This window comes from Phodopus roborovskii, unplaced genomic scaffold, assembly GCF_943737965.1.
Source record: "Phodopus roborovskii unplaced genomic scaffold, PHOROB, whole genome shotgun sequence".
NCBI lineage: Eukaryota > Metazoa > Chordata > Mammalia > Rodentia > Cricetidae > Phodopus > Phodopus roborovskii.
Genome location: NW_026125444.1, coordinates 2,781,982 through 2,926,160, shown reverse-complemented (window position 1 = coordinate 2,926,160; position 144,179 = coordinate 2,781,982). Strand labels below are relative to the sequence as shown.

Here is a 144,179-nt window from a genome sequence, read left to right as displayed (position 1 = left end):
GATTAATGTAGCCCGTAAAAACAAGCTCCTACAAAATGGAAAATTTAATCTGCCACCATGCTGCCTGATGTTATAATTTTCTATTATCTCACTCCCTTTTAAATCCTGTGTTTCTTATTGTGTATTGATTATAAGGTGTCGTGACATTGGAGAAATGGTTTTGTAACTGAGAATATTCGCTGCTCTCAGAGAATGTTGGTTTGGTTCTTGGGACCTATATCAAATGATTCATAATCACCAGTAACTCCCAATCTGGGAAACCTGACACCCTCCTCCACTCTCCATGTGTACCTATACACATACCTGTGAACACACACATGCATAAATAAAATAAATCTTAATTTTTAAAGACCTTGAGGAATTTTAACTTCTATACCCCTGAAGTCTTTTTTTAAATTACATACGAATACTATCTTCTAAGTTCAGTATAGAGCTTAGATTAAACAAAATTGCTTTCATGGAGAAAGACAAAGGGCATTTGCTGTTTAATGTGTATAGAGTTTCAATTTCACAAGATGAGAAAGTGCCAAGCCTCAGTTACATAACAATATGAATGTTGAAAGGACTTCTGATCACTGAACTGAGTCAAGGTGGTTAGGATGAATATTCTATGTTTTGTGTTTTCTGTCTTAATAAAAGCCAATGTTTCATTGCAAGGATGGGAGTCACCATAGGTGTGAATTTTCATAAACATACAGAGCACATGCACTGCTTATCACAATGGCCGACACATCATAAGCTTTCAAAAATCTATGGAGTTCTGTCTTTGCCACACTTGAGTTTTTCAACAACTTTCTCACTTCTACCTCACCTATGAAAATTTCTAGTTTCTCTTCCTCAGAACACCGTGGGAACCTAATCACATTCTGTCCGGTTCTGCTATGTAGCAGTGCCATGTGGGTGTGCTTTATCTTGCCAAATAGATTGTCAGTTCCTGTTGAGAAAGAGCCAAAACTTATATTTGTTTTATGCCCCACTCATGCTCGGTGCAAATTTGTCATTATCTAATGGCTGGGACTCTACACCAAATGAGATGAGTCCTCCCAGAGCCAACACATTCCAGTTACCATTGACTGCTCCTGGACACTGCTCATCATCAATCAACGTTTATATGTTGCTATAGGTAGGAGTCTCTATTTGGAAGGGAAGCAATGAATGGGAAAAAATGAAAGGAAAAGAAAAAGATTAAAATATATTTATTCTCAAAATGTATATGATTATACATGCAAGGTAAACACAAAGAAGTCAGTAAAACTATTAAGGAAAAATTGTACTATATAGGTGTTATAGGCAAAATGTGATCCATAGGAATCCATAGGTAACATAATGGAATTTCAACAAGATATTAGCTTTAGAAATGCAGGATCATGGTGGATTAGTTTTAGATTTGAATGTTTTTTTTTCCACAGAAAAACTGCACCTGTTTAATACCACCTAACTTTGACATAATACAATTATATAGTTTTCAAGATAATAATAACCACATTTCAGGCACCGTAATCAATGTTAGAAATTATGTGAAAGGGGAATTATCTCTATTCACTGGGATGTAAACAGCCTCAGAGAAATTACTTGCCTGTGAATAAAAAATTAGCAAACATTCAATCCAAACATACCTATCTAGTACTAAAGCATAGATACTTCCCACGATACAAGTTACTATTCATCGTATTTTTATTGAATGTTTACCATGAGCAAGTGTTGTGGAGAAGACACAAAGCTAAATAAAATATTATTTTTCCTTCATGGGTTTTTATTCCTATGAGGAGAGAGTTAGTTCTACACACACACACACACAGACAGACAGACACACAGACACACACACATACACACACACACAAATGTATTTTACAAATTGCAGAAAATCTAAGAATCAAGCCTGCAGTAGAAATAATGGCACACATAATAAGGAAATTTTACTTAGATGAAAAATTCTGAGAAAGTGTCTTTATAAAGTCTGAAAGAATGCATTATTTAACAGCAGCTTCCATACGCATACTTGCTAGTCAGATATGCTGCTAGTAGTTTTGCTTTACAGATGAGAACATTGAGAGCAAACAAACAATTTGTAAGTGGGAGAACTTAGCTATTAGCACGTGTCCCCTCTGCGGCATGCTGCATACATGTAGAACTTCACCATTTAAAAAAAATATATTCTGAAAAGAGACATTTTTCCCATGGGAAAATTCAGAATAAGGCACAAAATGAGAAATAACACCATATGAGATGTTGCAAGTTAAGTGTTTCTGGAGCAGAAATAATAGACAATAAGACTGGACTTTACGAACCATATTATTAAAAATCCATGTCATGCTAAGGATCTTGAAATGTATCCTTTATAGACAAGGGAAGAGGATATTTTCTATGCCAGCTATCTGGAGGAGAAAGGCCTTCATCAAAAATCTGTGACAAACTTCAGAGAAAGCTATGGAGAGGTTGGAAATAACACATGTGTAGGTAGGTAGAACTTGGTGATAAATTGGGTATGACTATCTCTGCCCATCAAGATTTCCTATTTCAAATAACTTGTTCAGGAGAAGCGAAAGCATAAATATGATAAGTACATGAACTTGTCATTTTGGAAGTGACTAGGCATGGTGCCAGACAGAACAGCTTTAAAGATAAATAAATCAGGGGCTGGAAAAATGGCTGAGCAGTTAAAAGCACTTGTTGATCTTTCAGAAGATGAGAGTTCATTTCCAAAAACCCATATTGAGTGGCTCACAAACACCTGTTACTCCATCTTCAAGAAACCTGATGTTCTCTTCTGTTTCTGGCCACCCACATGTGCATTTCCATGTATACTCAGCCCCATACATAAATGATGAAATGGAAACATTTTAAATGAAAATGGGGCAGGGGGTGTGGCTACATTAATAGAGCCACCTGCCTAGCATGCACAGAGTCCTGAGTTCAATACCCAGCACCACACGATCAGTGATGGGAGCTCCTACCTGTATGTAATCTGCAGCACTAGGATAGTAAGGGCGACAGAATCAGAAGTCCCAGTCCAGCCCAGCATACACAAGACACTGTCCTAGGTAGCTTATCCTGTGAACTTGGCACAGAGTAGTCATCTGAAAGGGAAACCTCACTTAAGGAACTATACAGATTAAAATGGCTTTGTGACTATGTATATGGAGGATTTCTCCATCCTTAATTGATGTGGGAGGGCCAGGCCTTCTGAGGGTAATATCAACCCCTGGGGAGGGGATGATAGGCTACATAAGGAAACTAGCTAAGCATGAGTCCATGAAAAAGCTAGAGTCTGCAAGCAACATTCCTCTGTAGTTTGTTTCAAGATCCTGCTCGAGTTCCTGTCCTGACTCCCCTCGATGATGGAATGTAACCTGTAAGAAGAAATAAACTATTTCTTATTCTAAGTTGCTTTTGGTCATGGTATTTGTCACAGCAGCAAAGAATGACAGTAAACAGCCTGTCTCAAACAGAATTTTTTTTTTTTTGAGGAGGCTTTCTGTGTGTAGCCTTGACTGTCCTGAAACTCACTCTGTAGACCAGGCTGGCCTCAAATTCAGAGATCCACCTGCCTCTGCCTACCTACTGCTGGAATTGAAGCGGTGCCCCACAACTGCCTGGGGAAAAATTAAAGTATAAATAAAGACTAATTTCTATGCTAGAAATTTCTCCTGTCTGAAATGTCCTGGGCAAGTATAACAAGGGATTTTGTGATTATAAAAGATGTGAGACACAAACACCAGGAGCCCAAGGCAGGGGCAATTCTCCCTATCTAAAGGGACCAGACACGAGTTCAGAAATGGGATCTTCCTATCTAAACATGAAGAAATAAGCAGGCTATCTCCAGTTGAGCCTACATACTTGGTGTGAGTATTTCTCTAGTGCAAAGTGGCAGGAATAGAGAACAGATAGCTTTGATGTATTATGCAGAGGCGGAGGATCAAAACGTATATAGGGAATTTTTTGGATGCTACTTTTTCTATTAAAATCCCTAGTAAATGGGGAAAATTTAGGTCACAGAAGTATGAAAATAAGAGCTAAGATAGTAATCTTCAATAAAACTACCCACCAAGTGGTGGTTAAACAGTGCTTTGTGGACATGACACTGCATGCCATCTACTCCAGCTCCAGGCAGCATTGTGTTCAGTAAACCTGGAGAAGTGCATGAGTCTATCAGCTCTATCGTAAGCTACAGAGTATTTCTTAAAGTTGGAGGTAGTCATCTTAAGAGTCACAGTTAGGTATCTGTACAATCAGCAGTTTCCACTGCCTTGCTAAGGAACTTTAAATTACTTTACAATAACTTGTGCTCGGAGCAGATCTCCCTCCATCAGTCACAAATATTGATCTTTATGAGTAAAAGTTCCCTTTCTGATCAGTGTGTTTATGCAGATAGTTTTTCTAAATGCAAGACCAATGCAAAAAAAGGATAATATTGTTTAAGTATGAAGCCTCATTCTTAATTTAAAAAAAAAAAACCCTGTGTTTAGCCATTTTTTAATTTTTGAGAAATTCATATATAAGTGTTATATTTACACAATTCTCATGCTCACTCCGCCTCCTTCCCCCAACTCTTCCCAGTTCCTCCTCATTCCCTCTCAAATTCATGACTATTTCTCCTGCTCACAGTAGCCTGTAGTTCTCTGTGTAGGGTTGCAGCCTTGTGGGCCTTCCCCTCTAATGGTGTCATCCTTGTCCAGCTCATGCTTAGGCAGCCATGATGGTGGTAGACACATTATTAAGTAAGCTTGTAAAATAATGTTACCATATAATTTTACAAAAATTCTTAGTATCTCTCCTCCTTCTATTTCTCTCTCTCTCTCTCTCTCTCTCTCTCTCTCTCTCTCTCTCTCTCTGTATTAACATCCCTCATCCTTTCCCACATAAGATATTTTTATTTTTTACCCACTTTCCCATGCCCCTGTTCATGACACCTGTGCCCCATCATTCCCTTCTTTAAAGCTCCTTCGCTCCCAGCGTAGATCCTTTCTACTTTCCTAGCCTTCTCAATTACTTCAGGCTTTATACTCAAACCCAAGGATTTGTAATTAGGATAAGAGAGAACATGCAGTATTCACCTTTCTGATCTGAGCTACCACATGAATATATTTTCCAGCTCCGTTTGTCCATATGCAAATTTCAGGATTTAATTTTTCTTTACAACTGAACAGAATTCCACCTTGTATATGTACCACATTTTCATTATCTATTTATCAGTTGAAGGTTATCTAGATTGTTTCCATTTCCTAACTATTGTAAGTATATCTGCAGTGAACATGACTGAACAAGTGTCTCTAGTAAGAGAACAAGTCCTTACAATATATCAAGGAGTGGCATCTCTGGTCATATGATTAGATCTTGTTATAGGCTTTTGAAATGTATACCATCTAGACAATTTCCAAATTTCCTGAAAATTGTTCTTTTGCTTTTAAATTCAAATTTAAAAAAAGGGAAAATCAGTCACAGAAATATAACAAATTATATCATCCATAACATAGCAACACAAAGCATGCAACCAGGGATTTTAATTTTAATAATTTCTATATTCTTTACAGAGAGGCTTTAACACATTTTTCTACTATGTATTCAAATTTCCAAATAAAATAAAATTAAGTAAAACTTCAAAAAATAAAATAATTTATTTAGAAGTAAAATATTCAACAAAGGTATTTAATTAAATCTTGGACTTGAACAGAATAATTGTTATGACATGTCTACATTTAGCTTATGAAACATCCAGAATGGTTGTAACATTAATACATTGGAGTAAATATGAAGGTTAGTGTCATAATTGTGGCAACATTTAGTAAAACTTAGTCTCATAATAAATGTGATATAATCTACATGACCCCAACTGGATGGCACTCCCCTACATATGGAATTGGGGTGGGGGGATGGGAGGGGAGGGTGTTTAGAGTGCATGTGAAAGGGCAGAGAGGGTAAAAAGGGAGGGAAGGAGGGAGGGAGGGCTAGGGGGGAGGGAGCGAGGGAGGGAGGGAGGGAGAGGGAACTGGGATCAACATGTAAAATAATATATTAAACTAAAAAAAAAAAAATGCTTTGACTCCAAAATTTAAGTTGAAGGACAAGTTACTGGGGAAAAGGATTTCTATTTTTGTTTCCACAGAAAATGAAAAGATGTGGATTCCTTCCAGACTAATGTGGTTTGATCACGCCAGACCGCCTGAAACAGAGTACAAGCTGATCCTACATTCAAAACAGCCCTACAGACTACAGCCAGGATATCTGAATCTTCTTCGAATCCCCCAAGACAGTGCCCCTTACCAGCAGGAAGTAGTTTGGAAAGAACGACACCCAAATTCCCAAATATTGTGTATAAATGTTTGTTTTCATTTAATTGGACTGTTATATAAAATTAAATAAAATTTAAAAAAATAATCTATAAAGCCAATTATTTTATTCTCATTTTGTGATGACAATATAACATGTTTTTTGGTGTCTTTTCTGTTTTATGTTAGGCAGAGACTCACTATGTAACATATTCTAGGTTTGAATTAGCCATGCTCCTATCTTGACTTCCCAAGTAAAGAAGTTACAGACATGGACTATCATGCCTGAATTTTCCTTTTCTGGATGATTAATATGAAATAAATTCCATAACAATAGAATGTTGCGAGAAGCCACTTGTGTAAACCTAAGATTTAGGAGTTTATAGTATTACAGCTTAATGCTAGTGTAAAATAAATGGCATCCATCTAAGGTGTGTCTAATTCAATTTGGAAGAATCTCTTGAATCGATATCTGAGATTCAAGTTTTCAAGAGATATAAGCTTTGGCTTTTTAAAAGCATGGATGAGAAGGGGGTAATAGGCATACATTTTCTGTTTACTCTGATGTTCCTAACAGAACAAGAATGTAAGTATAGCTCTCAATTATTATTGTCAATACCAGACACCACACTCTGTTTGGCCCTTCCTTGTGCTTATCTTCTTATATGAGTGACTTAAAACGTCACAGATAACACTTAGGGGACAAATTTTATGTTGGCTCATAGATCTAAGTTACCATTCATCATTGTGGGGAAATGAAGGCAGCAGAAACTTGAAACAACAGATCAATCACATCCACAGTCAACAGCAGATGGGGTAATATTCATGGGGAAATGCTTGTTACCCCTCATCTTACATTCTCCACAGTATGAGACCTCAATCCAGGGAAACCATGCCACCACTCTGGGTGGGTCCTCTCACATAAATGTAATTAAAATAACCCTTCAGAGACATTCCCAGAGGCCCTTCTCCCAGGTGATTCAAGATGTTGTCAAGTTGACAATTAAACTTTACACACAAACACAAAACTTTAAGCCCCAACTTTCTACTTCTTATCCCCAAAGGCTCATAAAAATAATAACTTTCTACCTCTTGTCCACAGTCTCAGGTTTATCTCACAATGTAAAATACAGTCCAATTCTTAAAACTTCAGTCTTGAAAATTTGCAACACTAAAAGTCCACCGTCTCTTTACTGCCTATAACAAGCAAATTATATGCCACCAACATACGATGGCACAAAATAAACATTATTATTAGAAAACAAAGAGGCAATGTATAAAATAACCATGCCAATGCAAAATCAAAACTCAGCAGGGAAAACATCAAATTCTGGAGCTCCAAGTCCAGCATCTTGAGCTTATAATTTAATTAAGTGGGGACAAAATGCTTGAGTAGCCCCACTCCTCCATCTCTGACACCTATGACACACACTTCTCTCTTGGACTGTATCTATACCTGGTCTGTAGATTTTCTTGGACAGTATCCCACAGCTCTGGCATCTCCAACATCTTGGGTCTCCAACAAAATCCAGGCTTCACCTTCACAACTTCACACAATGGTCTTTCTGGGCCTCCAGGTAAGGATACCCTGCTGGAGACACAATGGTTCTTATGCCTACAGAGCATTAGGAAACCAGGGATGTTAGTCACACAGGGGCCTCTCCTAAATTGAGGAAATAAAATACACATTTTTTTTCACCCAGAATGCTAGGAGTTGATACTGTTATCAGATACTGTTAATCTGGTGATCATTTTGCTGTCTGTAGGAACAGACCTCATCCACCTTTTGCTACAGAGGCAAACCTTACCCAAATTCCCCAGAATGTTTATCCTAGACTCTTCCTTCCTAAACTTTTACCTTTAGCTATAGAACCCACTCTTGTTGTTACATGTACTTTGTGAAGGAGTTTCTAGGCAGTCACACCTTAAGCTTTATTGTACACCTGGAATTAGAATGATTATTGCTGGGAAACTTTTTCCTAAATTGTACTATTTTAAATATGCTGACAATGAACTTTCTGGCATTAGATTCCCTTGTGTCTGATCCAAGTTGATGAAGTCAAACTGAACCAAGTTTCCGTTATCGTCTCCTTGCAGATCACTGTCTGCATGGACACCTAGAGTGTCCCCTCCTTCAATATCCCTGACACATACCTGGCCTTGACAAGGTTTCCTTAGCCAAGGAGGGAGAATCCACAACTCCTTTCTTGTATCCTTGACTCTGAAACTAGAATACTTGGCTGAAACTGCCAAATTCTGCTACTTCCTGGGGCTGAAACTTGATCCCTTTCTTCAATTGCATTTGTATCAACATTCTAGTGTTTATGGTTTCCTTCATTGCTTAAGCTTTAATTATTTTTCATAAGTTGGAAGCTTAGCTTGATGAGATCTTATCCTAAGGTTTCTACTCCCATTATTCCACTTATCATCACAATTTTTCTTAAATGCTTATCTCTTTGAGCACTAGACTTAGCACCATTACACTTTCTGATGTTCCTGGTCTTCTTTTCTCCTTCCTCTTTTTCTTCTAAAACTGTACATTTTGTATTTATTTTTGTCCAGCTTACTCCTTTACATTACAGATCTACATAAGAATGATTACTAATAACCACATGACACAGTCAATATTAGGTTATCTTGAAATCTCTGCCAAAATCATTAATCAAAAACTCTTCAATCTAACCTCAGGCAGACTTTCAGGACAAGGACAAAAGCCCCACACTCTTAAATATTTCAAGAACGGTGTGTAAGCTACTATTATTCCTATCTCTGAAACGTATGCTGGTTTTCCCCCTTGTCCACATTGCCTTCAGTGCCTCTGTGCTTGGCTCATTAAACTCCACTTAAAATATTCAACTGCTTTTTCTAGTCCACAGTCTACATTCCACAAAAAAAAAAAAAAAAAAAAAAAAAAAAAAATCTGTCAAAACAACACCCTACTCCTGATACCAACTCTGTTTTAGTCACTGTTTTATTGATGTGAAGAAACACATGGACCAAGACAATTCTTATAAAAGAAATCATGTAATTGAGGGATTATTTACAGTTCCAGAGGTTAGTCCAATATCGTCATGGTGAGAAGCATGGCAACAGGCACACAGGCTTGATGATGGAGTAGTAGCTGAGAGCTATATCTTCATCCACAGGCAGCAGGCAGAAAGAAAGACTGAGCCTGGTGTGAGCTTTCTGAACCCTCTAAGCTCATCTCTGTATGAGGCACAGAATTCTTTGTGCACAAAGATAAGCACTAGGGGAACTACAAATGCTAAACATGTAGAGGTATTTCTTCAAAGAAGGGATGTATAACCTGTTATCTACCCAGAAGGTATGGGAGCAGATATGACCTGAATGCTATTTGTATAGCCAGTAGTACACCAGATCTTCTCCCAAGACCTTGATCATGAGCTAGTATCTCTCAGTCTATAGACCCTAATTTTATTGAAGGCAATCCATGTAGTCATCTACAGAGCCCATCTTTATGGAAGGTGCCATGTGTATTTTACAGTTTCAAAATAGTCACTTCCAATCTCTATTTAACTTACTTTGTGCATTATTGTGTATGCAAGATTAAGTTAATTATAATTATCACCAAAAATACTTTACACTAAATTATGATGGGCTTACATATGCCTAAAATAAAATACTTGGGCTCAGATTCCCCAAGTTTAAATTGACATCAGCTACTCAGTAATGTTTAACAGAACTGTCTTCTTGTCTTTCATGAATCATTACTCTGCTGGTTGTGGTGGTCACATAGACCCATTTCCTGCCCTGCACCCCTCTGGTGACACACTTCCTCCAATATTACAACATCTCCCAATATTTCTAATACCTCACAAATAATGTTACTGTCTGTTGACTAAGCATTCAAATATGTGAGAGTTTGGGGGCCATTCCTAGTCAAACCACTACAGTAGTATTATGAACCATCTCTTTCTTCTAACTAAACTATCTTCCCTTTGCTTATTTCCTTAAATAACAAGTATAGGAAGCTCTTCTCAGCTAACAGTCTGGGGGCCCATTAGCTGCTCATTGTTCAAATCAGCTGTCTCTGGGTTTCTGTAGCCTGGTCCTGTCCTCCCTCTCTGCATCTGGATTCCAGTTCAGCTCAGTATTTAGTTGTGGGTGTCTGCCTCTGTTTCCATCAGCTACTAGATGAGGGCTCTATGAAGGTGGATAAGTTAGTCATCAATCTCATTATCAGGGAAAGGCATTTATGGTAGCCACTGTTAGTTGTTAGTTGAGGAGAGTCTTGTAGGTCTCTGGACATTTCTTTAGAGTCAGTTTTCTCTTCAAACCTATAATAGCTCCCTCTTTTATGCTCTTTCTCCCTCTCTCTCTCTCTCTCTCTCTCTCTCTCTCTCTCTCTCTCTCTCATCTATTCCTCCCCTGACTCAGTCTTCCTAGTCCCACATGCTTTCCTCTCCTCCCCTTCTTTTTCTCCTAGCTCCTTCTCCACTCACTGTTGTCCCTCCCCCACTTCCAATATGCTCAGGAGATCTTGTCACTTTCCCCTTCTGTGAGGGACCTTCTATGAATCTCTTAGAATCCTCCTTGTTTCTCTGGCATTGTGAATTATAGGCTGGTGATCCTTTGCTCTATGTCTAAAATTCATGTATGAGTGAGTACATACACCTGCTCAGATTCCCTGAACATAGGTCTCAGTTAGAAGGCCTGGGCATTCTACGGGACCTCTGACAGTGGAACCAGGATGTATTCCTGATGCACAAAAGGACTTTGGGTGCACATTCCCCATGGAGGGACACTCCCTTAACCTAGAGGCAGGAAGGAGGGCCTAGTCCCTACTCCAAATGATTTGACAGATTTAGATGACCCCTCCTGGAAGGCATCACCCTCCCTGTGGAGTGGGAATTGGAGGGGAGGGGGGCATGGGAGGGTGGGAGAGAGTAAGGGAGGGAGAGGGAACTGGGATCGAGATGTAAAATAAGAAAAATAAATTTAAAAAAAAAAGAAAAAAGAAAGAAAGCTTTTCTCAAAAAAAAAAAAAAAGAAAGAAAGAAAGAAAGAAAAGAAAGAAAGGAAAGGAAAGGAAAAACAAACAAACAAAAAACACCTTTTTACAATACTCTTCATCATGGAGTTGTATTTCTAATCTAAAGCTAATCTCAATAAATGTGAGAATTATTGTAGCGGTTTTGCTACTAATCCTGGTATAGCTTTCAGTCTCCCATTAAAGGCATGAAACTCTTTAGTGAGGATGATGCAGCATAATCCATCTCCAACTGGCTTCAATTCTATGTAACTGTAAGAAATATTAGGAAATAATACATTAGTTTTATTTAATTTATACAATTTAGCCTCATCAACTTTGAGCACTTAGCAAAAAAAAAAGAAAAAATAGATGATTTTAATCACCAACTATAAGAGGAGAAATTAGAATTTATACTTGAAATTCTATTTGAAAGATCATAAAAGGAAAATAAAAGCAATTTGTCTACAATAGATTACCATGACTCAGAGATGGGAAATGTATTTTCTTTGACTTGTAAAGATCTATATGGCCTTTTCTGGTCAAAAGACAAAGAATGAATACAACAGTATCTGTGCTTTGTGTTCTTAATCTCTTAAAAGTCGCTCTGAAAGTCAAAGAATGGTTGCCATGGAATCAGTCACTTATCCCTTGTACTTCTCAGTCCAAGCAGTGTAAAATGATCCTAGTTTGGGGTATATTTTTGTTTTATCTCTTTGTGGTTGTGTGCTTGCTTTGCCTATTGTTTTGGTAATAACATTGTAAGTAGATTTACCCACCTGTCTTAGTTAAGACATACTTAAGTTTTCTTTTGAGAACAAAGAAAACACAAGTAAAATTCCCAAATAAATCAAAATAAGTATTAAAAATAGAAAGTTAAGACAGTATAAAATTTACATATTTTTAGAAATAGAGAGGAAAGGGAGGTTTATTGCCAAACTGAGTCTTGTTTCCTTTAAGTCAATATTTCTATCACACACAGATAAATCACTAACTTCATAGTCATTCCCTAAAACTAAATGACAGGACTTTATCCTTATGGAGAAAACAGAAAGATGCAAAATCAAAACAGACTCTTTTGTTTGTTTTCAGACTCTAGAGCTGAGTCAGAATTTACCTCTCAAAGAACTTGAACTTAGCTTGATCTGGGTTTTGTCTTCAGCTTTGTGCTCCTTCAGATTTTTTATTCCTTGAATAGCTAAGCAAGTAGTGGATTACATAAAAAGCATTGACATGTTTTTGCTATTGATATGTCCAAAAGTCAAACATACTTTCACGTACAAGGAATTCAATCATTCAGAAACTAAATCAAAGTTCCCCACTTCTCAGAGAAGCACAATCTGAAATTTAGAAGACAGAAAAATATGAAAATCTACAATGATCTAAGATTTTACTATCTACAAATGACTTGATGTTCACAAGTCTGTTTAAGTCATTTTTTTATTTGCTGCACACAAAATATTATGGGTATCCATAAGAAATCCATTTTTATGGTCTGGGGACATGGCTCAACACTTAGGAGAAGATGATGCTATTGTAGAAAATGTGGGTGCGATTATCAGCACCCACATGATAGTCTCAACCACTGCTAATTTCAGTTCCAGATTAGAAGCCCTCTTCTGACTTCTGAGGTCACCTACAAGCAAGTAATGCACACACAAACATACATAAAATAAATAGATATTGTCCAAAAATCAATTTTTAGGATTTTCTACATTCTAAATCATAATCACTCTATGCTTTGTTCCTCATTCTATAAGGTTTTGAGTAGTATAAACAAAACACACAGGATATTAATCTATTTACCTTGGTCTCCATGCTACTTTACAAAGAAACAATCACATAGGCTACAGATAAAATACGAATGATATTAACAATGTCTGCTCACATATATAAAAATATTTTTAAAAATTCTCTTCAAAGATAGAGAAAAAGTTCAGTTCTCTCCATAATTTAAAATAAAGATCAGGCTGAGCATAGTTAAATGGTGTAGCTAAAAGATACAGTGAGGGTAAAACTTAGTATGATCAAAGCCTTGGGTTCCATCCTCAACACTGGAGAAAAAGTCTTCCTGCCTTATTTATTCTCCCCAGTTCCAGAATTGTAAACATGTATCATTACATCAACAGAAATAATTCTTTGTAATGAAACGACTATCTCAAGACTTTAGGATGGGTGAGAGGGGGTGATAAGACAATGGGGGAACATCAGGTTCAGAGAACTCAGCAAGAACATCTATTTCAAAAATGTTTTTAGGGTCTGATACTTTTCACATCTCAGCCACATGTTCACCAATCCAACCTTCTGACTGGACAATTCACTGTGACTCACCATGACAACCAATTCTATTTTAGACTCTTAGAATCATTTATACTTTTTGTTGAATTTAAAGCACACATATTATTCTTACCAATGATCTTACTTGAACAAATTCAATTTTTCTCGTTTGGGACCACTACTCCTATACATAGAGACACTGATCTCATTGAGTTTTTATGTTTCTTTCTGGTCATTTTTTCTAATTACACCTGCATTAAGACTTTGAGTTACATCATATTCCTAGCTGATGTCTAGTTTTTACTGTTTGTATTAGCATGGAGAACCCATAAAAGTACCATACTGTCGGGCATAGGCCAGTTTAGGAAAACAAACCAAACATTCTTTCCCTATTCTAGTATTACACATCTATTTCTAAAGCCAGGAATCACACTCATTACTTTTAAGGGTATGTCACACATACTAATTCAAATTGAGCTTTATAGTGACTAAAAATTTAACTTCTTAGAAGTTAAGATATTCCGTAACTATTTAGTAAGCATTTATGGGCTCCAGCATTACTTTAGCTGCCACTAGCTGTGTGACAAGAACACTTGTTAGAGCTACTTGATTTTTCATAATAGGATAACTAGCTTGCTACTTGCTGATCTCAGTTTCAAAGCATATGGATGGGCCCTCAGCCAGTAGTTTAGAATGTCAACACTCCAGGTTATCTACCTCCTTCCAAAATCCTACTGAGAGGGAAATGTTCACTGAAGCTAAGCCCAAGGCCTTCTAAATTCAGTGTTTGTTTAACACTCTCACAAGAAAGGTATCTATTTGGACACCACATGACACCTGTCCATTACCTCTACTAAGTTGCCATTAATGTATTGTACTAAGTGTGATAGAAAGTTACTATAAGAAGTAACCATACAAAATTTAAAACAGTACTGTTACTTCGTCCTTATCTTTTGTTTCTGTGAGGTAAGGTCTTGCTATGCTGCCTAGACTTATCTCAGTCTCCTAAGAACTAGGATTATAGTAATGAACCATCACATTCAAGCAATCACTGTTACTTCTAACCAATGAAGATGTTGCCTGTTTGTTATGAGCCTTGGACTCAGGGTTAAGAGACAGGTGGATCTCTGTGAGGTCAAGGCCACCCATACCTACACAAGAGTGAATAAGTCTAAAAGAGAATTATAGCACACCCCTTTAATCCCAACATTAGGGAAGAATATAAAACAGAAGCAAGGTCTTAGAGGCATTCATTCTCCAGTCACCCTGAGGAGAGGCAGCAGTTAGAGACTTGGTGACAATCTCCTGCATAGATCAGCACTTTCAGCCTGAGGTAGTGATAAGAGCTAGTGGCTGGCTGCTTTGCTTTTCTGGTATTCAGCTTGAAGTTTGGACTCCAATTATCAGTCACTGGATCTTTTTTTTTTTTTTTTTTTTTTTTTTTTTTTTTTTTCTCATGTGATACTTGGTACATCTCTAATGATGGAAGGCATCAGAATGGCTTCAGACTTATAAAAAGCAAGCCTCACAGAAGAAAGTCGAAGGATGGAAACAGGAAAATGTCATGTTATTTTATGGCTGTACAAGTCAGTATGAAGCATTTGTATTTGGTACTTCATCAACTAAAAAAGTGGTCCTTGGAGTTAGGTGGTTAATGGCCTTACCAAAAGTTTATGGTTAATAAGCTAATAAACACCATTCAGTTGTTTCTAGACACCTACTTCCTAAAAAAGTCTCCCTGGGTAAATTGAATTTCCCCAATTGCAAAATTTCAAATACCAGTTGAATGTGAAAACTCCTTAGAGAATATATGCTGTATAAAGTTCTACATCAAAAAATAAAATAAAATAAAATAAAGATGAGCTCCCCTTATAACTAATAACTAAGATACAAAAGATCGCAGAATACACCAAAACACACAAATTGTGGATACCTTGAATAGACTCTGTCATTCTTCCTTGTAGCTCATGCCTTGTGAATAAACGTAGACAAAATATCTCACCAAGGGTCCCATTGAATAGATGAAAAGATCATGTCCCTGTTTTTTTGTTTGTTTGTTTGTTTGTTTGTTTGTTTTAATGTGTGAATCCCAGGTCCCACACCCTCCCATCCTCACCTATCTCCTCCCCCCCATCAAACCCCATCCCATTCCCTTTCTGCTCCCCAGGGAGGGTGAGGCCTTCCATGGGGAGTCTTCAAAGTCTGTCAAATCATTTGGAGCAGGGCCTAGGCCCTTCCCATGTGTCTAGGCTGAGAGAGTATCCTTCTATGTGGGATGAGCTCCCAAAGTCCATTCCTATTATAGGGATAAATATGGATCCATTACCAGAGGACCTATAGATTGCTCAGTCCTCCTAACTAACACCCACATTCAGGGGGTCTGGGTCAGTCCTACGCTCTTTTCTCAGCTATCACACTGGGGTGCAGGAGCTCTGCCTTGTTCAGGTCAGCTGATTATGTGGGTTTCTCTAGCCAGGTCTTGGCCTCTTTGCTCATCACTCCTCCCTTTCTGAAGCTAGATTCCAGGAGTTCAGCTAGTGTAGGTGTCTCTTTGTTTCTATCAGCTACTAGATGAAGGCTCTAGGATGGCATATAAGGTAGTGTGGTCAATCTCATTGTTGGGGAAGGGCATTTAAGGCAGCCTCTCCACTATTGCTTAGATTGTTAGTTGGGGTCATCCTTGTAGATCTCTGGACATTTCCCTAGTGCCAGATTTCTCCTGAAATCTATAATGGCTCCCTCTATTATGGTATCTCCTTTGTCCCTGTTCTTACCTTGCACACCATTTCTTTTCATTCCGCAATGTGGACAAGTAGGATCACAAAGGCAGGGCCTTCAGCAGAGGGCCAGGCAGAAGGCAGCCACTCATTTTGACTCTCCTGAAAAGTGAGAGCTTGGAATGCATCAAAATGAGTCCAAATCACAAACAAATGAAACTGAATAGTGCTACATGGGACTTTCTCTTTGTGGTGTCAGCTGCCATTTTTGTAGACATCACCTAGTCCACCTTTGAAATGTAGAAATTGGCTATTGGAAAGGCTGACAACTTCCTTGAGGAAAACTGTTTTCCAAGAAGGTAACTTTTTAATCATAACTGTTTTAAATTCACATAATATGAGCTTAGCACATCTAAGGTCATCTTCATTGTCATTATGAATTTCATCATATCAGAATTGGGTCCAAATGAAGCATGGATCAAGTGGGTGACATGTTATAACCAAAGAGACGATCCCCAAAGTGGTGTTTCAAAGCTGAAAATTTTTCCTCAGAAAATGGACAGTCAGATTTCATGGGTCTTTGGAGATAAGGAAATCAAGACCATTTGGTCATGATTCACTATCCTATGCTATTTGCATTTTCTATCTTGTATGTTTTTAATTTTATAAATTTCATGCTGTATGTCTCCATAGTTACCAGCTCTTAATCATAATGAGCACCTGGTCTATACTAAAGAATTAATATTTCTTTATGAACTGCACATACTAAATTGCTCACAGCCTCCTATTTTTGCAGAGACTAGCTGTAGCTCCAGTCCACCAGCAAAGCTTTCTAAAGGGTTTTTATACCTTTATGAATTCTGTATCATACATAAATGTGGCAATTTTATGGCAGTTAAGAATTGGAAACCAGTCACAATCCATGTTTTAGTGCATTTATTCATGTCCAATTTAGACATATCTAATTTTTAAACCATTTTTATACTTATTTGTTAAATTTTACTCAAAATAATTAGGTGAATGCTAATATTGACTCACTTGGCACTCATATACATATGTATATGTACATGTATATATGTATGTGAAATTAAATTTATCATCAAATAACAGGGGAGACAAAGCCCCAACTAGGTATCTCTTGCTACTAAATGAAACTTGCAATGGCAGGATGGGTTATGTCTATCTGAGTTCTTGGCCAAAGAGTAACCCCTAAAGAACCAGGATAATGTAAAGTTCAATGGTGTTTTTCAACAAACTGATGTTAAAGCCTATTGCTGAAAAAAATCTACATAACTCATGGGACACAGACAGGTTGAAATGGTACCTACCTAGAGCCTTCAGCACTACTGATTATTGTTCATGGTACTGGAAGCTAATTGGCATATTATTAAAGGAGAAAGGTAAACACCCAACCCAGCTACAAACCCTTTGGTCTACAATGGTGACCTGCTTGTATAATACACTGGTGCCACCGTGGCACATTGAGGAAGTAAACAATTACTATCTGATAATAGATTTAAAGCCCACTCCATGAGACAGAACTCATGACTGACACTGCATTGGAGGACAACAACCTGAGAATACATAGCCCAGGAAAATAATGGAAAACCAAATATTACTGTTATTCTAAAAGACAGCAATAAAATGGTTCCTAATGACTTTCTGCTATACTCACATATCTCAGTGTCTTCCTTGGTCATCATCACAAAACTATCCTTTTGGAATAGATGGGAAGAAATACAGAGGTCCATAACTGGACAATGTGCAGACAGTAGTTAACCTTGAACACTCAGTCCAAAACATTATGTTTTCATCAAATCCCTTTCCTCAGGGCACAGGAAACTTTGCAGAAGAGAAGGTGGACACCAAGGAAACAAGGACTTCTACACACAACAGGGCTGACTCACATATGAACTCACAGAGTCTGTGGCATCATGCACAGGGCCTGCACAGATCTAAGTCAGGTGGGGTCCCATTGCTAAGGGGGTAAGTAAACACATGCCCCCATCCTTAACCAAGAAGTAGAAAACTGTTCACAAAGGCAAAATTAATTCTTTTCAACAGTCTCACTGGATATACAAAGTACTCTTAAGGACAGACCCCATGCCTAGCAATACATGACTCAATAGTATATTTGGAGGCTTTTTATTGGCTGATTTCTATATGTGTGAATGTGTCTCTACATCTGTATGGGTTTTTGTTGATGTTGTTGTTGTTGTTGTTGTTGTTGTGTGTGTATGTGTGTGTGTGCTTTATCTTTGTTTTTTGTTTTTTTTTTTTTTCTGTTAAGTTTCTTGTTTTGCCCTATTCTGGTTTGTTTCTTTCTCTTTTATTTTTTGTTACTATGGCTGCCTGATTGCTTTCTAATGAAAGAGAGAGAGAAGGAAACAGTATGGATTTGTGTGACTGGGAAGATGGAGAGGATCTACGGGGAGTCAAGAGAGAAGAAACTATGATCAGACTATGTTCTATGAAAAAAAAATATATTTCCTTGTTAATTAATAGTGGTGCACAGATTTAATCAAAGCACTCAGGAGACAAAGGCAGGTGGATCTCTGTGAGTTTAAGGCCAGCCTAGTCTACAAAAGGAGTTTGATAGCTAAGAGAAATTCCATCTCACAAAAATAAAAAGAAAGAAAGAAAAGAAACAGACCAACAAAAATATGTATTTCCAATTTTAAAAAGAAAATATAAAATTAAAAATATGTATAGATCTGTGCATATAGCTGAATTGATTGAGATTTTATGTATCGTTCACAAAGTCCAAGGTTTAATTCCCAATATCAAAACCTCAGAAAAAAAAAAAAAAAAAAAAAAAAAACAGGAGGGCCAACTCCCAGTAATCTGGAGCTGGAGAAAGGAGCCTTAGGAAAAGTTCAAGGTCATCCCTGCCTGCATAGTGAGTTGGTTACTGTCTCAAAAAAGAAATATTTTTGTTGGGTTTCCTAACTCATAAAAATCCAAATACTGTTGTTCACAGGTTCTATGACCATAAGCAAATTGATTAAGCATTACTCCAGTCTCATATCTGGAATAGGATACTAATAGTATCTCTGTCACTGGATTATCTAGAGAGTAAAAGAGTTAATATTTGTTAATGTATGAAAATAGATCTGGTACATATTAGTCATCATTTCAAGAGTTTGTTAAGGATAAATGTCAAACAATCTTACCACATGCAGTTTAAATACAGTTTATGTGTGTGGGTAGATTTTTTTAAATAAAGAGCTGGTTCTAGGTTGTGCTCTTGGAGGATGCTGGAACCTTTGGGCCTTTGTTAGGTCAAGGGGGATATCTCCTTGGAAGATGTCGTAGTAAGGGTTATTATTGCTGTGATGAAATGCCATAAGAAACTTGGAAAGGAAAGGTTTTTATTTCACTAACAGTTCATCATCAAAATGAGTGAGAGCAGGAACTAAATAAAACAGAGCAGGAACCTGGAGGCAGGACTTGTGCAGAGACTATGGAAGAGTGCTGCTCACTGGCTTCCTCCCCATAGTTTGCTCATCTTTCTTTCTTATAAAACCCAGGGCCATTAGCTCTGGAATGGCACACCCACAATGGGTTCCATTACTTATTAATTAATAAAATGCCCTATGGGCTTGCTTACAGCCAGGTCTTATGGAGGATTTTTCTCTATTGAGATTCTCTCTTCTGTGGCCTCTGGCCACTTGATTGTGTGTCATGATATAAAACCATCCAGCACAATGAAGAAGATGTGGAGCTCCAGTCTCACGTGCTATCATGTGACACAACCAAGAGAGAGGACCTTCATCAGAACTGAAGTTCCAGCTCTATGTCAGTAAACCTACAAAATTGGGACACAAATAAGTATTTTCTCTTTATAAAGTTAGCTGCTCTAACCACTTCATTACAGCAACTAATACCTGACTGATACATCCCAGATAGTATAAAACCATTCTACTAAGGAAATCTCCAATAGTTCTGTTCTGTTGTTAATAATAATACTTAGGCACTAACTACATGAAGGCATTTTACATGCCACTTCCATTACTCAGCATTGACATTCCCATGAATGTCATTCTCAATAAGATGAGTATTCTCATCTGTAACCCAGTTAATATCTTTCAGAGGCATGCCCACCTACAACCTGATTTGTACAATCCCTCATTGAACATTCCCTTCGCAGGTGAATGCTGATTACATCATGTTGACAACTTGATTCCAATATTGCCATAATTCATTGATGAAACAGGACTCTAGATGATACCTGAACCAACTTACAAAATGACTATCTAGCTTTATATATGTCTCTGTAAACCACTCCTACAAGAGGAATTGAGACTCTGCAGGTTCTGCAGTTGGTTCATTACATTTTGTTTTGTTTTGACCAACTGCATAGCTTTAGAAATGTAACTTATTCTCTCTGGTTACTCTAATGCTTAATTATTCTAACACAAAGTTCTCAGCTACAAATAGCCATTATTGATAAGAAACACTGACTAGCTCTGGGTTAGTCCTTTTTACTTGTGAAATTTCACTAACATGTTTCCACTCAGTTGGTCTGGCTCAACTGCTAATGAGGAAGTCTGGGTTTTATGAATTCCCTGACACCCACGATTCACTGCAAAATCCTCGTGTAGGCACATTCTGCCTCCAACGATGGATCCCAGAGGCTCTTTCCCTTCAGGGCCTATCAGTGACTCATTTCTAATGGTTATAAAATAAGCAGAAACCACTTCTCCTTTCTTCTTTAATATTGTTTCTTAGTAATGGCTGATTAGGAAATTTACTTCATACTGCTGAGATAAGTCGTTTGTGCAATGTTCTTTTTCCCTATCACTGGATACCAGTGTTCTCTATGTTAGTAGGAATGATATTAGCTTGGATTTCTCAAACTGAAAGACTAAATTCTGAATTTTGTCACTCTAAATGTTTAATGTAGTGATCTAGGTACCCTCTATGAATATATTTTAAGAATATGGCCAAAGAATGTAGTATAGACCATTATATTTAAGCTCCTGTTATAGATTATATAGTCACAGAGAAATCTTATTATTAATAAGGATATGTAGAAAAGCCATAGGAAAACAAATTTTGAATGAAGATTTAAAATAACATCAGCGTAAGCATCATCATAGATTAGTCCAAATGCAATCTTCTTACTTGTATGATACTTTCTATAATAAACAGAAAAGGTGACTACATATTAATAGCATTTTGTTGTTATAGTATCCTTATGTATTCATTCATTCGTTCACAAAATACTTACTAAGTATCTACTACACAGGGAACTATGCTATTGCTGAAAACTTAATCAGGAACAATGTGAAAATACATCTACCTTTCCTGGAATTTTGACTTGAGTGTATGTGTTTACCTGCATAATATAATGGGGCATTTTGTTTAGTTGTGGGTTTTGTTTTCAGTGAGATCATTGGAGATGGAAGTGAAGCTTCAACAAAACTCTGGGCCCTGAATGATGTTAACAATAACTATGAAAAATCTGTTGGAAAATATTACTGGCAGAGAAAACAAGAAGGACAAAATGTCAATAGGGGGAAACAAACTAGCTTCTTTATAAAACAGCGAAACATTAAATGTGAGCGGAATGGAAAGAGGGTGGGAGTGGTGGGCTGGCATCAAAGGCAAGTGGAGTAGTGCTGGTGTTTGTGTCTTGACGAGTCACTTGGGCTTTTGTCTAACATGATGGAAATGCATCTAATCCATTCTTTAAGCAAAGGAGTAAATTGCCATTAAAAGAAAAACAGACTACTTCGAGTGCAAAGAGGAAAAGATAGAATTCCAACAGCATCTAATCTTAAAGTGATGTACCAAAAATTGCCTTAAATTTCCTGGTATGGATGGGAACTACTAGAAACGTTTAAGCACTTTCCCAAAATATCCCTACACACCATTCTTTCACAGACAGGCCAAATCATTAGTTAATTCCTGACTATAACAGCTTAATTCATAGACTCTTCAAACTTAAAATTTAATCAAGAAACATTATCAAACTCAGGAACAATGAGTGTAACAAAACTAACTTTAGTCTGCAGACTTCTACTAGCTGAAATAAACACACAAGGAAAAATAAAAGCTCCCAAATGAAAGCATTGGAATATAGGAGGATAATTTGAAAGCCACAAAAATAGATTCTATTCCAAAACTAATGGATAAGAAAGAGATATATATAGCCAAATGCAGCGTAAGACAAATGCAATTAGAAAGAATTTGTTAATCAAGTTTAAAGAAACAGCATTGTCATAACCCTAACCCTAACCCGTCAGACACCTTACGTTAAGTGTGTTTGACACTTCTGTGTCTCCTGTAAAATCTTGACATATTTATTTTATCAAGTGATTATTATTAACTACTGTTACTAAGGCAGCTGCCAGATGGGTATCAGGAGCCAGAAGTATAAATCTTTGCTGTCTATAGAAGATACAACTGTGTTTAAACAGATTCCACATCACAAGAATACATGCTTGGCTATCAACACTGAACTGAATGTGTCCATAGTATCTTCATGGTTTTATCAGGGCCAGTACAATCACTTCTAATTCTGCATTGTTACTAACTCACAGTAGGAAGGTGACAAATTGTCACTAAGTATGAAAGAGTTCAGGCCAGAGTAGAAACATTTAGTAAGGGTATCACAGATAACAGAGTTTTAACACCTTTCAAAGTTAATGATTACAGATGCAAACATATAATTCTTGTAATTAAAGTACTAATTGACATTTTAAAATACTGGGGGGGGGGGTTGAGAAGGAGCACTCTGAGAGACATGAATTCCAATCAGAAAAGATCTGGGAATAGGGGCAGAAACCATATTTTCTAAACTTATTTCGCACCGCGAATGATTCAATATTTTCCAAAGTTTCTTATTTTCCCCATTGATTAAAAAAAAAAAAAAAACAGCAAATGTCGTTAGGCGCATTTGGAATATGAGAATAGGGATTTTTATGTTGCATAAATGTTGGAAGGCCCGCGGTTTGAAAGCATCCCAAACAGATGGCTGTACTCAGCTACCTCTCCAGTTACCTCTTCATTTCAGAGGACCCAAAAGACATATTTATGCATCTAGGCATTCTAAATAGGGCAGAAAACACGCGCTGTTGTTGCTTTAGTCTTACCACGAACTCACTAAACCTTTTCTTGGACAAGCACTCAACCTCTCATTAACAGCAAAACACAGGGACAAGCTGCACAGCTCTCAAGGCTGGGGCGTCTGTCCCTCCGCCAGCGATCGGAGAGCCGTGCATGACGGGAGTAGGCAGCGGGGATTGTGGGAAGTGTAGTCTGGCGACGCCGCCCTGCTCGCCATTCCTGTAATGGCTGCTTTCCGGTCAGGTAGGTTACGAACTCCACTCCCGGGAATCCGGTTTGATTACCCGAGTGTAGTTGTAAAACGCTGCAAATTTGAACCCTTCCAGGACAAATGAACATTTTTTCAGGTCTTTATGTCAAATACCGGGACAGGTTTGCTTCTCAGATCTGTTTCGTTTAGGTTTCTCTGTGTGAGAACTAACTTTAAATTTAGTAGTCTCTTTTTGAACCAACTGTTAGGAGTGTTTGATGTACTCATTTGCGCGTTCCTGTCCTTGTAGCCGTTCCTCATCGACTGTAGCTTCCTCTCTAAAATAATGTTTACATTTTATTCCTCACCCTAATAGGGGTGTCACGGGAAACCTCTTAGCCTCGGGAACCAGAGCTGCAAAGAGGGACTGTTTGCACACTGGATAGAATTTTGCCTACACCCTTGATTAGGTAAGACTTATTAATTCCTGGCGACTTCGCAGAGTTAGGTGTTTTGCTATTTGACTTTTATCAGATTTGTCTACATTTTCTAGAAAGGAGACAGGCTAAAAAATAATGTGATTTTTTTTTTAACTTGTTAGTGTATTTTACATTTACAAGTGCTATGTTCATCTTTTTCTCTTTTCTTAATGATGCACAGCTGTACTGTTTCAGTTTGGCGGATGCATATCCTGATCGAATTACTGTTGAAATTGCTGGAGCTAGAGGTGTTGTCATGAGATTAACCTAAAATGACTGTCATTAAGTACACTTTTTTAGTTGTCATGTGTAAAATGGCAAACTCTGAAATGATTCACAACTCCAGTTTAAAAGATGGCTATATGTTTATACTGTCATTCCAAAAAGTAAGGCCTTTTAACAGTTTCTCCCGTTTCTGTGTTTAATGTCTAGGAAAATTCAGCCCTCAAGATCCCAACATGATGCATTCAGTTTCAACACAGTTGATGTTGGTCCTTGCTTCACTGCTTCTGATTGTGCCTGGTGTTGAAGCCGTAGAAGCTGGAGATGCAATTGCGCTCTTGTTAGGTGTGGTTCTCAGTGTTACCGGCATTTGTGCTTGCTTGGGGATATATGCAAGAAAGAGAAACGGACAGATGTGACTCCGAAGGACTCTTCGGAACTAGACTTCACACAGTCCACACTGAAAACCATTGTGCTATTGAGGCCAAACCCAAGGTTTGATCTCTCCTGTCCCCAGCAAGAAGAGGATGGTTTCACATTCTTAGATGTTTCTCATAGGATGGGAATAGACGGGATGGGGTGGGAGTGGGAGCTCTTTACAACAAAGAGTGCATTAATAACGTGGCTTATAATTTCTATTTGCTGCTTAGGAGGGGAGGGTCCAAGAGAGCTTAAATTTGCCTAAGTATTATTTCATACTTTCTAAATTGTCAAAGCATGTAAAATTGGAAGAAGGAAGTATTTGCCCAGAATCTAGTAAATCGACATTGTTGCTGTATTAATCACTGCCTCTTGAATTCTGGGGGAATTTTTTTCTCCATGTTTTGTGTTCTACTTCTGTTTTATCTCCCTGGTTGATATTGTACTTAGATATTAAATAGCCAAAAATTGAAACTTTCCATGTCTGAGAAAAAGTTTAACTAAAATGTAGTCAACCTAATACCAAAACGGAGAAAATATTTGTTTAAAAAAAGAAAAAAAAACTTTATATTAATTGAGTAACATCTCCTTTGTGAGAAGTACTGTATCAAATACATATCCATTATGCCATAAATTAATCTGTTTATTTTGGTCTGATTGTATCTATGTGTGGACTAGTTATTTACAAGATAGAGAGAGCCTGGTTACCTTACCTTAACAGATCACAGTGGGCACCTTTTAGATAGGAAAAGGCCTCTGATAGAAAATCTACAAATACAAAAGGAAATGTATTGGCCTGCATTGATTTATACACCAGCTGAATTGACATACCTTCTTTGCCCTAATAATTGAAAAATTCCCCAAAGCCAACAAATTACAAATTAAATACATACTATTGGACCCTAGACAAATATTTGGGTTTAAAAAATCTATATTTTGAATGTTGTTATAGGTTCAAGAAAACCTGCTCCAACCTGTTAGAACTCAGCAATCGCTCACTTCAGGTCCTTATGTTTCAATTGGAATTTCAGTTCCTGAGTCTGTTTGTACTGCATAGCAAGAGGGAGAGCAGAGCGTACACTCCATGCTTGTCAAAGGTCTTCGGGCCTTCATTTGATTTGGAAGATTCTGCTGGGATGAAGTAGTCTCAGGAAATCAAACTAATTGGTGCTTTCAATGAAAGTTGATAATCAAGTTGTTCCCAAAAAATGCATTGTCTAATCTCCAGATAATCTTGCGAGCCTTGACCTCTGTCAGGAAATGGGCTGTGGCAAATATAGAAACTCTGTGCAAGTAAAAGATGTGGCTTCCCTGGGAGTTTTAGTTAACAGTAAAAGATAGTGAGAAGTGCTTACATTACAGAGATATGGAAGCCAGAGAGGTGTACTGTTTTGAATGTGCTTTATTTTTCACCAGAGAAGACTCAGCAGTCTTTACCTGGGTAAATTGGCAGTTACTGAAACTTGTTTGAGCCTGTGTGTGTGTTCAGTAAAAAGGAATGCTACCAGTGCCAGGGGCCATTGTCATCCTTTTACACTGGCTCATTGGAGCTGATTTAGAGAGCCTGCTCTCTTCCCTGCAGGTCTTAGCTTTTCCACCAGATAGGGGGAAAAAATCTAATATAAAGCATGTTTTAAGTCCCACTCAGTTACCTCCAGGTACTATTTTTAGCATATTCAAAATATGACTACAGGAAAACCATCTTTATTGACAGTATGTTTCCAAAAGTACTCCAAAGAATGTTTTAAAAAACTGACTGCCATTTCCTATTTTATCCTTAAAAGCAGAGGTGTGTTTGTGTGTGTGGGGGTGGGAAGGAAGGGATGGCTAAAATATAGCTTCTCTGGGCCAAGGACATGACTCATTGGGTAAAGGTGCTTGCATTTACTGATGACCTGAGCCTGGATCCTCAGTATCCACATAGTGGAAGGAGAGAACCAACTCCCACAAGTGACAACATTGTCTCCATAACATATCACTAAATAATTATTGTTTAATGTAAGGGGAAAAAACTGCAGCTTCATTGCCTGAAAACAGAAACCTGGGCTGGGGAGATGGCAGATGGCTTCATTGAGAACAGTGATGGTTACACAAGTGTGAAGACTTAACGCCCACAAAAGAACCTGGTGCAGCAGTGCCAAAAATCCCCTCCCCAGGTATAGAGGCAGGTGGATCCCTGAGGCTTGCTGGGTAGACAGCTGCTTTAGCCAATTCATTGAGATATAGGTTCAATTGAGATCTAGGTTCAACGAGTGGCCCAGCCTCCAAAAATAAGAGCAACTGAGAAAACCCAGTGCTCTGCCCTCTGTGCACACGTGTACATACCATACACACATACAATAACAAAGAAAGCCTTATGATGTATCTTAATCATCATCTCCTTTCAGAAGCTGATAAATGTTTTTGATGTTTTTTTTTTTTTTTCCTAAATAATACCTAACATTTTCACACACTAACATTTTCAGATCAGTTTCACAAAATTTGCAGGACTAGAGCCCATCTACGAATCAACAATTACAGTCTTCTGGTTTGTTCGTTTGTTCTCGGGTTCAGATTCTTTTCCAATTGTACAAGTCATCACATTGCTAGGAAAGAGCATGGCTGTTAGGGCTGCAGTTAGAAGAGTAGGATTGACCCGTGTCCCTCTGGTGATGGGCACAATGTTTTATGTCTAATAAATGGTCTGCTAGTTAGATGGGCTGAGTTCAATTAAAAAGCAGAAACAATAAAGAAGTTAAGGTCCTTGCCAATATTTTTGTTTCTCATTGCTTTCAAGATTTTGGTTTTTTTTTGGTTTTTTTTTTTTTTCAGAGGATGGGTTATAATGTATCTCAGCCTGGGGATCCTCAGTTTATTCTAGATGGGGCTTTCTAAGTTTCAGGGTGGTTTTTTGCTTTTGATTTTTTTGGTTGTTGTTTGTTTTTCCCAGATTTAGGAAAATTCCCTCCATTATTTCTTTAAATACTTCCTTAGCCTGACCATTTCTCCTTTTATTTTTGGACTCCATTGACCCAATGTTAGATGGTTTGTTGTAGAACTAGTAATTTGTTAGCTTTTTCCCTGTTATTCGGGTTGTGTAGTTTCTAGTGATACAGTCTCAGATTCAGTAATCCTACAATTGTATTTTTTTTTTCAGTTCAAAATTTTTCATTTGCTTTTTCTTTGTATCTTCTATCCACTGCTGAGGTTCTACTTTAGTGCTTATTGAAGCATCTTCCCGGTGACTTTAGTGTCCATGTTATATGATGCAAGCATTTGTGTCACTTGAGTGATAAGCACTGAATGTGCTCAATGGTAGCATGACAAATGCTTAGCAGTAACTGCCTAGATTCTTTAAGATGGTATGATGGTACGTGGAATTTGGTTTTGCCTGTTCAGAAAAAAAAAAAAAAAAAAAAGAACTGGTTTGGTTCATGATCCACCAGGAAAAATACTTCGTTCTTAATTCACAGAAGCCATACAGATATAAGCAAACTGGGACTGGAGAGGGAGCTCAGAAGTTAAGAGCATTTGCTACTCTTCAGAGGACCTAGGTTCCATTCTGTCACCTACATTATGACTCTCTGCTATCCAGAACTCCAGTTCCAGGGGACCCAACTGCCATCATCCAGCCTCTAAGGTACTATGAGGTCCACAGACATATTTGCATGCAAAAGATTTATACATAAAAAATAAAAATTTTAAGTATATAAGCAAACTAAAACTTACTGTGTTTCCCATGATACTGTGTAGAAAAGAAGCTCCTAGCTTGATTGACTAGCCCTATACATGATCTTCATACTTAGATGATAACATACTTAAATCTATAAAAATCTGCAGGATAGAATATTTAGGTTTTTGAATTTTTAGTAACTAAATATTTTCTTCAAAAAAGTATAATTGATATAAAAATGTACTATAAAAATATGTTTTATTTTCTCACTGGCAAAGTACAATCTATAATACTTATTTTTCCATTGAATATTATTTATGAATGGTTGAATTGAAAATATTAGTTGATTCTTCATAGTCTGAAATGATATTGTGAAATGTTATGAATAAGAAGGTTAAGTATTTGCAAAGGGCTAATCATGAAGCACTTTGTTAAACACTGGGATTATAAATACCCTATTTCACAATATTAGTCAAGATAATTATGCTCTAATTAAATGTTCATAATCACTTAAAAGAATTTAGAATGGATGTTCATCAGAAATGGGAACTTTCTCATATTTTATTTCATAGCATTGACACCAATGTAAAACAATTCTATGAGTCTTTGTATGGTATGCACTTGCTTCCACATGTCTGAAATGCTTAGGCAGACAGCACCTCTCACCTCTACACTTGGGTATTTTTATTTGTTTGCTGGGTTTGGTTTGGTTTTTGCCTACATTATGTTAAGAAGTCTCTATAAGGCTTCCTTTTTGGTAGGATTCTGTGGCCTTGTGGTTTTATTTTCCTTATTCCTAAAAACAGTATTACTAATGTGTTGATAATATTTCAGTTACCCATTTCAGTCAAAAGCGATGAGGAGTTGGTTCTTTCAACTCCTCGCTGACAATGGCAGTTTAGTCCTTTGGCACATGTTGGATCCAGTTCAGCAGTGTGTGGACAGTTTATTTTCTTACCTGAATGAAGGTGATTAGGGATTATCTCAAGAAGGAAGAATGAAAAGAAAGCCTTGCCCTGGCACTCCCACTCAAAGCCAGCAGTCCACAAGGTGACTAACTACTAGAGGCTTAGCAGCATTCAGGGATAAGGAATCTTCCAGTTTCAGTCTCACATACTGCCACTGGAAAGGTATGTTAACCAAATCTTCCCAGTAGCTAAGACAGTTGATGGGATGTGAGACACCTCAATCCAAACTCGATCTGTCACTAGATCCTACTCAAATTTTCTATAGTATCCACCCATGTCTATTTCCATGGTCCTACCAAGATCATTTCCAAGAATTGTCTGATGTAATTAAGATTAACTACATGAACAACACCTCCTTGCTGGTCTTCTGACTTTCCATTTTATTCATCTGCAATTTTTTCCAAGCCCAACTGTAAAATACTTTTAAGAAATGGAATCCCTTGTTTGGAGAGAGGAAGGTGATCAATGGGAATGAAAAGAAGACAAGAGGGAATAATAGGGGTGTGTTTACTGCTCTAGTTTGCACTGTGAACCTGGGAAAATGGAGTCTAAAAATAAGGCACACAAAAGTCTTATAAATGGTCAATTTTATTCAGAGCATCAGACAATTTATACTTGGAGGATTAATTGTCACATAAGTTAAGTGCACAATCACAAGGGCAAGCTACACATTGCAGGCAAGTCACACATAGCAAAAGCATGTTTTTCCATTGGGACATAGAAACAAATAATAGCAAGTTGCATGAATGATCTAAAGCAACCTCCTATACTTTACACCCAAGAGTGGCACACAAAGCAATTTAAAAAAAAAAAAAAAAAAAAAAAAACTAAGGTCACAAGGTTGTTGCCTTTGAGTTTTCTCAGGAAGTACTTAGAATTACCCTTGCATGACTCCATTCTTGGATTGTATTCTTACAGAGGTGTGTGAAAATAATCAATATGTATGTATGTATGTATGTATGTATGTATGTATGTATGTGTATGTATGTATACATGTGTATGTATATGCATATACATTTACCCCATTTCTCTTTTTGTTCATAAGGCTTTTTGATATCTACCAAGCACAGACCACACTGAGCCTTAATCTGTCTACTTATCTTCACTTCAACCATCTAAAACTCTATTTCAGAATGATAAACTCTGTGAGAGAAAGAGCCATGTCTAAAACGTACACATTTAGGGTTTTCCAGCATAAAAGTTAGTGCATCCTTACTCAATCAAAGATAATAGAGCACAGGGATACATGGTAGATAACCAGGTCCTCTTGCTGAGCTATACTGTTATTGTCTCAGTGTGACTCTGCTAACCATTGAAATCTTGCATAGAAAAGTCTAAGATTTGCTTGGCATGGTGGCACATGCCTTTAATCCCAGCACTCAGGTGGCAGAGGCAGGCAGATCTCTGTGTGTTCGAGTCCAGCCTGGTTTACAAAGTGAGTTCCAGGACAGGCTCCAAAGCAATACAGAAAAACCCTGCCTCGGAAAAGAAAAAGAAGAAGAGTCTTAAGATTCACTTTTTTTATACCACAGTCTTTAGCATTCATAATTGGAAAAGATGACTTTAACAATTTTCAATAGATAACCTACAGGATCTAACTATTACTTCTTAAAATTTTGTTGCATTTTCTGAATTCTTTAATGTTCTATGTACCATGTAATTGGGATAAGAAAATGTTTTAACTGTTAAGCCACTGAACATTGCTCCTTTTTCCCTATTGATGCCATTTACCAGCAAAGGCAAGTTGTCACAGATACCAAATGCTTCCTTGTCCCCCCCCAGAGTCACTACAGTAAACTTTACACATTCTATTTCCCTCCCTGAAGCTTTCCCTAAAAGGGGTTAGTGATAGCCATCCTTCAGAATTCATGATGCAATTTTTTCTATATAATATATACTATATATGTGTATATGTATATACACATATGTATTACATTAAACCTTGATTTTTATAGTTAGAGTACAAGATCAAAACTGATACTAATTTCTTCAATAACATAGCATATTGGGACTTTTCCATTTATGGGCAAATGTATGACCACTTGATAACAATTGTATATTAATATTTTGTTTTTCTCTATTATGTATTCATAAGACAGTTGACAACACATGGTAGTTTTAAATGACACTACCAGAAGGGAGGCCAAATTTCACATTCCATGCAAATGAGAAGACTGTGTCAAAAAAAAAAAAAAAAAAAAAAAAAAGGGAAGAGAAGCTACTAAGAGCCAAAGTTCTATATTTCCAAGTCTCTCAAATGAATGGCCTTCAATAGCATTCCACTGCTTACCTTCATTCACAATGAATGAATTTCTGAAGAGCTGCTTGCTTGATCATCCTGCTGGACTCTCATCCAGGTACTAGGACTTTCTGAGCCAATAGCATGGCATAATTAATATACAAAAACCATCAAAATTCACCTGTAAAATATCTTGCTATGAACATACTTAGACCACTCTATACCAGTTCTCTTATAGAAGTAGGAACTTTGTTGATGGGGCTAGCACTCGAGCAATGTTTAATATTTACATGTAAGCTATGGCATGCTTTTTCGAGTAACTGCCAATGAAGAAAAGATTTTCTTAAGTATCTAGCTTTTAGAAAGAGCCCAAAACAAACAATTGTTAAGTCTTGTGAGGCAGGGGAACAGAAACAAGCAACACCAGTTGGTGAGTTATTTACCAACTGAGCAAGAGCACAGAGCTCATTCCTTCTCTACACATGATAATACTTAGTCTTGGATATGTTCAGTTACTTAGAGCAGTATGTTTACACAGAGTGATAGAATGGGTGATAATGTCACAGTAATGCAATCAGCATTTTTCTCTAATTTATAAACCATATTAGCTGATTAATATGTATATTTATGCTTCTTATTTTGGTTCATGGTTAAGGATAGTCGATCATGACTGGGAAGACCCGTGAAGAGAGTGTGAGGGAGGTCTTCACTATTAGTCTGTAGTCCAGAGGCAGAAAGATGAATTCTGGTACTAAGCTTGCATTCTCCTTTTTTACCCCTTTTCATTCCATCCATGGTGACTGAATGTCAGCTGGGATGACAACCAACACACTTAGAGTGTGTCTTCCTTCCTCTGGAAACACCCACACAAACATGACTATTGGTGTGTCTCCTAGATTCCAGCTCTAGTCAATAATGGGGACTAACCATAACACCACATTATGTAAGATATTCTTTTACAGATAAGAAAATTATACCAACAATATTAATTTCATTAAATAATGAAATGTATAAGGAAATGAGCAAGGTTTAGAGATGCATCCCCACTATTTCAGAACTCAGAAGACCAAGACAGGGAATCAGTAAATTGTAAGACATGATAGGCTAAAGACATGACCTGTCTTTAAGAAACAAACAAAAGAAACCTATATCTTATTTTCATCCCCAAGAAACAACCATATTGCACACTGCCCTTTATATGTAAAAGTTAATTAAACCACATTAGAATATTCGCTTTCGTTTTTTTTCTATTTTCCAGTGTGTTATGGATAGTTTAACTCAAGCACTATTCCAGGCTATACAATTCCATTTCCTATTGCTTCTTCAAAAGCCATTTCTTTAACAATGTCAGTGACATCTACCACCTTGCCATTATTGACAACTCTATAATAAGAAAAACAGACAATTCTCACTAAGTGTCAAAGAGAAAAAAGCCAGACATATGGTTTGAGACTATGGCTCCAGCCTAGATATTGTCTTTTAAGTATTACTTTTAGGTTATAATTCAATAGCTACAAATGTGTGCATAGTATATGTCTAAACTGTCCATCTGATTTCTCCCAAAGTGGAAGAAACTTGAGGGGACTACACATCCCTGAATGAGAAGCACTACCGGTCTGGATTTAGAAATGGTAGTCTGAATTCCAGGTGTAGAAGGAGAGGTTTTTATCCAGAGTGAAGATAAAGCTTGTATTAGAAAGAAGGGCCAGAACGAATCACTATGTGCTTTTATAATAGGCAGTTTGTAAGAGGGGTCAAAAGTCAACACAGAAATGAAGTAAGAATCATCACATACTCTTGAACTGTCTGTCATTTTTAAGATTGTTCTTATTGTTTCCATAATTGAAATAAGCATTAGTTGCCCAATGATATCTATTTTTTTTTAATTCTGGGAGGTCAACAGTAATGGTAACTGTCCAGAAATACTATTAATGTGATCATTGTTACAATGCCCCATGCTAACCATCCAGGAGTTTCTTTCCCCGGTGGTGCTGCTAAGGGAAGGTAGTTTATGGTTAAGGAAGGCTGTAATGAAAGGAGCACTAGAGGAGGAGTCCATGGGTCAGATTTTTACAAGAGCATTGCTACATAAATGTCCATGTGTTTGTGTCAGTATTTATTCATCCCAGTTCTGACTACTCTGCAAATAGGCTGCAAGTCAATGAGCAACCTACAAATTGCCGTGGACCTCGTTTTATTAAAGGAAACTATAAATAGAAATACTCTAGCCAAACACGCAGTCTTCTGTCAGGCCCAGAACACAAACAATCACTCTTTAAAAGAGCAAGTGGAAAGCTGGGCAGTGGTGGCACATGCCATTAACCCCAGCACTCAGGAGGCAGAGGCAGGAGGATCTATGTGAGTTCAAGGTCAGCCTGATCTACAGAGTGAGTTCCAGGACAGGCTCCAAAGCTACAGAGAAACCCTGCCTCAAAAAACAAAAAACAAAACAAAACAAAAAAAACAAAACTTAGCAGACATAATTACTTAACAGGTGATATGATTTTTAAAAAGCTAATAGGAACTACCCATGTCAGTTATCTACATGCTGTATACCCATTGGTACTTCCAAGGTTCAAACAGTTCTACCATTCATCATGCCCTTCTGGGACTTCCATACCTCTAAGTGTCTTGGCCCCTCCCTTCTTAGTGCTAGTATGCCTTCCTGGCTTTACCTTAAACTGAAAGCAATTCCTTCAAGTGAGACTTCCAACTGGGATTCTTTTTTTTTTTAAAATGATAATATTCTTTATTTAAATTTGAAACAAGCTTGTTTTACATGTCAATCCCAGTCCCTTCACCCTCCCCACTCCCTTGTCCTCCCTGCCCCCAACCCCCAACCCATCCCCTTTCTGCTTCCCAGGGAAAGTGAGCCCTTCCAAAGAGTCTTCAAAGTCTGTCATATCATTTGGAGCAGGGTCTAGGCCCTCCCCATATGTCTAGGCTGAGAGAGTATCTCTCTATGCGGAATGAGCTCCCAAAGTCCATTCCTATTATAGGGATAAATACGGATCCATTACTACAGGCCCCATAGACTGCCCAGTCCTCCTAACTAACACCCACATTCAGAGGGTCTAGGTCAGTCCTATGCTGGTTTCTCAGTTATCACACTGGGGTGCATGAGCTCTGCCTTGCTCAGGTCAGCTGATTATGTGGGTTTCTCCAGCCTGGTCTTGACCTTTGCTCATCACTCCTCCCTCTCTATAACTGGTCCCAGGAGTTCAGCTAGTGTTGGTGTCTGTTTCTGCTTCTATCAGCTACTAGATGAAGGCTCTAGGATGGCATATAAGGTAGTGGTCAATCTCATTGTTGGGGAAGGGCATTTAAGGCAGCCTCTCCACTATTGCTTAGATTGTTAGTTGGGGTCTTCCTTGTAGATCTCTGGACATTTCCCTAGTGCCAGATTTCTCCTGAAATCTATAATGGCTCCCTCTATTATGGTATCTCCTTTGTCCCTGTTCTTACCTTGCACACCACTTTTCTCTTTTCACTCCATAGTATGGACAAGTAGGATCACAAAGGCAGGGCCTTCAGCAGAGGGCCAGGCAGAAGGAAGCCACTCATTTTGACTCTCCTGAGAAGTGAGAGCTTGGAATGCATCAAAATGAGTCCAAATCACAAACAAATGAAACTGAATAGTGCTACATGGGACTCTCTCTTTGTGGTGTCAGCTGCCATTGTTGTAGACATCACCTAGTCCACCTTTGAAAAGTAGAAATTGGCTATTGGAAAGGCTGACAACTTCCTTGAGGAAAACTGTTTTCCACTGCAATCCCTGTCTGCAATTGGATTCCAGGAGTTCAGCTCAGTGTTTAGCTGTGGGTGTCTGCTTCTGATTCAATCAGCTATTGGATGTAGGCCATAAGGTAGTCATCAGTCTCATTATCGGGGAATACCCTGAAGTGAGACTTCCAACTGGGATTCTTTTAGCCATCATGGAACTGCAAATCAAAATAACTCAGATATTATCTTATTCCCGTCAGAGTGGCTAAAATAAAAAACACCAAAGACAGTTTATGCTGAAGAGGATGTGGATAAAGGGCAACCCTCCTCCACTGCTGGTGGGAGTACAAACTTGTACAGGCACTTTAGAATCAGTATGGTGGTTCCTATGGAAAATGGGAATCAGTCTACCACAAGATCCAGCAATTCTACTCTTAAGCATATACCCAAAGGGTGCACATACATACAGCAAAGACATTTGTTCAACTATGTTCTTAGCAGCATTATTTGTAATAGTCAGAACCTAGAAGCAACCTAAATGCCCCTCAACTGAAGAATGGATGGAGAAAATGTGGAACATTTACACAATTAAGTACTACTCAGCAGAAAAAAAAAAAAAAAAAAAAAAAAAAAAAAGGAATCTTGAAATTCCCAGGCAAATGGATGGAACTAGAAGAAACCACAGAGTTATGCAGTGAGAGCTCAGCTGACAAAATCACAGAACTAACCCACTGGGATTATTTTGATTGAGGAGACCCACATGCAGGGCAGAGGGAGTATTTGCTTTATGGATAGTCACTGTCCTTACTGTAAATTCCCTGTGAAGCCATAGTGTTCCCTTTCTATGGTGGGATTCATCCCAAAAACTACAGCAGTATATTGATCATTTACTGGGCACATTTCCCTCTATGCATTGGTGTACTGGATGACTCCCCACAGCAATGCATGATTCTAGCAAAAAATTAAAGTAATCATAGTCAATACCCTTGCTCTCTCAACCAAGTTTTTGTATAAACTTAGAAGACTATCCCTCATCAATTATCTTCTGTGTCAGACAATTGGTCAGTGTTACTGTCCAATCAGAGACCTCAATTGATACACTCACAGATGCCAAAGGAAAAGAATAATAGCACATCTAAAGTTATTGAGCCATAGCTCTCAGAGAGAGAAAGAGAATAAGAGTGTCCCGGATTCTCTCTGCCTGCAGATGGGAAGTGTTGTCCCAAGCAAACCTCTCATTAACCTTAAAGCAGGATTTTTCTTCATGCATCAGTCTACTAACAATAGATCTGTGTCTTAAAGTTGTCATTAGGCACTGTACCCTCCCTGTCTGGTCATGGTTTTGCTTGTGTGTTGCCAAGGTAAACACCTCAGCTCCTTATCACTTGCTCTAGGAATGTGCTTTTGACCAATGAGAGAATTTTCTTTATCACTTCAAGCCTCCTAAAGGAGAAGAGCATTTTAGAATAGAAGAAGGTAGAAGATGAAGAAGCATGGAGAGGTTAGAAGTAGCACAGAATTATTAGAGTAGAAACAGAACAATAAACATCATGACTCTCAGATTATATGTGAAGTTACTATAGAAATCTCTTACGTACTCCTTCACTTCTGAGAAGCATTTTACCCTTGGGACCCCAGGTAGAGCAAGTTACTTAGCCCTTACAACCCACCCCAGCAGTCTGAATCCCTTTCATATCTTTGGTGCTTGCTCTGGACAGTTTTATCCCAACTGATATATTGTGGGAAATAATTTGGTCATGGGAGTGTATGCCTCACAAATTTCATTAGTGACCTTCTGAGAAGAGAAATACAGGGTTGCTCTCACTTCCCTCTATTTCCTCTCTATTTCTTCCATACTCTTCTCTCCTTCACCTACCCTGCCCCTGCCTCTCTTCTCTCTGCCATGTAAGAATACATACAAGATGGCCTCTCCAAACCAGGAAAAGGGCTTTCAATAGACACCAGGTGACCTGACATGTTGATCAATTTCTGGACTAGAGAACTATAAGAAACAAACTTCCATTGTTTATGCCACTCAGGCTATACTATTCTGTTATAGCAGCCCAAAATGGATAATACATCCCTTTCTTATCACATTCAGAAGTTTAAGCCATCCAGCTGTCCTGACTGCCCTATTCCAACACATACATGTACCCACATGGACACAGGAGTACTTTGTTCTCCTGTGTGATAATAACCATACCTAACATTTACTGAGCACTAACCATCTGCAATATTGTGTTTAATGTTTATAAATATAAGTAATTTCAGCACAAACTCATTAGATAGTCATTACTTTGCTTCCTTAATACCCATAGAAAACTCAAAAAGCGGATCTAACTTTCCCAGTATCACAGAGCTAGTAAACAGTAGAGAAAGAGTCAAAGCCAGACTATGACCACACCCCCTGAATCTTTCTCACAGGATTCAGCCTATAGATGGGGAAGAAAGTCTGTCCTGCTTCCAGCATCCAGTTGAAGCATATTCTATTTTTTTTCCTTCATGTGGTGAGAACCACTGTTAATACACTTCCTGCTCAGTCCTCTCTCCTAATATTCATGGCTTCTACTCTTCATTAATTTAGCTGTGTTAATGAACTAATGATAGGGATATCATGATTTGAAACATGTCAAAAACAGTACTTACAGCCTGGAGGTTGGCAATGACAATCATAGCATCTACAAAGCATAATGTATGGCCAGAAAGTACATGAACACATCTCAAGTACTGATAAGCAAGTGGTTATTTTATTCGAAAAGTGAATAAAATCAGTTTCTTTATCACAGGGAACAAGTAACCTAACCTAAAATTAATTGCTATGGCCTTTCTCTAATTTCTTTATGGGATATCTCATGTAGTTTACTCTGTTGATTACCCTCTTGCAACATTATATTCTCTTAGTTGTTGTTTTTGTTTGTTTGTTTGTTTGTTTTTAGAGCAACATCCACTTATTCATTTATATAGTGAGTATGTGCTAAGAAATTGTGCAGTGCCAGAGAAGCATAGTCTTGGGCAAGACTGATGTTAATAAATAAATAAATACATATTAGTTGGTGATAATGCTGTTTTTAGTTGTGAGCCTAGCCTTTAACGGCCGAGCCATCTCTCCAGCCCAATAGTGCTGTTAATAACACACCCTAACTGAAAAGAAATGGATTTGTGAGCAGTGCTAGTTTTTTACAGGGTGTAGTCAGGGATGCCATCTAATGAGTGGATACATAAGCGGACATCTAAAGGAAGTAAAGATCTATGGTCTGCTGAAGGATGGGTATACACAAGCACCTTAATTTTCTCTTCTTACATGGTCTCCCTTGTAGAATTTCTCATTATCGCCTCTCTGATAGCATGGTCCTAAGGTTCCACTATGAGCAGATAAAATGTAGCCAACCCTGGCTCTCCAAGTTCAAGTTTTATATTTGCTGCTATTTGTAGACTTCTCATGTGACTGGATGATTGTTAATTCATGCTCAATTGCTAAAATTAAACTCATCAGTCAACACTGAATGTTTTTTCTAATGTCCTCATGTGGGTGTGTGTGACCATCAATCTCCTAGCTAACCAATCTTGAACTTATTCTAATCCCATATCCAGGCTAGGATTCTGACCTATATAGGTCCTTTCTCTGTATAGTTCATCGTTCGTTTGTTCTCATTGTAGTAGTGCTGACTCCTAGACGTTCTGTTCACAAGCTCAAACACGTTAAAATTATAAAAGTCTCTGGCTTTGATCTAGTGGGGGTGGGTGGAGAGATGAACACTAACTCAGTGCATCATAACTGTGTCGATCTACACCCAGGCACTATAGGATGCCTTGCGAGCTGCCAGATCAAAGAGAAGATGAATAGAGAGTGGTGTCAGCCCCCAGCTTCAGTCCCACTGTACTAACAGCTCCTGCACTCCTACTTCTTTTACATTAGATGTCTAAGTATAATAAGTGTAAATAAAGAAGTGTAGCCACCTCAAAAAAAAAAAATTCAAAACTGTGACAGTGAAGCCTGCAAGGTCCTTCTTCTTTCTAAAATTAAAGCCCCGTGGACTAAAGAAATAGAATTATGAAAATAGTACTGGAGAGAACTACTAATTTAGGCTTCTACTTATATGCATGTTCGGTAGATCCAGGCTCTGGCAACCTAAAGGTTTGGAAGGAATTTGACGTAACAATGTAAAATTCCGATCAAGTTTCCCAGAAGGTAATAGAAGTCTGTAAGAGTTCAGGGTATCAGTAAAGAAGTCAAAACTTTGTTATAAAAAAAAAAAAAAAAAAAAAAAAAAAAAAAAAACTTCCTGAAGTTATAGACCTCAGCTTTTTCCCAAACAGAAGCCATTAAGTTAATGAGCTTTCCACAGCCCATATACATTTTAAAAAGATAATCTGTGAGGAGGAGGAGTTTCTAGGCTCCTGTATCTCATGAAATTTGATTTGATTTTTGCTTCATGATTTTTCCAACTTTTCAAAACTAAATAAGTAAATGATGCTTATTGCCCTGGCATGTGAAAACAGCCAGTAGGGCTTCTTGGTGAAGGAGTTTTACTACATCAGTATGAGTTGTGGTTACCAGGCCCTATACCCAAGCATGAGGTGGGGTTACCAGGGTCTATAGATGATGAGCTGCTGAGAAGTGGCATAGAAAGGTCTCAGAGTCAGCAGGCTAGCTGAAACATCACCTATGGCTCAGGCCTTGGAACTGACTTTTTTTTTTTAAATCTGTTCACCCGCTTGATTTTGATGCATCTAATTAACTCTAAGACAATAGAAATTTGTTTCTAGAAGCTTCATTATTAGCATATAAGCACTTAATGAGGTAGAGTTGTATTGAACATTGGGAATATTGAAGTGATCCACATTAGATGGTTACCAGAAACCAATCTGATGATTAATGGCCAGACTAAGAGCAGGTCCATGCCTCTGAAAAGTCTCTTGGTGGCCAAGATCAAAGGTATGAAGTCTCTAAAGGCAAAAATCACAAAGGCCATGATTTATATCAAAGTTAGATGAGGTCAGAGTGACCTTGAGATATTCTTTTCTGGCAGCTTAATGTTAGACATAGCATGACAGCATGTTTGTTTTGTTTTGTTTATAATTTTTTTATTTAAATTTGAAACAAGCTCCGTGTTTTACATATCTTTTCTAGTTATTTTAGTTTACTTTAATAATTTTGGTTAATACATTTGAATCATACTTGAGGCCATGGTAATCACAAATGTATTGACAAAGCTGACATGACCATTGGAGAAGGGTAGAAGGGAGAAAATTGTCTAAGCAACACACAACAGAGTACAATTAGGACAGCATTACCTCAGTCATTGCAATATGAATTAAGATGAATCATACATGTTATAAGAGCCATGTTAAATTTTGCAGGATTAATCTGGATATACTATAAGAAAATGATTTTAACCATAATTATCTGGTATAAGTACTGAGTACAGATAGCCCATTATTTTTATTTCAAAGTTGGTTTTATTTTAAAATGGCTGAAGATTATGAGAAATAGATGAAAAAGAAAGTAATTTAATTTTTTTTTACATTAATGATTTTGTTTTCATTTATTTTACATCCCAACCAAATTTCCCCCTCCTCTCCTCCTGAACTGCCACTCATCCTGTTTCCATTCAGAAAGGGGCAGGCCTCCCATGGGTGTCAACAAAGCATGGTACATCAAGTTGAGGCAGGATCAAGCTTCTCCCTGCCTCAAGTTTGGCTGGGTGAGGCAACATAGCATGGGGAATAAGTTCCCAAAAGTTAGTTCAAGTGTCAGGGACAGGCCTTAATCTCACTGATAGAAGCCCCACAGGCAGATCAAGCCACACAACTGTCACACATATGCAGAGGGTCTAGGTCAGTCCCATGTAGACTCCCTAGCTGTTGGTTCAGTGTCTATGAGCTCCTATGAGCCCAGGTCAGCTATCTGCAGGTTACCTTGTTATGACCATGAGCTCCCTGGCTCATACAATCCCTCCATCCTCTCTTCAAGCTCCCTCCAGTGCTTAGGTATGAATCTCTGCATCTGCTTCCATCAGTTACTGGATGAAGTCTCTCTGATGACAATTATGGTACTCACTATCTGGTTACAGAAAATGGCCAGTTCAGGCACTCTTTCCTCTATGGCAAACCATTACTGACAGCTTATGTTGCAGAGTATGTGGAGTAAGGTGAATATTCCTCCATTGCTGATGGGAATGCAAACTTGTACAGCCACTTTGCAAATCAATATGGTGTTTTCTCAGAAAATTGGGAACCAATCTACCTCAAGATCCAGTTAAACCAATCTTGGCCACATACCCAAATGATGCTCAATCATACCACAGAGACACTTGCTCAACTACTTTCTTAGCAGCTTATAGCCAGAACCTGGAATTACTCTAGATGTCCCTCAATCAAAAAATGGATAAAGAAAATGTGGTACATTTACACAATGGCATATTAGTCAGATGTTAAAAAACAGTGGCATCACGATATTTACAGGCAAATATATAGAACACACATACCCATACACACACAGAGAGAGAGACAGAAAGAGAGAGAGAGAGATGCCATCCTGAGTGAGGTAACCCAGACGCAGAAAAACAAACATGGTATGTACTCACTCATAAGTGGGTATTAGCTGTAAAGTAAAGGATAATCAGGTTACAGGTCACAGCCCCAGGAAGGCTAGATAACAAGGAGGGCCCAAAGAAGAACACATGGATTTCCCTGGGAAGGGGAAATAGAAGAGTAAACTGGTCTTGAGTACATGGGAATGTGAGGGAACAGGTTGGATGGTTTGGGTACAGGATGGGGCAGGGAAGTAGTGAAAGAAATGTCTTGATGGAGAGGTCATTTCAGGGTTAGGGAGAAACCTTGTGCCAGGGAAACATCCACACACGAGGATGACCCATCTAAGTAATTTAATTCTTAATTTTGATGAATTTTAAAAAATGGAAACATTGATTCACTCATGACACTAATCATTTCTCAAGTGCCTACCTACCATATGGCAGGCACTATTCTAGGCACCAAGGAAATAAAGACAATCAACACAGAGATCTTACTCTTGGGAACTATTCTGCATCAATTTTTTTCAAAACGCTATTTAAATGTCCAGCATTTGTATACATACAGGTTGATATTTTATAAAAAATCATCTTGAATATAGCTCTGTGACTAAAACACTCAGTCCATCCACCCATCAACTGCCAATTTATGTATGTTCTTCTGCAGTACAGTAATGAGACCCATCATGAAACCCCAGAAAGCACCTCTCACCTATGAGGTGCCAGATGGCAGGAAAACCAAACCATTTATAAAGTGGATTATAAGCAGGCTACATACAAAAGCACTGTCTCTGCAGGGTTCCTGGTCTCTCAACCAAGTGCCAAGGATTTATGTTCTTAATTCCCATTAGAATTTACAGGAATTAACAGTGCATGAATGAGAACAAACACATCCTTAACTGGAAAGTAAAGTCTTGCGCTCTAAGACTTTTGTGTGGATTTTACAGATATTTACCATAAGTGTGCTATAAAATACAATTTTAGAATTGTTTAGATTGCAAGAATGGAGCACATTAGGCAATTTGATAACTTGATTTAAGGGCAAGTAAGCATTATAAATCTTAACAGACAGATGCTTTCTGGACTAAGTCATTATGGGAACAAGTTAAGTCCCCAAACCAAGAGCTAGCTAATGTTTTGGGTGCAACAGAAGTCAGTGGGTGTAAAAGGGCTTTATATACTGCTAAGCAATACATACACCTGCATCTAATGCCGTGTATACTTGGATTAGTGAATGCCTAGTGGAGAGGGAACTTTATATTCTGGGGTTGTTTTTAGTTCAATGATTTACTACCTACTATAAATAAAATGCAAGAGGACAATGTTCCTTCAAAAGTAATATGATTATTGGAGCAAATTGGCCCTTACAAAGACTTCTCTGTATTCCAGTGGAACAAATTAACAGTGGTCCTGGATCTGTACTACACAATCCCATAGTTACTGGATAAAATACCACACTTCCTAAAACAGCCTTAATGTCCACATTCAGAATTCTCACGGGAGTACAAACTGTTTACCAGGATGCCTTTCATTGATCTAGTCCTCTTCATGTCCTAGATAATTGTTCAGACATCTAAATTCAAACTAGTTCTAAAACTGAGATAAGGAGAACTGTTTTATGTCTTAATTGACACGGAAGTATATAAAATTTGAACTCTTGACATAAGACCATCCCCATCTCCATTTTCTACCTTTATTGAGAATAGATTATTTTATCACATAATATACTCTAATTACAGTTTTCCCTCCTGCTACTTCTCCTAATTCCTCCCTACCTCCACTCTTATCTGCATCTACTCCCTTCCTCTCTTTCATTAGAAAGAACATGCTTCTAAGAGATAAAATAAAACATAGAAAAATAATAAAATAAAACAAAAATCATCACATTGAAGTTGAACACAGCAAGCCAACATAAGGAAAAGGGCCCAAAAGAAAGCACGAGAATGAGAGACACACTTGTCCGCACACTTGGGGGTTTCATCCTAAATACTAAACTGAAAGCTATACAAATATGTAGATGCCCTGCCCACCTTCCTCTTCTAAGCCTGATCCAGTGACCCACCCTTCTACAGCACAGACATCAAAGAGATCATGACTAGCCTAGAGAAGTACAGATTCTAGAGTTTGTGGACGTAACACATTTTGCATTTCAATTCTCTACACACATGACACTTTTATATATATATATATATATATATATATATATATATATATATATAATTTTTATGCATGTAACATGATTCCAGAAACCCTATGGGAATGATTAACGACCCGTTAGCTACAACCATGCCAGAAAACAGCTGTTGTAAATCACATACCAGCTGCCAATACTGGATGTTGTGATTCTAGATCAGATAAAGAAAACAGGCAATGCCAGAAATATCACACAGTGAAATTTATGCACCACATTTTTAGTCTTTGGGGTCTTTTCAATGTGACCTGCTGCTCTATTTTCAGTTGGGAACATGTCCCTGTGCTCCCTTGCTGCAAATATAGACTATAATTGGCTTTGTCCCTTGTTCAAACTAGGATGACTTAAAGAGTGATTTGGATGACGACTTTCCAATATTATATTTAATTAATAAAATGAATTAGTACTATTTTATATAAGAGCTTTATGTTTGGCTCAAATTATGCTTGGTAAAGAAACGAGAGTACTTTCCACAAGGAAAAAAAAACAAAACAAAATATTACTCTGCCCCTTACCTGAGAGGCATACCGTCCTTATAATAAGTCTTTATCTAAGCAATTTCTCCTTTAGATACTTTTCCTTCTTGTCCTGTAAATAACTATGAGAAATACACACACAAAAAGAAAAGAAAAGAAAAGAAGTCATTATTAAAAGAAAGGCATTACAAAGTTAAGTTAGGAAAATTCGTCTACACAGAGAAAAAAACACATCATGAACTGGGCCATGTTTCTAACAAGAGGGGTTTCAGTGAAGCAACAAAGGGGTCAACGCCACGCTGTGAAAACCCACAGAATCAGCTGACCTGAGCAAGTGGGAACTCATGGATCCCAGTCTGAACCAGCATGGAACCCACCCAGGCCCCCTTAATGTGGGTGTCAGCTAGGAGGACTGAGTGGTCTATGGGGCCTCTGGCGGTGGAACTAGGATGTACCCCTAGTGCAGGAACCCACTTCGGGAGTCCATTTCCCATGGACGGATACTCCCTTAGCCTAGAGACACAGGGGAGGGCCTAGGCCCTGCTCCAAATGACTTGACAGATTTTGTTGATCCCTCATGGAAGGCCTCACCCTTTCTGGGGAGTGAAAGGGGGATGCGATGGAGGTCGGTGGGGGACATGGGAAGATGGGAGGGACAGGGAACTGGGCTTGATATGTAAAATAAGATTGTTTCTAATTTAAATAAAATTTATATGTGTAAAAAAAAAAAGAAGAAGAAGAAGAAGTGCCGTAAGCACCTGTTTTGGATGGCTGTGGATCAGTATTTTTCAGGGTGTAGTGAGGCATTTACCTGTCTGAATGTACTCTGAGCAGTTGGCAGCCTGTGATTGGCAGAAGCTCAACTTCAGACACTGGGGGAGACTTGGCATCTTGTTATACTAACGTAGGCTTAGACTTGTTTAGACTTATTTACATATTAAGTCATGTTGCACTTCGTTGTAATACAGAGATAGCATCAGGTCACAGGTCACATTTAGTTGAATGTTTTATATTATAGTGATGACCATTTAAATATTTTATATTATAGAGCTTTTTACTTCTGTGCTGATTTATTAGATTTGATTTTTTTATGCGTCTTTGTTTCTTTGCCTGCTTTTTATCATTCACTGTCATTAAAAGATTAATGATCATATATACAAAGGCAAAGTGAGACTATAAGTATGTATATTTACAAAGGCTATGATTATATTTATTATGTATTAATATATCTTTTTATAAGACTATGTATATTTCTATACTTGATCACCAGGTTAGTGATTAAAGAATAAAGTATCTACTCTTGTCTTATAATTGACACAAGAGGCATTAGAAAATGGTATGAAATTACTGAATTCTAGTGCAAGTAAGTAATCATTTAGATGCTCATGGAATAAAGTTAGAAAGCAAACTAAACACCAAATCCAGAGTGAAATCTTGGCCAAGACAACTGTCTATCCCAAAAGCAAATAAGTACCCCAGTTCCATTCAATTAAGAAAAACATGGAGCTACCTTGGAGCTTATGTCATTACCTATTTCCTCCCTTTACATCCCTACCCACAAGACCTAAAAGCATCTTTCGTGCAGTAGGTTCATAAACATCCATTCAACAAATGTGTATCTCTTGCCTTCCCAGGGCCAGATTCTTTGGGCATCAGGGAAGAAAAATGCCAACACATCAGAGTTTATAGTTCTAGTGAAGCCTTGAGTGTTTGTCAAATGAATAAAATTGGGTGCCTCTGAGACTTAGTGTTAAAAAAGTCATTTTTGATGCAAAATTAAGTAGATAAGAGCACATTTCCCATATTTCCCCTTTAACAAATGTTAATGAAATTAAAATACAACCAATATTTATAGTATTTATAAATGGCACTCATACATTTTTAATCTAAAAGACAGAATTGGCTTCGTGTTATGAAGTTATACTTATGTAAAGAGAAAATATAAAGTTAAATATTTTAAGAGTAATGTAAAAGAAAGACTAACCAGAAAATCAGAGCACAGGTCTGGGCAGGCAGGGTTCTAGATCTGAAAGTACTATTCTTTACTTTCAGTACATTTTAACTATGCCCATTTGTCACAAAACTAAACACCAGAGAAACTCAAGTAATCATTAACTGCTTACATTATCACTGAACTGGTACCCATAATTATGTCCTTAATGACTTGAAAGATTGAGGTAACCTCTGAAAAATGAAACAAAAATGTCCTTATACTTCTAAGAGATTTCAGATCAACATTGCATTTTTATTTCGTGATTGTTTATAATCCATGTAAGATATGCATGACTTTCTATTAACTTTATTATTAACTTAGCTTCTCATTCTTAGTCATTTTACCAACATGTGGGGTCCTCTTCTGGCCTGTCCTCTAGATACATGTCCTGTCTTCCTGAAATTCCATTTTAGTTTTCCTTGAGATTAACTACATCTGAAAAAGGAAGTGGGGTTGGAAAATGCGAATTAATGGGACAATTTTGAGAATAATAAAGTAACAGGGGCTTTTCTTTGAGCTTTGAAGTTGTAGCAGCCATTAGTAAGGAACATGGAACTTCTGTTCTCATTGTCATCCACAGTACATAATTTAATGTGCAATTTAAAGTTCTCAAGACTTCTTAAAGAAGACATGCTGTATTCATTTAAGTAACTGCCACTTTGTTCATAAACAAATTCAGCAGTATCAAAAGAACTCATTAAAACCTAAGTCACCCAGACAGTGGTGTGGCTAACAGCACAATAATATCTTAGTCTAATCTTAGAAGCCAAGACTGTGTCCTTGCTTGTCACTACACAAACTCATCTCTCATAAGTTGCTAATCTTACCACTAGACCCCAGGGTATCTTCTCTTTCACCATCTGTCTAAAGTTCTAAGTCACAATTTGATTGGATGATGACCATTCCTCAATGAAAGTCTCTATCACAAGGTACTCCTGACATTAATGTTGCTCATCTTTCCATTTATCTGGTGTGTGTGTGTGTGTGTGTGTGTGTGTGTGTGTGTGTGTGTGTGTAACCACTCCTTCCCCCATTTTTGAACTAAGTGCAGAGGGAATAAGGCACTCTCTTGACAGTTTCTAACTGGCAATGCCACCCATCAGTTCATGTTACTCGTCCTGAATTAGGTCTTCACTTTTGACTGCACAAAAAATATCAACACTTGAAATACCCACCAGCATTTCACATTCATATATCTAAAATATCTCACTATTTTCATTATTGGATGAGCCCTTTCCATTTTTACTTTTGCCACCCTCCGTTCATAGTTCTTTTGTCTCACAGTGATTCCATACGAGAATTAACTCTTACTTTTCAAACTCCTTTTGCTTCCTTCTTATCACTTGTCAAGCACTATGGTTCCTCATATCATACCAACCCACCCTTTGCCACCTCTTCTGGTTTTCTTTAAAATGCTGCAGATGCCTCTAAACTAGTCCCACCACCTGGCCATTCATTGTATTCAAGATCGACTCCTGCATTTCAGAGAGAATCCTCCCAACTAAAGGTTTATTGGATGAATTAAGTTTTACAGAGAAGAGATTTTTCTTTGTAAAGGTCACAGAAAGTAAATTGCTGAGCTTTCAAAAGCCTGTATCTTAAACTGAGAAAGAAGATGCTAGCTCTAAAATTAAAAGTGAATTACAGTAGGATTTTGGGCCCTGTTTTGTAGCAGAACAGAAAGAAAAATCTGACAGATGAACCTCTTAGCAATGTGGAAAGAAATATACCAGATTCTTAATCTTTTAAAAACCTATTAAAATTCTGAAGAAATATAATTCCTTATGGTTATTCCAAACTCCTGAGGCACAATTTTAAAATCTGATGGTTATTTTTTAGGTCTAGAATCCATCATTCTAGTTTTCAAGCACTTAAATGCAATGCCCTACAAACTTTTAACTACTTGTATCAATTTGAAAAAAGTTTGCTTCTTTGAAAAATATTATTAAAATATAAATGTATTATCTTCTCTATCTATTAATTACTTACACAATGTTATCTCTTATTTCTCAATAATCTAGCAGAAAATGTTTCTGTGCAAAAGGGCTCAGTGGAAACCTTTCTTATCAATAAATATTTCAGAAGTTGCTTGTTTAGAACTCCAAACGTTCATGTTTTCTAAAGCTTTAATGACAAGCTATAAGCAGAAAAAGTGATATTTTAAATGAAAAACTAGATATCGATGGTAAATGTTGTTTATGATCTAACAAATAGATCTTGCCTGAAGATCAGAGTACAAAGCTAGCTACACTTGTCAGCCATACAGGTCAGGCAGGAGTGTCACACACCTTTAATCCCATCAGCCATACTAGTTAGCCATAGAAGCTGGGAAATGGTGGTGCACTCTAATACCAGCACTAGAGAGAATATAAGGCAGGTTGTTACAAGTAAGTTTTCCCCGCTGCCAATCCCACCACCATGCCTGCCCCAAATAACACACAGAGACTCTGTATTTGATATAATGCTGTTGGCCAGGTACTAGTTTCTTATCGGCTAGCTCTGTCTTAATTATGAACCCATTTCTGTTAATGTAAGTATTTCCACGTGGTCTCCTCTTACCAGAGAGTGGGCCCGGACCTCTGTTCTTTCCCATCTCCCCATGCTGACTCCTCCTTACTACTTCCTCTCTCCTTGTCTCCTAGTCCCACCTGTCTTGCTTTCCTATTGGCTAACAGTGCTTTATTCATTAGCCAGTAAGAGAAACATATTTACAGAATGACATCTCCCATCAGCAGGTGGAGACAGGAGTGCAGTGTCTGCAGTCATGCTGAGGACAGGATCACCCCAGCATGGTAGAGGCAAGAACTCACTAGTGGCTGCTTTGCATTTCAGATCTTCAGCTTGAACCCCAATATCTGTCTCTGGGATTTTATTATTCATGCTACAGATATCATTTTAGAATATTTTATTTCAGTCTATTTTATGAATTCAAATTCTGATGGGTTTTCATATAAGCAATGCCAATGTGTAGAATAAGACCACTACACCCATAATGAAGTTGAGCATCACAGGACAAAAATCTAAACTAGATTAACTTCAAAAAGAAGGTAATTAACTTTTTAAAATAAAATTGTTGTTATTTAGTATAAAGACCAAGTTGAGCAAATTACCTCAGTCTTACTAAACACAAAGCAAAATACCAAATGTAATATGTCAAATGCTGAAACTCTTTAAAATCCTTAAACCCAAGGATTAGGATAGAAAGTACCTTGATGCATTTGCTTTGTTCCTTCATTCTTAATCTGAAAATCAATTTTTCTAGGTTTGGTGATACAAGGAATCAAAAAAGAAATTAGCTGAGGTCAAGTCACCCTACAATGGGAACATAAATCTGCCACAGCAGCTATATGTTTAAGAACCTGTTGATAATATTAAACTTTGTTGGGCTATTAAACATATCCTTAAAGCCCGTTGTTGAAAGATGCAAAATCCAGCATGTTTCTCCTGTAGTGTTAATGAACTAAATTGAGAATTATTACATCGGTTTTTGAGCCCCCTTGCAAGGCAAGAGAATGGCGTTCTAATCTAACAGCTGGGGAAACACGGAAGTGAACGCAACTGTGCCCAATTACGAAAGAACAGTAGTTCTAATATGCTGGGAAGTTGATACCAAAGATTCTACATATCCTCTTCTATTACCTAGTTCAACCCTTGGATCCTAGCGCTGTACGTTTCCCAGAGTGCATTATTGCCCTGTGCGCCCCCAGTGTATGTTCCCCCTTTCATTTGCTTTTAAACTTTTTAATCTGTACAGCCTAACACCTGGGTCAATGTTGGGTGTTCAGCAAACTTAATTGAATCTCTTACTCTATTTAAAGTATTTTTTTTTTAATCTTAAAAGTTCAAGAAATAATCATTCTCTTTTTAAATAACTTTTAAATTTAAATTTGAAACAAGTTTGTTTTACATGTCAAATCCCAGTTCCTGCACCTCCCTTGTTATCCCCACCAACCCCTATCCCATCCCCCTTCTGCTCCCCAGGGAGGGTGAGGCCTTCCATAGAGGATCTTCAAAGTCTGTCACATCATTTGAAGCAGGGTCCAGGCCCTCCCCCATGTGGCTAGGCTGAGGGAGTATCCCTCTATGTGGAATGGGCTCCTAAAGTCCATTCATATACTAGGGATAAATACTGATCCACTACCAGAGACCCCATAGACTGCCCAGTCCTCCCAACTAACACCACATTCAGGGAATCTGCTTTAGTTCTCATTCTTTGCAAAATGCATTGAGATATAATTTAAGAAGTAGAAAATCAATATGTTGTCTCTAAAAAAAAACTAGTTAGAAATTTCACTTAAAAGTTTTTCCCTGTCATATAGTTTTGAGTTCTTCAGAATCGTCTTCTCCAAAAACTGGGATGTCATACTTGGGTGGAAATACCTTCAAGTTACTTCCAGTATTGTTGCAGGGTTGATTCTCCTAAGTAAAGGGAATGCCTAAAATGAGTGTCTTATGGATATCCAAAAGAATACACACACACACACAAACACACACACACACACACACACACACACACACACACGCACACACACGCAGAGCTAATCAATACTTTTTTTTTAATTGGCTAAGAAAATCTCCAATCAAATCAGGGCAATTAACCTTATTTCAGCATTACTAACATTGGTCTTTGTGTAACAACTGTGACATCATGACAGTGAAGTATTTAAGCCTTAAACATTTTACCTCTGTGTGTCCAATAGAAATACAATATGTAAATTAACCTATATTATCTGTATGCTGATTGGCTTGACTTCCCCTGAATGTCACAATCTCACCACCCAGCGATGAGGTATTTTACTGCTGTCTCGAGATCAAATTATTACACTAGAAAGATTTTTTATTTCTGTTTCATTAACAGATTATTATAAAGCAATAAGCTTGCAGCAAGACAAGCGGGCGGTTTACCTTGGGAATTAACGAAAGCGTGCCTGCTAGCTTTTAAGGGGTGGAAAGTGGGTAGTTGTTTAAAATCTTACCCCACCCTCATAAAAAACTCTTTGGAAATGGGAGAATCGGGACGTGGATGATTCTAAAGGAGTTCCTAATCACCAGGTGTCAGACTATGTGGTGTTTGTGGACTGGTGTAAGTTTCTGATATTCATCATATTCCTGGTATTTTTTTTTAATGTCTAATAACGAAGGAGAGGCAAGGAGGGATTCATACACACCACTGCTTTGACATCAGCAACCTATTGGTCAGCCCAGCTTGGAGAAAGGAGAGGCTTGTTGCTTGGTGGGGTGGGATGTGAGGAACAGCCATGTAAAATCTCTGTACTCCTGATCTGTTAGTCACGTTCTAGAAGGTAGAATGAGTGTAGATGGCTTTTGCACTTGTCGCCTGAACTTAGCTTCTCCTTCCTTAAACGCAGATCTGCGTGCCTTCGAGAACAGATGACGGCTAACAAAGACAGGGCTGCCCTAACCCGCTTCCCTTCTTCCCCCCACTGACAAGATTTTTTTTTTTTTTTTTCATTCTTTCTTTTTTCTTTCCCCAGCTACCGTACCAAATCAAAGATCAGCAGGGGAAAAACAATCTTTTGAGAAGAAATCTCCAAGGCGCATCCAATGCTTAGCAGGACCACCCTGACAGAGAAAGGAAGAGGATGTTTCGGGAAGGCGAGGGTTCGGGGCAGCTGGGGCGGAGGCGGCGGTCCGCGGCTCGGTGGCTTCGTGCGCTGCCCTAGGGGAAGAGGATGGGCCTGAGGTCCGGGAAGAGCCTTCCCGAGCCCCCCACTTCCAATGCGGGGAGGGAAAAGTTCCGAAGCAGCCTCGAGGGAACAAAAGCTTGATTCGGGGCCGGCTGAACTGGACAGGACCTTAAAGCAAGCCAGTCTGCTCCGGGGACAGGCAGGGGCTCCCGCTGGCTCGGCGGAGGCTGGAGCAACCCTTGCCGCCGCCCTCGCCACCGCGCCGCCGCCGCGGCCCCTGCGTTACTGGGGGAGACGGTGCCGCTGCGACAGGGGAGGACGCGGCTGGAGCTGAAGGAGGCTCCACCGCGCAGGCGCCGCCGAGCCCTGCCTGGATGCTCAGTCAAGGCACTCAGGAAAAAAAAAAAATCAGCAATTTATAGAAAGAAGAAGCTATAGTCTGCCGGGATATCCAACACCAACAGGTAGGAGGATATACTCTCGGTTAAGTTTGGGGGAGGGGGATTGCACCGTGTTGATGAAACTGCAGGTTCACCAGGATGCAGCCCTCCCAGAGGGTTTTTTTTTTTTTTTTTTTTTTTTTTTTGACAATAAACTGCATAATGGAAGTACATTCAGACAATGCATCTTCTGGAAGGCTTATTGAGAGTTCGGTTTCGGGAAAGCTTTGCAAAGCTGAAGAATATCAGACGGCGAATCACCAGGAACCCTTCCCTTGCAGCATAGAAGCAATCTCTCCCCATCTTCGAGTATGTAATGCATCTCTCTCTCTCTCTCTCTCTCTCTCTCTCTCTCTCTCTCTCTCTCTCTCTCTCTCTCTCTCGTTCCCCCCTCCCCCACCCCTGTTATAAATCCAGGGGTGGTGGATTTCAGGTTTCGTAATGTTGCATGATGTGATGGGTATTTACCCGGGGATGCACCGGTTGGGAAATTAACATCATCGGATGCAGTTCCGCCTGGGCTTCCATCAGCATATTCCAGGCAAGTGAGAAGTGGCAAAGGAAACTCGCTTCGTGGGAATAACAGAGGAATCTGATTTCCCTGGTGTGGCTCCCAGGCACCTAGGAGACAATGTGCATTTTGTTTGAAAATAAAGCCACTTGTGATTTGCAACACAGGTTATCAGTGTAAATGAGAAAGGCTTAATTACCTAAGAAATACCGGTTCATGTTATATTCATTCGAATCCAGGCAGCCAAGGTTGACAAATGGAAGTGCATTATTCCTCTGGGTGTGTTTCCCTGGCCAATATTTACATTAACCATTTTTAATAATCATGTAGGCTTAAAAGAGACAAGATTTGCCAAAAGGGGGGTGGGGTAGGGAGAGAAAGACAAAAGATTAAACCACATCAAATCTTGGGACAGATTTCTATTAATTTTGAAGTGTGGTGTTGAAATTATGCCTCAAGATGAATCAATAAATACTCTTATGCAGCATGAACAATGACACTTGACTTAAAAGATATATTTTGTAGAGGTTCTTGGATGCATATGAGCAGAGCTGCTTCCTTTAAAATACTGATGGTACTAAAAGAGCTCAACATAATTATGGGTAGCCTCCTTTCTGTCTCCTATCAGCAATCTTGCAGATTCCATTGCAAAGCTAGTGATTAACTCTTGGGTTGGCATATTTTACAACTGTGGTACAATTTATTCCCTTCCCTCCTGAAGGTGCCCAAATCTAACTATATGGTGTTTACAGTAAGGGCACTGTTAAGTCCACCTAGCTTAGAGCAGGAAAATACCCAGTACCCTGACATCTCCAACAACTGCTGAAGCAAACACTAGTGTTTAAAATGGAAACTTTATTTGCTTCATCAGAAAGGAGCAGCTATATGCTAGCACTGACATAATGGCTTGTTAACTTAAGAACTGATAGTTTTCTTTCTTCTTCTTCAGATATTCTGATGGCAAATCAAACGGAAGGAAAGAGGAAGCATGACCACAGATTGGATCTGATCTTTTTGTGGATTACATTTTCAGTAAAATGTATGGATCTATCTTTTCCTTGTTCAAATATCTAGATCATGAGACTTGACTGAGGCTGTTTCCTTATCCTCCATCCATCTATGGCGAACTATAGCCATGCAGCTGACAACATTTTGCAAAATCTCTCGCCTCTAACAGCTTTTCTGAAACTGACTTCTTTGGGTTTCATAATAGGAGTCAGCGTGGTGGGCAACCTTCTGATCTCCATTTTGCTAGTGAAAGATAAGACCTTGCACAGAGCTCCCTACTACTTCCTGCTGGATCTGTGCTGTTCAGACATCCTCAGGTCTGCAATTTGTTTTCCGTTTGTGTTCAACTCTGTCAAAAATGGCTCTAGCTGGACTTACGGGACTCTGACTTGCAAAGTGATTGCCTTCCTGGGGGTTTTGTCCTGTTTCCACACTGCTTTCATGCTTTTCTGCATCAGTGTCACCAGGTACTTAGCTATCGCCCATCACCGCTTCTATACAAAGAGGCTGACCTTTTGGACGTGTTTGGCTGTGATCTGCATGGTGTGGACTCTGTCTGTGGCCATGGCATTCCCCCCAGTTTTAGACGTGGGCACATACTCGTTCATTAGGGAGGAGGATCAGTGCACCTTCCAACACCGCTCCTTCAGGGCTAACGATTCCCTAGGATTTATGCTGCTCCTTGCTCTCATCCTCCTAGCCACACAGCTTGTCTACCTCAAGCTGATATTTTTTGTCCACGATCGAAGGAAAATGAAGCCAGTCCAGTTTGTAGCAGCAGTCAGCCAGAACTGGACCTTCCATGGCCCTGGAGCCAGCGGCCAGGCAGCTGCCAATTGGCTAGCGGGATTTGGAAGGGGGCCCACACCACCCACCTTGCTGGGCATCAGGCAAAATGCAAACACCACAGGCAGAAGACGGCTGTTGGTCTTAGATGAGTTCAAAATGGAGAAGCGAATCAGCAGAATGTTCTATATAATGACTTTTCTCTTTCTAACCTTGTGGGGCCCCTACCTGGTGGCCTGCTATTGGAGAGTTTTTGCAAGAGGGCCTGTAGTACCAGGGGGATTTCTAACGGCCGCTGTCTGGATGAGTTTTGCCCAAGCAGGAATCAATCCCTTTGTCTGCATTTTCTCCAACAGGGAGCTGAGGCGCTGTTTCAGCACAACCCTTCTTTACTGCAGAAAATCCAGGTTACCAAGGGAACCTTACTGTGTTATATGAGGGAGCATCTGTAAATCTTTAGCCTTGTGAAACACTCACCCTCTCTGCTAAGCAATTGTGGCCTGTAGCCATGTCTTGAGAAGAAAACCAAGGATGGGAGCAGCAGTTATAAGGATTTGGGCAACATTCTGCAGTCTTTGCAATAGTTCACCTATAATCCTATTTTAAATCTCAGAGTGATCCTGCTGACTGCCTTCGAAGGTTTGTAATTAAGAAAGGACAGAACCACTGCCCTAAGTTTCTTTCTGTGGTTGAACACTAGATAATGAAAGTAGCAGGTGCTAAGTATCAGTGCTAAATGCTGTGTATATCATTACATATGAAAAAAAACTTACAATTAGCATTGGACATTTTAATAAATTAAGTTGACATGAGGTAAATGTGTTGATAAAAGCTAATTTTAGAAGTTTGGAGACTTTAAAACATTTCATACTATTTTTGTTTTGCAAAGACTTCACTACTTGGGGACTAAATAGTACTGTAATCTTCTAAAGATGTGCCATGAATTATTGGGGTACAACACTTTAAACATGCCTTGTACGTTTGGGGGAGCATTCCAAAGCAGTATTTGGTTCCAATTAGAGTTTACCTTTTTTGTATTAATATATTGCTATTTCTAAATGCCACTCTCCTTCCCTACCAGTGAAATTGCTAGCATTGAACTGTATTATGTGTTTTCTGTTCATTCAGTAAACAAGTTTCCAATTCATTTCTATTTTACAAATGCTAGATATCTGTCTGGGAGGCAACATGATTGGTATCAACTAACCACAGATGAGCAGTTCTAATGATGCAGAATAAACACGTGTTGCCTTAAAGGGTTATCTAGTATCTTTCATATTCATTAGCAGTGGAGAAAATGGTCAAAAGGCATTGAATCAGTGACTGGCCCTGGCTGTTCATCAGGAAGTACATGGAAGAGCATTGAATACTTTTCCAGTTTTCCTCACATGGTTTGGAAACTAAGGTGCACATCACTCGGGTAATGAGATTTTCTTCTGAGGTGTGCTACCCATTCTAGTTTGTTCTAAGAAATGGACAGTTGATGTGTGTTTATATTGTAAGTCAGCCATCAAGGGGAGCCCACAGCCTTAGGATGACACCTGGCACAATTTGTGAAGCATTTATTCTATGGAAGGCACAGTCTTGTTTATACTTTCTGCACATTCAGTGTATTGGTCGTTTAAATTATTTCAGTTTTAACTTGTGAAAGCTTACAATATGATTTCTGGTATTTTAGAAATACATTAGATTCTGTGAGTCTCATTCTTTAAGATACAGATGTGTGAACTTCAATATAAAGTTGCATTTGCCAAAATTTATCTGTGTAGCCTGTTAATTTTCGTGGAATAAATTTTACATTTTTGGCATATAGTTTTCTTTAATCTCGCAAACAAGCACAAACTAGAAAAATTAGTTTTATTATGATTTTTTTAATTTTTTGTAGTAACATATTCTGAAACTGAAGTATATGATTGATAGCATAAAGTTGACTTAATATTTCTAAAGCATTTTGGGGTAACTTTTCAAATCCATCACATTTTTTATTCTTATATAGTAGTAGTATTTACAAACAAATACATGCTTAATTGTTTGGTTTGGAGTTTTAATGTAATTATTACACTTTAGTGTACAGTAGAATTTGAGCTCTAAATTTATTACTTGTCAGATGGGTACAGAAAGAGTATGACATAGCCAGAGAAAGTTGTTACTGGTTCTATTGGCTTTCCACTATTTTATTTGTTTCTGGGGGGATTTTTTTTGTTTGTTTTGTTTTAGACTTCTATTTGAAAAATAATGTTAAGATCCTAGTGAAACAGAACTTCTTAATAATATAATACTTCTATAAACAGAATTTTTAATATAAGTAGAAAAAACAAAAACTGAAATTTTTCAATCGTCTATGCAACTATTCAGTTTTGCTCAAGCCATGATTAGTGAGCATTCTAACCTCATTTCTACACCAAAGCTTATTTGCTCTGAGAAAAAGTTTAATGCACAGCAGTGAGATGGATCTAGCAATAAAATCTTCTTGTTCATACTAAAACTGTTATCTAAAACACAGTAAAGACAATGTTACCCAAACATGGGCTGCTAACATGTTTCCATCTCAAAATTTATAGGCGAGACGTGGCATTTATTATTTTCTGGGAAAAGTTTGCTTATAGTTTCAAATATCAATCAGAAATTTCAGCAATGATCTTGAGGCCAGGGAACACAGGTTTCACTAATGTATACTTCTATTATGTAGATAAGTAAATAAATGTGAATTAAGTTGGGGCCAGGGCATAGGAACAAAGAGAAAGGCAGATCAGTTTGCCTGATCCCACCTAGTTACTCAAACTAATGACTCATTTTGTATAAGTGACTAGTCCCTGGGGTTAGTGAATACAGCTAACTCTAGTGACTGTCAAGGGACTGTCATTCTTGGCCTACTTGGCACTTGGAGGTGAAGTCTAAAGCACTGAGTCAATGAGCCAGACACAGCCCCAGTTATCAATCAAATTTGTAAGTCAACTCGGAATAATAGTAATCATAAAAACTAAAAGTCTTCTCCAGTGTTTTTGTGACCAAAACATATTATCTATTTTGTCAATGATTTCAATAGTCATTAAAAAAAAACAGTTGGTCATACATTAATTCCACTTGAAATTTTTACTAATTTTCAATCCACAAAAATACATCCTCAGTGGGGAATACAACTTCCCATTGTGAAAGACTCATCATCAATAAACTATGGGTTCCTCTTGGACTAATTATATTACATAGCTGAACAGTCTTTACATTCCTTTCTGTCAGAGTGGTAATGTTTTTCAGTGGATATGCCTGTACTTGGTCATCTGGCTCCTTTTATGAACAATGGATTTATATGTTTGTGACTGTGGAATTCCATGCAGACAGATATTAACTAAGGCAGACAGAGGTGAGTAGTTGCCTGGTTTTCTACATAGGCTTGACTTGAATAACAAAACTAATTGCTGTTGAAGAACATTAATTGTAAATAGGAAAATCAAATGACTATCTTCCCCAGATGTTAGCTAATTGAGTTTCGACACCATCATTTCTATAGAATTAACTGATTTATTATTGTTAGCACTTGGGTATGGCCTCTTTCCCACTCATCTACATTTCTATGGATGCTCACCTGAGTAGTTGGTTCGTTTATTCATTTGTTCAGTAAATTCATCCTAGGCTCTGGCTTCATGCTTTGAGTATTGTGGAACACATGACAGAATGAGCTGTCCTTGAGCTTCGTCAAGTGGGAAAGAATCAACAGACATGGGGTAACAGTGAGTTGTGCATGCTAAGATAATAAATACTCCTAGGGTAGGGCCGGAATTAATGACTACAAATTAAGTTTGGTTCCACTTTCTCTCTAATGCCTTATCTCCTGGTTTGACTTGGAATCTTTTATATATCATATGCCCTCAACTATGGGGAACCTTTTGCTACATTCTAAGGAAAGTGTCAGCACCCTCCATACTTATATGAATTACTGTGCTGTGTTTTGCAAATAGTCCCCATGTTGTTAACAGTTTGCATAAAGTCACAAAGAAACTTACATGTCCAGTCTCTCCCCACTCCACTGGGTCCTAACTGTTCACTTCCACAAGAGATAATTCAGTCCCTTCAAGAGACTTGAAGGTGACTCTCTTCTGCTAGAGTCATACTTCTCTCAGGTTACCATGAAAATGTCTAGGTAAAGTACATTCAAAGGACAGACTTGCCCCTGTGCATCTCAGTCATTACTATCAGGGGGGTCTTTCCTGGTACCAACCAAAAATAGAAATAATATATGAAATGAGGTGTATTATTATTAAAATGTTCTGCCCCTTTAAGATTCCTACTGTTCCTTATTGGGGTGAAAAATACAACTTCTGAGTGTCCTATAGCTGAAAATTTGGTTTGGCCTCCAACAGTTATTTCTATAGTGAAATATATTCATAATTACGCGGATACACACTTTTCATCTAAGTTACTTAAGTGCTGATCTGTGCTGACCCTGGGATTACTACTGGGAAGTTGTAAATGAAACCCAAACTCCTCACTTCTCCATATTCACCCTTAGACAAATTTGAGTTTTTATTCTATCTTATCCCTTGAATAGCAGAGACTATAGCTTGTTTACACACAAAATTCCACCTTATATTGAGTCCATACTAAAAAGAAAATAAAAGGGCTCTAAATAATGACATGTTTCAAACACTGGCTAATGATACTAAAATCAAGATAAAGTCTGTGAGTCTGGGAGTTATTTACTATCCCGGAGTCTTGTAAGTTTGTTTTCCCATGGAAAAAAAAAGTTAATCACATTTGTGTTTGGTGAGAGCTTATGAATATTTTGAATGGAAATTATAAGTTCTATTATCTGTTTATTAATGAAATTTTATTGCCCTCCTCAATTATAGACATGCCATTGATTTTGTGACTTTTCTAAACCTGCAGGAACTTTATTTACCTCACATTAAAATGATAGAATTGCTCAATATTGAGCATCCACAGCTTGCACAGTGCATAAAGTGAAGATGCCATTTGAAAATGGCAAGTAAGTTTAAAGTATAGTAAACAAACACACAAACAAACAAAGAGGAGCAACATATTGGAGATTTGGGGTGAACCAGACTAATAAATAGTTTGCCTTAAAATTCAATGTAACAGATTCTAAAAATAAATAGTAAAACCAAAAGCCTTTAACTTCATAAAAATGTTACATAAGTAAAGCCTTATTTTCAAACAAGAGAAGGAGCTTTGCATTGTCTCCTTTTGCCAAGGGGATGTTGTCCATTAGCTGTTTAAACCCTTTGGGTTAAAAGGCTTTTAAAGCCAGTTTCCTCTCCCCAACTCAGGAAGCAGCAGATCACCTAATGCTCCAGAGGAAATCCAAGAGAATGTGTTTCCCTAAAAGTGGCTGTATAAACATACCTCCAGGAAGCCACAGGTCAGTTGGAAGTTGAAGGGGTTCACACCTGACCCTCAAGGGCAGCTCCCCGCTCCTCCTGATGCCAAAGGACAGATCATCCTCTGAGTATGGAGAGTGTTAGATTCTTCTCACAAATATGAAAGCCTATTCTGTAATTCAGGCCATGTTTTATGAGATGTTCGGGTAGATAATAAAACACTGAAGCATTAAACTTATGTGGGTTCTTGAGATCACAGGATGAGAAAGTAAGGTATCCATTGTACCATAAGCGAGGGGTTGAACTCCCAGAAATGTTCAAGAGGGATTAAGAATTGGGCTTGAACCAGCCACAACTAATCAGCTGTTTCTTCTTGTAGACGTAAGAAAAGGAAAAACAATTAAATAGATGAAGCAGAGTTTGTTCCTTTGTCTTCCATCAAAAAATGTTGAATTGAATGTCGATATTTTCCCATGATAATTTCTTTTCTGTCCTTTTGTTCTTGTTGTTCGGTGAAACATAACTTTAATGTGAAAACAATTCATTATGCCCCCCATTTTAGATAGAGTCTTTGTCAAATGGCTTTGCCTTTCTGCCTTAGCAACAGAAATGGGACCACAGGAACGTATGAGGTCTAGAGCTGTTGAGAAGACTGAGTGAGTGCATCCCTGTGAGGCCCTGGCAGAGAGGCGACCGGTTTAAACAAACTCTGTGCTCCAAAGAAGTTCATCATCTCACACTGAAGCCATCAACAGAGGATGAGACAATGTGATAAATGCTGTAAGGGGGATAGGTGAGGTAAGTGTTAAAACAACACAGGCAAGCGATTAACTCTGTGAAGGTGGGAGAAGGGAGGCGAGAGAGAAGAAGTGGCAACCCAGCAGGCCTTGCCGGATAATTGTAATATCACCTATGTAGATAGAGGCGTAACAAGATGGGCCAAAGAAAAGGACATGGGAAACCCCCTGATGTGTTCACAGAAACCTAATCAAAGAGGTTTATGTGATGTGGCTAGAGCAGAGGAGGAGAGCCAGCATGGTGGAAAGGCTAAAAGCAAAACATTAGAAGGTCTATGCCCGCATTCTGTCTCTTGCTAGCGCTACATCGTAAACATGTTAATTGTTTTGAGTCTCTAAATGTGCTTATCTGTAAACTGATGAGTAAATGTACAACTACTAGTTTTAAAATTTTGCTTTGAAAATTATGTGAAATGACAAGAGTTTGCTACAACATGCCCAGGAATATTCTGAAAGTGTTCCTGTTATTAACTCATTTGACAATCAAAAGTCGATGTTATTAATGTTTATATTTTGTAAAGCCGCAACAGAGAATTAAGTACCCTGCACAAGTTAGCAGAGATGAGGGTGGCTGTCAAGCACATCATGCAATACTCAGCTAAACCAGACATTCATTCGTGATGAATATCCAGCCCAGCTAAACATTCATTCATGCAGTATCCAGCCCAGCTAAACATTCATTCATGCACTATCCAGCCTCACTGGATGCTTATAAGTGATGGCTATGATTGTTGTTTCTACTGCTGCTGCTGGTGGTGTTAAGAACATCATTGTTGAAGGTTAGGAACTATGAGAACAGAAGGAGCACAGCAGAAGCGGAGCTCCAGGCCTTTGGAATTCAGCTCTACCTTGCTTGCCTGCCTTCCTTTCCCACAGAGACTCAGAAAGAAAGAGAGATCAGTCACTAAACCATCTCTGCTTTCATGTAGGATCCTGCTACTGCAGAAAGGAGAATCCGTCACAATTTTTTTTTTCAGATGACTTTTCAGAAGGACACTGCTCAGATTTGAAAAGTGGGTTACACAGCTCACACCAGGTGGACAGTTTTCCCTACATCTGGCTATTTTTTGGTACTATACAAGTTTTGTCACATTCTCAAAAGGAAAGGTTTAATATAGTGGGACTGTTGCAGGCTGGATAAAATCTTGTCATTCAGTCTATGCATTCAGTCTTAATGATCTACCTGCCAGAAACACCATTCCTAGTCCCTGTGCCAACTAATGATATTTATTTTCTTGTCCTCAGATCTTCCACAGCTCATTTAGTGAGGGGATAGTTCATATCAGTGTGGTAGAATTACCTTGTCATATTGTTTCTATGGTATTCATGAAGCCACGTAATTCCCATACATTTTCATCTACTTACTTATGGACAATTGCTTACACATCTAGCTACCCTTTGCTGCCTCTTTTAATATGTTGATTTGCCGATTTTCTCTAACTGCTTTCCATAAGCAGTGTGTTTCATTCTTTCCATTTGCTCTCTTCAGAAGTAATTGTCAAGGTGAGTCCATCTTCTGAAATGATAGGTACTGTCTTCTGCCTGTCTCCACACACTGACCTCTGTGGTTTCAGGAAGCATTGCTATTATTTCATCATCCCATGATTTGGGAAAGAAGGGTCAGAGTGAGTCTCAGGAGTTGGTTTGCTGGTCAGCTACAAGCTATGATCAATTTTCTTGACCTCTTGGTTCTCTCACTGTATAATGAAATTCCTCTGGCTTGGAAAAAAAATCTATAGTTATCTATCTGGGTCATGGATGTTCCCAGGAAATTAATGTCATGGTTATTCCTATCCAACAGAACTTCCTACAACTGGCAGTGGTCCACTGAGAGTCACTTCCTGTGTATGATACTTGAACTAACTAGGTCCCTACCTAAGCAGCAGAAGGCCCAAGCTGATCCTAGCTTATTGATATCAACACTGGCGAATATCTATATATAGCACATTAGCACTCACTAGGCCTTTGCTTTATTCATGTACTAACTTCATAACAGCACTTTTAATTTTAATCAGACAGATCTGATGCTCCACTTCCATTGCAAATGACCAAATTATGGATATTTGTGCCCTGTTATTCCTTCTCATGGTTTGTCTTCAATTATAAATAATTCATGGATTTCTTTTACAGGGAGCGAAACCTGCTTCAATTTCTATTCCAATATATAAGGACTAAAATCTAGGGAGATATTTTAATACTTCCACACTTTGTGATTTCAGAACCCACCCACCTTTGAACAAATACTTCATTAGCGCCTACTGTGTACTGAAAGTTGTACAAAGTACTTAATAAATTCTTTCATTAAATCTGGTATTGGCTTGGGTTTTAGTCTTCAGATGTATAAAATGAACATAGATCAACTTGTCTTTTATATCTGTGTTTGCTGTGTCAAACTTCCATGAAGACCTTGACGTTCAAATGCAATCCAGTGCAAAGGTGTTTTATTATGATTTTTTCCCTTCTGTTTTGTTTTGTTTTGGTTTTGGTTTTTTGAGACAGGGTTTCTCTCAAGCTTTGGAGCCTCTCCTGACACTCACTTTGTAGACCAGGCTGGCCTCAAACTCACATAGATCCGCCTGCCTCTGCCTCCCAAGTTGCAGGTTCAAGCACTGGTTCAAATGTCTAGAAATAATTATGACTTTTTAAATTTACACTCTTATTTGGAGCAACAAAGCAATTTAATTGTTATAAAATGCCATTTTATGTTGGGGAATATTATGAATTTTTAACTTTTAAGACGAAGTAGAAAAAGTTCTTAGTTGTAGCATGGTAATTATTTTAGGTACTGCTTTGGTAGATTGAATGAGAAAATGTTTATGCAACCAAGGATTCATAATTCAAGAGAATAAATGTTTCTATTTTTACATGGCCCTCAAACACTGCAGTGCATTGAAAATTCTGCACAATTATTGCACCAATGCCTCTAGACATGATGCAACTCAGTTCCTTGATGCAGAAAGAAGCTGTGTACTTCTCTGTGGTGCTATTATTTGTTATGCCTGGAAGGTCTTGAGCATTTGAGCATTTCTGCAGTGGATGAGTTTGAGTGTTTTGTATTTCCATTGTGAGCATGAAAATCTGTCATTTTCAGAAACTACAAAAAAATAAAAGAGGCATTTCCCATTGTATTGAGCTTGCTAAGAAAAATTTTCTCTGTTATCATCAATTTAGTAACTGAAAATATGGCTCAGTGAGTAAGGCTGCTGGCTATGCAAGCAAGAGGACCTGAGTTCAGATCCCAGCAACTACATAAGTAGTTGGGCTTAGCTGCAACGGGATTTGTAAACCTAGCATTGTTTGGGGGAGACACAGGAGGATCACTGCAAACTGCTAGTCTCACTCCAAGCTCAGTAAAAGAAACTGTCTCAAAGGAATATAATTGAGAGTGACAGATCAGGGCACTGGCATCCTCCTGTGTCATCTGCATGCATGCATACACACGTGCACATATACCATACATACATACACTACACACACACACATATACTACACACACACACACACACACACACACACACACACACACACACACACACACCACTATATGAACAACAACAAAAAACCTGAAAGGTCCATTAAATTATATTTACATTACAAAATACTTTCTCAAATATTCAACCAACAAAAATTATATTTCCATTGAAAACAATAATCAAATATGGTGTGTTTAACATAAGGCACATTATTTGTCTAATTTTGTGTCTTAGATATGTATCCATGGCAGAAGACAGGAAATATTCACCATTACTATCACTTAAGATGTAGTGTCTCAGTAGTCACCAAGAAAAGATACAGAAAAAATGAGAAGGAATTCATTGGCCATTCTAATGATAAGACCTGATGATACTATGGAGAAAATAAAAATACTTACTAGCAAGGAAGTTTGAAACCGTTTCATGCATGGTTTTGGATTTAACTTCACTGTCTAGAAGGACCACCTTGGGTTTCATCTGTACATGGGATGAAATCCAAAGTGCATTGACTAAAGGCTTTGTGAGATAGGTGCCTTCTCATCTACCTAGATTCTTTGCTCATTTGTCATTTCCCCATTCCATATCACTCTTTTCCCTTCCTGCACCATACAGCCATGGGTTTTTTCCCCCACTGAGCTCTCCAGCTCCAGTCTATAGACTGATTTTAATGGTCATTGATTTGACTCACATATATTTTGCAATTTTCTGAACATCTATGCAGTATGTCATCTGTTTTATATAACCTGATGGTGTTCTTCAATTCCTTCAGATTTCCGTTGAAGTGAAATCTAAATTCATTTAGATTGAAGAAAATTTAGAAAAATTTTAAGTTAAGTTGCCATATCTTGCACTTAAATACTATCTCTCCCACACAAAATACTTAGGCAATAAAGGTTTAACAAGCAGAAGTACTGTTAACATATTAGGGCAGAAGCGCAAATATATATAAATGTGTGTGCATGCATGTTAGGAATTGTATCTACCTATTGTCTTAAAGATGCATTTTATTTTGTATTTTCTGTGTATCATAATTATGTATGTGTGCTTCCATGCCAGACCTGTGCAGATGAGTAGAGGAGGCTAGGAAGGTTAGAAATTAGCACAAACCTGCATGGAGCTGTAGTTACAGGTATTTGTGCTTAACACAGGTGCTGGAAACTGAATTTGAGTCCTCTGGAAAGGCAGCAGATGCTCTAATATCTGAGCCAACCCTTCAGTGCCCCATATTGTGTTCTGAAAAATGAGTACTCACTTTGGTCTTGTCAAAACTGAGATAGTAACTCAAATATTATCTGCTAAAGGTGTAGGCATGTGTGTTTGTGTGTGTTCCTCTCTCACATTCTCTTTGTCTCTGTGTGTGTGTGTGTGTGTGTGTGTGTGTGTGTGTGTGCTATGAATATGTATGAACATATTATATAGGTGTGCCCACCTGGAGGAACTGACATGAAGGTGTCTGTCTCTCTCTCCAACATATTTCGGAGACAGGGTCTAGCACTGAACCTGAGCTCGCCATTTCAGACCAAACTGGTTGGCCAGTGAGCCTTCAGGATCTTCCTCTCTATACCTCTCCTCCAGTGCTGGGTTATATGTGCATGCTACCACGACAAGCTTTTATCATAGGATTCCAGGTTCCAACTCAAGTCCACATGCTTTCCCTGAAAGTTCTCCACCCACTCAGTCATTTCCCCAGGCTGCGGCTAAAAGTTTAAGGGTGATAAAGTTTGAACTGTTCACACCTTATTTTCTCCTTTGTGGTTTTGGACAAATGATCTGGGTGGTCATAAAAGCAGTGTGATGATTTATAATAACTATAATTCTCATAATTATGTACCAGTATCTTGGAATATTTTGTTATAATATATTAAACTAATAGTTTGCAACATTCATATATGGGTATGTTATATTAATCAAGGACAGCTCTTTTATCTATGCTTCAGTAAGGACCCATATTATATTTTAATCAGTGGAAAAAAATTAGAAATGAGTTAAACTATAGTCAACGTTTCTTAAAATTCACAATGTCATCTTTTAGATTTTGAAGAATAAGACCAACATATGAGTTAAGCTTATGAAGAACAAACAAATAATATCTTCTCATCAGTATGTTTACTTAAATAGACTCTAAGTAATAATTTTCATACATGAAGGAATTATTGTTTTGTCATTGTTCATGGCCATAGTTACTATAAATTTAATTAATGGAAACAGAATGTCAGTTGAATATACATGAGAAAGATTTACAAACTCAGTTTTATAGAAAAATGAACGGGTTTTATTGGTGATAAGTAAAACTGGATGGTTGTATTACTTAATCTTATAATTATTTTTTTAAAATAGAAAATTTAAAATTATGGACTCGTAAGCCTAATTTTACAGTTGAAATTTATTTTTACACACAAATCAGCCAAGAGATCTCTTGAGACTTAAATAATTTTAGATATCAAGGACAGCTTTTGAATTTTTATCTTATTAATATATTAATATTGAAAATATTGTCATTCTTTATTCAACTAGCTGAACTTGTTATGGTTTGTTTCTGAAAGAAAGATCATAATTTTTAAAAAAATATATTTGTAAGTTTGTGTGTGTGTGTCAGTGTGTGTGTGTCTATCTGTGTGTGGGTCTCTTTGTATGTCTGTATATGTGAATCTGTGTTTCTGTCTATCTGTCTGTGTATTTCTGTGTTTGTGTGTGTGTGTGGGGGTTACCTGTTCATATATATGTAGGCATCAGAAGAGGCCAGAAGAGAGCATTGGATCCTCAGGAGCTGGCATTACAAATGGTTGTAAGCCATCTAATGTGTGGTCTATGGGTTAAATGCAGATCCTCTTTAGGAAGAGTACAACCTCTTTAGCCATTTCTCCAGCCTAAGGAGACTGTTTAATATAAATCTCCTTTTATGCATGCATTCACGCAAAATTTAAATTAAACCTACATATATATTACATAGTAATGTTTTGCTATGTAATGTTCATAGTAATGTTCAGGACAAATGATAGTAAATGAAACACAATATCTGATTCATATAAAGCTTTGTTATGTAGATTTTTTAAAAAATCTGAACAGTTGAATACCTCAACTCCAACAAGGAATTTTATCATTTAAAAAGCATTGCTATTATTAAGGTTTTCACCCACTTTTAGATTTTAGTCATTAAAAATTTATGAGGGAATTATCCCGTAGACTCATACATGAAACAGTTGCTTTCTAAATCAAGAAAGCAAGTGCTCTGACTTGTGAAAAATGAATTTTGGTGTCTTAACTTCAGCAAATCAGGTGGGTCAGGAAACAATATTCCTAAATAGCAGGCATTTGTGGGGGGGGGAGGGAGCACTCACTCATAACCCTGGAGTAGTTTCTGACAGGGATGTATATGGAGTTTTCTGCAATGACTCAGTGCAGATGCTGTCCTGGACAGCTCCTCAGACACACTCATGAAAGTAAAGTAGGAACAACACATTCCATGAGAGGGCTGCATGATTTGGCATAGTCTTTCTTTAGTAGGAAGCAATTAAATTGCTATTGACATGGGTAACAATGGTTTTTAAATGACAATGAAAGGTGCCTAAAATTGAAGTCTGCCTTGAGTGTCCTTTGTAACTTTGAAATATCTACCCTGAAAGCCCTTTGTCAATGGATATGGGCTGTGATGGGAAAGCATGACAGAGGGACAGATGTGCAACTGGAGTGGTTTTTGGGCGAGTTCCTGAACACTGTTTTATGGTGTCACATTATGGGTCTGGAAAGACTGGGAGAGATCTCATGGTGTCACTCCTAGTCAATTTCCAAATTAGTTTTAATTTTTGAAACTTTAGCTAACCAAGATTGACATGGTAGTAAAATATTGCAGAATATACATTGCAGACACCTGTTCATTTTCTGTACTCAGACTTAGCTCTTCATCCTGCAATTTACTCTCTATCTTTTAATGTAATGTCTGAAGGCTGTTTAGCCTGGCCCCATCTGGACAATGCTAAACAAAACAGCAATACTAGAACTTTCTTTCAGATCAAGAGATACAATGATGTTCTGAATGATCATTTCAAATACCAGGATTTCTACACTACTTTTGTTTTCAAAATGCTCTCTCTCTCTCTCTCTCTCTCTCTCTCTCTCTCTCTCTCTCTCTCTCTCTTTTTTTTTTGCCAAAATTTATGTTGCTTACACTTTGAATTTCTGCCATTGCCTTTGAATTTTTACTGAACAGGTTTAGAATTCAGATCCAATCACATTCATTTTCAACGGAGAAATGTGAAAGTGCAGCTTCCTTTCCCACTTTCCACCTCATCAAAGAGACTTGAATTTGCTAGGTACCTCTTACTTGTAAAAGATACACCCTGAAATCATGTTTTCAAGACTAATTTTTTTTTTCAAGAGAACTTTCAAGAGACTCTTTCTGTGCAACCCTGACTATCCTGATAATCACTTCATAGTTCAGGCTGGTCTTGAATTTGAGATATCCGTCCTGCTTCAGCTTCCTGATTGCTGGTTAATAGGCATGTCTCACAACAATAGGCTATGTTATTTTAATGTAAGGAATTTAAATAGACCTAAACATCACAGGTGCCTACAGAGGAGCAAATCATGGTCACAAAACCAAAGTAATTTGCTCACAGTGTCCCAGGAGCTCAATAACAACCAAAGTAATGGGAGAGAAAATAAAGCAGAGAGCTTAATTCCTGTTGACAAAATGCATGGATGAATAAAGTAAGCAGCTGTTTTGCCTCTGTAGAACTTAAAAGGCATTTCTAGGGGACAAAGCTATACCAGGAATGAGTTCATAGGAAAGAGCAGTGTGAAAGGCTCCAAAGAGAATAGACCTAGTCGTGTCTAAGCTTATGAGTCTGATGAATATTCCTATGCAATAATATCAGAACAGATTGAATTCTTATTATAGCACATCACATTGTTTCGGTAAAATAAAAGAACTGCAAAGTCATTGGTTAGAGTGAAATTTCAGAGGAGTAAGAAAGAGTTTTGGCCACCCTGAAAGACTTCTCTAGAAATATGTGTGTCACCGATTCCCAGACATTACCAATGCATATAAGTAACTTCAGTTTGCTTAGAAGGAACTTCAAGAACTTAGTCTAGTAATAGGAACTATATGATCCAGCATATGAATATATAGCATATGTTTTCACATTTAAATGGAATGGCATACTTTAAAAAAAAAGTTTTCTACATATCACAGTATTTTAACTGTGATGCTGCTAAACAAATGTCACATACTTTTTCTCTGCCTCAGTTTTAAGATTAAAGCAAAGGCTCTCTAAAAACTCTAAATAGACTGACACCCATTCCATTAAACCTGTCTTCCTTCATTCCTTCTTTTCTTTATTTTTCATTTCTTTCTCTTCCTCCTTTCTTTCTTTCTTCTTCTCTTTCTCCCTTTCTTTCTGTCTTTCTCTTTTTTTCAGTATCTTGCTATAGTTCAGACTTGCTCAGATCTCTCAGTCCTCCTGCCTCAGCTGGCTAAGTGCTTGCAGTTACAGGTATGTGACAGCACGGTTTTAATTTTTAGTTTTAATCTATGATTATCAAGGTGAAAGTGTCACTTCTATTTATAACTGTATCTTTTTTATTGGAACTATAGGTCTTCTCTCATAAACACATCCCAACCAACCACAGTTTGCCCTCTTTCCGCTCCTCCTAGCTCCCACAATCTTCTCTCCTCCCAAATGCACTCCCCCCTATAACTTTTTCATTTAACTATACTGAAGAAAGATGGACTCATGATTAAAATATGTTCTGCTTCATAAATGGTACCCAAATGAACGAAAGCATGATGGAGATTTTAAATGGGTATAAGGAATCTACCTTCCCTAGTAAGTCTTCAGTTTGTTGAAAAGAACTTGAAGCAAGCTTTAATCACATACAGACACATATACATATACTCTAAAATCCTGCATTCTGTGAAATGACAGGAAAGTACATTTTGGATGTTTGAAGAAAGATTGTGAGTCATATCATTTTTGTACTTTTAAGAAGATAGTAGAGAGTGACTGAAATAGCACATTAGAAATTACAAAACAGAGATGCATCTGGATTCAGTTCTTATTGTGATATGGGGAAAGGAAACCCCATACTATTCTATTTTAGTTATGGTTATAAGACCCAAACAATGGTAGAAACCAACAATGTGCAGTGTAATATCAAGAAAATTCTACAAGACTTACTGCTCAAAATCCCTGTGAGCTGTATTAAAGCATCATGTTCTCTGTGTAGTAAGCCCATGAAACAGTGCCACCATAATGATTGAGCCTGCTTGTGATGGACAAAATTTAGCTACACTCAACCTACAAACAACAGATGACCACTTACAATTAATATTTGAAGGGCCATCAGATTCTTCCCACATACATTTTATTCTCTCTTAGTGGAGCCAAAATTGTTCTACTAGAAGGATCACTGTCAGAAGAAGCAGTCAAATTGCCAGTTTCCCATATTACAATTTAATTCTGAAATCCTATGTCCCATCCAACCTTCTCCCAGACTTCAGAAAGACATTTTTATTCATTTTCCTCATCCTGGTCTAGGAACTTGATATCGTACTATTTTTTCTTCATTGTAATCAACATTTGAAGTTACTCATGATTTTCTTGTTTCAAATAAAGAGATAAAATGTTCAATTCTCCATCTCTGCCCAGCTCCCCCGCCACTCCCCTCTTCACAATTAAACATCTTCTCCTCCTCCCTCCATACATGATGACTCTGTCTCCTCCATCATTCATTTCCTATGCTATTACCTTAGTAAAAACTACTGAAGATATTCCTTCCTTAACTTCTTCCAGGCAATTGTGTGATAAATATGCATATGTCCACAACATCTATGATGTTACATTTGTCGAAGATATGACACTTTTGTGTATTGTCCACTTGCGCAACAAATACAGAATTCCCTAATATGTACCCTAGTTCCCGATGTAACAACAGTTAAACCTTCCTAGGACTTTGTTTCTAAGCTCTTAATGTGTGTATTAGCTCATCTCATCCTCATAACACTCATAAATATAGGTGGTGTCACCACCTTTACACAGGTGACACAACTGAGGTACATGAAGGTTAAATAATTTGTCCAGGCTAAGGACATAGCTCACTTCATATGGTGATTGCCTAGCATGCACTGAGTCCTGTGTCTGACCCCCAGCACTGCATCATGACAGTGCATTTTTGTGATCCCAGCACTCAAGACATCGGGACAGGGAAAACAGATGTTCAAGGCAAGCCTGGGCTACATAAAGTCCCTTAAAAAAAAACAAATACTATGAAGTGAATCTTTTGTTAAGAAATCAATTTTTCTAAAGTAATGGAGTTTATATATGTAGGCATCAGTCTTTGAACCTAGGCAATCTCTGTTCAGAGTACAGGAGTATGTCACAATACAGTACTAATCACTGAAGCTTTCTTGACTGACATCTTTTGGGATAACATTCTCAGCTTTTATACAACCAAGTTCATCACTTCAAGCTTGCTTATCTTCCCAAATTGTTTAGATACTGGTTTATTTCACCGTTCTATTGTCATCTCTGACCCTAGCCTCCTGTTGACAATCATGAGTCAAGATGAGTAAGGACACTTTCCACTGCAACCTGAGGATGTTTCTGTTTTGGTGGCTCCTTCTTACATACTGTGAGGAGTTGGGGACACTTAGTAAAGATGAACATGGGATTTTCCTCTGAGTTTGCCTTTTATGTATTTCACTTGACTTTTAGCTGACTTCTTCATGTCCTTATCAGATTCCTGCCCTGCAATGCCTTGGCATATTCTGAGCATTATCCTCAAACAGCTTCTTCTGTTTATCATTTAAGCTCAGCACATAACACAATGTCTATCACGGCATCAATATGTAATTACTGCACAAACTCAGAAATGGATCCATGAAGGTCATTACCAATTTCCTCTATGTTCTGGCTCAAGCCGATATATTGTTTACCCACATCATTGCAGAATCCTCCTAACAAGATGGACTGTATCCAGTATTGCCCTCCTTCCACATCAATGTATGTTCTTTTGCCAAAATTGGCCTTATAAGACCAAACTTGACAACGTCTCTGTCTTGTTTACAACCCTTGGATGGCTCACTAATGGTCTTTGAATAAAATTGCTTCCCTATAACTCACAAAGCCACTTGTAGTCCAGACCGTATGCACCCTAACACCTTATCTGTTTTCACTGACTGTTTACTCTTCAACAACCCACGGTATTGCCTGTTACCATGAACAAATTATGCCCTCCTTCACGAGAGTATGTGCAGTCTCTTTGGATTGGAATGCTGATTTTTCATCTGGGCCATTCACTTGGATAAGATACTGTTCCTTCCAGGAAGCCATACCTGAATAGATCAGGTGTGGATTTGACACCCAGCCTGCATTTTTCGTTTGCCACAGCAATTATCACCACATGGCATTTTAATTGTCAATTTACTTTACTCTCTTCCATTCTAGACTTTAAGATTTATGCAGATTACTTATACCTGATTCACTATGACATTCATGAAGTCTCATACAATGCCTAACACCTAGTAATTTCTTGTAATATATAGGCAGTATGAATAATGTGCTAAAACTATTTATGTCTTTTCATAATAGTTTACCGAAGTAGTTCATTTTTCTCTTTTTATGTTTTTAAATTTAATTTTACATTCCAAACACAGTTCTCCCTCTCACTCCCCCTCCTATCCACCTCAACTCCTTCCATCACCCCTTACCTATTACCTAGCCTACACCCAATCCACTGCTGCTCATGGGTAAGGATTCCCATGAGGAGTCAATATAGTCTGGTGCAATAGTTTGAGGCAGAGCCAGGCCCCTCTCCCATGCATTGAAACTGAGACAGTCCACCATAGGGAGTGGACTCCAACAAGCTAGCTCATGTACCAGAATTATATGGTAGTCCTACTGCCTCTGAGCATGGCATCTCACCCTAAGTAATGGGTTCATACAAACTAGCTCATGTACCAGGCTTGTGTCATAGTTTTACCTATACTGATAGGCCAAGCTTCACAATTGTCTCCTACATTCAGAGGACCTAGTTTGGTCCCCTGGAGCTCCAAAGTTGTAGGTCTAGAGTCCATGAATTTTCATGAGCTTGGTTCAGCTGTCTCTGTAGATTTCAACATCACAATCTTGACCTCCCTTGCTTATATATTCCCTCTACCCTCTCTTCAATTGGATTCCCAGAGCTTAGCCTGGTTCAAGGTTGTGGATATCTGCATTTGGTTTCATCAATTACTGGATGATGACTCCATGATGACAGTTGGTGTATTCATCAGTCTAATTACAGGGTATTCCAGTCCAGGCACCCTCATTACTACTGCTATGAGTCTTAGCTGGGGTCCTCCTTATGGGTTCTTGGGATTTACTTGAGCACCAGGTTTCTCCATAAGCCCATCATAGCTATGTTTATTAAGATATCTCTTTCCTTCCTTCCTTCCTTCCTTCCTTCCTTTCTTTCTTTTTTTTTTTTTTTTTTTTTTTTTTTTTTTTTTTCTGTATCCCTTCCCATCTAGGCCATCTCATTCCACCAAGACATTTGACTCAACAATGTTCATAGCAGCATTATTCATAATAGCCAGAACTTGGAAACCACCTAGATACCCCTCAACCAAAGAATGGCTAAGGAAATTGTAGTACATTTACATAATGGAATACTATTCATAGGTTAAAAAAAAATGATCAGGCAAATGGGCAGAACTAGAAAAAAAATACTGAATGAGGTAACCCAGACTCAGAAAGACAAAGATGGTATGGACTCACTCATAAGTGGATATTAGATGTAAACCATACTACAATGCACAGCCCTGGAGAAGCTAGGTAACAAGGGGGACCCTAACATGGATCACCCAGGGAAGGGGAATTAGATGAGATCTACCAGATAAACTTGGGTCAGAGTGGTAATTTCTGGACTGAAACTAGAGTGAATTATGTGGAAATGAAAAAGATAAGCTTAGGGATTAAGTGGCCATGAGACAGGAGCTCGGTGTCCACAGCAGAACAAGGAAAAGTGAGAGCTGTTAAGCAGGGTGCTTCAGAGGCAGGCCTTGCTGTCAGTTCTGAGAGGAAGTCCAACACACAGAGGTCAAAGAAATGACAGACATAGCTATTAATAGATATTTGTGACACGCATGAATAAGTAAGTGGGTGGACGAATGAGGGTAGATTTCTTCCAGTCCCCTGGAAAACACACACAGTTTCAGGAGGTTCCTGAGCCACCAAAGCAATAACTCCCAGAGGAAAAGCAAACACAGCCCTGAAGAGGAAAAGGAGGCAATATAATAGAGTGTGGGTTTGTGAACTCTTTTCCTGGACCAAGACCTAGAGTGACAGCTGATCAATTATTTTACTAAGTTTTCTGCAAAACAGGTACTATTGCAGTTGAGAAAATTAAATCTCTGAAGAAAAATGGCTTGGTAGTGATGTTTCCTACCAGTATCCAAACATCTGTCTTCTTGCCTCCCAGGCCCAAGCTCTAGCCCCTATACTCCCCAGCCTCCCAATGTAATCTACATCATGTATTAGAGCTTGCTTTCTGCCAGGTCCTTTGCATGAATTATCTACCTAGGCCTCCCCATGGCTCTCAGAAATAGAATCCTTAGAAAGAAAATGTGTCGAATAGGAAATAAAAACTGAAGCTGAATTTTAAACCTAGATCTTCCTGTTTTCAAAATTTCTTACCTTCTGTTGCTTATCCTGCTTTCTAAAACTTATCACCATCATAAGAGAGGTCCAGGAATAGAGCCACATAACCAAAAGGTGTAAGTTAAAACAGTCCCCCATATACTGAACTAAGAAGAGCTGAAGTATTTGTGTGTGTGTGTGTGTGTGTGTGTGTGTGTGTGTGTGTGTGTGTGTGTGTTGTTTCCATATCTGACCATGATGAATCCTAGAGCCTCATTGTTCCGGGATGAAGTATATAAGAATGGAGAGGAAGGACAGGTGTAGGCAAATAGGATATAACCTGTACCGAGATCCACATGGTTCCAGTGAAGCATAATTGACGACAAAGCAAGTTAAATAGCAAGCTGAGAATGATGGCCTTCTGAGAGAAGTATTGAGGGAGAAGGAGAGAGGGACCATAGAGAAAACAATATAAAATCATATTAACTACTCATGCCAATCAACTTCCTACCAATATGAAAACAAATTCACTGAGCTAAACTGTTACATGAACAATAAAAATCCAGGGACTGATATTTGGGTTCAAGCTGAGGGTCAGATAAGCAAAGTAGCCAGCCACTAGCTCTTACCTCTACCTCAAACTGAAAGGGTGATCCTGTCTCCACGAGCTCTCCACCAAACCTCAGACTTTCTTCAATGTGGCTGGAGACTAAATCTCAGAACACAGCCTGAGACACTGGGCTTCTGTCTTTTGTATACTCTTCTAAGGCTGGGATTAAAGACGTGCGCTCTATTTCTTTTAGACTGATTCAGTCTTGTATAGATCTGCATGGCCTTGAACTCACAGAAAGATTCTTCTACCTCTGTCTCCTGACTCCTGGGGTTAAAGGTGTGTGCCACCACTGTCCAGCTTCTATGGCTAACTAGTGTGGTTTCTGGGATTAAAGGTGTGTATCACCATTGTCTGACCTCTATAGCTTGTGGCTGGCTTTGCTTCCTGAACCCTCGGGCAAACTTTATTAAATCACAAGTAATATATCACCACGCTAAACAGTTTGAAGAAGGAAATGATTATTTTGATTTACAAGTTCAGAGACAGGCATCCATGGTGTCTTGGCTCTGAGATTTCTGGGACTTTGTGAGGCAGAATATTTTGTCAGGGGGTACCTGGCAGAACAAATCTGTGTACCGTATGGAAGCCTGGAAGCAGAGAGAAAAGAAATAGGCATGTGACAGATTACATTTTCAAAAGGTACAACCTGTAGACCCACTTCCTGGAGACAAAAAGACCCATGTTCAAAACTGAACTTCAGTTTTTATTCCCATTGGATTAAAGGAAAATCTAATTTTTTTTTTTTACTTACCAAGTCTAATTTTTCTACTTAATTTCTATCACTCCCAATGGCCAATCAAGTTAGGAACTCATTAGTGGATTAATCTATTGGTGAAGGGAGAATTCATGATCTAATAATTTCCTCAATGCTCCATCATGAACATTGGTACATTAGGGACCAACCCTTAAATAGAGGAGCCACTGAGGAACCTCTAAGACTAAAACAAAAATATGAATTCATTTGTTCAACAAAACCTCTAGCTATAAACCTAAATAGAGTTCCACACAAGCATTGTTTTGTTTGTTTGTTTTTCTGTTCACCTTAAATTACATCCTGTGACTTGGTCTTTCTGCTATGTCATGATAAGGCAGGATTTTTACTCCTAAAATATTTAAAAGACTTTCATCACATTTACGTGGACATATTCAGAGGCCACCCAACTGGACTATAGGGTGATATTTTTGACTACAGGAAAACATGGAATAATCTAGAAGAGATTAGTGTGTTGTGATTGTGACAATTCTTTCTCAGCATGCTTTAATTATTTTCGACAATGTTTGTAATGCAATCAGATTATATTAAAAATAATATAATGAGTGTTAATTAGAACTAATTTAGATTGAAAATATGTTTCACTTTTGACATGCAAAGTGACAAAGGGGAAAAATATAGCTGGAAATACAAGTGGAGGGCCTTCTAATGTTCAGCCTCAGTTCAAAAGTACCAGCAACTGAACAATGAGATGCCTGTATGAGAAATGCATTTGATTACTTGAGTTGAATACCCAGAAACCATGCTAGAAGGAAACTTCCAACCTCAGAAAATTATCCTCTGATGTCTACACTTGTCTGACAAATACAATACTGCACACACACACACACACACACACACACACACACACACACACACACACACACATATTCACGCACACACATGCAACAACAACAATAATAATAAATAATAAATAAATAAAATTTTAAATGTTAAAATTCCCTTTGGAAAAATATACCAGGAAATAGTGAATTGCTTTGCTTGCTTCACAAGTACCTACTGTGGAGAAAATAAGCCAACAGGATGTTTGTGTTTGTTTGTCTTAGGAGAGAAAGAGTTTATTTCAGTCCATAATATCAGGCTATATAGTCCATTTTGAGGATAGGGTAGTCAAAGCAATAGAAACTTGAAGCAACTAGTCATATCCTATATACAGTAAAGAGCAAAGAGAATAAACTCAGGAATACATAGTGTTCAGTTCATTTTCTACTATTATACAGTCCCCAAATCTCTGTCTAGGGAATGCTGTACGATTTTGTTGACCCCATCATCCTCCCTATGCAGTGGGGGGCGGGGGATGGGAGGGTGGTTGGAGGGGAATAGGAGGGTGGGAGTGAGGGAGGGAGGGACCGGGATCGATATGTAAAATAAGAAAAATTTAAAAAAAGATTTTAACAATCCGCACTTACATCAGGCATCTGCAGTTCCAGGAGCTCCAACACTCTTCTTCTGGCCTCCACAGACACAATAAACACACACACACGCACACACACACACACACACACACACACACACACATCTCACATACATACACCCAGGCACACACATAAAATAAATAAAATTATTAAAAGGTGATTTTAACAATCAATGTGATGATGTCAGTAACTGTGACACATTCAATGTCAAGAACAAAGAGTAAGATTGGGACTTGGCTGTTGTCTAGTTGGTGGAGCACTTGGCAAGCATGCCTGTAGCCCAGGGTTCAGTCCCTAGAACCATAAACCAGTTTGGTTGTGCAAGTCTGTAATCACAGAGCTCAAAAGGTGAAGGCAAGAAGGACAGAAGTTCAAGGCTATTTTCAGCTATATCATGAGTTGGAGGCTAGCCAGGGCCACATAAGACCCTGTGTCAAATAATAAACAAACAAACAAATAATATAGATATATGTAAGAGTTGAGATTATAGTACTATTAGCCATGTGATTAGTAGTAACTCTCCCAACCTGTGAAAATAGGGTATGAGGATCAAGGACTGCTAGTATCTCCTCAGTTCTGAGATGTGATGCTAAGTGAGTTGGTCCTAATAGGTCTAATACACACAGCATCTGAGTACTGAAATCTTCATGTTTAGCTTTGCTGAGCCTTGGTTACAGTAGCAATTCTTATCTCAGGAATTCTCAATGAGGAAAAGCTTCTCTCAGCTGTCCATCCATACATAGTCCTTATCTGTTTCAAAACAGAGACTAAATGCTGGATTGGAAATGCAAGTCAAAAATCCCTGCAACAACTCACACACCTCGTGTAGCACCTGCTTCTCTATTCTGTTCATTAAAATAAAAACCAACATCTCCCATGTCCATCTGGCACCACTCAGAGGTTGCCAACCTGGCATCATTCATGGCTTCTAAATTCACTGACTCTTATCTAAAACAAATTTCATACTTACTGATCAGAAGCTCAGCATGAATGAAAGCAGCAGATTTTTCCATAACTAGTTAGAGTCACTTAATTCCATTAAGCAAACTTCAAAATTTGGATAACTAATTTTTTGAATATGCTTCAAAACAAATTACAAAAATAACAATTTAAATTTTTGAATCAAGGTAAAATAATACTAAGAGTATTCAGTCTATTTTTGAGAGAGCAGTAACTTGAAATACATTATAATGTTAAATTGTTATTGGAACATAAAGCTCCAAAAACAAAACAAGAATTTATTATTGACTTGGATGCATAAGAATAAGTTGTGCATTATCAAATACATAAGGTAATAGCCAATTACCCTCTCAAAAATATAAAAACTGAATGGAGCTAAGTCCATAGCCTTGACAGCCTTCATAATTAGAGACAATCAGGAAACAGAAACACTACATATTCATTCAAATACAAATAGTTCAAATGAACATATACAATCAACATAATGAGCTGTGACATTTTTCTAGAACAAAAATAAAAATCTCTGCTCATTATTAAAACATTATCAAAGTTCCATTTTGTGAAAACTAACAGAAAAAAAAAAAAAAGAAAACTCCCTAAATCTCTTATGTATCATAACAAATCTAAACAGTCAACTGAGCAATATACATTATTACCCTTTGCTCTTTGTCTTTCTGGTTCATGTATGGTTTCATTTCAGGATTATTAGTTATGCAAATATCATTAAGCTGAATCATATTTCCATGACAAGAACATGGCATTTTAATGGCAATTTTTATAATAACCCATCTTAATTATTTAAACAAAGGCCAAAGGCACCCATGGACAAGGTATTATTGTCTCATCACTTTGTAGGTCCAAGAGTTCATTTTGCTAGGTATAAATCCTGTGAAGCACTTTGGGCAATTCAACCATGGTCTTAATGATAAGCAAGTATGATCATCTAGGAAGGTGGTAGAAAACTGGAGAGGAGACCCCTGCTCCGAGGGCTTCAAGAGGTTAATCTTGAGCTATGGAATCTGGCCTCAGCATCATTTTACCTCCAGAAGGTTCACACCTTTGAAGACCTCTGTACTCTTAGACCTTTGCAGGAATGGATCTAGCACCCAACCATTAACCTCTTCATGCACATCTCTTTTTCTCATATGCTGTCATCCACAGCCTTAGCTTCTCTCTGCTTCTGTACCTACCTCAAATTTGTTGATAGCTCTTCCAACTAGAACAGCCTTTCTCACCTCTAGCTGCCTGACTGAGCACAAAAGGAAGGGGCCAGCTAGAAAGATGGCTCATTCCTTAGGTGCACTTGATGCACTTTTGGGGGAGCTAACTTCAATTCCCAATATCCATATCAGATGGGTCACAATAACTTGTAACTGCAGTTCATGAGATCTATCTCCCTGTCCTGGGTGTCCACAGGCACTGCAACCGCCCGCCCCCCAACACACACACAGACACATACTCACACACACAGATAATTTAAATGAAGCTTTAAAAATCCAAATCTGAACTTCTGGAAGTCACTTTCTGAGGTGGCCTTGCTACTCATGTGGTCTTTGTGACTTCCACCATGCCACACTGTAGCCAGAACAAGAATGTGCAGGAAGTGATGGTGGAACCCATCACCCTCATCTTCAGATACTTGCAAAATTGATCTCAGATTCATGTATGGCTGTATAAGCAAGTTTTGATGAGTACATAAACCTTGTATTAGATGATGCAGAGGAGATTCACTCTAACACAAAGGCAAGGAAACAATTGGGTCATAATCATGCTAAAAGGAGATAATACTACTCTGCTCCAAAGTTTTTCCAACTAGAAACTGTCAACAATTGAGAAGATGAAAAGGAAGCACGGTGTAGCTGGGATGGGTGGGAGAGGGGCACAGGGTTTGCCCTGCAGCCTAAGGTCAGGTTCAAATCTTTGAAGACCTCTGTACCCTTAGTTCTTTGCAGGAATGGATCTGGCTCCCAACCGTTCCTCTCTTCCTATACAATGACTCTTTCTTTGAGGAAAGTTTAGAAGCTTTTAAAGGTGTCTTCTCCTGGGAGCACAGTCTGAAACATTTACTCTTATTGTGTTAATGCCCTCATGTTATTGTCAGGTGACAAAAAAAAATGCTATGATATTGTTTTTATTCAAAAAATCCAAATTGTCAGATGCCCGTGAGGACTGGAGACTGCACATGGGGGGAGCCCGTCCCAGTGGGCCACCCTATCTAGAGTCTGTCAGTGTCCTAGTCTCATCTCCACCCACAGGAGGTAAGCCTGGGCCTGTTCCCAGGCCCACCTTCTGGGGTCCTGCTTGGAGCCTCCTGAGGCCTGGGGACTGTACATGGGGTAACCCACCCCAGCAGACCATCTCAATAAGTATTTGAAGACTTGACTAATCCTGGTGGGCCAACTGAGGCACTGAAACGTGGCCCAACAGAGGACCACAAACTGAGTGTACTAAGCAGTAGATGTCATAGTACCTGTGAGTTATTTCCTCCTGAAGACTATGGAGAACTGGTCCTATGCTCTACCTTGTTTCTGAGAACTTATGGGCATTCTTGGAGTGTTGTAGTCTATAAACATGCCACTTCCTCTTTGCCTTCATCTTCACAGGATGTTTTCTGGGGGAGTTCACAGGGTTACTGGGGGAGTGGGTGTGAGTGTGATTATGTCTCTCTCTCTCTCTCTCTCTCTTTCTCTCTCTCTCTCTCTCTCTCTCTCTGTGTGTGTGTGTGTGTGTGTGTGTGTGTGTGTGTGTGTTTCTAAATGTATTCATTTTGTAAGGATACCAGTCATGTTAGACAATCCACTGTACTTGGTCATGATCTCATTTTGAGTACTGTTTCTTCAAGTAAGGCTGCATTTTCAGCTACTGAGGCTAACGCTTTGGCATATACAATGAGAAAGGGGCAGGGTAAAATGTAGACCATAAGTTAGTACAGGAAAACATGGTAGAATTAGAATTAAGTGGGGTAGTGTCCCTAGGCAGTAATTTTGATCTTGATGTCCTCTCGGTTTCAGGCAGAAAGCAGACTCAGTGAACATCTATATGTATAGCCCCATTCTATCAAGCCTTGTGTGTAATTGACTGTAGACTGTCCATTTTGTGTGGGCATATAATTATCTGGTCAATCAACTGTATGCTCACCATTTACACAAAGAATGCAGAAACAGGAATCATGCAAAAGGTGGCAACTTTGCAGAAACAATAATCTTCACAACTAACATTGCCACTCTATTCTAATTTTTTTTTTTTTGACTTTTCAAGATAAGGTTTCTCTGAGTAGGTTTATAGACAAGGATGGTCTCAAACTCACAGAGATCTGCCTGCCTCCTACCCCAGAGTACTGGAATTAAAGGCGTGCTCCACCACTGCCCAGCTCTATTCTAAATTCTTGCCGTACTTCGCCATGAAACACTGAAAGGGGATTCAGACTGAGAGAAGACTCAATACCAGGCTGATTAACCACAATTAAGACACATCAAGATCCAAAATTAATTGTTGATAACGGTCCCTTATTGACGATAGAACAAATGGCAGTCCCAGGAAACCAAACTTCAGTCCTCAAGAAATCTTAGCTGAATAATGGCTTAGAAAAGCTGACAACATTAAGAATGCCAACTTCATTAGGAAAATACTCACCTTTATACTTTTGATTTGTTGAGGAATTTCCCAAACCAATACTTAAAAATTTAATGATAAGGAGAGTTGCTCTATAGCTTTCCAAAAAAAAATTAATAATAAGAGGACTAAAGTAAAAAATCATATAAAATGTCCTGACCTTTGAAGCTGTCATTGCCAGGATGTCAAACATACATATTACGTTGAATTTTTATTTTAATTTTGGAAATGACCATTCTATATCTTTGCAATAATTCAAAAGATGCCTATATTAGAGGAAGTCTAAAATAGTCCAGTTGGCCCTGCTCACCTAGCACAGATTCACGTTCAGGTCTGAACTGACTTCCACAAACGTGTTTGCCTTCAATGAAAGGAAGTTTTCTTTCACTTTTCCTTCTAAGTCTTGACATTTTGGCTTACACACATTTGTGAAAATTCTTTAATTCATCCTCTTTCACCCTGAGTTCCAAACATCTCCCAAGCAAGAAAATGACTTTTACATTTACTACTTTATCCTCTGCTCAAATGGGTAAGCCTAATTGTATAGAATACATGAATGAAAACTTCAAGACTGAAATACTCAGTGTTACAGAAAGTGTACTCTAAATTGTTTGACTAATATTGATAACCCAGGAAAGATATTAGCAAACATGTTATGTTTTTCTAATCACCTACATTTGCCCATTTCTCATCACTCCCAGGCCTTACATTCCTCAAGGGAAAGAAATGTCCACAGTAGGCCTACGGAGGTTACTTGGCATCTCACTATCCCTCACTCAATCTGAGCCAAGAATTCCATGCAAACATCCATTGAAGACTTTCCACACACAACCCACAAAACATTGTGATATCCCAGGAATGGGACAAAAAAAGGAGCAAATATCTCAATCTTGGTCCCTAATAGGTTTCAGAGAGGCTGCCCACTAAATCTACAAAGAACACATTTCCAACAGCTGATCTATTGGAAAACAAGCTTTTGCTTTACAAGTTGAAGTAAGTACAAACTAGAAAATCTCTGGATAGATTCATGCCATTCCTGGCTGGATGGGTTTTAACTGAAATGAAACACCATTTTCTATAACTGAAAAGAATCATTCATTTACCGTGGAAGCATCTTATACTTCAGATTGAATTCACAGTGAATTTCAAAAGATTAATGTTCTATAAGTGCACAAATTTAAAATTGATTTGTAACATTCATCCAACCCCTCCCCCACACACACACACACTCAAACTTTTTTATTATACATTAAAATTTGGAAATTGAAGAAAATAATATTTTGGGTTTTTTTTTAGTGTTTTTGTTTTGTTGTATTGTGTTTTTCTAATGTCACATACACATAGATATATGTAGAACTGTTTTTCCCAGTGGTTTGTCCTTGAGAAGAAAAACCAAATGCTTAATTCTTCAAGAATGAGCAGTCTGCATTCAATGGAGGCAAGATTTCTGTAGTTTAAGAAAATTAATGTACATGTGTTCACGTGTGGGGGGCACATATACAGGGAGAATAATCTAATATGTAAAACTAAAAACATTCTAGCAATTCATATCAATACCTTTGTATAATGAACACATGCTTGTTAAAATTATTAATCAGTCAGGTTGATAAAGTATTAATAGGATATGACAAAAACATCATTCATTATGTATATACTTTTAATTGTCAAATGACATTAGATAGCTTATAATAGAAATGGATTAAAGTCTCACAGGTCATTAAGTATGAAAACAGAGGTCATCAACCATGAAAATAAAACATACTTTCAAAATTGAAATTAAAATTAAGATAAGTGCTTAAAACAGAATACAACTTGGGGGTGTCTGTGAGCAATGTAAAATAGAAATGTAACTGGTTATTTAGTGCTCCTTGTTAAAAATTTTATGCCAGTTATATGGGGGAGATCTTTCTTAATACAGCTTTTAGCAGACATTTTTCATGCTTTCTTATGCAAGAGGACTATCAAGAATAACAAAATGATGTTTTCCAAAGTGGTTTTGACAATTACAAACATGATTTGTACTGGTTTTTTTTTTTTTTTTTCAGATTTTACCTCATATAAACTAAATACTCAAGTGAAATTCACATAAAGCACTTCTAAGAGCAGATAAGCAGTCCAAATACTTTTGAGTGATCTAAGTTACTCCAAGAACTATAACTAAAAGAACATGGAAAACAGGCATTTAAACTGTTTTCAACCAAAGGAAAATGTCCAAATGTCCTCGGAACTAAAAATGAAAAACACCGAAACACAGCCACTCAGAACAAAGAAGGACCCGCAGATGCCCAAGTCCTTCATCCTAGTCCCGTCTTGTGGAAAATACAGAGGTCATTTTGCTCATACACAGTGACAGATACTGTTCATGGCTATCTTTATAGAAATGAAATCACTAAATGAAACAGCAAGTTATATTTAAGTCTATTGATGCCCATAAGCAATTTTCTCTTTAAAAGTCTAGAAATTAAGACGAGTAGATTGATTGACCCTAAGCAAAAAACTCAGAATTCAAGGTTAAGCTACTGAATGCCCAAGAACTGCCCTTGGGACCAGTTTGTACAGAAGGGAGAATTGGGAAGAAGCAGCAATGAATCTCCAATATGACCCAGCAGTGATGGTTAGCTTACTATGATGTTTGTTAGTTGTGTTAGACTGGATACTTTATCTCCACATAGGCCAATCACTGGCTGTGAGCCACATAAGGAACTGATGTGTACATCAGTTACATAAAGGCTTTCTTGCTACTGAATTTACTCCTGAGTCTCTGTAGTGGGACAACCCCTGAACCAGATCACTAAATGTCCATTAAAGGAAGGCATAGACTACATAGCACCGTGCCCTCCACACTAATGTTACCAGTACCAGTTATGAGTTTGCCTGGCTTCCCTCATTTTCACATCTCTTCTTATCATTAGTGGTTTCACTTTTTGCAATTTAAAAAGTGAATAATGTGTCTTCTTCCTTAGCAACTTGCATTTTTAAATAAATTGCCTCATGATATTGACCTATTTTCTTATTACAGTGATTTGCCAAGGGCAATGTTGGTCTAGCTACTTTTTGAGAGCTATTTAGAGAGTAAGATAAAAGACTTCTTGTAAAACATGCCAGTGTTCTTAGTCTGAAATATTTTCATTCACATTCTTTGTGACATGTGGCAGCAGAAACGTTTAGTTCATATTCTCAAAATCTTTGTTTCTTTATGGTTTCTGGCTTGAAAGGCAGAGGAAACATGATTAAAATAATCTTCTTTTCCCCAAGATTCTAGCAACACTGACCTGCATTTTTCTAGTATTTGCATGCACAAATTTTAATTTGTTGGTAAATTCAAGGAATAGCTAAGGTAGGGTGATAAGTTTTCCATAGTCAATTTTTATAATACCATTAACCAAATTCTTTATTTTCTCTGATGTTTTAGAGTTCAACTTTTATTGTGTCATAAATTTTTATTTTACTAATTGCCAAAGGAATTTAATCCATTTTTAGGGTCCCTACTGGAAAACAACTGTTTTTCTGGAATATCACACTTCATATGCAAAGGATAGTGCTGTGCATAAATATGTTAGCCAGTTTCCTCTTCTTTCTCAAAAAGAATGGTTTGACACAAAATAAATAAATTAAATATTAAATATGAACACAATTTCCAGTTTTTTAATGATGGGTTTTAATTATGTCCAGGGTCCACTTTACCTATAGATTGCTAATATTTAGAACCCGTCTACAGCACTTAGGCACATTCTGTTGAAATAGCTAAGATGATTCCCTCTATTACTCTAAACCCAGGGGATTTAATCCTATTAAAAGTAATTCACATTAACATCATTAAGAGGATAATCCTATTTGGCCTACATACAGTTCATTCCTTTCTCATTTTTTTTTTCACTATGTAACTTAGCTGTGCACTTCCTTTGACTAAAAAAGAAATAAACAGGAAGGCAGAGTCCAGTCTGGACGATATAGTTTCTGCCTTTCACCAAGCATTCTGAAGTGGTTTTTCATGAGCACAATAAATCAATAGTGAAATAGCAATGAGTTATCACTTACTAAAACAGCCAGCTGCTAAAATTCTGCTCAGTGAAGAATGTATATCCTGCCTACTATGTCAGTAAGACTGCCCATGCCTCTTGTATGTCTGGATGATTCAACTAGGGAAAGAAATGAGTTTAGTTTGACTTCAGGCCTGCGATCAGCTAGAAGTTTCTGGAAAGAGATACCAGTCTTTCAAATGTTTCAGGGGTTTCTCAGTAAAACCGGAAATTACTGTGACCTACTTTACTGAAATGCAATTTCCTAGTGAATTCAATACTGGTGTCCTTGCTTGAAAATAAAATTTTCTTCTCAATGTAATATTAATATATATATATATATATATATATATATATATATATATATATATATAATTTTTTTGGTTTTTCAATGTAATAATATTTCAAAGTGAAATAAAGATGGTCTGGCTATGCTTGCTTCCAACCTTCCCTTCTGCGCCAGTGCAGAATAACCATGCTTGTATTCTTCTGTTTATTATGCCAACTTTCTGACCATCTTCATGTGTTAACACCATAAAGCTAAAATCCCATGGGAAAACTCTCCAAAATGATACATATTTATCTTGGGGTGGTTGGGATAAAGAGCAGAAAATTCAATTAATTGTTTTGAGATAACGTGTTTTTATTACCATTATAGAAGTGTAGCACAGATAACATCAGAGCCAAAAACAAACAAGAATATAAGATGAAATTGTTAGCTCTGAACACAGGCAACTTCTTTTTCCAGTCCATTCTACACACACCTGTTTTGTTTCTCTCTCAAAGGAAGATGCTTTCTCCTACAAAGCCTGCCTTGTCTCCCATGTAGACTTCAGCACGGGCTTTGCTGAACAGTTAGCTTCTATCACTGCTTTCCGTGCCTTGGACTCTCTGGGATTGGTATACAATATCCACACCTTATATTAATAACTCCCATTCTCCTGTTTACCACAAATTTGTCTTCCTCAAACTTCTAGAAAGAGTTGCCTATATCCTAACTTTACTTTCTGAACAATTTGTTCCTGAGTTCACTGAAACTGTCTCATCTTTCGCCTCCCAGTGACACCATCTTGTTAAAGACCTGGTACCACATTTCTTAATATCATCTTCTGCCTAACTGGATTGATCCTAATGAATTAATTCCTTACTTCATTGACAACTAGACACTTCAAAGGACTACACTACACCAGGCACAATTTGTTATTGTAATTGTAGTTCCTTTCATTTTTAATGTATTATTTTATATTTATGATTTGAAATTTTCATGTATGTATACAATGCATCTTGAAAATTTCTACCTAGAATCTAATAACCCATCTGTCTCCCAAATTCAGGTCATCTTTTAAAATTGAATTTATTTAATTTTAACCCATAGATACCAATTACTACTGCCCATATGTACAAGTGTGTGGGGTCATCCATTGGACTTGGGCAGCCTGTCTGTTACTACCACCCTCAAATGTGTCTCTAAGTAGCCTTCAATTGCCAACAGCTCCCCAGCTGAGTCTGGGACCTCAGTAGCCCCCTCTGATCCACAGGTTGCACTATTCTCTACACCCATTCCCAGAATTCCTGTATGTTCCAGGACTTTAAAGGAAGTTTTAAATTTACAAACCAGTGTCCATTCCAACTTTATCTTCAGGTCTTAGACTATATGAGGCAATGTTCATATATAACAAACTTTCCTGTCTCATTCTTCAAATACAATTTGTTAATCTTAGGTTGACAACTCCCAAGTTTTCTTCAGCTTAATGTACCTCTAGTAACTGCTTTAACTTCAGTGCCTAGAACCAGACAGTGGTCTAGATAAGTAAAAGAAATGTTATTACATAAGTCTATAACCTAATTCTAAAGTAGATTTTACTTAATTACCCTTTTACTTTTGAGATTATAATTATATCATTTCTCCCATCCTTTTCCTCTCTCTAAACCATCTCATATACTTCTCATTGCTCATTTTTAAATTTATGGAATTTTTCATTAATTGTTGTTACATATGCATACATATATGTGTACATATTGTGCATGTACATATGTGTATATGTAATGTGTTTATATACACAAATGTAACAGTATATTAAAGAATAAGAAATTAAGAATTTGAGGAGCAGGAGGGGCATCAAAGGAATTTGAGAAAGGAGAGGAGGAAATTATGTAAACATGGTACTTACATATGAAATTCTAATGATAAATTTGAGAGAAGAAGGGAAATTAGACCAGAGGACACAGTCTTTAAAAGAAAGCAGGATGAAGCCCGGGACAAGATTTTGAGTCATGCACTCATCCTAAATGTCACTTGATTCACAAACGTTGGAGTCTTATACACGCATAGATAATAATAGTGGTTACACATAGCTCTGGCTATTCAACATTTCTTTTACTTTCTTCTATAAAAAAAATAGTCTGTTTCTCCTCTGCTGTCATACTTATATCTCTGACAAAATAATACATTTAGGTTGGAGGGGGAAAGATTTTCTTTTTGTCTCATGGTTTCAGAGATTCCAGTCCTTGGTCCCATACCCCATGGCACAATGCAGACAATGAGACAGGAAATTGTGAAGAGAAACAAAAACTTCTTACCTCATAGTAGATGTGAAAGGGAGAGAACTAGGACAAGATAGAGTCACTAGTGTATACCTCCATCGAACTATTTTCTTCAATTGGATTTCCACTCCTGAAGTGTCCATCACCTCTCAATAACCAATTAAATTATGAACTCATTGGCAGGTTAACCACTTATGAAATAATCTTCATGATCTAATCTCTTCCCAAAAATCTCACGCCTGTACCCTGCTGTATCAGGGACCAAGGTTTCTAAACATGAGCTTTGGAAAGTCCTTTTTGTCACTAACCAAACCATATGTCCCATTGGGACTTGGCCTTCTTTCTCCTAGTTCCTGATCTGATAGATAATACTGGAGTGAGCCGCTATATTTTTGCATAGTCTTTATTACACCTGCCATATACAGGTACTTGACTGAAGTCAGACAATATTCTCCCAGTCCATCTTAGAACAGGCTGCAATAACTTTCCTCTCTGGTCTGTAAAATTGCAGCACCCTGTAAATAGTTCTCCTGTTTGTATCCTTGCTGCCTTTATAATATAGTCTAAGTCTCCGGAGAGCAACCAGAGTGTCTTTGCAAAATATAATTGATAATACTACTTTCTTCCCAAAGCCCACTCTTAGACTGAATGATAAAGACATTCAAATAGCCTTAATGACTCTACATCCTATATCCTTCCCAAGCTCCATCAATGTTGCTCCTTGGGCTTTGCCACCTCCTACTCGTTTCCTATATCCCTATTTCAGGATTTTCTAAAAGGATCCTTAAATATAGGTAAGTAGTCTTATCTTCCTGTAACTATCTTCAAACCATGAATCAAATTGAGCCTGCTTATCAGCATTTTTTATCAGTTCTGTGACTGTCATGGTTACCTACCCATTCTTTCCTAATGTCTTGTTTTATACAAATGAATATAAGACCACATACTTAGGCTTTTACTCCTCGTGTTCACTTTGTCCAATAACTACTGCTTAGATCATATTTCTATTTTGATCTACTTGATTTCTTTCAAGTCTATGCTGATGTCATCTTCCCATAACCTCCTCAGAGTCTCTGTGAATGTATCATCATAACAGAACACATAACACTCACTGTGCTCCCCACCTCCCTTTAACCTACTTTAATTTTCTCTTGGTTAAAAAAATATTTACATGTATATGCTCATGCTTAGGTCTATGCATATGTACTGAGTGCATTCAGTAGCCCAAAGAGGTCAGAAGAAACTAAGATTACAGATGGTTGTAAACTACCATGTAGGTGCTAGGAACTGGACCCAGGTCTTTCACAAGAGAAGTTAGCTCTCTTAATGATGGAGTTATGTCTCCAATGTCTCATTTTATTTTTTAAAATTCTTTTTAAAAATAGATTCTTTCCAGGCAGTGGTGGCGCATGCCTTTAAACCCAGCACTCAGGAGGCAGAGGAAGGCTGTTAGCCATGAGTTCAAGTTAAGCCCGGTCTACAAAGCTACACAGAGAAACCTTGTCTCAAAAACCAACAACCACAAAAACAGATTCTTTTTATTTTATGTATATGAATGTTTTTTCCTGAATGCATGTAAGTGCACTATGTGAGTGTAGTACCTAGAACACCAGAAGAAGGTCTTAGATCCCCTGGATTCAGAGTTATTGATGGTTATGAGCTGCAAGTGCTCATAACTACTGAACCATCCTTCAGCCCTACTTTATTTTTTCCTTCTATTTTACACTTGTGTTTATGATACACATTCCTATTTTAGTTATTACTATAGCTCAGAATCTACAATTAGAAAAACTGATCAAAGCCTAGTAAGTATTTATTTGTTAAATGAATTAAGAACATGTCTTTACTTAAAATAAATTTTTTAACTTTTTAAAAGGTACTTCTGGACTGCTATGTGCATTTCAATGTTATGGTTGTTTTATGGAGATGTCTGCTGTAGTCTCAGATATTTGAATACTTGGTCCCTACTGATATACTGTCTGGGTCATTGAGGAGGTATGGATTTGCTGGAAGGAGTGCGTCATTAGGGATTGGGAGAGGTAGGCTTTGAGTCTCATACCATTCCTAGTTAGTCCTCTTGTGCTCTTTCCTTGCAATTTGAGGCATGAGCTCTTAATCCTTCCAGTTGCCATGTCTGCATGACAACATGCTTCCCTACTTTGATGGCAATGGAGTCTTATTCCTCTAGGACTACAATCCCAAATAAACCCAACATTTTGTAAGTGACTTTGGTTATGGTGTTTTATCTCAGCCAAATAAAATACCTAATACAAATATGAAGTAAGTTTTGCCCATTTCACCGACTATACATATGAAGAACGGCGGCCTTCAGTTTGGCATGATTCCTGTTGTGCCTGTTCACAAGGTAAGCTGAGGATGTAGTAACAGAAACAGAAATGTAAATAATTGCAGGCCTCCAAGTAATATAGAGCAGTATAGAAATACATGTGTTAATCAACTATAATAGTGAAATTATCTAGTCACCTTCCAAAACCTCTCCCTTTGTGTGTGTGAAGAATTGGGAACCAATAAATTCAAACTGAGAATATCTGATATGATTAGGATGGCCAATTAGATTTGATGGATCTGAATTTACTAGTTCAAAATAAAATGATGACTCTAAGGCCAGCTTAATTTCCTATCAGCCAGTCCACTGTTTGTTTTATATGAAAAAAGCTGTTAGGAGGTTGCATGGTTATAAGTAACAGATTCATTTTAGCAAAGCCTTTCCCATATTTAAAATCTCCCTATTATGTATCTTGACTACAATGAGTAAATGACATTTAATCATTTCCAAGATTATTTGCAAGTGGAGGTACTATTATACATTAGAAATAGGTTTGTTTATTTGTTTTTAACTAGAAAATGAAAAACAAAGACCTTCCTTCTCTGAAAACCAATTCATTGGTTCCCTAGCTGCCTTCTCCAGCAGAAATCTATAAAGTTCAAATTCAATCATATAGGAAAAGCCAATTTGATTTGATTGCTAACATATGATAATGCTAAAAATGTGTGATTCTTGGAAATGCTCAAAGTCCTGTGATATTCAAAATAAACACATTGGAAATTAGCAGATATATTTACTGGCATATATTAAATTTTTGCAGTCTTATATTTTCTATCCACAAATTTCATGTAATTATCCAAATATAATAAATATTTATAAGGTTTTGGAACATTCTGAAGAGTTAGCAGTAATGTCTAAAAGGAAACACATGAAAGAAAATGTTTTCCATATTCATCTAAATGAAGCAGATGGCTACTAATGGTAACTGCATGTGATTAATATGCACAGAGTTGTCTTACTGCTATGACTGTGTATGAATTTGGCTTTTTACACTGTGAGTCCATTGTCAAACAGGTCTCTTTTTTGCCAATGATAAGGTTGAGAATAAATAAAGTCCAGCTCAAAAGAAATATATTTCATGCTTTCCCTTCAGGAATATCAGAGTTTGTTTGCCTATCCATTCATCTTACTGCAATCTTGTGTTGTAGACACAGTTCAGGCCAGCTGAGAAGCATGCCCAATTTGATCTGCTCTGATAAACCTACACAGACTACTAAGGCAGCACTGAAGGCTCTGACATGAAGATGGAGACCAATCTCCTAGTCAATTCTGATGCTTGCTCTGTTTCTTTATGTGGAAAACATACATTGTAACCCAGAGATCTTCTAAGGATGCTTCCAAAGTAGGTTTGTTGTTGCGTTTTTTGTTGTTGTTGTGTTTTTTTGTTGTTGTTGTTTGTTTTTTTTTTATTTTGCTCTTTGCTTTAAGACAAATACAACTCATGATCAGGATCCACTGAGGCCAGTTTCCCAGATACAAAATCCAAATATAATCAAATTCCATTGCGTTTGCACAAAAACTGTGCATGTGATCCTGTATGCTTAAAATCCCACCTAGACCTACTGCTAAAAATTGCTGGTTTTCTGAGGTTTCAAAGACTAAAGAGAAAAAAACTATCTGTACATTTTTAGTAGAAAAAAAATTTTACCTGCAGTTGGTTCAATCCATCGATATAGAAGCCTCAGATACCAGATACCAAGGGCTGACTCTCAAATGCCCAAGAGGCAGTCTGTTTTTTTCAACAATGACCAGCTCTCAGAATTCCCTAATACTACAAAAGAAGAATGTTAAAGCTAACATGATCTAGAGTTGACTAAAGCAGAAAATTGACCCCATTACCTGCCCTAGACATTATTTAAGATTTTTATGAAATCTCACCATATTATAGTCCTTTCTCTGGTTGAAATATTCAATTTGGAGGGAAGCTGAGCGAGAATAGCCACAATTTCAAGGCAAGCATAGGCTACATGGAGAGAACTTATCTCAAAAGAAAAGGAAGGGAGGAAAGGAGAGAGGGAGGGAGGGAGAGAGAGAGAGAGGGAAAAAGAAACAGAAAAGATGGGAGAGTAAAAAGCTTAAAGATGATCTTGTTCCTTGAAAAGATATATCTGGTTTTACGTATTTTGGAAAAAGTAACTGATTATATGATAAAAGACATTAGACATTCTAAATGCATCATTATCTTTTTCATTTATATTATGTCTCAAATATGTAGAAATCCATGAATTTTTCTGTCTTTCATAGATTCATCTTTTATAAAATTTGGCTCCACCCTAGATTGATAGATGGCAAGAAAATCCCTGGAAATCAAAATAAGAAGTCTTAAAGTTTAGAATGCTTTATACTTAAACAAATAATCAATAGTGTAATGTTGATTATGAGTTCATAACAGCTAAAATTTATCTTTCAACATACCTTGAACAAATGTATCAGACATATACACATGTTATATATATTTTTAAAACACTAAAATAAATATTTGCTTTCATATTCATCCATTTACCAGTAATGCTTAGGACAATTATTTCAAGCCTGTTCACATTCATTTTGTAGGTACAAGATAAAAGTAAATACTCAAAGCAGTTATATTACAATCACTAAAGTTAAAATGAGATAACAGATTGGCTTATAACCAGAAATAGATTAAAACCGATAGTATTCTATATGGCATTAAACAAAAGTGTCTCTGCTAACTAAATTAGGGTGACGTCTATATAGGAATCTAATTAATTCATCCTTCCTTAAAAACAGAATAGTGGAATGCAGCAATAAATCTTATTTTCGGGCTCTGTGTTTTAAAAATCCAAATAAGAAAATCTGTTGATTAGTGTCAGAGTAGATTGAAAGCCAAATGTGAGGGAAGTCCACTAGTAGTCTCTATTAGAACTAGTAGAACAGTTGAGACAATTTTTGACATACAAAGGAAACTATTCCATGTGATTTTAATTGATACCTTTTGCTTTATGTAAAATAAACTAAGCTTTATACACTATTGTGTTGTACAGGAATAATTAATTGGAGAATGTGTTTTGTTTTCACAGAGCCAATCTCTTAACTTTCCTCATCAATCAATGACAGGGAATTTCATCCAGTATTTACCCTAAAATACTTAAACAGAGCTAAATATTTTTAGATGTTTCTATTGTTACCTTTAGGTATTATAACCTGGTTCTAAAACATATAGACTTCATACTATTTCTGGCCCTGCTTTGGCTGTGTTTTTAGCGTTTGTGCAAAACATTTCTTGATGAATGGATAATGAAATTTGGTACCTACAGAGTTTTATTCAACCACAAAGAAAAATGAAACACTATGAATGACTCAAGGAAATGGGTATGACTGGAAAGCAATATTGAGTAAAGTGATCTAGACACAGAAAACAAAAACATCATGTTCCTGTCACATATGAATTCTAACACTGATTTGTGTGCTTAACTTGGAGCACCAATAGAATGCAAAAATATAGAAAAAGGCCATTGAGTGGGTGAGTGCCTTTAGGGGGAGGACTAGCAGAGCAGGGGTAACATGAAAACAGAGAGGGGGGATACCAGAGTGGAGTGTTCAACCACAGATAGGGTATGTAGGACTTAGAAATAGAGGATGTATAGTTAAGTGGAGAGGCCAAGACTAACCTAAACAAAGTATGTATGAAAATCCCCATGGACATCTCCTACTTTGTTAGCTGTCCACATAAAAACGAGAGATGGAAAGGAGATATCCTGCAGAGATGGACTGTATTGGTCCCCTGGTAATTAAACAAAAGTTCCAGTAAAATGTGTGGGATATCTGCATATGAACTATAGGTTAGAGAAACCCCAGAGTCTCCCATAACAATAAAAGCCCTTGCCATTCCCCAAGGTGATTTATCAGAAGTAGTTAAAAAGGCCCTATTGTTGAAGACACCACATATCTTGAATACAGATGCAAAGTAATATTTGATTTAGGATGACACTAATATGTATAAAAATTTCATGTACTTCTCATAGGAAAATGAATGATATATATACTTGAAATGTTTATCAACTTACTGTCACATTTACAGTAAGATTAAAACTCATTTTTTTTCTCACAAAGATTCCACACAATCTGCACTCAGCATCCCTCTGACTTTGTTTAACCTTAAATGTACTCTATGCATTTCAGTCATATCAATGTACATAATTGGATATTTTAAGGGTTTTGATTGAATATGGCAGTAAAAGTAGAACTTTATCTGCCAAACAAGAAGCAGATTTCAGTTTTACAAATGGGTGTTTTTATAACAACAAAAATAGCCTTCACTGACATGTACATCTCCTCAATGAGGTGTCTTCTCCAGGTCTCCCTTAATTACCAGTTCAAATGGCTCAGCATTACTAGTCTAAGTAAAATGGTTTTCTCCTTCCGGGCATCCTTTCATTGAGCATCATTACCTAGCATCTGTTATGTGTTACATCATTCCAAGAACATTATACTTTGAGAATATAAATACAAGCAGGAGGTGCAAGATCTCCACATTCATCAAATTCTCGCTTTATTTAAAAGGAAAGGAGACAAAAAGCAAGCAAGCAACCAACCAACCAACCCAAAACAGTGAAATTGCAGGTAGTGGTAGGTAGATGCCATGAATGCTATAACAGGACATCCTGTAAGTTACTACAACAGGAGGGGGAAAGGTAGAGTGTGGTTTAACCTGAAACCTCAAAAAAGTGAGAAAGCTGGCAGTGGAAAGACATGAGCAGACAGGATCAGCCCACAGAGCATAAAACACAGAGTACACCAAGAGTAAGAAAAAGTTAGAGGGAGACTGAGTGCAGGTTTTGAGAACGAGGTGAGTTTTATTACAAATGTGACAGGAAACTGATAAGGAGTTTAAGCTCAGACAAACACACACATATACATATATATGCTCGCGTGCGCACGTGCACACACACACAAACACACACACACACACACCTTTTACACCATTGTTTCTGTTTGGTTAAGGTCCACAATGCATATATATAAAGGTCAGATAACAACTTGAGGAAATTGGCTCTCCTTCATCATGTGGGTCCTGGAATAGAATACAGGTCTTCAAGCTTCATAGAAACAGCATAAACTCCTTAGCAATCTTGTCAGTTACTAATATGTATTTTTAAAAGACTGTTTTGTCTGTTGATGCCTTCATCAAACAGTTACAATAGAACACAGATAATTTCCATTCAGGTCAAATGTGTGTAAATTTATACTGCTAAACCTCAACAAAACAAGCTATCCTAAACAGTATATGCTTTTTGAAGATGTGAAGATATATTACTCACACTTTTTATAAATGTGAGAACTCATGAAGCTTTGATTATGTAATTACCTTCAGAAGTTCTACCTTCTACACTTGTCTACAGTCAACACATCATGGCTCACAAACTTCTCTGTAGCAATCATGCCTCTACCTAATTCTTTTCAAACTGTCTGTAGTAAAGAATCCCATTTTGCTTTTTCCTTCAATTCTTTTTAAATTAATATTTTCATACAAATCAATAGAAAACTTAGATTTAAACAAAAGATATAGCTTTAATTTGTTAGTGTTAAAACTAATCATATTAAAATTAAAATATTTATGATTAAAAGAAGCACAATCAAAGAAGGGAGATATTATAATAAATTACAAAACAGTACAAGCTTTTTGCAAGTATGTACATATGCAATTGCCATAGATATTTTCCAAATATTTGTATCTTGTACCACTCCACACTTTTAGGTAACATGTGTGAAGAGACATAGTAATTTACTATACTAATTACCTGTTCAATTTCTTTTGTCTTGGCATTTGAAATAGGGTTTCCCTTTGTGTAGAACTCTAGCCTACAATGTTCTGTATAGACAAATGAGCTGGAATACCTGGCAAGCATCCTTCCTCTTCTTCCTGCATGTTAGGAAAACAGATGTGTATCACCATTTCCATCCATGTCGAATGCATGGATTTCGCACACTTTAAACCAACATAGATATATCTATATTTCAAGGTTTTAGTAAAATAAATTAAGTTCTTTCTTGATTATTAAATGATGTAACCAAAGTAGAATTGGTAATAATGCTACATGTAGGAGGTTATGTGTTTCTAAATGGTCTCTGTTCTACTTTATAACATTCTATATATATCCATTGATAGGAATAATGCAAAGACTTTAAAACAATTTTGGCGAGTTCAGGTTATTCACTTTTACCTATTATATGAAATGAAGCCAGTTATATTTTCAAGAGTCATCTTCAGTCCTTCATCATAACCACTTCTAATAATTAAGTTTTGGGGAGTACTGCTAAAACTTAAACAGGTCTTGTTTCTTTCTTGAGTATAGAATACACGTATAGATCCACAAAAGGAATCTGCTGATCATGACCTTGGATGCTGTCTTAAGACCTAAGCAACTTATAAAAGAAAGTACTGAATTTTTGGATCATGATTTCAAAGGGTTAGAGTCCATGACCATCACAACAGGGAGCATAGCAACAGGCAGGCAGGCATGACTCTGGAGCAGTAGTAGAGAGCCCACATCTGATACACAAGGATGAAGCACAGAGAGCTAATTGGGAATGGCGTAGGCTTTTGAAACCTCAAAAGCAGTCCCAGTGACACACCTCCTCCAACAAGACCACACCTCTCAATCCTTCCCAAACAGTTCTACCAACTAGGGACAAAGCATCAAAACATATGAATTTAAGGTATCTATTCTCATAGAAACCTCCACAGATGATAACATCAATGTTGAATTGGAGGAATGCTTGAAAACCCTTATTTCTGTCTTAGCTCCTTTTTCATGACAGAATAATAACCAGATAGAAATATAAGTTTGAGTTCTATTCTAGACTGTACTTTCTATAAGTAAAATAAATGTTCATATTTTCAAAATTTTAAATTCACTATAAAGGTTTGATGTCAACTCACCACTGTAGACCCAGATATTAGAAGTAGCAACAAAAAAGATAGTGTTGAATCTGCGAATGTAAAGGAGATTGTGGAAATTTTTGTCTCTGGCTATATAGTTATTTCCAATAGACAAGATTTCATCTAACAGTGGGTTTTCTACTGCAATAATTTATGTGTAAACACTCTCTTAGTCATACCTATCAAGCAAAAAGATGAATTCAAGTAATGTTCTGAGTAACAGTCTATTAGAAGTGTTTTAAAAAGAACTTCATTTAAAACAATCTAATCATTTTTCTTTTATTAAATTAAACGACTGCTGATACAGGGAATTAAAGCCAGAGGTAGGCTAGAACAGCTTTCTACTGGTCTGAGTATATTAATTATGTTTATTTCACCTCACTCTCCATTTAATGATAATAGGTAGGTAGTTGAAATCAGTTTTGGTAGAGTATTAATGTCATGAAAATCTTAAGAATATATTTGAACATATCACCAATTATAATTATTTCTACTTTTAAAAGTTAACAGAATAAAACAAAAGAAAAGAATGGGGTTATTAAATATGAAATTATTTTAGGTGTTGTTTCCTAATGGACCTTAGTCATGGTATTTTAGCTCTATGCTAAGAACAGGAAAAACATCTTCCCTAGTTAACAAGGGAATTCAAGGGGTGGAATTGGGAAGGATCTCCTTGGGAAGCAGAAATGGAAGGGATTTCGGGAGTACACTGGAGGTGGGTGGGGATGAGAACATGAGTGATCTGGTCTGGAGGCAATGGGGGTTGGGGTGAATACAAAAAGAGACTACTGGAAAGGGGAGTTGCATTTCAAGGTTAGGTAGAAACCTGGTGCAAGGGAATCTCCTATTGCAAGATGACTCCTAGCAGTAGAGGGTATGTAGCTTGAACTGGCCATCTCCTGTGATTAGGCAAGACTTCAAGTGAAGGGATCGGGACACCAACCCTGTCAAATAGCCTTCTACCTACAGTCTTTCCTGCCTATAGGATATGCTGAGGTAAGGGTGGCCTAGAGGTTGAGCTGTGGCCAATCAGTTACTGCTCTAGCCTAAAAGCCATGCCAAGAGAGTAAACTTACTCCTGACACTGCCATAAGAACCACAACCCACAGGTTGGATGGCTCAGAGAACTAGGATAAAACCAAACATGACTGTAGGGGAAAATTGCAATTTAATGGTGCCTAACAATATTCTGCAATACTCATAGATTTATTGGAACCTAGTCTAATTGTCATCAAAGAGACTTCATCCAGCCAATGATAGAAACAGATAGAAGCAGAAACCCACAGTCAAATTTGTTGGAGCTCAAGGAATCATGAAGAGGGGGGAAGAAAGGATCATACAAGCCAGAGGACTTAAGGACAACACAAAAACCCCACAGTATCAACTAACCTGGGGGTCACAGAGACTGAACCAACAACCAGGGAACCTGCATGGGACTGACCTAGGCATTCTGCAGATATTTTACAGGTGTGCATCTTGGTTTCCTTGTGGGACTTTAACAGTGGGAGTAGGGGTGGATTCCCACTCTTTTGCTGGCTTTCATTACATATTCCTCATACTGAGTCACCTTGTCCAGACTTATTACATGGGGAGGTACTTAGTCTTATTGCAACTTGATATGCCCTTTCCTAAACAGAAACAGAGGTGTGGATTGATGAATGGGAACAGAGGGTGTGCGGGAGAGGTACTTGGGGGGAGAGGAGGGAGGGGAAACTGTGGTAGCATGTAAAATGAATAAATAAATGAACTCATTAATTTTAAAAAGAAAGACATCCTGCAAGATTATATGAATAAACATATCAGTATGGCTTTATATCATTCTTTCTATGTTTATCTATAAAAGTATATATATCTATATGTATATATATGTTATATATGTACACACACATATATATGTATATATATATATATATATACATGTATATATACATCAAGTCAAAAGTAGGAATAATGGGATGTAATAGGTATAAAAGAATAATAATATGAACATGAAAGCATATATATATATATATATGTTCCTTTTCAAATATGACTGAATAATTATCTTTATATTTTCAAGCATGCACTTTCAAAATTCTACTTATTTATTGTAAATATGAAAACAAAGCTAGAGACAGTTATAAAAGGCAGCATAACAAACAGAAGTCATTGTTTCAGTTGAAAGTTAGACTAGAAATAATGTTCATGTCTTGCCTCTATAAACAAATAGCCAATTATACTAAAAGAATAATCTATCACTGAGAAATTATAATTAATTAAGTAAAGAAAATTGGAAGAGAATAGATGCAGTTATATAACTAATGTGTTGTTAAGGCATATACAAGTAAAACAAAGGGAACATTTTAGAGAACTGAAAAGTTGTCATTCTGGTTTGAGCTAACCAAGGTCACCATGTTATGTCACTCTCATCTGTGATCCTCGTGTAAACACATGTGTCTATGACCATGGAGAAAGTCAGTTCATCTTAAGATTATCCATTAAAGGCATCCTAATTCAGTGAGTGTCAAACTGGGCAGCAAACCCAATTGCTGATCCGAGAGATTTCATACATTATTCATATCTATTTTCTTTAATCATTTATTCCCCTAATTAAAGAAATGTGAAGTATAAATCAAATTGGAGATAAGATTTTTTTCCAAACATTAGTAGAAGCTGTTTTCAAATACTAAGAAAATATTTACAGCAAAGTTCTTATTGCATTAACCTCATCACTGTTTTGCATCACTATGTAGTCGAAAGAAATTGCAAAGATTATTGTATTTTTCCTTGAATTTCCAATTTGAACTGAAAACAAAAATGAGGTCTTAAGGAGAGATAAATAATGTGATGACGATGTGTAACAGGATTAGATTAGGCGTAGCTTGCCTCTATTAACAGCCAATTATACTAAAAGAACTTAATACATTACTAAGAAATCACATTATTTGGGGGGCATGGGAGGGTGGAAGAGAGGGAGGGAGGGACAGAGAGAAAACTGGAATCAATATGTAAAAATAAGAAAAATAAATAAATTAAAAATAAAAGATATTTCTTTTATACAGAGAAAAAAATGAAAACTGCTCAAGCCCCAAAGAAAATTGATATGGCATATTCAGTAATATAAACATTAACTGAGCACAGTAAATGAGGAGCTACACTAGAGAAATAATTTTACATTTCATTAATAACCTGATGGTTTGTTCTTATTTACTTCAAACCTTTGCAAAGATGAGAAAGTATGAATAAATTTAATTTTAAAATAAAAAAAACTAAAATTCGGAACACCAATGACAAATTATGCTGGAGAGGATGTTGAGAAAGGGGAACACTCCTCCACTGCTGCTGGGAGTGCAAGCTTGTACAGCCATTCTGGGGATCAGTATGGCAGTTCCTCAAGAAAATGGGAATCAGTCGACCACTCTTAGGCATATACCCAAATGATCCACAATCATGCAACAAAGGCATGTGTTCAACTATGTTCGTAGAAGCATTATTTGTAATAGCAAGAACCTGGAAGCAGCCTAGATGCCCCTCAACTGAAGAATGGATAAAGATGATGTGGTACATTTACACAATGGAATACTACTCTGCGAGGGCGGGGAGGGGAATGGAATCTTGAAATTCGAAGGCAAATGGATGGAACTTGAAGAAACCATGCTGAATAAGGTAACCCAATCACAAAAAGACGAACAAGGTATGTGCTTGCTCATATATGGATTTTAGACATAGAGCAAAGGATCACCAGCCTATAATTCACACCGCCAGAGGAACTAGAATACATGGAGGATTCTAAGAGATTCATATAAGGTCCCTCACAGAAGGGGAAAGGAACAAGATCTCCTGAGCATATAGGGAGGGGGCAGTGAGTGGAGAGGGGCCTAGGAGAAAGAGAAGGGGAGGTGAGGAATGCACATGGGACTAGGAAGATTGAGTCAGGAGAGGAATAGATGACTGAAAAAGACAGACACAGAGAGAGAGAGAGAGAGATACCATAAAAGATGGAGCCATTCAATGTTTTATAAGCTTGAGTCCAATTGTGTTACTTTAGCTCACTTTAGTCCCATTGTTCATTTCACCTAGTAGAGCTATCAACCATCCCCTCACCTGTTGTTTTCCCTAGATACAATCCTATATCTCATATCTGTAGCTGAACTTAACTTAGGGATCAGATCAACCCTTAAAAAAAAAAAAAAAAAGATGGAGCCATTATAGGTTTCAAGAGAAAGCAGACTCTAAGTCTACCTTCCCAATATTCTTATTTCTCCCTTGATTTTATCAAGGTATTTTATCACAGCAGCAGGAAAAGAAGCTAAGGCACTACTTAAAATAATGAAATGCAAAATCAAGATTGTTATAGCATATCAACTCTTCTCATTTTCAACAGATTTTTTTTACATCAAAGAATATGCTTTTAGTAACCAGAATGCCAAAGTTCTCTATTCAAACTGTATGAAGGGGTAACTTCTCTATTCTCAGGATGTTTTTTTTTTTCCTTTCTTTTCTTATTAAGGAGAAGTGAATAAGGCTACATCCTAATCATCCTCAATAGTTTCATATTGTTATTCTTTTCTTAAGGAAGCTGTTTATTACCTGAAACTTACAGCTCTTAATTATTGTCAGGTATAACTTAGCAAGCAAAGATTCCTATTTGCTGTAAATATCTCTCTTGTACAATTTTTAATTTCACAGATTAAATAAGACTTAGGTCAATACAAACTTTCATGATAATAATTCATTAGCTACCAAAATGTATTTATTAAAGATAAAAATAAAGAAAATGGCACAATTCCAATCAATGTAAAAATAGAAAAGTAGGCATGACACCCCCCCTGTTTACCTGGTATACATTATTGATTTAAAAATCTTCAAAATTAATTACAAATATGACAGTAGCATTGAGATCCCTTAAAAAACAGCATAAATATTTTCAATTGAATCATAATTTCTTCAGTATTGGAATATGTTTGTTTCATCACAAGATTGGAAGATTCTTGGCAATGAGCAATAATAGTAATTAAGATGAATAATAAAAATCCTCTGTGTTCAAAAGCTGTCCTCCAGGCATAATTATTCTCATAAGTGATTAACTTAACTTTGTCTATTTCTTTTCATTTGGAGTAATAACAAAAGAGGCCTGGGCACACTTAGTAAGCCATAACTGTATCATTCTTGGAAGGTCACTTATATTTTCCATATGAGGAGGTAGTCATTGCTCTTCCCATTTTTCTGGATGGGTCCATAGAAGGGGAAGACAAATCCAATTTCAATTATCTGATACTAATAAGTTATACATTGTAGATATTTCAAGCAAACATGGCTCAGAAAACCATGTGTGTCATTGCCAGGATATACAATTTCTACCGGGAAGCTGCTAGGGAGTTTTGAAACTTTTTCTTGGATGCTATAAGAGTTCATATAAAAGTCAGAGCTCCTACAGATAATGACAATTTACACATGTGTTATCATTTATAAAGCTTTCAAACATAATTATGTGAGATTCTGAATTTCCAATCTGAATTTTAATTTTTAAACTTCCTTGAAAGTAACATGCCTAGAACGTGTATTAAATTGTATGCAGAAGGCCAGGGCTTCTCATTGGGAAAGTATGTGGCCCTCTCAGTTTGCACTTCTTTTAACCAGCCAGTGAGCATGTCCAGACATAAAGATGGAAGAGTTCAGATTTCTATAAAATCATAGTTGCCAGACCAATATGTTACTTTCTAGCATATGAAATGATCAATTTCAAAAACAGTAAAAAGAACTTAGACCTTTCCTTACTTCCCACAGAAAAGTTCAGCCACTCTGTAGTCCATAAAACTCTACACAATTTTTCTTTTCCTTGTTAGAGTGAAAAAGACTTCATCTTAACAGCTTCTTTTCTACATAAGAGAAGGTGAATAATTCAAGTGAGCTATTTGTTTCCTGTACCAATCTAATCAAAGAGCATCCACTAAAACCTTTGCAGCCATATTTTACTTTGTTTTCCACTTTTATGTGTGTGTCTGTGTGCTATGCAAGTGTGTTTACATGTTTTATATGGAGGCATATGTCTGTTGGAAGGTGAATAACTGTGAGAGGGCACACGAAGACCTAAAATTGATGTCTGTAAATATCCTCTTTCATTCTTACGCCTTATTCAGTGAGATGTAGTGTCTCAATCAAACCCATAGCTCACTGCCATAGCTAATTAGTGTTGCCAACTAGCTTGCACTGGGGAATCCAATCTCTAACTTCTGCTGCTGAATTATAGACCACACATCATACACACCTAGCATTCACATGGGTTCTGGGAATTTGTAGTCTGATTTTCACCCTCATGTGACAAGTGCTTAACCATGGAGCCATCTTCCAGATTTATCTATGCTGGTATAGTTTTGTTATTATTCTGTGACTTTTATTCACTATACTAGTCAGATCCAAATCCATCTCCAATGTCACTTTTACCTGGTTAGTGACACCTGTTGCCTATATGCAGGCCAGACACAAAGAATGTCTCAAAACATATACTTAAAATTAAATTGACAGCATTCTGCCTAACAATATCTAAAATAACCAACATGGTAGAAACTAATATCAGCTTTTTAGTGCTTACTGAATAAACCAAAATAATGTCAGATTTATTTAAGGCCATGTCCAAGTTACTTGCTTGCCACTGGTAATCAATCTACCAATGATCAATACATCCCAGACTCTCCCCTCACGCACACATAGACAATGCAAAGTGAACTCAGTGGGTTTAAAAAAGAGGATACGGACATTAGAAGAGAGATGTATTGGGGAGGAACCAAGGGGGAGCTGGGAGAATGGAGCGGGACAGATATAATCAAGATACGTTTTCAACATGCATGAAATTCCAAGACTAAGTAAGAAAGTTAAGACACAATTTGTTCAATAAAAAATATTTTTTTTCTTATACCTAGGGAGACATTTGTTCAAATACTTGCATTTGCAATCCATAAAGTCCCCAGAGTCACACAAGAATCTAGGCATGATGGTGTATGCTTTTTGTTCCAGCATTAGGAAGGCAGAGATAAAAGGATCCAGAGGCCTTACTGCCAGCTAGTCTAGCCTATTTGGTGAAGTCCGTCAGAAAGCCTGTCTCAAATGAAGCAACTATAGTCAGCAGTGTGACACCTCAGGCTCTCCTGACGAACCCATACCCATGCATACCCAAAGTTGTATTCCAGCTTCCTCCAGAGTTGACACATTCAGTCCTGCAGGAATGCTCCTGAAGCTCCAGAATCTTCCAAAGGGAGGTGAAACATTCAGTCTTTTAGCAAAGAGCCTTAAGACTCAGGAGGTAAACAACACAGAATACAAAGTAAGTCCCTGAAGCTGACCAGATGCACTAGGCCCTTCTCTCCTGAAGCTTACATAATAAATAAGGACTGATTAAGAGACACACTAGGACTCCCCCCCCCACCAAGCTTCCTGGAAGATACAGATCAGCTGAGCTGACTGAAAAAGAAAGCACCGACCTATTGAGCTTCCTAACAGTGGTGTGCTGAGGTCGAGGGTCACAGTTTTCAGGAACTGTCATTGGCATTAGGATGAACTTTTGGCGATGCAGCTGTCCTTAAGTTAACGCAACTTGTATAACTAACCACTCAACTATATATATTCGCTGTAAGTCATCCAATAAATCCATTCGTCCATCATGTTGAACTTTAGAGATATTCTTACTTTGCTCTGTCATTTATACTCTGTCTAGGATGAGTGTCAGAGAAGTTCACATCTTCCCAAGAGTAGTGTCACACAACACCTCCACCATGAACACACACACACATACACATACATGCATACATACATACACATATACACATATACTTATACATGCAAATATAAATGTGTATATATTCATTTGTGAAGACCCAATGTATGCATCTAGGGAAAATTCAGATAATAAAATATACATGGAGTATAAAGTAAATGTCATCCTATAATATTGTCTTAGTTGGGGTTATTATTGCTGAGAAAAAAACAGCATGATTGAAAGCAACTAGGGAAGGAAAGGACTTATTTGGCTTAAACTTCCACATCTTTGATCAGAGGAACTCAAACAGGGCAGGGACCTGGAAGCAGGAGCTGATACAGAGGCCATGGAGGGGTGTGACTTACTTGCTCCCCATGGTTTGCTCAGCCTAGTTTCTTATAGAACCTAAGAACACATGCTCAAGGGTGGCTCTACCCACAGTGGGCTGGACCTCCTTACATGAATCATAAATTAAGAGAGATATCATAATAAAGGGAGCCATTATAGGTTTGAAGAGACATCTGCCACTAGGAAAATATCCAGAGGCCTACAAGGATGACCCTAACTAACAATCTAAGTAATAGTAGAAAGGCTACATTAAATGTCCTTCCCCTATAATGAGATTGATGACTACCTTATATGTCACCCTAGAGCCTTCATCCAGTAGCTGATGGAAGCAGAAGCAAATACCCATAGCTAAACACTGGAATCCAATTGCAGAGAGGGAAATGTGATGCGCAAAGGGGTCAGGAACAGGCCGCAGAAACCCACAGAGACAGGTGACCTGAACAAGGGGGAGCTGATGGACACTAGACTGATGGTTGGGGAACCAGCATAGGACCAACCCAGACCCCTTGAATGTGAGTCTCAGAGGCCTGGGCAGTCTATGGGACCTCTGACAATGGAACCAAGATATATCCCTGGTGCACTAAAGGACTTCAGAAGCACATTCCCCGTGGAGGTATACTCCCTTAGCCTAGAGACATGAGGGAGGGCCTAGGCCCTACCCCAAATGACTTGACAGACTTTAATGATCCCTCCTGGAAGGGCTCACCCTGCCTGGGGAGTGGATGGGGAATGGGACCAGGGATGGGGGTCAGGGGGCATGGAAGGCTAGGAGGGAGAGGGAACTGGGGTCCATATGTAAAATAAGAAAAAACAAAGAAAAGAAAAATGTCTTACATGATTACCTACAGATTGATGTTATGGGGTCACTTTTATTTGGAGGAGGTGGGGGTTCGAGACAGAGTTTCTCTGTGTAGCCCTGACTGTCCTGGAGCTTGCTCTATAGACCTAGGCTGGCCTAGAACTCACAGAGATCCACTTGTCTCTGCCTCCCAAATTCTGGAATTAAAGACATGTGCCGCCATCATCCTGTTGCAAAGTGGCAATTTTTGGAATACTTTTTTCATGACCATCCAATCTTCCTTTAATAAATTTAAGATTTGCCCATTAAGTATAATTATGCATAAAAAGACACATACTCTAAATTATTTCTTTAGACTTGGTTTCAAGAGACTATCATTCTAATTGATTCTCAAGCTCTAGACATGAACCATACTCTCCCTGAACCTATGAAAATAGAGAAGCCTGGATCTCATCCCTTAACTGTCACAATCAATAGTGTCAGAGTTCACTCTAAGCATTTATATTTAGAACATGTTTCTAGGCAACCATGGTGAAGCTGGCCAACTGACTGCTTATGAAAACCACAGATCTTTATGACGTGTTCTAATTAGCATTTAAGACTCATCTTCTTAAGATGGTCATTACATCTTGAACTTAATGGAAACTTAATGCTCTGAACATAGTGGGTTTCAGAAAATGTTTTTGCCCATTTGGTTCTAAAAATAGGAATCAAACAAATTGCATTATAATTTCTTTAGTTATGTGATCTCTCCACCCACCCCCCAATTTACCAGTTCAGATCAGCCTCTGCTCAGAGAGCATCAGTGCATAAAGTAGGTTTGGGTTATGGGAGCTTACTGCTGTGAAGTTTCTTTTCAATTCACTTTGATTTTATTTGGTTTTGTATTTGCTACAAATAATCACAGTCATCCTGGCAAAGGAAATTTCATGATCAAGTATACTTAATAAAGCATCTGTGTAATTACTGATTTCATAATTTTTAATTATTTTGATACTAATAGACAAGGGTGTTTGTAATAAATTGAACATGGCTCACTAGCTTTCCTTTCAGACTATTACTAAATTCATGTTTCTTTTTTTATTATTATTATTTTATTTTATATAACAAAGTTCAATTAAATGAAAACAAACATTTATACATAATATTTGGGAATTTAGGCGTCGTTCTTTCCAAACTACTTCCTGCTGGTAAGGGACGCTGTCATGGGGGATTCTAAGATGATTCAGATATCCTGGTTGTAGTCTGTAGGGCTGTTTTGTCCAGCTGTTTTGAATGTAGGATCAGCTTGTACTCTGTTTCAGGCGGTCTGGCGTGATCAAACCACATTAGTCTGGAAGGAATCCACATCTTTTCGTTTTCTGTGGAAACAAAAATAGAAATCCTTTTCCCCAGTCACTTGTCCTTCAACTTAAATTTTGAAGTCAAAGCATTTTTTTTAATTTAATTTGTTATTTTACATGTCGATCCCAGTTCCCTCTCCCTTCCTCTCTCCCTCCCTCCCCCCGGACACTGAGTTTCTTGATGATTGCTACTATATACATCATGCTAGCGAGCATGCAAGCTTCCAAAGATTGTCCTATCTCCATCTCCAATGCTGTAGTGCTGAGACTATAGTGCAGACATCTGGTACCCATTCAGCTACACAGATCTGAACTCAAGTCTTCAAGCTTCCATGATATCTGAGTTACTTTTTTAAACTCCACAATGAAACATCATGATCAAGTCAACTTATGGAAGAAAGAATTAAAATTCGGGGCTCACAGTTTCATAGGTTAAGAATCTATGACCATCACTGTGGGAAGCATGACAGGCAGGTCTGGCACAGTAGCTATACTTGAGGGCTCACATCTTAATCCATGAGGCAAAGATAGCTAACTGGGGCATGGGCTTTGAAAACCACAGAATCAGCCTTCCGTGACATTCATCTGCAACAAGGCCATGCCTAATTGTCCCAACCTCCCCACCGTGGCAAAAAGGAAAAGGAAACAGCTAATTGGGACTAAGTATTGAAATTTTTTAACCTAAGGAGACCATTCTCCCAGGTCTTAAGTTTGCTGTGGGTTTCTCCAACCTGGTCTTGACCCCTTTGCTCATCACTCTTAACTCTCTGTAACTGAATTCCAGGAGTTTGGCTAGTGTTTAGCTGTGGGTGTCTGCTTCTGCTTCCATCAGCTACTAGATAAAGGCTCATGTTTGTCTTTTTGTGACTGGGTTACCTCATTCAGGATGGTTTCTTCTAGTTCCATCCATTTCCCTGCGAATTTCAGGATTCCAATGTGTTTTTCCACTGAGTAGTACTCCATTGTGCAAATGTACCACATTTTCTCCATCCATTCTTCAGTTGAGGGGCATCTAGGTTGCTTCCAGGTTCTAGCTATTACAAATAATGCTGCTATGAACATAGTTGAACAGATGTCCTTGTTGCATGAATGTGCACCTTTTGGGTACATGCCTAAGAGTGGAATTTCTGGATCTTGAGGTAGACTAATTCCTGTTTGCCTGAGGAACTGCCATACTGATTACAGAATCAGCTGACCTGAACAAGGGGGAGCTCATGCACCCCAGTCTGATAGCTGGGAAATCAGCATAAGACTGACTCAGACCCCCTGAATGTGGGTGTTAGTTAGGAGAACTGGGTAATCTATGGGACCTCTAGTAATGGATCAGTATTTATTCCTAGAATATAAATGGACTTTGGGAGCCTATCCTTCATAGAGGGATTCTTTCTCAGCCTAGACACATGGGGGGAGGGCCTAAGCCCTGCCCCAAATGTTATGACAGACTTTGAAGACTCCACATGGAAGGCCTCACCCTCCCTGGGAAACAGAAAGTGGATGGGCTGGGGTTTTGTGAGGATGATAGGGAAGGAAGGGAGGGTGAAAAAACTGAGATTGACTTGTAAAACAACCTTGTTTCAAATTTAAATTAAAAAAAAAAAAGAAAAATGTTTGTTGTGACCCTTATCTCTGTACATATCATTAGCTTAAATAACTTGTGTCTTCTGTTTTTCATATCTGCAATGCATAATCAATTTAATTAAATGATGAAACAAATGAGACATTTAAGTTCTTTCCAAGAAACATATCAGCTTTACCAAAATTTGAAGCCTCGTTAAAGAATGAGTAGGGCAAGAAAGGAGTTCATTTTCCTCCACCTATCTACTAAGGTATTCACATGACTCCCTCTGGTGGCAAATATAGCATGAATACTAATTTATTTTTAGAGACATATGGATGTATACATTCCTATTAATGGAAAGCTAATGATTGTTTTTTTCTTTTTTTGTGGGAAATTGTCCTTTCTCTCTTAATGATACAATCCAATGTGACCACTGGAAGCTGAAAAAAATTATCAACTGAGTCAATATAATAATACATTAAATTTCTTTGTCAAAAATCAGTATGGAAAATATCAAATCGTTTATACTGCCTTTTACCAATCAAACAATAATCAAAGCAATTAACTAAAGAAAATAATTTCTCCAAACCCAGTCTCAAACCTTCTTAACAAAGCCCATGTTCAATCAAATATAACATTGTCTAAGGCTTGTGTCAGCATTCAGACAATATCCTGGAAGTTTAATATACACAAGTCACTCAGAGATTAATGTAATTCTACCTCTGCCACCTAGTGGAGGAGTAACCCAAGTCAAGTTACCAAACTTTTGTGAAAGGTGATTATTTTACCCAAAAAACAAAATACTGCCTTAAGAATCACTGATGATTATTAAACAGGACAATTTAAAGCCTAACACCATATTAATAAAAGTGCTGTCTATTGTTGTGGATTTTATTCCTAATTAATAATTTGAATAAAAGAGAATTACAAAGTTGATGCTGCCATGCTTGCCCCAGTAATAGTCTGCCTCAAACTATTCAGGGTCTAAAGCCATATTGGACCATTTAGAGTTGGTTGCTAAGACAGCACATCTCAACACTCTACAGAGCCAAGTCTACAAAAAATGAAAAATGGAATTATCATGGTGGATTCTAGGCCAGCTTTAACAGATGCAAGTTTCAGGCTCATCTAGATGAACTCAAGACTCCAACTGTCCTTGGGGACTTTGAGGTTGCATGTCAGCCTGCTTAGAGCCTCTACCTGAAGCCTGCCCATCAGCCTCACAAGACAGTCTGCTTAGAACCTCAACAAGGTAAGACAAGCCAAAGCCAGTCTCTCAAAATTCAAAATGAAAGCACAAAATAAGACATCAATAACAGATTACAAAGAAACAAAAATTTATAAACTTTCAGACAAAGAATTCAAATAATTGTCAACAAGAAGCTTAGTGATTTATAAGAGAATTTAGACTAAAAACATGTAATAGAGAAAACACTATCAAACAAAATGAGAAGTTTAACGATAAGGTACAAGTTATTTAAATTGTAGAACTGAAAATGTAATGATTAAAAGAATATATACTGTGGTGGGTCTAAACAAACTCAAAAAAGGTAGGAGAAAGAATAAATTATCTCAAAGATAAGTTCTTTGAAATTTCTCAGTCAAAGGAAAGGGGAAAAAAGATGAAAGAGTCTACAGAATATGTGTGTCACCACCAAGAAAATAATATATACACTATGAGTGTCCAAAAGGAACAGAGAAAGAGAAAGGAACACAGAGCTTATTGACATAAAATGTCTCAAATTCTGAAAAAAGAAACAAGCATGCAGATGCAGGAAGCATAACAAAACCAAAACTCAGAAAATATAAATAGATTTTCACTTCACATATTAAAATTCTGAAGTTAAGAGAGAAAGGATTTTGGAAACAGGAAGAGAAATGATACATAACATCTACCAGTGGATTTCTCAGCAGAAACATCAGAGGAGAAAGTATATACAAAATGCTGAGAGAAAAAAATCAGAGAGAGAAGAAACTACCCTACTCACCGAGAGTAATTATCTGACAAGATTGCTTTCATAAATGAAGAACATTTCCAGACATAGAAACCTAAAGGAGCATTGTTAATAACCTGACAGATGTGAAAAAACACACTAGAAAACAGTCTGAAAATATACAAAAGTATAAAACTGTTTAGGTAAGAATATAATCAAATGCAGAATCCTCCAATAGTTTAGTGGTAATAATAAATAATTTTAATTCTATAAGATGAAATAAATGTAATTAGAAGGTAAAGTTATTAAAACTTTATGTATGTTCTATAAATTGGCGAATTGTAACATTAGAACATAAAAGTGGGAGGAACCTGTTATCTGGCCCCATTCCTCTAATGGTTTTTGTTTGGTTGGTTGGTGTTTTGTTTTGTTTTCTTGTTGTGGTTGAGGAGCAAGCATAAGAAGCAACGTATATCAGAGTCCTTCAGATGAAAGCTTATAAATCACAGCATAGAAACCATCTTTTTTATTTTACATATGTAAGGCCACCTCTAGTTCAGATTAGCTAAATGCATTGATCACAGTTTAGAGAGTTTATCAGTCTTGCAGAAGTGCACAGAGAAAGAAGAAAGCAGGACCAAGACCAAGATGTCATCTTCTGGTCAATACTCATTAGATCACACACCTGAAAAATCTGGAATCCTGCGATTACACCCATGCCTGCAAACCAGCAAGGAACAATAGCATTCTCCATGTTGCCTAGGCTAACAACCACAAGGAGTATCTATCTTGGTTAGAGCCATAGGTGTCAACTGATGAGGCCTATTTGGAAGGGCCAGCATCCTGTTTCAATAGTACATTTTAATTAATTAGTGCTTGTAGTCTTAGCGTCATAGAATTGATTTCGTCCCAAAGGAAGTATTTATAATTTCTTAAGCAATAGATTTAACCTAATAACATCAGTGGTTAAAATCCTCATAGTTAAAAATTAAAAGTTAATGGGGTTCTAACAAGCCAATTCCCAGCATATGCATAATTTGTTTTCACCCCATGGTTAGTGCAGGTTGAATAGATGAAATAGAAATACAAATGTCTCCTTTAGGTTGGGTTTCTCAGATAATTTCAAGGACCAGAGCAGAAAAATTTACATTTTTTTCTGAAAACAAGAAAGCCTCCATTTACATTGAAAATTGCTACCATTTTCTAATTGTAAGGGTCAAGCATACTGTATTAAAATTCCATTACACATTAACTATATGAACCTGAGCAAGTTACTCAATTACTTCATCTGTGAGTAACACATAAATGACAGTTGTGACTACTGGACTATAAAATATATATTTAGCATGTGTTTGGTAACTTTAAATATTCCATCCAGTTTTGTTGTTATTGGATGTAGTTTTATTGTTGTTAGACATTGTGAGTATTGACTTATCCTCCAATATAATAATTATATTTATGTGGTTTGAGAGTGTCTGTATGTTTGATGCTCAGTATCAAATCTGAAGCGTTGCATATGATAATCCATCACTCTAAAACAGAGTGATATTACAGCCCTGAATGTGCACACTTGATTTATAGGACCAGATTTGCACACCAAAGCTTAAGCAAAGGCATATATTTTTAAATGATTTTTCCAAGTTGTTTTCTGTAACTTCTGGGTTTCAAAGATAACTCCGACAACCCCATGAAATGAAGTGATAATTAACTTGACATCTTCAACCATCAAAATCCTTTAAAAATCCTGATGAGTTATTATTCATTATAATCCTTTTTTTTTTTTTTTGAAGAGTTTTAATTGGTTAAAGTGTGGCTCACTTGTTAAGATACTCACTTATATTTTCATAAGAAAACTGTGCACAGGAAAAAGGAGACCTGCCTATCCACGCAGAACCACCAGTAATTTCCACCTGCTTGGTCTGTGACCCCAATCCTGTCCACTGTTGGAGGACCAGGCCCCTCCCAGAGATCCGCCTATCTCTGCGGGTCCACTCAGAGTTCCCACCAGCAAGAGTTCCCAACCCCAAAAGCAGGGCCTCTGGTAAAGAAAGAGGCCTCAGCTGGAGAGTACCAGTTTCCAGGGAGATCCGACTATCCCGCAAAAATTTCCCAAGTTTCAGATCAGCCTTTGTCCTCTTCCGCAAACCATTGGCTAGAGCCATTGGCTAGAGGCATCTTCTACTGGATCCTAGCCCTGACGCCATCCCTGTCTGCGGAGGGATCTCCTATAGAGCTTCGACCACCCAGAGCTACAGATATTGAATGTCTACCCACATAAGCCCACCAGGGAAGTAACATAGAGAGAGGGGGAGACCCCAACAACACATACTGGAAGAAGATATGGGAAGACAGCAATACATGAAAACACCTAACAACAGAAAGACAAGCATGACACTACCAGAATCTAGGGAATCTACACCAACTAAAACAGAACACAACAACAAAGCAGAGAAAGCAGAAGGGAACGACTTAAAAATTACCATCATAAAAATGATAGAGGCCCTCAAAGAAGATGTGAGAAAATCCCTTAAAGAAATGGAGGAAAAAAGAAACAAAACAGTGGAAGAAATGAACAAAATCCTTAAGGAAAGTAAAGAAAGTACAGAAAGCCAAGAAAAAACAATCAAGCAGGTGAAGGAAACAGTCCAAGACTGGAAAACTGAATAATAAAGGCAACACAAACTGAAGGAATGCTGGAAATAGTAAAAGTGGGCAAAAAATCAGGAACTACAGATGCAAGCATAACCAACAGAATTCAAGAGATGGAAGAGAGAATCTCAGGCACAGAAGATAAACTAGAAGAAATAGATTCATCGACCAAAGAAAATCATAAATCCAACAAATCCTTAACACAATACATCCAGGAAATGTGGGACACTGTGAAAAGGCCAAACCTAAGAATAATAGGCATAGAGGAATGTGAGGAAGCCCAGCTCAAAGGTACCGAAAACATATTCAACAAAATCATCAAGGAAAACTTTACAATTCTGAAGAAGGACATGCCCATGAAAGTACAAGAAGCATACCGAACCCCAAATAGGCTGGACCAAAGAAAAAAGACCCCTCGACATATAATAATCAAAACACCTAGCATACAGAATAAAGAAAGAATATTAAGAATATGAAGGAAAAAGGACAGGTAACATATAAAGGCAGACCTATCAAAATTACACCTGACTTCTCTATGGAAACCATCAAGGGCAGAAGGTCCTGGATAGATGTTCTACAAGTATTAAGAGAACACAGATGCCAGCCTAGGCTACTATATCCAGCAAAACTCTCAATCACTATAGATGGAGAAAACAAGGTATTTAATGACAAAACCAGATTTCCCCCAATAAATATCTACAAATGCGGCCCTACAGAAAGTTCTGGAAGGAAAACTCCAACCCAAGGAAGGTAACTATGACCACAAAAATGTAGGCAACAGATAATCCAACTACACCAGAAACCAAGGGTAAAGCAGAACAAATATATTCACAATACCACTGCCAACAACAAACCTAAAAAAACAAGCATCAACAATCAATGGTCCTTACTCACCCTCAACATTAATGGTCTTAACTCACCTATAAAAAGACAAAGGCTAACAGAATGGATACTAAGAAGGAATCCATCCTTCTGCTGCATTCAAGAAACACATCTAAGCTTCAAAGATAGACATTACCTCAAGGTAAAGGATTGGGAAAAGATTTTCCAATCAAATGGAACCAAGAAGCAAGCAGGTGTGGCTATCCTAATATCTAACAAGTTAGACTTCAAACCAAAATTAATAAAAAGAGATGAAGACAATCATTTCGTATTCATTGCAGGAGAAATCCATCAACACAAAGTCTCAGTTCTGAACATCTATGTCCCTAATACAAAGGCACCCACATTCGTAAAAGAGACACTACTAAACTCAAAGCTTATATATATAAAAAAAAAAAAACCTCACACACTTATGGTGGGGGATTTCAATACACCACTCTCAACACTAGACAGGACCACAACTCAAAAACTCAACAAAGAAACAAAAGAACTAACAGAAGTTATGTCTCAACTGGGGTTAACAGACATCCATAGAATATTCTATCCAAACACAAAAGAATATACCTTCTTCTCTGCTCCACATAGAACCTTCTCTAAAATCGACCACATACTAGGTGGCATAACAAACCTCAACAGATACAAGAGAATAGGAATAGTCCCCTGTATCTTATCAGGCCACCATGCTTTAAAATTGAAATTCAACAACAACACAAATAGCAGAAAACCTGCAAACTCATGGAAACTGAACAATGTGCAATTGCACCACTCCTGGGTCAAAGAAGAAATAAAGAAAGAAATTAAGGACTTTCTAATATTCAACAGGAATGAGGACACAACATAGCCAAACTTATGGGACACCTTGAAAGCAGTGCTAGAGGGAAGTTCATTGCACTAAGTGCCCATATGAAGAAAACAGAGGATAGTCACATAAGAGAATTAACAGCACAACTGAAGGCCTTAGAACAGAGAGAAGCGAACTCACCCCATAGGAGTAGACGCCAGGAAATAATCAACTTGAGGGCTGAAATCAACAAAATAGAAACCAGGAAAACAATACAAAAAATCAATGCAACGAAGAGTTGGTTTTTTGAGAAAATAAACAACATAGACAAACCTTTATCCAAATTAACGAAAAAGCAGAGACAGAACATGCAAATTAACAAAATCAGAAACAAAAAGGATAATATAACAATGGACACAGAGGAAATCCAGACAATTTTCAGGTCATACTTTGAAAATCTGTATTCCACAAAAACTGAAAATTCAAAGGAAATGGAAAAATTTCTGGATAACTATAACTTACTAAAATTAAATCAAGAACAGACAAACAACTTAAATAGACCTATAACCCGCAATGAAATAGAAGCAGTCATCGAAAGCCTTCCAAACAAAAAAGTCCAGGGCCAGATGGATTCAGTGCAGAATTCTACCAGACATTCAAGGAAGAACTAATACCACTATTCCTCAAAATCTCCCACAAAATAGAAACAGAAGGTTCATTGCCAAACTCTTTTTATGAGGCCACAATAACCTTCGTACCCAAACCTCACAAAGACACAACTAAGAAAGAAAACTACAGACCAATATCCCTGATGAACATCGATGCAAAAATACTCAATAAAATACTGGCAAACCGAATTCAAGAATACATCAGAGAAATCACCCACCATGACCAAATAGGCTTCATACCTGGAATGCAGGGATGGTTTAACATATGAAAATCTATCAATGTGATCCACCATATAAACAAAAAGAAAAAGAAAACCATATGATTATCTCCCTAGATGCGGGAAAAACCTTCGACAAAATTCAACATTCTTTCATGATAAAGGTCTTGGAGAGGTCAGGGATAACAGGAACATACCTAAACATAATAAGAGCAATATACAGCAAACCAACTGCCAACATCAAAACTGAATGGAGAGAAACTTAAGCCAATTTCTCTAAAATCAGGAACAAGACAAGGCTGCCCTCTCTCTCCATATCTCTTCAATATCATACTGGAAGTTCTAGCTAAAGCTATAAGACAACAAAAGGAGATCAAGGGGATCCAAATTAGGAAGAAAGAAGTAAAACTGTCTCTATTTGCAGATGATGATAGTTTACATAAGTGACACAATAAACTCTACCAGGAAACTCCTACACCTGATAAACACCTTCAGCAAACTAGCAGGATACAAGATAAACTCAAAAAAATCAGTACACCTACTTTTTTTAGATGACAAAGAGACAGAGAAAGAAATCAGAGAAACATCACCCTTTACAATAACCACAAACAACATAAAGTATCTTGGCATAGTGCTTACTAAACAAGTAAAAGACCTATATAGTAAGAACTTTGTGGCTCTAAAGAAAGAAATTAAGAAGATACCAGAAAATGGAAAGGTCTCCCATGCCCTTGGATAGGTAGGATAAACATAGTAAAAATGGCAATCTTGCCAAAAGCAATCTACAGATTCAATACAATCCCCATTAAAATCCCACCACAATTCCTCACTGACCTTCAAAGGATAATAATCAACTTTTTATGGAAAAACAAAAGACCCAGGATAGCCAGAACAACCCTATACAATAAAATAACTTCAGGAGGCATCACTATTCCTGACTTAAAGCTCTACTACACAGCTTTAGTTCTGAAAACAGCCTGGTATTGGCATAAAAATAGACAGGTAGACCAATGGAATTGAATTGAAAATCCTGATATTAACCCACACACCTATGAACACTTGATTTGATAAAACAGCTAAAATTATACAATGGGGCAAAGACAGCATCTTCACAAATGGTGCTAGCACAATTGGATGATGGTGTGTAGAAGACTGCAGATAGACCCATGTCTGTTGCCATGCACAAAACTTAAGTCCAAATGGATCAAAGTCCTCAACATCAATCCAGCCACATTGAACCTCTTAGAAGAGAAAGTAGGAGGTACCCTTGAACAAATTGGTATAGGAGACTGCTTCTTGATCATAACTCCAGGGGCACAGACACTGAGAGCAACAATTACTAAATGGGACCGCTTCAAACTTAGAAGCTTCTGTAAGGCAAAGGACACAGTAGACAAGACCAAAGGCAGCCTGCAGACTAGGAAAAGATGTTCACCAATCCTATATTGGACAAAGAGCTGATCTCCAAAATATACAAAGAACTCAAGACACTAGTCAACAAAACACCAAATAACCCTATTTAAAAAATGGGGTACAGAACTGAAGAAAGAATTCTCGATAGAGGAAATCAAAAGGGCTGAAAGACAAGAAAGAGCTCCACATCCTTAGCTATCAGGGAAATGCAAATCAAAACAACTTTGAGATACCATCTTACCCCTGCCAGAATGGCTAAAATTAGAAACACCAATGATGACTCATGTTGGAGAGGATATGGAGAAAGGGGAACACTCCTCCACTGCTGGTGGGAATGCAAACTCGTACAGCCATTGTGGAGATCAGTATGGCGGTTCCTCAGGAAAATGGGAATTAGTTTACCACAGGACCCGGCAATCCCCCTCTTAGGCATATACCCAAAGGATTCACATCCATGCAACAAAGACATCTGTTCAACTATGTTCATAGCAGCACTATTTGTAATAGCAAGAACCTGGAAGCAACCTAGATGCCCCTCAATTGAAGAATGGATGATGAAGATGTGGCACATTTACACAATGGAATACTACTCTGCAAAAAAAAAATAATGGTATCTTGAAATTCGCAGGCAAGTGGATGGCACTTGAAGTAATCATCCTGAATGAGGTAACCCAGTCACAAAAAGAGATACATGGTATGTATGCACTCATATAGGGATTTTAGACATAGAACAATGAATCACCAGCCTATAATTCACACCACCAGAAGAACTAGGATACAAGGTGTATTCTAAGAGATTCATATAAATTCCCTCACAGAACCGGGAAGGGACAAGTCCCCCAGAGCACAGGGGAAGTGGGGGGGGGTGATAGCAAATGGAGAGAGAAGTAGGAGAAAACAAGGGGGAAGAAAGGAAAACAAGTGCGACAAGGAAGATTGAGCCCGGTTAGGAATAGAAGACAGGAGAGAGAGAGAGAGAGAGAGAGAGAGAGAGAGAGAGAGAGAGAGAGAGAGAGAGAGAGAGAGAGAGAGAGAGAGAGAGAACATAAAAGCGGGAGCCAATATTGGTTTGAAGATAAAATTGAACACAAAGAAAGGTGTAGAGCACTACAAGACTGTTGCCAACTAACAATTTGAGATTCCGTGGAAAGGCTACCATAAATGCCCTTCCTGGAGAGTGAGATCAACAACTAACTTATCCATGGAGCCCTCATCTAATGTCTGTTGGAAACAGGAGCAAACACCCATACATAAACACTGAGTCGAACTAGAACCCAGATGCAGATGGAGAGGACAAGACCTGGCAGCAGAAACACATAGAGACGGCTTACCTGAACAAGGAGGAGCTAACGGGCCAGCAGACTGATAGCTGGGAAGCCAGCATGGGACTGACTCAGGCCCGCTTGAATATGGGTCTCAGCCAGAAGGTCTGAGCCATCTATGGGACCTCACCAGTGGAGCCAGGATGTATCCCTGGTGCACAAAAGGACCTCGCTAACACATCCCCCATGGAGGGATAACTGCCTTAAGCTGGAGACAGGAGAGAAGCCCTAGTCCCTACTTCACATGACCTGTCAGATCTGCATGACCCCAACTGGATGGCATTCCCCTACATATGGAATTGGGGTGGGGAGATGGGAGGGGAGGGTGATTAGGGTGCATGTGAGAGGGCAGAGAGGGTAAAAGGGAAGGAGGGAGGGAAAGAGAGAGGGATGGATGGAGGGAGGCAGAGGGAACTTGGATCGACCTGAAAAATAATAAATTAAATTAAAAAGAATGCTTTGACTCCAAAATTTAAGTTCAAGGACAAGTTACTGGAGAAAAGGATTTCTATTTCTATTTCCACAGAAAATGAAAAGTGGTGGATTCCTTCCAGACTAATGTGGTTTGATCAAGCCAGACCGCCTGAAACAGAGTACCAGGTGATCCTACATTCAAAACTGATGGACAAAGCAGCCTTACAGACTACAGACAGGATTTCTGCAACTTCTTAGAATCAGCCATGACAGCGCTCCTTACCAGCAGGAAGCAGTTTAGAAAGAACGACGCCCAATTTCTCAAAGAGTGTCTATAAATGTTTGTTTTCATTTAAATGGACTTGGTTATATAAAATAAAAAAGAATAAATAAATTAAAAAAAAAAAAACAAAACAGTGCACAATCCAGTGCTGTTGTATTGATTGAAAGACACAGTATCAAATATGGATCTTGCTGGTAAGACAGTCTTCAAAAGTGCTTTATAAGGAGCATCAAGGTTTAACCTATGACCCATTACTCTACTGTTGTGTGGAGGGAACTAATGCTATGTGATTAGTCTCCAGGAAACCAGAGATGCAGCTGTTTCCTATGCAGCTCATCTGTGCTAAAAGCTGGAACATCTGCAGAGAAGGGAGTTTCAACAACAACGTATTTGTCAAGGTCTACATTAAACATAAGGCAGGAAAGTGAATGTGCGCAAATATACAAAAATCTCACAACAAAACCTAATATGTATGTATTCAAACAATTAATATATTCACATAATGAATATATATATATATATATTCAAAGTTAATAATCAAATGTTTAAAAGACATAAAATACAGGCCTTATTTACATGTTTGACACTTTAAGTTGAGTTAGGCTGGACTTTGGACCACACTTAACCAGGACTAGGCCATTCTCCACTGTGGGATAAACATCAGGTATGATGTTGAAACAGTGCACTCCTGGCAACAGGGCAAATTCAAAGAACCTGCTGGGTTAAGAGCAAAGTTCATCATGCTGTCCTTCAAGATACTGCACAAATTTAGAATCACAGAACTGGAGTTATTTTCCTTCTACACATTCAGAAATGAAAAACAATAAACCACATTTAAAACAGAGAAATCATATGCATAAAACAGAATCAGTATACGAAAAGCATTTTTTACATGGCACAACAATCATCATTCTCACTTCATTTCCAACCTCTATTTAAAAATTTTTTAATTTATTTATTTTTATATCTTTTTCTTATTTTTACATATTGATCCCAATTCTCTCTCCCTCCTATCCTCTCATGCCCCCAACCCCCCGCCCTGGCCCCATTCCCTATCCACTCCCCAGGCAGGGTGAGCTCTTCCAGGAGGGATCATCAAAAATCTATCAAATCATATGGGGCAGGTCCTAGGGCATCCCTTTTGTCTCTAGGTTAAGGGAGTATACCTCCATGGAGAATGTGCTCCTGAAGGCTTTTCGTTCACCAGGGACACAGCCTGGTTCCACTGTCTGAGGTGCCATAAACTGCCTAAGCCTTCTAACTGAGACCCATGTTCAGGGGGTCTTGGTCGATCCTATGCTAATTTCCCAACTATCAGTCTGGGGTCCACCAGCTCCCCCTTGTTCAGGTCAGCTGTCTCTGTGGGTTTCTCCAGCCTGGTCTTGACCCATTTGCTCATCACATCTCCTTCTCTGCAACTGGATTCAGTGTTTAGCTATGGGTGTCTGCTTCTGCTTCCATCTACTACTGGATGAAGGCTCTAGGATGGCATATAAGGTAATCATTAATCTCATTATTGGGGAAAGGCATTTAAGGTAACCTCTCCCCTATTGCTTAGATTGTTAGTTGGGGGTCATCCTTGTAGATCTCCGGACATTTTACACCTATCTATTATGGTATTTTTTTTTTTTTTTTGCTCTCCTCTATTTCTCCCATGACTCAATCTTCCTGCTCCCTCATGTCTTCCTCTCCCCTCCTCTTCTCCCCTTCTTTACCAACCCCACATCTAACAGAGGACTGTTCTGCAAAATATACAAAGAACTCAAGAAGCTAGTCACCAAAACACCAATAATCCAAATAAAAAGTGAGGTACAGAACTGAATAGAGAATTCTCAATAGAGGAATGCAAAATGTCTGAAAAACACTTAAGAAAGTGCTCCACATCCTTAGCCATCAGGCAAATGCAAATCAAGGCAACTCTGAGATACCAGCATATTCCTGTTAGAATGGCTAAAATTAGAAACACCAGTGACAGGTTATGCTGCAGAGGATGTTGAGAGAGGGGAACACTCCTCCACTCCTGGTGAGAGTACAAACTAGTACAGTCATTTTGGAGATCAGTATGGCAGTTCCTCAGGAAATTGGGAATCAGTCTACCACACGATCCAGCCATTCCACTCTTAAGTATATACCCAAAAGATGCACATCCATGCAACAAAGACATCTGTTCAACTATGTCCATAGCAGCATTATTTGTAATAGCTAGAACCTGGAAACAACCTAGATGCCCCTTAACTGAAGAATGGATAAAGAAGATGTGGTACATTTACACAATGAAATACTACTCTGCGGAAAAAATAATGGAATCTTGAAATATGAAGGCAAATGGACGGAACTAGAAGAAACCATCCTGAGTGAGGTAACCCAGTCACAAAAAGAGGAACATGGTATGTATGCACTCATATAGGGATGTTAGACAGAGAACAAAGGATCACCAGCCTACAAGTCACACTGCTAGAGAAGGTAGGAAACAAGGAAGACCGTAAGAGAGAGACATACATGTTTCCCCACAGAAGGGGGAAAAGACAAGATCTCTTGAACATATCAGGAATGTGGGAGTGGCAGTGAGTGGAGAGGGCGTTAGGAAGAAAAAGATGGGTTGGAAATTTAAGACTCTTCTAAGTCATACATCTAGTTCAACATAGTATTTTTATATTATTGTTTTCTTTTTAAATGATTTCTTTTTATTTTATGTGCATTGATTGTTTGCCTCCATGTATATCTATGTGAAGCTGTTGATTCCCTGGAATTGGAGTTAGAGATAGTTGTGAGCTACTATGTGGGTGCTGGGAAATGAACCTGGGTCCTCTGGAAGTGCAGTCAGTACTCTCACATCTTTCCAGCCCATTTTATTATTTTCTAATTATGGTATATTGTTCTGGGAGTATGGATCTCCATTCAATACCTAGCACACACACACACACACGTGCAAACACACACACACACACACACTATAAAAATCAATGAGATTCAGTGTGGTATATGAAAATATACATACAGTAACCAGTGATCAAATTAAAATAAAGCATTTCCCCTTGCCTTTGAATTCTTCTCTAGAACTTCATAAAATATGCAATAGGTTATTACAAATAACAGCCTGTGCTACCAAAAACCTCTACAACCATGCTTAAAAATATTTACCCTCCTTTATTGTACCCCTCCCCCACATCTACTAATCACTACCTAACATTCTTGTTGGCTTTTATTTTTAGCTTCCATATATGAGAGAAAAATATGGTTCATGACTGTCTGTGTTTGGCTTATTACAATAATGACCCATTTTGCTACAAATGACAAGATTCTTTAAAGTTGAATAATGCACTGTTGCATATTTATATATACTTTTTTATTCATAAAATAAGGGAACCCAGTGATATTTCACATATTAGTTATTGGTACCAGTGACATGATAAATACAAGAGACCAGTTTCCTTTTGGTTATGCTGTTATCATTTTCCCTTGGGTCTTTATTTATAAATGTGATAACTACATCAAATTAGGCAGATCTATTTTTAGCTTTAAGAGGAACCCATGCCTGTACAAATTTACATTATTTTAAGTCAATCTCCTCAATAGCATTTGCTTTTTTGTTATGTTGATAGTAGCTGTTCTAACTGGGAAGAGAGTTTTAAGGAGTACTTTTTGGTAGTTAGAGACAATAGGTTCAACCTACTCCATATTTGTTGATCATTTGTCAATCCTCCATTTTTTTTTTGTTAGAGTATATGGGTTTTTAATGTTGTTTAAGGTTTTTTTTTTTTATTCTTCCCAACCTATTTTTCTGAAGTGACTGTATTCTTTTCACAAAAATATTGTTACTTATGCCAAATGAATTAGGACTTATGTGAGCAACTATTTTCCATAAAGGAATGGGTGTTATAATGTAGCATATGCCTAGATCACAATCAGAATCAAATGGGCTGCCTTGGTTAAAAAGCAGTAAGCTAATATTAACAAGTTAGCCAGCTACACTAACGAATATGGTAGAAGACAAAAGTTTATTGCTCAGAATAACAGCACAAGCCAGGAGAGTAATACATTTGAAATCAAAGCCCCACTTCCCATAGGGTTGTTATGAAGACTCCTGAATGTGTATACTTGTCCCCAGCTTTGGTGGACACCCAGTCTCTATTTTCCAGGGCAATTGGCACACTACCCACTTCTCAGAGGGAGACAAAGTATCTTCCAAATCTCTTTCAAACATCCTTGAAAACATAACTATGAACAGAAAACAATCTATACCTTGTATGCAAGACTTCAGGCCTGACTGCAGGAGCTCTGAAGAGGGCTCTGGGCCTACAGTATCACCCAGGGATTTCTGGAAGAGTAAATAGGGAGAATTTGGTGACTTCCCAGTGTGAGAGAAGAGAACCTCTTCACCCTCAGTAGATTAATAAATGAATTGAGTTTGCAACCTGATTAGAAAATTCCACTTCCATGTCCTTCCTTTTTCTATTCCAGTCTCCCAGTTTCCTGGAACACCTCACAGTTAAAGCCTTGGCATCCTGAGTCCTGACTTGAAAATCAGTTGTCAAAACAATTTATATAGTAGCAATCAGATTGCCAGGCTATTCCTCTTACTGCCTCCAAACTCAGTCTCCCCAAAGGCCCTCTTACCCCATAATGTATTTGATTTATAGAACATTCAGTTTCAACTGCATCATGAATTGGATAACTTCAGCAGGCTAGACAGAGACCATACTACCATTTATGAAATCTCTGGGGTGAGGAAAATGTGTTTGTATTAATGAATGCATTTAACAAATGTCTTTCTGGACCATGCCTCTTATTAGATTACATTTTTAAATTTAATAATCCAGTTTCTAGAATGTTATTGAAGTAAGTTTACTTTTACAACTGTCTGTGAAACATGGCATTATTTTTTATGGCTGCAAAAATGGTATCACCAGCCAAAAGCTTAAGAAAAAAAATAAGCTTGATTTTTAGTAGGGGATTAACATTAAGGGTAGATGTGCCAGTATGCTCTGTCAGCTTATCATATATTGTCTCCCAAGAGAAGTGTGATGTCCAAGAAACAGATAGTAAAAGTAAAGAAATTAATGACATTTCACGAAACTCTTGCAAAAATAGGAGTGTGTGATATGCCAGCAAGTCCAGGGAACAATCTCTCTCCTGTTGGAAATGTTGTACCTTAGAGAAGCTTTCTGGATATTCTTAGCTTATTTTCATATTCTGTTCTCTTCCAGGGCTCTTGCTATGCAATAAGATATTTCCATTTGTCATCAAAATGTTCTCTGGGATATTTTGCTTTTGCTTAATTTCATCCTATTACAGATAGCTTAAAAAAGAAATTGACTATGTATTTTCTTATCTGCGTTCCCATTTAGAACATATTGAGCATCTTTATAAGACTTCCAACAACTTATTCTTTTCTTCTGATTGAAAATTATCCAGCTACTTATACTTTTCCATATGGAGATACAGGAGCAGACTAGCAGAGCTATGAATGATCTTTCAAGTTGTGATAGGGGACACTGCCATTTCTGTATTCTAACAGATTGCTAACTTTTTTGTTGTTGTTTATGAAAGTAACAAGTCTTTGTATCTTTGCCACCTTTAGCTGTCCTTTATACTTTCTATATTCATAGGATTTTATTACATGGTGATCTTGGGGAAGGATATTTCTTGTTTCTAATAATGCTTTCTCCATTATTTAATCTTTTTAAACCTATTCCTAATATTCCCAAAGTGTGATCTTAAATTATGAAATTGTATTATTTGCAAGTGCCAAGTTACTGATAGTCTAAATAAATAATCTTGGGTATTACAGAAAAGCTTGTATGAAAGGACTCCTCAAACTACACAAATATAAAGATGCCTCAGTATAGCTCTCTCTGAAGTTTCTACTATTACTGATATTATTGCTGTTTAAAGGCAGTTTTTAGAACACATTTATTTGCATCTAGAACCTGGAACTTTGCTTTAAGTAAACGCTCATTCTTACAGAATAGTAGTTAATTTACAGCAAGAAATAAAAGTCTGTATGATCTGATGAGCTATTTGATTATCTGACTGGAAGAATATTGAAGAGAAGCCTGACTATAGATAATCAGTACAATGTTTTTATATTCCCAAACTGACTCTGAAAACAACCTTAATAATAACTTCCAGAAAGTTCTGAGCTTTCTCCAAGGGAAATTGTTAGTTCACATATCTTTTGATAATTTTCCTATTCCCATTTCAGATAGACATAAAGATATATGACATAGGTTGTGGTATAATGTTGTCATACACCTCTCTTCATGGGCCATTTTATTTCAAAGGAAACCAGGAATCATAGGAAGAATATAAACAAATGAATGCCATAAATTACATGTTTTGAATGAATAATTCTGGATGATAGATTAGGAAGACTGAAAAGAAAAAAGTAGAAGTGAGCAGCTATCAAAAGTCCAGTTAGGAATCTACCATAAAATACAAGAAATGATTATGGTTGGGACAAAGCTAGAAAATGGAAGTGGTGGCAAATGAATGGAGACTAGGATCTGAACATGTTTTGATGTCACAGATGACAGGAATTCTCAGTCTTGATCTAGATCCAACACTGAATCATGGATAAGGGCCATTTAACCTCACTGGGATATTGTACTATACCTGGAGACATTTTGAGTAGCCATAGACTATGCTATAGGTATAGTGGATAGAGGTTAGTCCCACATTGTGCAAGGCAACTTCCATAAGCTTTTAGTAATTCTGAGGTTTAAACTTTGTACTCACCATACCCTATGTACATCATCCTGTGAATGCCCTCTTATAACTTACAGAAGAACCAACTATGAGAACTGAAGCACTCAGGTAAAATTATTATTCAAATGGCTGTGGGAACAGAAAAACCAGCAAAATCCGTTGTCTTGCTGGTAGACTCATTGTCTAAGTTACATGCAAGCCTCTCCAATGGACCTCCTCAAGCCTCCAATGGACCTCAAATCTTTACCTACCAATGAGTCCAGAAGGAAGGCAACTAATGACTTTGGCTTATACATCAGATATCTAGCCAATACAGGAGCCACTGGAGACTATATTCATGAAAACAACTTCAAGTTATGCCTAGTAGAACAACACAAGAAAAAAAAAAGAAAGTGGAAATTCGGTTGTTTACCATAGCAGGACAACTAATGGACATATTTGTATTTTTATGGAATTGATATAGTGTGTGCCAAATCAGGATTTCCATGGTCTCATACCCAGAAGACATTTTAAGCTCTAGGTATTTGACAAGGAATTACAGCTAGAAGCTCTACCTAGGTAGGCCTCTTTTTATTTTAGAAGCATTTGGTCTGAGAAAGTAACCATGAAACTACAAGGGTGAGGCTAGTACACAAATAATGTGGTTATTTTTATTGACAATTTAACAAAGATAGGACTTCTGCCTTTTCTGGATATGCAGTTAAATCATACAGGTCATGATGGTTACTCATATATTTATCAATGTTCCGGTTAGTTTTTGTCAATTTGAACCAACTAGAGTCACCTTAGAAGAATTAACCTCAAGTGGGGGGGGTGGAGTTTCTGCCTCAGATGGGCCTGCGGGTAAGTCTGTTGGGCCATTTTCTTGATAAGTGATTTATGCAGGAGGGCCCAGCATACTGTAGGGGTTGCCATCCCTGGAAGTGAGCCAACAGGTTAAGACACGGAGAGCAAGACAGTAAGCAGCCTTCCTCTTTGGCCTTTAATGCAGTTCCTGCCTCCAAATCCCTGCTTTGAGTTCCTGCCTTGGCTTCCCTTCATGATGGACAGTAACTTAAAAGTAGAGGGAAAAAAACTCTTTCCGAACCAAGTTGGTTTTGGTCAGTCTTTTATCACAGCAGCAGAGAAACAAATCAGAACAGTCATTAGCGTCCCCATTCTTACAAAGGTTCAAGTTGAACCCAGCAGACATAAAGCCACTAAAAACCTTAAAGATTCCTTTTTTTTTTTTAACTTGGCACTAGCTTTTACCCTGTACATTGTTTTAATGTGTTTGCCATTTTCTTGGAAGAAGCTTTGACGGGCTACGAGTATCAGTTAAGTTATAAGTCTTTTTGAAGGCATAGGCTTTCATGATGTGCATACAACTGAAACTGGACAACAGTTAAAACTGTCCAGAAATAAATTAAATCCTTCAAAATAGGCTTTCAATGGGCACTTTACTATTTTGCCACGTTAACCCCCTTTAAGAGCATGCTACAAAAGTCAAATGATAAATGATGGATGCTGTACTGTTCTCTTTTATAATTTTACCAGTAAAGTTAATCCTTCAACAGCTTTGGTTTATTTTTCTGTTCATCCAAAATCCCTAGAATTAGCACAATCGTATGCAAACTCTAACCTAGATGTTTTTAATTAGGACATAAATTAAGCTTTCTGTGATAATTTAGACTGACATTTAAATTTTCATTCTTCAATATAAAAACAAACAAGAAGGCTGAAGAGATGCTAATTAATTAAGGGCACGCACTGCTCTTGTAGAAGCCCTGGAGTTAGTTATCAGAAACTTAGTAGTGCCTCGGAACTTTTGTAACCCCAGACCCTGGGAATCTCACACCCTCTTCTGGACTCTGTATGCATCAGGTACACATGTATTGCCATATTACACACACATGCAGGCAAAACATGCATACACAGAAAAATAAATAAATAAATAAATAAATAGATCCTTTAAAAAAGGTAAATAAAACAAAAATTTCCCACAACCCTTTTAGGTTGACATTTTCACCATTCACACAAAAAACCTGGCCTTCACGTAAGGTCAGTTACCCACCATGTATTTTTTAAGGGTCACACATGCAAAATCCACCCAAACTGAAATGACTTCTAATTGTTGTTATTTGGTGGTTAAATATTAGCTGAGTCATTCATTTCCAATAATCTATTGGGAAACAAATACCCAGTTGACTTCAAAATACTTATATAAGTTAAAAACTCCACTAGTAAGTCCAATCGTCTTAGGTCAGAACAAAAGCCTGTTTGAGAAACCTGTTACCTAGACAGATGAACAGACTTCCAGTAGAATTGAGGGTCCTCAATTCAAAGAAGTTTCAAAGTGGCAAAACAGAGGCTGACTTTCCAACTAAGCATGTTCAGGCTTTCGCTAACACAAACTTGTCTATATTTGATCCACTTTCCTATTTAAAACCAACTGTTTTTCCAGAAGTGAGTCATCCTTTCTAGAACTTCATCGATTGATCTAGATCCAGAATCAATTTATTCCAGGTTTCTGATCTTCCCATCAATCCAGATCCAGCTTCTGGGAATCCAGCTTTTACAGGTTAGTGAACATGGGTTTAGAAAGGATGAGTATTCCTCAAGGTCAAAGCCTAATTAGTGGCAGAGCTGAGATTTAAAGCATAAAAGGTTAAATCCTGTGCCCATTAAAGTCATCATTTCAACCGGGCAGTGGTGGGGCATGCCTTTGATCCCAGCACTCGGGAGGCAGAGGCAGGTGGATCTTTGTGAGTTCAAGGCCAGCCTGGTCTACAGTGCCAGTTCTAGGACAGGCTCCAAAGCCACAGAGAGATCCTATCTTGAAAAAAACAAAAACAAAAACAAAAAAAAAGTCACCATTCTGCTAGATTGACATTACAGGTAACAGGTTATCCAATGGGAATGGGACTAAGGTTGATATTCTAGCCCACCAAAAGGTAGAGTGGATAATGATGATAACTGTGTGCTAAAACTGAATCATACCAGAACCACTCATAGCCATCCCGATTCATGAGAAATGACTCATGCAAAGATGAGCATATTTAATTTCCTTGAAATTCCTTTATTTTTTTTAAATAATAATAATAATAATAATGAGTATCTATTTCACATTCAGTTGTTTTGTATTAATTTTAATGGAATGTACAACAGACCTCATAGTAGTAGGCAATTGAGGAAAACTGATTACTCATGAAGATAATAATGAATTACAATATTTATATTGATTTTATACAAGTAAAATTGTTCTATCCATTAAGACTTATTTGAAAATATTTGTAACAATATTTTATCAACCTTATGTATGCTTGTTGGTATCTTTGAAAGTCTTCCAAAAGCCCTGTTCCATACTAAATAATATATAGTTTTCAAACTCTATTCCAAGGGAAATGAGTAAGATCTTATCTATTAATGAAAATAATATCATTAAAAAGCCAACATTTTCAATTCCAGAAATACTAAATTATAGTTGCATAATTAGTACTACATTAACTAAGAAGACCTTAAAACATAAAACTATTTTTAAATCCAAAGCTATTACATATGATTAAAGACAAATAATGTGGTAGCACATATCTATAATCGCAGCACTCAGGAAGCTGAGGCAGGAAGAGCAAAAGTTTTAGGCCAGCCTGAGCTACACAGCAAGATGCTATCTCAGAAATGTGTCTCAGCGTTTAAAAACTAAACAAAATTTGAGGCAAGCAAACCAACAACCCTGCCCCACTGACGTGTTCTGATTTGCATTGATCCTAACACTTTCACTAAGAATTACTCTGTGAGATACCTAGAATCCTTGTTTCTCTTCATATTCATTATCAATGTGAGCAATTCAGGTAATAATGCTTGGCTACTCTGTTTAATGAATGGTTCCATTAAGTGCAAGTAAATGACTTCTGACTCTCAGTATTTATTGAGACTTTCAGAAAAATGAATGGCTACAACATGCCCCACCTTCTACTTCTTTTCAGGCATTCCTGCTATATCTAGGCTCACGATCTTCTTTAATTTTGTAAGTCACCGCTTGTCCTTTACACTGTGGACACTCACAGCAACATAAAGAAGCACAGCCATCACTTTTTACATTAAAGCACTTGTACAGTCAAACAATTGAGAAGATGCGATCAAAAGCCATCAATAGAAAATGCATCACTTTGTTTCTTTGTTTTTATAACATAATTTTTTGACCTTCTAGGAATTTCCTATCATGCAGCCAATCCTGCTCACCTCCCACTCTCTCCATAGCCACCCACACCCTCACAGCATCCGCTCCCAGAAAAGAAATCACTCCCCCCAAACTAATTAAAAACAAAAAAGTAAAAATGTCTTCACTTCTCAGTCCTTCCCATCTCTCCCACATCTCTTCATTTTTCCTACTGGCATTGGGAGCTGCAGTGTGTCAAGCGGCATATATTCCCACTTGTTCAATCAGCCCCACAGGCAAATGTGCATTGTAATGAGTCCTTAGTCTGGTTCAAGATCTCTGGCACACCATCATCACTGCGCCCTCACTGAAACTCCTTTCAGAAATCCTGCTGTTGCCCCAGTCAGGGAGGTCCTGTGGTTATCAGGACCAGTCCCTTCATGTGCTCCAGCAGGTCATAAATGGGTAGATGTTAGGGTGGGCCAACCCAAGGCCCAGATGTGGGCCTAGGTGGTAGCTGAGCTGGTCAGTCTAGGCTACTAGGACTACCCCCTTCACGGGAAGGGCATAGACAGCTCTCCTACACCCATACCATGGGAGAGGGGGCAGTTCTCCCATGCCTTTGGTGAGGAGTTGAGCCTTCTCTTCCAAGTTCTGGGAGACCAGTTCTCCTATGAGGAGCAGGACCAATGTTCCTGCTACAGCAAAAGGCGGGGCCAATTATCCCAGAGCACAGCCCTAAGAGTTCAATTTGTATGGTTCCTATGACCCCCAGTGACAGCACGGCCCTCAGACACCAACATGATCTCAGGTGGCTGACCAGACCCCAGGCATTGGCACAGCTCTTGGTGATAACAGGAGTCATGAAGATCAACTCAGACCCTGCACTGCTGCAGGACAATGGACCTAAACATGGTCCTATTCAGTAGCTTTGCCCTGATGTCACCATGGCCCAGGAAAACTTACTATTTACAAAAATCAAATAAAACTATCATTGTATATAAAATCTGTATCAACTATTTTTATTTAAATATTATTTTAAATGTCACCAAGAAGTCATATATAATTCTCTTGTACTTTACATATTTCAGATGTGATGTTTATAATTTAGTTTATACTTCTGCCATATTTTCCTTACCCGGTCTCTTTGTAACAGTATATAAAATAAATAGCCTTTATATTCAAACATGTTTTATTCTCTCTCGCTCTCTCTTCCTTTCTCTCTCTCTCTCTCTCTGATTTCATGTGTGTATCTTTGTGTGTGTGTGTCTGTGTATGAGTTGTGGAATATAAGCTATTCCTTTAAACACCTTTTGTAACAACTATATTAACAAGACAATATCATGTGACTGTCTCAAGTTTCAACATTTTTTTTTCAATTTAAGAGTCAATGTAAGAGTGTCAAATGTTACCAAAAACTGGTTTGCTGCCCTTTTTTTCCCCGTGTGTGTGTGTGTGTGTGTGTGTGTGTGTGTGTGTCTGTGTGTGTGTGTGCGTGTGTGTGTATGTGTGTGTGTGTGTGTGTGTGTGCGTGTGTGTGTTGCCAGGGATTGAACCTATAGCACAGTGGATGCAAGCAAGCATTCTATCACAGAAGCATATCTCTAGACCTCTTTTGATTAATATTTCTCACAAAATTTCACTAAGTTGCTCAGTCTGGTCTGGAACTCATTCAATAGCCTAGAAAAGTCTAGAGATTCCCATCCTCTTGCTTCAACCTTCTGAGGAATTGAAATAATACAACTGTGTCACCAAGTTAGTTCAGAAAGTCCCTTTTCATAGTTTGTACCCAAGAGGGTACCTTTGGGAATGCCTTAAGTATACTTTCTGCTCCCTTTCCCACAGCTGCCAAAACAGGATATGGAAGCAGCCCTAAGCAGCCCTGTGTGCTTCCCCACACCCCCATACAGTCCTGAATTTCATCAATGTTCGAGTGCCACTGTGTCATAGAGATAATAATTGAGCATCCTCAAGCAGCTCTTTGCATGTCTTCCATGAATCCCCAGTACCTTATCTGCACGTACCTAACAGATGCAGATCTACTGAATGGTGAGTCATCTCTAAGTTTAGCTCAGCATTATTTTCTCCTGATGTGTAACCCTTCCATAAAACTCAGATGCTGCTGTAATGAAACATTAAGTATGAACAAATGAAACTCTCAATGGACTGTGCCACTATCTCCTCAGCAGGATATTCTCATGGTGCCCAGTTCTCTCCAATGAGTGGTTTCTCAGGATGCTCATAAATAACCCACATAGTAATCAAGAAGGGAACAAAGACCTGCGAGACATCCAGGTCTGCTGCTATGTCTGCCTCAGGAGATGTCCTCACAGCACGTGTTTCCCTCATTGATGAAAGGCATGATGTTGACTATCAAGTATGCTTTTAATGTAAATAGACTTGACACTGTAGCCAAAATATAAAACCAAGAATATTAGTCTCAGTATCTGAAACCATAGGTGTTATGGTCCAAGAATCAACTGTTTGACATGAAAAATCAATGAGGAACATAGCCCTATTTTTCTTTTCTCTAAGAAAAAAATCTCTATAAAGCTATGAAAAACACTATATGCATTTCTGTTTTTCATGTACTATTCATGGGTAATGACAGGTTTGCCAAAATTATGTAATCAGCCATGTTTAAATTGGTGCTATTATAATTAATGTTCAGTTGAAGATCCTTAGAGAGAAAGAGAAGATACAGCTTTAGTTTTTGTAATGATCTGAGGTTATTCTCCTGACTGCTTTTCCAAACACCTGGGCTAACACCTATGTAAATCACATTATGCTAATGTGTGCATATTAATGAAGGTCAAGCTTTACTGTTCCCACTGGTAATCTAAAGAAAAATCTCATTTCCTGCCTTGAACAATATTATTACCAACAGAGCTTATACTTATGTATCCAAACAGTACTAAGGAATGGAAAGCTCCCCTACCAATGCTTCTAAAACTTGATCTGTCTTATTTTAAGATCCTCTTGATTGCTGTTTCTAATAGTTTTTCTTACAAGTTGTAAATAATCTGTGACCGCAAAGGATGCCTTATTACTGGGCTCTAAAAACCTGTAGGGACTCACTTTGAATTATAGTTTCCACACGTGTAAAGGAAAGATGACCCCTTCTTCAAAGTGGCCTTTCAAAAAGTGAATTATTATAAATGCTATCACAGAAATAAAAGGGAGAGGAAAAGAAAGAAAGAAATACAAAAAGGAGGATGAGGGAAAACAATTGACAGAGAGAACTGGAGAGCCTGCAACCTTTATACATTGTTGACAGGAATGTAAAATGGTGCAACCACCATGGAAAACAGTATGACACTTACTCAGACAATTAATGCAGTTACTATACTCGTCACTAATTCCAAGCTACAGCCAAAAGAATTGAAGGAAGAGTCAAAATAGCACATATGCACCTATATTCAGAGCAGCAATGTATACAGTGGTGAAAATATGGAAACAACCCAAATGCCCGTGAACAAATTAATCATTAAATAAATGTGGCATATGCATATAATGGAATATTATTCAGCATTTTTAGATAGTTCTGACATACAATATATGAATGAACCTCGAGAACACCAATTGCCCCAATTGAGTCAAGCAAATCACAAAAATGCAAATCTATGACTTCCCTTATTTGAAGTATCAAAAACATTCAGACTGAGTTAAATGGGCAGTAAAATTTTGTTTGTTAGGAACTAGAGAAAGTGTAACTCAAAAAAAAAAAAAAAAAAAAAACAAATAGGGAGTTTCTATTCAATGGGTATAGACTTTTTGACTGACAAAGCAGAAAAGTTCTTTAGACAATGTGAATGCATAAAACCAAGTGAACTGTTTGTTTAGGGCTGTTATGAGAGTAACGTTAATGCTCTTCATACCACAACCATGAAAATAAAAACAATTGCCACACACAACAACACTGTTTGAAACAAAGGATCCTGTATCAATTTGGTAACTCAACTATCCTCTAACTATAAATTTTAAAGGCATAATAAAAGATGTAGCTATTACATTCCTCTGTCTGGCTCTCCCATAGTCAAACAACACAGTAAAGTTTTAGGAAGGCTACAAACATGTTTTCACTTAAATTGGCCCTAAATCTGGCACTGGAGACAAGGGTGAATGGAAAAGAGAATTTATAGTGAACTTAGAGCAAATAGTGCACTCCTATGAGGAGCAAATTTGAGGAACTAGAGACAGGGGCTTTTTGTGCTTGCTAGCTAGCACTGCCGCTCATCTTCAGGTGTAAAGAACTCACAGCAATGATGACAACACTGGAGAGGATGGTGAGGGTTCCAGAGGATGCAGGAGAAGCATGGTTTCTGTCATCTCATAGTCCTTCTTACGTTTGCTTCCCTGGGGATCTTAGAGTTAAAAAAAAAAAAATGTAAAAAGTCAAGGCAAGGAAGTAGCATTCCTTCTCTAGTTTCTGACAGCAGTCATGGTCACCATTCTCTGGAAAATTCAACAGAAAGCCATTTTCTTCTTCTTCTTCTTCTTCTTCTTCTTCTTCTTCTTCTTCTTCTTCTTCTTCTTCTTCTTCTTCTTCTTCTCTCCCTTTTTTCTTTTGTTGTTGTTTTTATTTTACAGTACAGACAATGGCTGATCATGGTGTATTCTCTGAATAATTTCCATTTTACAATAGCATTTAAAAGTCATTCACCAGATATGTATAAACCTAAGGTAAGAATCTAAATACTTTACTCTGTGCCATTAAGGAACTAAACAGTGTTTTCTGTACTTTCAATCATGCCAAGTAATTAGCTGCCTGCTCAGCTACACTGAGTGCTAGCTTTGTTCATTAATCTTTTGCATGCAGTTTCCAATTCTGGCCTTAATATCAAGGCTGACGGATCTAGTTTATAATCCCAGTGACTCAGGGGTCTGAGTCAGGAGGACATCATGCTTAAGGATCAAGTCCAGAATCCAGAGCATGTCCAGGGGAAGGAGGTGCAAGATTAATCTCAGCTACTGTCAGCTTGCCCAGCATGCACAGTGCACAAGGTGGGTAGGTTCAATCCATAGTAACAAAATAAGGTAACGAAATAAGTACTACCTACAAAACACAAATTGTATACAGAATACTGTCCCTGGTGATAGGAGTATTTCTTCAGCAGCCCTCCATCCAGCCTTTCGCCATCTATTGTGGAAACACTAATAAACTACAGGAAGAGGGAAACAATGTATCATAGCACCAACAATGTAGATAGCAGCCAGCCTATCTGTGAGGGAATGTGAGGGGAAAAGGTAATGCTTATTAAAAAGCAGAGAAAGAGACATGAGAGATAATCATATCCCATTTTGAGCCTTTGGTTTACATGGATGAAGGATGCCCTAAGAGGAATGCCAGGCAGGACAATGAGGCAAAGGGATTACAGAACTTACAATATGAAGTAAAGGATTTTACATAAGGACCAACACTCATGAGATAATGTATTTGTTTCCCATTTTGTGTTACATTTTTCTCTTGAAGAGAGAAATACTTCTCTTGAAGAAGGGGTATCTTCTTCAAGTTGCTGAATAGTTCACAGATCTCCAAGATTAATATGCATGGCTGTCATTAAGGAGACTTCCATTCGCCACAGTAAAATTATGCTGCGTTTTTAACCCTTTAAAATACACTGTGAATAAATTTGATATATTATTACCAAAGTTGCCTAATTTTCCTTTCGAGATGACACTATTGTGTGTTTAACTTATGTTAAGAGCCTGCATTGTTAACCCTTTAAAATGCAATGTGAAAACAATTTGATGTCATTACGAAAATTGCCTAATTTTTCTTTTGAGATGACACTATTCTGTGTTTAGCTTCTGATAAGACCCTCAAACATTCCCAGCATGTGTACTGATATTTTCCCAACATAATCACTGAATATTCTATTCATTACTAAGCTTTTGTTGTTTTTTCTCATTCCTTCACTTGTAAAATGTCATCTGAAGTGTTGAATAATCACATATTCAATATAATCCAAGTGAAAAATTAAAATAAAAAGCAACTCCAAAATGTGGCATAAGTTAAAAAACAAAACCCAAAATCTTCCCAAGAGAAAAAATTCAACATTTAAAAGGTCCTTCTCTGGATATATTTGAAACATGTTAATAATTATTGGAATAACAACAAACTAGAATGAAAATTATCTGAATTAATCCAATTATAAAAATAAAACTGGGGGAAACAATTATAGGTTCAAGATATACTGGAATGTTACAACAGTATATTTCTGGAGTGGCCAGCTTCCCAAAGGGACCAAAGAGCCTCTCCCTCCTATGTCCTGGAGGAAAACCCTAGGCCCTTCCCCCACCATCTCAGCCGTACTAGCAGGTTAGCAGGAAAGACTCTGCAGGCTCCACCAACAGCCCCTCTACTATGCCTTCAAATCCACCCAGATCCCCCCCTCCCCAACCTTAGCAGCTACCTGAGACACAAACATCTACTGCACAGAAAGGACTGAGACAGAGGACTGGATCAAGAGGCAAAGACCTCTGCACCAGCTGGAAGAAGAGAGGGGTAGACATCCAGGCAAGAATGCATTCAACAACCTAAAAAGCAATGTGGCAACACCAGAACCTGATGGTACTCCATCAGGAAAACCTGCTCAATGCAGAAGAAACAGAAAAAAAAAATGACCTTAAAAATAACTTTATCAAGAGGACAGAGGCCCTTAAAGAAGAAATGAAGAATTCATTTAAAGAAGTGGAAGAAAAGATAAAAAAAAAAAAATTGGAAGAAATAACTAAATCTCTGATGTACGCAATCTTTCTGGCTCCTCCCTCTCCATCTCTCTCTCTCCCTCTCCCTCTCCCTCTCTCTCTCTCTCTCTCTCTCTCTCTCCCCTCTCAGTTTGCTCTCACTGCTCTTTCTGTTCTCTCTGCTTTCCTCTCTTTCTGCTCTGTCTCCCTCTTCTCTTCTGTCCTCTCTTTGTCTCTGTGATTCTCTACTTCTCTCTTCCCATCCTCCTCCCTCCCCTTTCTAATAAAACTTCTCACTCAAGAAGAAGGAGGAGGAGAAAACCCCTTACAGAAAGCCAAGAAAACCAAGAAAAAACAATCAAACAAGATCAAGACTTGAAAACTAAAATGGAGGCAATAAAGAAAACACAAATGGAGGGAATTCTTGAAATGGAAAATTAGCATAAACACACAGGAACTACAGATGCAAGCATAACCAACAGAAAGCAAGAGATGAAAGAGAGACTCTCAGGCATTGAAGTTAGAGGAAGTAGATTCATTGGTCAAAGAAAGCATTAAAACCAACAAAGTCATAGCAATATTTCCAGGAAATTTGGAACATCATAAAAAGGGGAAACCTAAGAATAATATGAATAGAAGAAGGAGAAGGATACCTGCACAAAGGCACAGAAAATATATTCAACAAAAGCATAAAAGAAAACTTTCCCAACCTAAAGAAGGAAATGCCTATGAAGATACAAGAAGCTTACAGAACACCAAATAGACTGCATAAAAAAAAAAGCTCTCTCATCACATAATATTAAAAACACAAATATACAGACTAAAGAAAGAATATTAAGAGCTGCAAAAAAAAAAAAAAAAAAAAAAAAAAAAAAAAGAGGTCAAAGGCAGATACCCAGCTTGTTAGAGACTCTCAAAGCCAGAAGGTCCTGCAAATTCTAAGAGACTGCAGATGCCAACCTAGACTCCTATAACCAACAAAACTTTCAATCACCATAGATGGGAGAAAACAAGATATTCCATGACAAAACCAGATTTAAACAATACCTAACCACAAATCCAGCTCTACAGAAAGGACTAGAAGGAAAATTCCAACCCAAAGAAATTTAGAGGTACCCAGGAAAGTGCAGGCAATAGAAAATTCCACACTAGCAAATCATAAGAAAAAAAAAAAAAAAAGGAAAAACACAAACACCACCACCAAAAATAATCACTTAGTATCAATAGACTCAACTAACCTAGACTAACCTATTAAAAAGTCACAGACTAACAGAATGGATACAAAAAAACAAGAACTATCCTTGTGATGAATACAAGAAATTCACCTCAACTTCACAGACAGACAATTCCTCAGAGTAGAGGGTTAGGAAAAGACTTCCCAAGCAAATGAACTTAAAAAGCCAGCTGGTGTAGCTACTCTAATATCTAACTAAATAGACTTCAAACTAAAGGTAATCCAAAAGCGATGATTAAGGACATTTTCTATTCATCCCAGGAAAAATTTATCAGGAAGAAGTCTCAATCATAAATATCTATGCCCCAAATACAAAGGTATCCACATTTGCAAAATAAACATTACTAAAGCTTAAATCACACATCAATCCCCACACACTAATAATGGGAGACTTTAGGAATCCAATAGAAGACAGGGAGGAGAAAATATATGAGCCTGATGGGGCTACATACCAAGACTGAATTTTTAAAATCAGTTAATTAATTAATACTGAAATAATAAGGTTTTTTAACATAATTCTTTAATGAATCTTTGGAAATTTCATATCATGCATCCCAGTCCTGCTCATCCTCCAACCCCTCCAAATCCACCCCTCACCCCAAAATTAATTAAAAACAAAACAATAAAAACAGACCTTAATCCTCCATATTCATTCTAGTAGCATCAGGATCTAAGGTGTGTCACACAGTATACCCCTTTTGTCCAATCTTCCCCACTGCAAAATGTTCATTTCAATGACTCATCTTTTTCTGTTCATCATCACCCCTGGCCTAGGACCTCATCATAACTCCTCTCAGGTATCCTGTTGATGCCCGCCAGTCATTGAGATTCTGTGGCTATCATTCTATAGGACCAGCCCATTTGCATGTTCCAGCCCGCCAGCTTTCCTAGGCTCATGCCACTGGGGAAAGCTGTCCTACACACATGGTTTGGGGTGAGGCCATCTCTCACAAGTCCTGAGGTCAGCTCTCACATGGAAGCTGGGCTGAGGCCAGCACTCTTGTTATAGTGTCCAGCAAGGGGCAGGACCAGTTATTCTGGGGCCAGGGAAGGACAAGGCTGGCTTAGCACAGCCCTTGGATTTCAACATGTTTGATTTCTATGACCCCCTATGGCAACATGAGCCATCAGACCCTGGCTGCTTTTGGATGACAGACTCAAACATGGCTCATGGCACCAGCCATGCAGGCTTCTAGGATTGGTCTGACCCCCATTGTATCAAAGCCCTTGGATACCAACATGGCCACCGATGGTAGTCCACACCCCAGCATTAGCATTGGCTTCAGTGTTATAAAGAGCCATGGATATCAACATGATGGGAGATAACATTCTGCAAATATGTTTCGCCTATTGGTTAATGAATAAAGCTCTGTTGGCCAATAGGAAAGAAAGATAGGCAAGACTAGGAAACAAGGAGAATTCTGGGAGATGCAGTAGAGAGACGTCAAGATGTAGGTGGTGAAAGGATAATAGGTCCGGATGCTCTCTCTGGTAAGATAAGACCACATGGAAATACTTAGATAGAAATGAGAGTTATATTTAATACAGGGCTAGCCAATAAGAAACACTAGTATCAGGCCAATAGCTTTATATCTTGGGGCTGACAAAGCTGTGGGACCAGGCTTTCAGGAAAGTGCTTGTAACAGCAATACACACCCTGATTGCTGTAGAGCCACAGACCCATACATGGCCTTTGATGGCAGCCCTGGCCCAGAAGACACCATGGCCCCTGTGGCAATATGGCCCATGGACACCAACATGACCATAGGATACAAGTTAGATCCAAGGCATCTGTATGGCCTTCGTTGGCACCACCAGCGACAGACCCTGGTAGGACAACAGACCCAGACTTGGCCCCATGCTCAGGTTCAGATATCACCATGGACCAAGGTGGTGGCCCAGTCTCCTGGCTTCAGCATGGCCTTTGATGGTATCAGGAGTCATGGAAATCTACTCAGACCCACCCTGGCTTTGATAGGGCCATGGACCTAGACACTGAGCCTCAGTGGAGCCTGGGTTCAGATGTTACCATGGTCCCAGCTGTCAGCATAGGCCATCCTGATTAGCATTGCCCTACTGGAAGCACAACCCTTAAATACCAACATGGATTTAGATGTTTGACCAGAACCCAGTCATCCGAATGGCCTTCAGTGATCACCAAAGTCCTGAACATCAACACAGATTCTGCCTGCTGCAGGGGATTGAACCCAGACATGGACCCTGGCAGCAACACAGGCCCAATGTCATCATGTTTCCCAGGAAGCAGCACAGTCCATGCAGACCAAATGGCTCCAGTGGTGGCACAGCTCACAGACACCACAATGGCAACAGGTAGCAGCCCACACTCAGGGTCCATCCATGGCTTGGTGGCAACAAAGGTCATGGTTCTGTGCTACAAGTTTCAGGAATGTCAATGGTGGCAGGCCTTACTTTTCTAGAATTACTCAGTTGCCTTATTAAAAAAAAGGCAAAATCAAAGACAGATTTGTTTTATTAACAGGTATACATTAAAGGATAAACAGGTTGCAGATGTAACTTTTACTATTTAAAGAAACTTGCTGCTTTGCAAAGACTGTCCTTAGTAATCAACTACTTATGTATGTCTAATGATAAATAATTGGAAAAAAAGTTTTAGGTTTATATAAATTACAAAGGTCTAAAAATAATTTAAATTACAAACATCTGAGGATATAAAAAGTCTAAATTTATGAAGATCTAAGAAAATTTCTTAAAGTGTATATATACTAATCACTTGTTATACTAAGATTTCTAAAGTTCCTAATTTTAACATTCATCAATGAAGTTGTGGTAAACTGATAGAGTACTGACTACTATTATCACTCACAAGTTCAAGATTTAAAATTTCTTCTAGTTGCTTTCAAAACATAGATTTAAAGATGCTTCTCATCATGCTGAAAACTTTATATATCAAGGTATCTGAACAAAAAACAAAATGTTCATACTTTTTAACCCAAAGCCATAATTTTTACTATGACTCAAAGACCTGAGAGCCTACTCCAGCTGTTTTATAGACAGCTATTAGCTGCTTATTCTACAAAACAGATTTCAATACAAATTACATTCAACAGTAATGTAAGATTATAGGAGTAAAACAAAACAAAAAAAAATCCTAAGGCTTATATCTATTTCTCAATATCAAACAGACTCCGGATAAGAACTTCTGCTAATCAACAGCCTAAACTTCCCTTCCTGTTGCCTATTCTTGAGTGGGAAGCTATGACTATGTTTCCTTAATGTTCTATCTACACCAACCAAACAGGTATAACTGATGAATGACTAGTGCATCTTTTGATGGATTATAAATTTTGTATACCCCAGACAAAGAATTCTAAGACTTTATCAAGGATTTAACAGGGAAACATAAGACAGAGGGGATGAAGAAACTGCCTGCCTCCATCTTAGGCTTAAAAGTCATCTTCGTAAAGACACACCATGTTCATGTCTGTTTACTGTTAAACCTCTGTTTCTCAAAGATAGGATATGCCCCACCTGAAACCTTAACTAATGTTTCTGTACTGTTCGCTCCAGGAATGGAAATCATGTCTTTGTTTTAAAAGGTTATATGACAACCTTGTTATGACTTCCTGTTGTTATGACTACCTTGTTATGCTCACCTTACATCCATGTCTTTGTTTCATGATCTTGGTTTATTAATTGTTTTGCTAATGTTCTGCTCCTGTATTTTAACCACCATATCCCCCATTTAGAAACCCCTTACCTACCCCTGAATTATAAAACCCTTGTCCTCCTCACATCCAACACTGACCTCTCAAATTCTGCCTAAGGAGGAGACAGTCCATGGACACAAATTTAAAAAAAATGCTTAATTGTTTTAATTAATTGCTTGCTTTAATTTATTTGGCGAAGAGATTTGAGTTCATGGTCTTTCTCCTCCCATCTTTGAGATTACCAACACCTCCATATTCACAGAAAATTCTCAGATCTGTGGCCTGTTGGGCTATGCAAGGTAGAAAAACAGAAGATGAATCCCAGAAGATAGAATAGTTTTTAAACAATCTATGCATTTAAATGAGAGAATAAGGGAAATGGTAGAAAGGATGAACAAACCAGAAATGCAATGCAAATTCCCAAAGTGGCCTTAATTAAACAATCCCTGATTTTAGTTCCTATTTTGCACTTCAGTTGTTACATTCCCTAAGATTCCACACATACACCCAAATCTTGCAGTTTGCATTTGTCAATGACAAACAGAACAAAGGATTGAAAGAGTACCATGTTATCCATTACATATTGGTAAGTGTCTGTGTGTGTGTGTGGGGGGGGGGGGTCCTGATAACATCCAAATTAAATTACCCTTGCTAAAGAGAGAAAAGGAAAGCTGTTTGATGTTGAGATGGAGCTATGACTCTAGGGGATATCTTAAAAGATCTTTTCAATAACAAAAGACCATAAAGAAAGACTGTATGTACTTCTGTGGTCTTCGTAGGAAGTACTCAGCAAAAAAAAAAAAAAAAAAAAAAAAAAACTCATTCTTCCTCTTTTTCTTCTTTACTTCCTTCTCTTTTACTTCCAGTTTTGCTTTCTCATGTTCCAGTCACCACAGTGAATCACCATCTTGGATTACTTGGTGAAATACTCTAGAAATAAAAAACCCAGATGTTTCCCATCATTCTGAAGGGCGTGGTGAAATCTCACACCACTCCATATGGAAAAATAAGGATTGGGGGTATCAGATAGGCTGAATAGATGTTTACGCAGGGAGAAATAACTTACAACAGAGACAGATGAATGTCAACAGGTTCCAGTCCCAAGGATGCCTCCAGATCCCCTCTGTCTCCATCCAGGAAGCAAGAGAGAGCTCCCCAGACCTAG

General features: G+C 37.8%; 1 protein-coding gene across 3 annotated transcripts; it reads left to right on the top strand.

Moving 5' to 3' along the window:
• Window positions 1-51,893: 51,893 nt before the first annotated feature.
• On the top strand, window positions 51,894-55,950 carry Gpr85 (G protein-coupled receptor 85). 3 transcript variants are annotated; one of them, XR_007833942.1, is made up of 2 exons: window positions 51,894-52,522; window positions 52,916-53,754. XR_007833942.1 is itself a non-coding variant. In XM_051175696.1 (2 exons), exon 2 carries the CDS (start codon window positions 54,129-54,131, stop codon window positions 55,239-55,241), a length of 1,113 nt encoding a protein of 370 aa, XP_051031653.1. In that variant the 5' UTR covers window positions 51,902-52,522; window positions 53,959-54,128; the 3' UTR covers window positions 55,242-55,950. The 3 variants fall into 3 exon arrangements, 2 of the variants coding, with proteins under 2 accessions (XP_051031653.1, XP_051031654.1); XM_051175696.1 differs by lacking the exon at window positions 52,916-53,754 and adding an exon at window positions 53,959-55,950 and having other exon boundaries at window positions 51,902-52,522; XM_051175697.1 differs by lacking the exons at window positions 51,894-52,522; window positions 52,916-53,754 and adding exons at window positions 52,649-52,807; window positions 53,959-55,950.
• Window positions 55,951-144,179: the final 88,229 nt, after the last annotated feature.

Excerpts from the sequence above, each read along its gene's own strand:
- Gpr85 (XM_051175696.1), top strand. The coding sequence starts at position 54,129 with ATGGCGAACTATAGCCATGCAGCTGACAACATTTTGCAAAATCTCTCG.